Raw genomic sequence first — 104,676 nt, 5'->3', positions numbered from 1 at the left:
AACCCCCAGGGGCCAGAACAGGGGCTGCCTAAGGGGCTAGTCAAGGAGCTCCACTGCCAGGACCATGAATGCTCACTGCTCCTGCCCAGTGGGATTTTATGGGCTCCATGGACCAGGGGCTCTGTGGATGTTTACTATGCTGCCCTCTTCCCAGAGAGGGTTTAAAAAAGTCATCAATCAATTAATCCATTAATCAGTCACTTGCAGAAGGGATCATTTAAGTTATATCTATCTATATCTGTGTGTCTCACTTCTCCTATTGGGGAGAGAAATTTGTCTTTAAGCTTAAGCTTATGGATCCTTACTCAAGAGAAGCAATATCTTGACGCTAAACCTCTAAAGATCTTGGATTTTGCACTGGAATCACTGGCTAGCGTGAATTTTGCAGCTCTATTTCTTGGGGAGGGGTAAATTCCTTTTATTTTTGCGAAGAAGGATGTGTTCGAATGTTGGCTAGCCAAAATGCTGGACTGTGGTAGAAACTGCTAGTGTTCTACCCCAAATATAGTCTCTTTATTTATTTATTTTTAACAGAGCCCTGATTTAGTTTAGGGCTGAAAGTACTGTCCTCTTCAGTCCCCTTTGTAGGCAGAAGTGGCCAGCTGACACACAACCTTAGGATTTCCAGGATGTTTTTGCTTTTCTGACTGAATTTATTCCTGTTTTCACCTTCTTCTTCTGCTTGTCTGGAATGTGGTCATGGTGCTGGAATTGTACTAACCTGTAGGTGACCAGGACACATAGAGAAGAGGGTAAAGCTTTACACTGTAAGGTTGGCAACTGGAAAGACAGCAGGAGCATGGCTTCCTAATGACAATGGGGTACAACTTACCAGCTCTGAATTGCATACCTCTGGGCTTGTTATATTGGAGAAGGCAATGGCACCCCACTCCAGTACTCTTGCCTGGAAAATCCCATGGATGGAGGAGCCTGGTGGGCTGCAGTCCATGGGATCGCTAAGAGTCGGGCACGACTGAGCAGCTTCACTTTCACTTTTCACTTTCATGCATTGGAGAAGGAAATGGCAACCCACTCCAGTGTTCTTGTCTGGAGAATCCCAGGGACGGGGGAGCCTGGTGGGCTGCCGTCTATGGGGTCGCACAGAGTCGGACACGACTGAAGCGACTTAGCAGCAGCGGCAGCAGGGCTTGTTATATGGGAAAAGGAAACCAAAGAGCCTTGGATTTCGTTTTGTTTTTTTGCAGCTGAACACATTCTTAAATTGATACACATCCAGAATGAAACTCATCACTTTCTCCCTGAAATCCACTCCCCTTCCTATGTTCCCTTCTTGGTTGCCTTGACCACCGTCTACTGAGAAATCAACATGCAACCCTTGTCTTCTACCTTTTATTTGCTCCTCCCTCAATACTAACAATTTATTAGTCTCACTGATTTGAAATCCTGCACAAGCCCCTGTGTCCTTGTCTTTAGAAGTAAAATGCTGACTCAAGTGTTAATAATTGGTAAATATGAAGATATAGAGAAAAAATAGCTGTTGGATTGGGGAACTGGTAACAATTTAGACTATAATTCAGCCGCATAGCAGAATCACCGAACTCATAGTTCTCTGAAAGAGATAAAAAAGGTCTGACACACGTTCCTAAGTTGTTTTTACAGGAAGCAGACCTCCCTCCAGATGAAAACTGCTGACCACAAGAAGATAGACTCTAGACTGGTTGAAACCAGAAGGTTGATGATGCTTGAAACTTCATCTCAATCCCAACCAGCCCCAGAATTGTCCACAAGCTGATCATGCCCTGCTGCTTCAACGCTATAAAACTCCTCACTATCCCCTACTGGGTGCGTCACACAGTCTTGAGGGCATTAGCCTGCTGTGGCCCCCTTTGCCACGCAAACCACTAAAAGCTACTCTTTTCTATGTTACCCCAAATGCTGTCTCCATGTTTCTATTCAGGGAACAGAGCCTGAGTTATGGCAACAGATTCGATGTTTAAATCTTTTCCTGTTTTAAGTTGAATTGAGTGAGTACGTGCTAAGTCATTTCAGTTGTGTCCGACTCTGTGACTCTATGGACTGTAGCCCACCAGGCTCCTCTGTCCATGGGATTCTCCAGGCAACAATACTGGAGTGGGTTGCCATTCCCTCCTCCAGGGGATCTTCCCGACTCAGAGATCGAACCCGCGCCTCTAATGTCTCCTGCACTGGCAGGCAGGTTCTTTACCACTGGTGCCACCTGGGAAGCCCCATAAGTTGAACTGTGTTCCCCCTAAAAGATCTCTTAAATTCCTAGTCCCCAGAATCTCAGAATGGGCCCTTACTTGGAAATAAGGTGGTTGCTGGTGTAATTAGTTAAGATGAGATTATGCTGAAGCAGGGTGGATCCTTAGTCCAATACAGCGGGTGTAGGAAGATGACGTGAAGAGACAGGGACCCACAGGGAGAACACGGAGGCGGGAACTGGGCAGATGCAGCGGCAAGCCAAGGAGCATGAGGCCTGATGGCCCCCCAGAAGCTGCGATGAAGGAAGGGAGATTCTGTCCAGAGTCTCGGAGGGAACACAGCCCAGCTGACACCGTGATTTTAGACTTCTAGCCTTCAGCACTGTGAGAGAATGTACTTCTATTATTCAAGCCACCGGTATCTGCGGTACTTTGTTACAACAGCCTCAGGGCACTTAGACACGCCCTGGTGCATTCACTCTCTACCAAGTCACCAGACTCCCATTTTGCTGCAAGTCTTTGAACTGGTCCCCCAGTTTCCAGTGTTGCTCCTTTCCATTCCTGCCCCAGATAACAGCCTGGGTGAGCTTTCTAAAGCTCAGGTGACTCTCTTGTTTACGCACATTTCAGTGGCTTCTCAGTACTCTAAGATAAAATTCTGAATTCCCTTACCTGATACAAAAGGCCCTGTGTACCTTCCCAGCGGCCACTGGTCCATGCTGTTCAGTTCCTTCTGATGCCTGTGAAATCCCCCAGTGTTCCTACCCACTTAGACTCCTGGCTTTAAATCCCATTAGATGTCTTTTCTCCCAAAAAGCCATCCTCGACTCTCCCAACACGGATATCGCCCCCGCTGGGTGCTCCCTTAAAGCCTGGCTCTTCTCTATCAGAACACAAATCCTGTTTGTTATGATGCTTGCCTGCTTGTCTATCTGCCTCCTTAGTGTGCAAGCTCCTGGGATCAGGGGCTGCGTCTTCCCCGACAAGACAGCATTGGTGACCAGCAGTGACTGCCCCATTTCAGGTGTTCAATACATTGGACTGATGGGAACAGAGGGCTGACTGCTTTTCTTATCTTTCCCCTGAGTTTCAGGTGTTGAAAGATTTTAACCACGAAACACAATTTATTATTTAAGTTAACCTATTTGGTCTTATCCAGAGGTTCATGCATGGCTTTCTTTTCCTTCTTCTTACCTTCTTTACCTTTTCCTTTCTTTCATGTTGAAGATTGCTTTCAAACCATTTTCCTTTTGAGGAATAACTTGGGGACCTAACAATCCTGATTCTTCAATCTAGTCAATCTCCCTGCATTTAATAGACAAGGAAACTGAGGCCCCCGGGAGATGAGATGACTTGCCTGAGGTCGAAGTGAGTTAGTAATGTCAGCAGGCCAAAACTCAAGTTTTCTGACTTCTATCAGGATTCTTTCTGCTCTTTCACAATACTGAGCCAGTTGTATGTTGGTGCAACGTTTAACAACCAGCTCTCAATGGGAAACAAAAAAGAGCCTCAATTTGCATTTGTCAGTTTCTGCCATTTAAATGCTTTGACCTTGGCTAATTTCAAGCTACCTCTGTGAAGTCACTGAATATGGGAGTTGCTTCCAGCAGTCTCCAAATTCCACGCTTTCTTCAAGGTTTGTAGCGTTGGAGGCTTCGCTCCTCTGAAAGTGGCTGTTGCCAGAACTTGCTAAATTCTGGCGACGAAATGATGTAAATGGCTCTAAATAAAAGTAAAGGATCCCTAAGGAATGACCTGCAGAAAATATGACAAGATGGAAAACTCAAATGAACAGAAAATGTTGTTCATTGTGATGGGTTGGAACCAAAAGCTAGCGATAACCTCTGCAAATATGAGTTAGTGAAATAGAAATACAAGTCCTCAAACAGTCCCACCCCTACTCGGTAGCTTTTCTGACTTACCTCAGGCGGAAATAATTCCTCCTTCCTTTAGTAGTTCCCGTATATTTATAGTCAGTCGCTTTTTCTTATTTTTAGAATTGCCTACAGAATGGGTCCAAAGTCCCTAGTTTGGCAAAGAGGTCTTTTACCCAATGAATTTTCAAAGGAGGTGGGGTGGGGGCAGCAGGAGGAACTCGGGCGAGGGGGCTTGTCGATTCTGGGTTCACCTCTTGTCCCACTTACTGCACTACAGCCTCAGGCCAGGGTCTTGACTTCAGTTTCTTTATTCTTGGATACGTTCCTTGTGAGGCTGATGCAGGATGAACCAGCGTAAGAATCTCAGGTACCTAACAGGTCACCTTGCACATTCTAAGAGGCAAGAAATACCTGTTCTCTCCTTCGATAGGTTAAACATTTCCTGCCTGTACAAATCGTCTGTACGTTTTTTAAGACTTCTTTTCCTATGAATGAATGAGTTCATTTGCTCACTCTTGTAACAAATATTCAGAGAGAGAAAAATGCTTCTGTGGATCAACTCTCTGATTCCACTGTCTTTAAGATGTAGTGGTTTTGCAGAAGAAGGACACAGGTAAGTTCTTGAACTCAGGGGTCAGGGTGGCCAGGTAAGAGCCCAGGAAAGTTGCTCTTAAACGTGGACCAAAGTGCAGAAGTGTGGTAATGAGGAGCCTGCTCATGATTAAGTCGCACCAAAGACTCTGTAAGTTGCCCTAGTGCCCCCACTAAGGTCTGGGCACCTAACTCACAGCCTTACACCCCCTCCTTTATCCCTCCTTTAGCTTCATGGGTGGAGAAGGCAATGGCACTCCACTCCAGTACCCTTGCCTGGAAAATCCCATGGACGGAGGAGCCTGGTAGGCTGCAATCCATGGGGTCACAAAGAGTCGGACACGACTGAGCGACTTCACTTTCCCTTTAGCCTCATGGGGGTAGAATTATCCCCATTCTGCTGATGAGGAAACTGACGCACAAAGTCCATGCTCTGTCGTGTTCCTTGTACATCTACTATGTGCCAGGCACTGTTCTGGGCACTGGGAAGAGAGCATGGACAGACAGACGAAAAGTCCTGCCCTTGTGGGACTGACATGAACAGGGCAACAAACAAGATGAATGAGGAAGTATATATAGCGTTCGTCAAGTGGTGCTAAGTGCCCTGAAGGAAAATAAAACTGAGCAGGAGGTTTGGGGCAGGGGAGACTGCAGTTTGATGTCAAGTTGTGGGGAAAGGTCTCAGGAAGAATGTGGCCTCCGGGTAAAGAGGAGACAGACTGGGCCAAAGGGATAACTAGTTCAGAAACTTGCCCGAGGTTACTGGGAAGTGTCGCTGGCACTGGAATGACTGTGTGTCAGGCTCTAAAGCCAAGGCTTTCATTTCATCGAGCCTCTTTTTCAAGAAGCAGTGCCACTGTCCTCTAAGCACAGCGTATGTGTGGGTGTGTGTGTTTCTTTGTCTGTCTGTCCATCTGTGAAAGTGTTCCATTTCCCTGGGCTGATCCCTGTGGGCCCCCCTGAGCTTCCCTGACAGCTCCCAGGGCCCGAGGCCTCACGTTATTGGTTTTCATGGAAACTTGGCAACTTTCTCTCTACCCGCCCTTTGCCCTGCAACCACATTCCAATGGCTTTATTTGTGTGCCTTGGAGCCGGGCCAGGGCTGGGCCTGGGACAGGTTGCCATGGTGATCTCCTACCCCTTCCAGATAGAACTTCTCAAGGATGTTGCCCTTGGGCCTGAAATAGTTCAGGCCTGCTCTCAGCTGCAGCAGGAGAAGCTGAAATAGGGAGCCTCACTTCCTCACCTTTTCAACTCACACAAACTGAACCCTGGGTGAGAACAACTTCTGGGGGATCGTTCTCCAGGGCACCCTAGATTTAGGATCGGGGATGGTTTTTCCCTTGGACTGCAAGGAGATCCAAATAGTCTATCCTAAAGGAAATCAGTCCTGAATAGTCATTGGAAGGACTGATGCTGAAGCTGAAACTCCAATACTTTGGCCACCTGACGCGAAGAGCTGACTCATTGGAAAAGACCCTCATGTTGGGAAAGATTGAAGACGGGAGGAGAAGGGAATGACAGAGGATGAGGTGGTTGGATGGCATCACCGACTCAATGGACATGAGTTTGAGTAAACTTCCGGAGTTGGTAATGGACTGGGAGGCCTAGAGTGCTGCAGTCCATGGAGTCGCAGAGTTGGACATGACTGAGCAACTGAACTGAACTGAACTGAGGTGTCATATTCAGAGCCTGTCTTTGAAAGTCCTGCAGAAACAGAACAGTTTTTTAAAAACTCTGCTGAGGAAAGAGCATCCAATATAATGCACCCATTTTAAGTGCAGGGTTCCATGAGATTTGACAATGCATACACTCATGTAATGACTACCACAATTTAAGATATAAAACTTATCTCCCCCACCCAAGTTTCTTCCTGTTGCAAAGCAACAGGAGTTCAGTTCAGTTCAGTTCAGTCACTCAGTCATGTCCGACTCTTTGCGACCCCATGGACTGCAGCACACCAGGCCTCCCTGTCCATCACCAACTCCTGGAGTTTATTCAAACTCGTGTCCATAAAGTTGGTGATGCCATCCAACCATCTCATCCTCTGTCATCCCTTTCTCCTCCTGCCTTCAATCTTTCCCACCACCAGGGTCTTTTCCAGTGAGTCAGTTCTTCACATCAGGTGGCCAAAGTATTGGAATTTCAGCTTTAGCATCAGTCCTTTCGAGGAATATTCAGGACTGATTTCCGTTAGGATGGACTGGTTGGATCTCCTTGTAGTCCAAGGGACTCTCAAGAGTCTTCTCCAACACCACAGTTCAGAAGCATCAATTCTTCGGTGCTCAGCTTTCTTTATAGTCCAACTCTCACGTTCATACATGACTACTGGAAAAAACATAGCTTTGACTAAACGGACCTTTGCTGGCAAAGTAATGTCTCTACTTTTTAATATGCTGTCTAGGTTGGTCATAGCTTTTCTTCCAAGGGGCAAGCGTCTTTTAATTTCATGGCTGTGGTTACCATTTGCAGTGATTTTTGGAGCCCCCCCAAAATCAAGTCTCTCACTGTTTCCATTGTTTCCCCATCTATTTGTTATGAAGTGATGGAACCAAATGCCATGATCTTCGTTTTCTGAATGTTGAGTTTTAAGCCAACTTTTTCACTCTCCTCTTTCACTTTGATCAAGAGGCTCTTTAGTTCTTTGCTTTCTGCCGTAAGGGTGGTGTCATCTGCATATCTGAGGTTATTGATATTTTTCCCAGCAATTTTGATTCTAGAAACAGGAGTTATTGGATGCTATTTGCCGTTAGTGAATGCTATTTCCTCAGTAGAGGAAATATACAGAATAGCCCATTCTCAAGGTTCTGAACTTTAAAGGTCTAACACTTTCCTCTTTATATAGAGATGAAAAGTTGCAGAACAGAGAATAATATTTGTTTGGTGGAAGGTTTATGGGAACATTGTGACCTGACCTATGTGGACAGCTACAAGAACAAAGGATTCCAGCACCAAGAAGTTTTCAATAACCACCCTCCTTCCCCTTTTAGTATCAAAGAAGCCGCAATTCTACTTCAGGTAGGCTGGTTCTTTGGGACACTAGTCTTCTCAGCCTGCTGGCTTTCTGAATGAAGTTGTTCTTCCTTGCCCCATCTCTTAATCTCCCGATTTATTGGCCTGTTGTGTAGTGAGCAGTACCAGCTTGGACTTGGTAACATGATCACAGCTTGTCCATTCTCTTATTGTTAGGCATCTGAATTGTTTTCCATCTTTTAGTTCAGTTCAGTCGCTCAGTCATGTCTGACTCTTTGCGACCCCATGAATCGCAGCACGCCAGGCCTCCCTGTCCATCACCAACTCCCAGAGTTCACTCAGATTCATGTCCATCGAGTCAGTGATGCCATCCAGCCATCTCATCCTCAGTCGTCCCCCTGTCCTCCTGCCCCCAATCCCTCCCAGCATCAGAGTCTTTTCCAATGAATCAACTCTTCACATGAGTTTCAGCTTTAGCATCATTCCTTCCAAAGGAATCCCAGGGCTGATCTCCTTCAGAATGGACTGGTTGGATCTCCTTGCAGTCCAAGGGACTCTCAAGAGATCTTCTCCAACACCATAGTTCAAAAGCATTAATTCTTCGGTGCTCAGCCTTCTTCACAGTCCAACTCTCACATCCATACATGACCACAGGAAAAACCATAGCCTTGACTAGACGGACCTTAGTCGGCAAAGTAATGTTTCTGCTTTTGAATATGCTACCTAGGTTGGTCAAAACTTTTCTTCCAAGGAGTAAGCGTCTTTTAATTTTATGGCTGCAATCACCATCTGCAGTGATTTTGGAGCCCCCCAAAATAAAGTCTGACACTGTTTCCACTGTTTCCCCATCTATTTCCCATGAAGTGATGGGACCGGATGCCATGATCTTCGTTTTCTGAATGTTGAGCTTTAAGTCAACTTTTTCACTCTCCTCTTTCACTTTTATCAAGAGGCTTTTTAGTTCCTCTTCACTTTCTGCCATAAGGGTGGTGTCATCTGCATATCTGAGGTGATTGATATTTCTCCTGGCAATCTTGATTCCAACTTGTGTTTCTTCCGGCCCAGCGTTTCTCATGATGTACTCTGCATAGAAGTTAAATAAGCAGGGGGACAATATACAGCCTTGACGTACTCCTTTTCCTATTTGCAACCAGTCTGTTGTTCCATGTTCAGTTCTAACTGCTGCTTCCTGACTTGCATATAGGTTTCTCAAGAGGCAGGTCAGGTGGTCTGGTATTCCCATCTCTTTCAGAATTTTCCACAGTTTATGGTGATCCACACAGTCAAAGGCTTTGGCATAGTCAAGAAAGCAGAAATAGATGTTTTTCTGGAACTCTCTTGCTTTTTCCATGATCCAGAAGATGTTGACAGTTTGATCTCTGGTTCCTCTGCCTTTTCTAAAACCAGCTTGAACATCAGGGAGTTCATGGTTCACGAATTGCTGAAGCCTGGCTTGGAGAATTTTGAGCATTACTTTACTAGCATGTGAGATGAGTGCAATTGTGCGGTTAGTTTGAGCATTCTTTGGCATTGCCTTTCTTTGTGATTGGAGTGAAAACTGACCTTTTCCAGTCCTGTGGCCACTGCTGAGTTTTCATCTTTAGTTATTACAAATATAGTTGCTATGTACGTTTGTATATAGATCTTTGTGTGAATATACACTTTCATTTCCCTTGGATAATACCCAGAATGGAAAGGCTGGGTCATGTGATGAATACTGTGGGATGTTAGCAGAAACTGCCACATAACATGTTGGCCAGTAGCACTGACTGGGTGCAATTGGGTTTTGCTCACAGGGACTAGAACTATTGAAACCAGCTCCTTTAAAACAGAGTTCCCCTGCTGAATTCATGGTTAACCTCTCTATCCAAAACTGTATCTCTTTGTTGTCCTGTTCCTCAGGATTTGTTCAGTTCAGTTCAGTTCAGTTCATTTGCTCAGTCGTGTCCAACTCTTTGTGATCCCATGAATCGCAGCACACCAGGCCTCCCTGTCCATCACCAGCTCCTGGAGATCACTCAGACTCACGTCCATTGTGTCAGTGATGCCATCCAGTCATCTCATTGTCTGTCATCCCCTGATTGAGGAGAATCAAAGAGATGGTTGGATGGCATCACTAACTCAATGGACATGAGTTTGAGCAAGCTCTGGAAGTTGGTGATGGACAGGGAAGTCTGACGTGCTGCCGTCCGTGGGAATGCAAAGAGTTGGACATTACTGAATGACTGAACTGAACTGAATTCAAAGTAAAGGGGGGGATTGAAACTGAGCAGAATCCTGTGGGACCCTCCCAAGTACAAAAGCCCCTCTGTGTTTCCTGTTTCTTGATCGTAGGAAAAGATCTTAATCCCCTAGTTTCTGTTCCCTAAGTTTCACAGAACAGACTCGAGCAGTTACTAATTAGGGAGGTGAGGGAATGAAGAAACAAAGGAAAAACTGTCAAGAAACAAGATTTTAGGACTTCCCTACCGATCCAGTGGTTAGAACTTTCCGCTTCCAATGCAGGGGGCCCAGGCGCCATCCCTGGATCAGGGAACTAGATCCTGCATGCTGCATCTGAAATAACTGCTATGCTGCAACCTAGGATCCCGCATGCTGCAACAAAGATCAAAGACCTCGTGTGCTGCAACTAAGACCCATGAAGCCAAGTTAAGAAAAGAAAAGAAACTCTTCAACAGATAGAGGCCTAGTTCTTCCTCAAGGGATGTATCAATACATAATAATCTGATGTGTATTTTTGAGTTGTTCTGCAGAAACTAACATCCTCACTCAGCTGGAGGATGGTGACAACATGCTGACCACAATCATGTAGACTCTAGACTGGCTGGAGCCAGAAGGTTGATGATTAAGATTCCTGAAACACCAGCATGTAGCGTCACCACAAACCAATCCCAAGGAAGTCTAAGAGCTGCCACAGTCACTGCAAATTCTGTCTTTAAAAACCCTCCCCCGAGCACCATCTGAAGGTTCAGATCTTTTGAGCCTGAGTTGCCTGTTCTCCTTGCTTTATGTCTTGCAGTAAAAGCTCTACTTTGCTTTATTACAACCTGATGTCAGTAGACTGACTTTGGATGAGCAGACCCATGTTGCTTGGGTAACACTACCAGTACCTTGTGGGAAGGGCAGAGCAGGGATTTCAAGGTAGCAAGAAGGGAGAGCAGGAGCCTCTATCAATGAGTAACTTGTCTGCCTATTTAGGGAAATTTCCATGAATACCTACTGGTAGGTAGCTAAGAACATGTGGGGGAAGAGTCAGGTAGTGATGTGGCCGCAAGGAGGAACGTCTGAGGGCAGTAGGGTGAATGGGTGAAGGGGACTGTGGGGGCTTTAGAAAGATGTGTGTGTAGTGGGGAAGGGGCTCAATTATAGATCCCCCAAATCTCAGTACAAAGTCTGGCTTTTGGTCATTGATGGTTCTCCTTAGGGCAGCTTGCTTTTCTGTCCTGTTTTCCACTTCTGAGTATCCCCTACTATCCAGGAGAAAGGAAGGCAAAAGGAAGAACACAGATTTGTTGTGTCTGCTGTGTCTGGGCACTAGACATACTTTTCTTGTTTAATCCTCCTGAAGACTTGGCAATGTCTGTGTTCTTTATCCAGTCTTTGAGATTAAAAGAATTTTAGTGATTAGATGTAAATACTCATCAAAGGAGGGTATTAGGCAGAGTCACTGCTCATCGTAAAAAGGAGATAGCTGGGCTGGGGCGAGTGGAGGGGTCAGACGAGCAGGGGATCAGCAGCTGAGAAGGGGAAGATGTGAGAGAGAAGGAGAGATGGTCAGAGACAGACAGCCAGAGACAGATGGAGGAGCAACTGTGGCAGCTGCTGAAGGGAGAGGAATTTGAGGAAAGAGCTGAAAGGCTATGGAATATGCCACCCCAAAACATGACTGTAGGCATTTAGGACGTGCTATGCCACCATTCCACTCTAATGGCAGAAAGCGAAGAGGAACTAAAGAGCCTCTTGATGAGGGTGCAGGAAGAAAGTGAAAGAGCCGGCTTAAGACTAAATATTAAAAAAACCAAGATCATGGCATTCAGCCCCATTACTGCATGGCAAATAGAAGGGGAAAAGGTGGAAGTAGTGACAGATTTCCTCTTCTTGGGCTCTGAGATCACTGCAGATGGTGACTGCAGCCATGAAATCAGAAGACGATTGCCTCTTGGCAGGAAAGCGATGACATACCTAGACAGTGCGTTGAAAAGCAGAGACATTACTTTGCCAACAAAGCTCCATATAGTCAAGGCTATGGTCTTCCCAGTGGTCACTTAAGGTTGTGAGAGCTGGACTATAGAGAAGGTGGAGCACCAAAGAACTGATGCCTTCGAACTGTGGTGCTAGAGAAGACTCTTGAGAGTCCCTTGGACTGCAAGCAGATCCAACCAGTCAATCCTAAAGGAACTCAACCCTGAATATTCACTGGAAGGACTGATGCTGAAGCTGAAACTCCAGTATTTTGGTCATCTGATGTGAACAGAGAACTCATTGTAAAAGTTCTTGATGCTGGGAAAGACTGAGGGCAGAAGGAGAAGAGAGTGTCAGAAGCTGAGATGGCTGTACGGCATCACCGATGCTACAGACACGAACTTGGGCAAACTCCTGAAGATGGAGAGGGGCAGGGAGGCCTGGCGTGCTGCAGTCCATACGGTCGCAAAGAGCAGGAGGCAGCTGGAGAACTGAACGCCACCAACAACATCCCAAAGTATTCTGCTTTGGAATATCCATTATTTTGAACTGTAGATGCTTGAAAAACAGCAAGGGCATGGAGAGACTTCCTTTGAACTCCCCTATCTGCCTAAAGATAAATTCTCCAAAAGGAACTCAAATGTCATAAATTCCCTCCCTGGGATTTTCATCAACCAGGGAAGAGTCATTCTTATCATAGAAGAGGAGACTGGATGTCAACAGATACCCAGACAACATTGTCAGGACCATCTTATCGCCCACGTAGTCTTCTAAGGGCCCGTTCACCTTTCCTAAACATCACGTACCTTAAGAGGCCTACATTCCCTTTCTTCTTTCCCTATGAATAGAGCATTTAATCCTGAATTCTAAAACCACCTCTTTGGGGTGCTCCTTTTTCCTGGGTGTCTCCCATGTATACACGACCCATACATGTTAATAAGCTTTTGTTTGTTTTTCTTTTACCCTTTCTTTCTCTTTCATTACAGGGATCTCAGCCAAGAACTCATAAATGTAAAAAGGAAAATTATTTCTTCCCCTACAGAGTCAAGGTTTTGGGGAAGTTTTGCTATGGGATGGGTACTATAATTTTAGCAAAAATACTCATTACGCATCTTTGCCTTCAGAAGTTGCGTGTGTGTGTGTGTGTGTCTGTGTGTGTTTTAGTGTGATTATGTGTGAGCTTGATTTGAAGTCTTTAAAACACTTTTTAAAATTTTGAAAGTATGATAACACATTTACAGAAAACTTGGAAAATACAGAACAAAGTTACATATAGTTCCACTGTATATTAGTTATTTTTTAAGTAGATGATTTAAGATTTTTAGTTGGAGTTTCAATATCAAGCTCTCAAAAATTAGTATAATGAATAGACAGAAAAGTAGAAGCATAGAGTAGACCTGAAAAGCACTATGAACCAATTTGGAATAATTAATATTTATACAATTCTCACACAGTAGCAGGATACAAATTCTATTCAAGTTCCCATAGACTATAAACTGAGAGACGCTGGAACATATCCAGGGACATAAAACAAGATACAAAAATTTCACGGCTCAAAAGCATTGAAATTGTACAGAGTTTGTTCTCTTATCACTGTGGAATTATATTAGAAATCAGTTTCAAAAAATATTTGAAAATAGCCCTCTTATTTTCAAGTTCAGTGTGACATTTACCAGGAGATCTTTGACCTAGCCATTGAAAGCCTCAATAAAGTCAAGAGACTGAAGAAACAGAGGATGATTCCAGGAAAGAAAGTATTTAAATGAGAAATTAGCATCAAGGATACTTTAAAAACCCCATGAATTTGGAAATTAAACGTCCACTTTCAAATGATGGGTGTATCTAAGAAGCTGTATCAAGAAAAAATAGAAAATATTTGCAACAGAATAAAAATGAAAAGAGAATTTATCAGAATTTGTCGCATGCTGCTGAAGCTGCTCAATGCAAATAAGTACAATGTGGAATCTTGACTAAGGTATGAAAACAAATAATGGAAACTAGCCTAAAATTTTGTGAAATTTGAACAAAATCTGTACTTTAGTTAATAATACTATCTCACATGTTAAATTCCTTTTTTTTATGACATAGTATTTCTTTATATTTTCAGAATTGGATTAGAAGTTTCAAGCCTCATTCAATTTATCTTTTTTTCTAGAAATCACTAAAATAATAAGTTTTCTAGACTTCTAGCAGTAATATTGGACGCCAGAATAAATGGAACTATATCAAAAGTTTTGAGTGAATATAAATTAAAAATCTAGCATTCTATTCATACTTCGTCAAGCAAGTTATTGGAAAACATAATCTAAATGAAATGGGAGCAGTGAATATAAAATAGAAACAGTGAAACAAACTAGATAGAAGATCTTCATATAGGCCAGTTGTTTTTAAATACGGTGACTTTATGGAGCTTTGGAGAAAAAAACAATACCTGGGCATCTGTATTTTTCAAAAACTTCCAAGATAATTATACTGTGCTTCTAGATTTTTAGAATGTGATTACAGGTCTGTCTATTAAATGGTGCGTGCATACACACACCATACCTTTCATCTATTTTTCAAAGCCTTCAGATCCCCAGAGGGTTACAGCGCACTGATCAAGACAGAAAATGAGTAGAGCCTCATTCCTGCCCCAAGCCTGGAAGCATACACCTCCCATTTGGGGGTTAGGAGGCAGAAAACCTTCTAATTCATAGTTAGGAGGCAGTTCCGGCTTGTACTGACATGCCCTGGAGAAGATCTGGATGACAGGAAGGTCCCACCTCCGCACAGACTCTACCTCTGGGGCGGCAGCCCTGCTTCGGGGCTCCACACTGCGCTAAAGTGTGTACTGGAGTGGGGTGCCATTGCCTTCTCCGAAAGAAGGTGCCAGTGCTCAGCAAATCCTGCCTCCCCCGGGCTGCTTCCTGATGAGCGGGATGATTAAGGGATGAAATCTACAACAGCACCAGGGCTTCCCAGGTGGCGCTTTTTGTTAGTCGCTCAGTCGTGTCTGACTCTTTCTGACCCCATGGGCTGTAGCTTGCCAGGCTCTTCTGTCCTTGGGATTCTCCAGGCAAGAATACTTGAGTGGGTTGCCATTTCCTTCTCCAGGAGATCTTCCCTAGCCAGGGATTGAACCTGGCACTCCTGGATTGAGGGCCATTTCCTTACAGTCGGAGGCCCCAGGCAAGTCCCCAGGTGGTGTTAGTGATAAAGAATCTGCCCTTGGGTGAGGAAGATATCTTGGAGGAAGAAATGACAACCCACTCCAGTATTCTTGCCTGGGAAATCCCATGGACAGAGGAGCTTGGTCGGCTACAGTCCACGGGGCTACAAAGAGTCGGACATGACTGAGCAGGCACAGGAGCACCAGGGGAAATAACATGAACTTTGGTCTCACTGTGGCGCGAACTTCAGTTCAGTTCAGTCGCTCAGTCGTGTTCGACTCTGCTACCCCAAGAATCGCAGCACACCAGGCCTCTCACCAACTCCCGGAGTCCACTCAACTCATGTCCATACAGTTGGTGATGCCATCCAGCCATCTCATCCTCTGTCATCCCCTTTTCCTCCTGCCCCTAATCCCTCCCAGCATCATTTTTTTTCCAATGAGTCAACTCTTCGCATGAGGTGGCCAAAATACTGGAGTTTCAGCTTTAGCATCAGTCCTTCCAATGATCATGCAAGACTGATTTCCTTTAGGATGGACTGGTTGGACCTCCTTGCAGTCCAAGGGACTCTCAAGAGTCTTCTCCAACACCACAGTACAAAAGCATCAATTCTTCAGTTCTCAGCTTTCTTTACAGTCCAACTCTCACATCCATACATGACCACTGGAAAAACCATAGCCTTGACTAGACGGACCTTTGTTGGCAAAATAATATCTCTGCTTTTGAATATGCTATCTAGGTTGGTCATAATGTACATCACCAGATGGTCAACACCAAAATCAGATTGATTATATTATTTGCAGCCAAAGATGGAGAAGCTCTATATAGTCAGCAAAAACAAGACTGGGAGCTGACTGTGGCTCAGATCATGAACTCCTTATTGCCAAATTCAGACTTAAATTGAAGAAAGTAGGGAAAGCCGCTAGACCATTCAGGTATGACCTAAATCAAATCCCTTATGATTATACAGTGGAAGTGAGAAACAGATTTAAGGGTCTAGATCTGATAGACAGAGTGCCTGATGAACTATGGACGGAGGTTCGTGATATTGTACAGGAGACAGGGATCAAGACCATCCCCATGGAAAAGAAATGCAAAAGAGCAAAATGGCTGTCTGAGGAGGCCTTACAAATTGCTGTGAAAAGAAGAAAAGCGAAAGCAAAGGAGAAAAGGAAAGATATAAGCATCTGAATGCAGAGTACCAAAGAATAGGAAGGAGAGATAAGAAAGCCTTCCTCAGAGATCAATGCAAAGAAATAGAGGAAAAGAACAGAATGCGAAAGACAAGAGATCTCTTCAAGAAAATTAGAGATACCAAGGGAACATTTCATGCAAAGATGGACTCGATAAAGGACAGAGATGGTATGGATTTAACAGAAGCAGAAGATATTAAGAAGAGGTGGCAAGAATACACAGAAGAACTGTACAAAAAAGAGCTTCATGACCGAGATAATCATGATGGTGTGATCACTCACCTAGAGCCAGACATCTTGAAATGTGAAGTCAAGTGGGCCTTAGAAAGCACCACTATGAACAAAGCTAGTGGAGGTGGTGAAATTCCAGTTGAGCTATTTCAAATCCTGAAAGATGATGCTGTGAAAGTGCTGCACTCAATATGCCAGCAAATTTGGAAAACTCAGCAGTGGCCACAGGACTGGAAAAGACATTGAACTTACCTGGTCATATTTGCTGTGGGGGTGGGAGTGGAGAGGGTGATGGTGTTAGTGGATCCCCATCAGCTAAACTGTAGGTGGAATTGTGAGGCAGGGAGAGGCGACAACAGGGAAGCCAGAATCTGGCCGTGCCAAGCTCAGTGACGGGGCCTTGGACGAGTGTGGGCAGTGGTTCTCTGCCCAGGGGGAGGTGGTAGTTGGAGCTGCTGCTGGTGGCTCACGGTTACACTGGGGCGGGAGGATGCTCCGGGTGTCACAGCCGAGCAAGTTGTAGGATCAAGCAGGCAAGTAGCAATAGCAAGGTCAGTAGCCCCGGGGTGGGAATCTGGTGAAAGGGAAGAAGAGATGCAAGAACTCTTGACTCTTGATGACTCAGTCCAGACCCCTGCACTAGGAAACCTGGCCCAGCCTAGCTTGGCTTCTAGCAGTTTAAGGCTGTATCCGTGAGGCCCCAGGGCCCTCTTTTGAGTTCCTGTCTGGCAAAGCTCAGGGCCATCAAAAGAATTTACTGTTTGTTTTAACCAATACCTGACCGAAGTCTCTCACCTCCCTTTCTTAGAGCATTTACTAACAAATTTATTCCCAGAGCATTTATTTTCCCTCTATCCCTTTGAGATGTATATGTAATTCTTACAACTCAGTGGCGTCTTTCCCAAGGACCTGAGAGTCATCCTCTTCAAAGGTATCACCAGAAAGGATGGGACCTCCGTCTCCCAGTCTCTTCCCTCCATACTCCCTCCATTCTCTATTTAAAATGCCCTGATCAGGGACTTCCTGTGTGGTCCAGTGGCTAAGACTCTGTGCTCCCAATGCAGGGGGCCTAGGTTTGATCTCTGGTCTGGGAGCTAGATCCCACAAGCCACAACTGAGACCTGGCCTAGCCAAAAAATAAACAAATAAATAAAAATGCCCTAGTCACCTAGCACAAATATCACAGAGCTCAGCAGTATCCCTAATGTTGGTGTGTGTGTGTTAAGTCGCTCAGTCGTGTCTGACTCTTTGAGACCCTGTGGACTGTAGCCTGCCAGGCTCCTCTGTCCATGGGATTTTCCAGGCAAGAATACTGGAGTGGGTTGCCATTTCCTTCTCCAAGGGCTCTTCCCAACTCAGGGATTGAGCCCGGGTCTCCTGCTTTGCAGGCAGACTCTTTATCCTCTGAGCCACCAGGGAAGCCTAAATCTGGCTTCATGGAGAAGGAAATGGCAATCCACTCCGGTATTCTTGCCTGGAAAATCCCATGGACAGAGGAGCCTGGTAGGCTACAGACTATGGGGTCGCAAAGAGTCAGACACGACTGAGCGACTTCACTTTCACTTTCATCGTTTTAACTCAGATCCAGCTTTGTTTATCTTTGACAGTTGCTAAGGAGTTGGCAACGGCCTGGGGAGCTCAAAGCTACGGACAGACGAGGGGCGAGTCAGAGGTGTGCTGGTGTCCAGGCCAGCGTGACAATGACCGATGGACTGCTGCCTCGGGCGGCAGTGGTCTGGGCAGTGACTGAGGACACAATGGAGGCTGCACATGGGGGCCTTGGTCCAGAAGGGGCAACAAGATGTGCAGTCTGGAATGGATGGATGTGGGCAGAGAACATGGGAGATTCAGTCTCTTGGAAGCCCTCGGAGAGAGGCAAGAGGGGGCCAGGAACCCCAGAAAGGAGGCAGCTGGCATTCTGCTTCCGCACTGGTGTTGGTGTTGGATCAGAGTCTTTCTCTCTGTTGATGGGGCCGCATTTGGGCACACAAACAGCAGAAGCAAACCCCTGTGTGTTATTGTGGCAGTTCTTTGAGATTCTTGTTCACCCATGAATCTTTTTACTGGAGACCATTTCTAGAGGTCATGATCATTGACCTCTTCATTGAAAGGATTTTTTTTTCCCCTCTTTTTCCCAGCAGGAGGGAAAAAGTTCCTTTAGAGGGGAAAAAATAGTGAAAAGAAAATTCTAGTAAGTAACATGGAAGGCCCTTCTTGTATGTGGTAGCTAAATGAATGGGTTCTCAGAGTGAGGTCAGACTTTTGGAAAATTAAGGAAGCCCTATTGGGGGCAGGAGTCTTCCCAGGTGTCGCTCGTGGTAAAGAATCTACCTGCCAATACAGGAGATACAAGCGATGTGGGTTTGATCCCTGAGCTGGGAAGATCCCCTGTAGTAGGAAATGGCAACCTACTCCGGCATCCTTGTCTGGAATATTCCATGGGTGGAGACAGGAGCCTGGCAGGCTACAGTCCATGGGATTGCAAAAGAGTCAGACATGACTGAGGACTTGTCAGCAGTGATTCCATGGAGGGGAGGGGCAAGAGAGGTGGAAACAGGGGACAAAACTGAGAACCCAGGACCAGAAGGCTCCCTGCCTGCCTTCTGGTGACTAAGGGTTGTAATTTCAAAGCTGAATTTGAAGTGATATTCAATTTTTATATATAGGCTTCATATTTGCTATATAGTTCAGCTCAGTTCAGTTCAGCCACTCAGACGTGTCTGACTCTTTATGACCCCACGGATTTGCCATAGTATTTGCAGTTAATTATGTTTCCTCTTCTATTTTTGTGTTAAGAGGAATCACTGTTGTTCCAGATATTTTTCTCAGATTAAGTTGTGGGGAGCACATGCTATCTGAAGTGGGGGTACCCCAAAAGGAAATATACTTACCCAACACAGGGCTTCAGGTGGATGAGCTTAGTCATCTCACAACCTATCTTCAAAAGTAAACGTCAAAAAAATTTTTTTTAATTTATTTTTTAATTTATTATTTTGAAAGAAATTAAAAATAAGTTTATTTGGTTGCACTTGGTCTTAGCTGGGACATGCAAGATCTTTAGTTGCGGCATGCAGACTCTTAGTTGCAGCCTGTGGGATCTAGTTTTCTGATCAGGGATTGAACTTGGGTCCCCTGCATTGGGAGCATGGAGTCTTAACCACTGGACCATCAGGAAGTCCAAAAACTTTTTTCTTAATTTCAAAATATATTTAGGGTTACATAAAAGAAGCAAGATTCAGAAAGGTGATACTGTATAATTCCATTGACATGAAGCCCAAAAACAGGTAGAAACTAATATATGATTGTAAAAATCAGAATAGCAGTCACCTCTGAAAGGGCTTGACTGTCAAGGGCTCATGAATGTTCATGAAGAAACTTACTGGGTTGATTAAAATGTCTTTCATCTTCTTTTAAATATGGGTATTCTTGTTTTATATATTTTTCAAAACTCAACAAAATACACACTTAAGACTTACGTATTTTCTGCATACAAATTATATTACAACAATAATTTAAAAAAAATTTTTTTAAGGTACAGTGAGCCTTCAAGTTTTAGATGAACTAGCTTGGATTACTAGCTCCCTTCCTTGAAATCAAACCTGGAGAAACTATGGAAGCCAGAAGGAAACAGACTCCAGAATCAACGGAAAATAACTATGAGGCCACCAAATTAACCACGAATTCTCTCTGCACCTCTGCCCCTGCCCGAGACGGAGGCTGCCGTGAACCTGAGTGTGGGAGGTGGGTGCCTGCAGGCTGTGATAGACCGAGGAAGCCTGCAGTGGAGGGTGAGTCTGGAGGAAAATGGTTTTGCTTTTTTTTCTTTTTTGGATCTGTGTGTATATTTGGACAACTACCTGTTTGATCCAGACTTACTTGTTTCGGTTTATGTGTCTCCTTTGCTTCTCCTTGCCTTCTGGTGTCTTAGAACGAAGCTTCACCTTCCCAGGGTAGGTACCTGTTGCAGGAAAAATAGGGCACCAGATGATGGTCATGTCCCAGGTCTTGGGCAAATCCACGGGATAGGCTGCCAAGTGAGAGTTCTTGGCTTCTCGAAAGTAAGAGTTCAAGATCGAGTCACAGTAAGGTGAAAACAAATTTATTTAGAAACACATTCCATAGACAAAATGCAGGCCATCTCAGAAGGGGAGGCGGCCCCAGGGTACAGAGTCATCTTGGAAAGTGATAGCACCCCAAAATATGGCGTGGTTAGTTTTTATGAGCTGGGTTATTTCACAGGCTAACGAGCGGGAGGACTATTCCAACTATTTTTGGAGAAGGGATGGGAATTTTCAGAATTTGGGCCACCACCCAATTTTGACCTTTTATAGTCAACCTGTCTTGGCGCCTGTGGGTGTGTCACAGATTATGCTAATGTATTTCAGTGAGCATATAATGAGGCTCGAGGTCTACTGGAAGTCACGTCTTCTGCCATCTTGGACCTCGTAGGTTCCAAGCAGTTTTCATCCAGTCCTCCACGGCTGTCATTCTCTTGAAGGTTATGCCCTGCCCCCCTTCCCTCCTGTCTCATGCGGGGTGATGTTGGCCATACAAAAGCCCTACTAGGGTTAGAATGCAAGTGGAAACATGATTTACCCTTGCTTTCTCCAGTCCGCAGGGCTGGGGAATCAGTTTAGGGAGACGGCTTCCTCTCGAGGTTTCTTCTTTCTGAGGGTTTGAGAGGAAAGTGTGAGCAGTGTGAGCTGCATGGTGGGGTGGCTAGGCCACCAGGCAGCACTCTTGGTCACCTGGGGATACCTGGGGTGGGGGTGCTCCTGGACCTGGGGTCGTCCCCTTCCTTCTTAAGGGTTCTTAAAGGTTGATGTAATTCGGACTTTAACTTTCCACTTCTTGCTACTGCTGCTGCTAAGTCGCTTCAGTCGAGTCCGACTCTGTGCGACCCCATAGGCGGCAGCCCACCAGGCTCCCCCGCCCCTGGGGTTCTCCAGGCAAGAACACTGGAGTGGGTTGCCATTTCCTTCTCCAAGGCATGAAAGTGACACGTGAAAGTGACTTACCTCCAGACAAATTAGCTGATCCATAGCTAGTTCGATTCTGATTATTTAGCCACAGGTTAAAACTTGGTTCCATTTAATCAGTCTCACTTTCCTTTTTTCTAAAAAAGATATTTAAATGTTTATTCATTTATTTGTCTTAGTTTAGGCACACAGGATCTTTGGTTGCAGCAGGTGAACTCTCAAACTCCGGCCCCCTGCGCTGGAAGTGCAGGGTCTTAGCCCCTGGACCACCAGGGAAGTCCCTCCTCATCTCATTGCTGGTTAGTTTGGATGGCAGAGACACAGCTCTTTCCCTCTATTGCATGCTTTATTTTTTTGCTCTTTAATATCAGTCCCACCTTGGCAATTCCTTCCAGATTGTAACTCCTGTAACTCTCTGTTCCTCATTTTCTCACCTCTTGCAAACTAAATATCTCTACATTTGGTATTTTTGTAAATTTGCCTCTTACTAGTGCTTTCAAGATTATCACAGGCTTTATGCTTATTGGGTATGATGGGGCTGATAATGTGTGAAAAATTACTTGGGCACAAAGATATCAACACGGTTGAGTAAAGGACTGTATTGTGCAGAGGCAGGTCTGAAATGACCTTTCACTATACCCGGTGCCATCTGTCGGTGGAGGAAGGGTTGACATTCTTTTTTCTGTTCTTATTTCTGTGAATCTATAGATGTTGAAATTTAAGTGGAAAAGTTTCACTCTATATATTCATCTGTGGGTTTAAAAATAATTCATCCTAAGGGAGTAGAGGAGGGATGGATTGGGAGTTTGGGGATTATATATCTTAATCGCTCAGTCGTGTCTGACTCTTTGTGACACTATGGACTGTAGCCCACCAGGCTCCTCTGTCCATCGGGATTCTCCAGGCAAGAATACTGGAGTGGGTTGCCATGCCCTCCTCCAGGGGACCTTCCCAACCCAGGGATCGAACCTGGGTCTCCTGCACTGCAGGCAGATTTTTTACTGTCTGAGCCACCAGGGAAGCCCAGTTTGGGATTAGCAGATGCCAACAATTATATATAGAATGGATAAACAATAAGGTCCTACTGCATAACATAAATATTCAATATCCTGTGATACCATAATGGAAAAGAATATGAAAAATAATGTGGATATATGTATATATGTATAACTGAATCACTTTTCTATATATATATATAAAACTGAATTATTACTTCATGATTTTTAAGTACTGCACAATATTACAAGATATGGCTTTATTACAGCTTACCCAGGTAGCCCTTGATGTTGGAAATTGTTTCTTTACAAATCAAATGTTTCCTTATATCTCCTGAGATGTTCTTTGGGGGTAGGGCTTGTGTAGGTGACCAGCTATCTGAAAAAATCTTGCAGTTAATGAACTGGTTTTTGTCATCCTCTTGGTTAGGTGGTTTCAGATATTTGTATTTTATTGTGGAGACAGAGAAGCATAGTTTTTGAACTGTATGCTCAAACACTGAGTGCCAGCCAAACTTCTACACTCTGCTTTATTATTCTAAAGAATAATGGTCAAATTCTAGTTGGGTAAGCTTTATATCAGAACTACTTGTTTCCTTTTTTGATTGATGTATGTATTTGGCTAATTGTCTTTTTGATGAAGATTTGCTTTAGGAAGTCCATAGGAAGAGTTAGTTAAGATATCACTATTTGTCATATAAGGGGAAACACGGGCATGAAACTAATAGGACAAAATTATTTAGTATTTTAAAGTGTTTTTTTCTTCCTTAGTGTTCATCAGAGGCACTTGTCCAGTTTGTGGAGCTGACTAGAATAACCTTCAGAGAGCAGCTTTTGCTTCTCATTGGTTCGTTCTAAGGTGTTTCTATTGATTGATGAAGCTGTATCATATTTGATAGATCTGAGCACATACTTCTCTTGGAGCAGTCAGCGGGTGACTATAGACTTTCTGATTTCTATTTTTTAAAATTTTATTTATTTATTTTTGGCTGTATTGGGTCTTAGTTGAGGTGTGCGGGCTTCTCTCTAGTTGTGGTGTGTGGGCTCCAGAGCGTGGGCTTGGTAGTTGCACCGTGAGGACTTAGTTGCCCCACGGCATGTGGGATCTCAGTTCTCCGTCCAGGGATCCACTGCATTGGAAGGTGGATTCTTAGCCACTGGACCACCTGGTAAGTTCTTAGACTATTTGATTCTTATCGCACTTCCTAAGAAAAGGTGATTACCTCCCTCCTTTTTTCTCTTTTTCTTTTTTCTATTGAGGGATAACACACATTACAAAATTCATAGCCATGCTAATCCTGAATGCTTGATGGATTCTCACATATGTACCTATCCACATGAATATCACCCAGGTCAAGGTGGAGAATGCTTTCAGTAATCCAGCTAGCTTCCCTGTTACCTTGGAGGTAACCACAGTCTGACTTCTATTATCATCAGTCTTGCCTGTTCTCGCACATACGGTATGTGCTCTTGTGTGTGGCTCCTTTTGCTCAATATTTCTGTTTTAGCGATTCATGGAAGTTGTTGAGTGCATGACAGAACCAAACTTGAGGCTGCTCACCCATGTATCAGTAAAGCTGATCTACTGACACCGGGCTGTGGTGGAGGTAAGTGCAGTGTTATCCATGGGCACCAAGCAAGGAGTGCAGGCAGCGAGTGCTCAGAAGGCTCCAACTCCTCAATGACTTTCAGAGGAAGGTGTTTAAAGATAGGGTAAGGGAGGAAGATTGTAAGGTGTGTGATTAACTCGTGAACATTCTTCTGATTGGTTGGTAGTGAGGTAATTGGGAGTCAACATCATCAGCCTTCTGGTTCCAACTGATTTGGGGTCTATGTACTTCTTCCATCTGGTGGGGGTTTCAGTATCTGCAAAGCCGCTCAGAAGCTATGGCTCAGAATATTATCTACAGCCCTTGAGGAGGAACGAAAGGTCTTTGACTCCGTTTATTGGCTAAGCTATTATTATTTTGTCTTGCTTGACTGTTTCCTTCACTTCTGCATTTTCTTACTTCTCTAATTAAATTAATTCTTTGGAACTTGGGGAAGGCCTAAGAGGCTAAAGTTTTTCTACAAACAAGAGGCAGGTGGAGGGCGTGGGGAGGTCTGTCCTGGGAAGGTCCGGCAGGTTCCCACTTGGTTACAAATGTACGGATGTCTGTTTCGTTGTTGCTGTTGTGTAGCAACCCACTGTATGCCTCTGCTGCAGTTTGTGTATCCATTCAGCTAGTAACTGTGAATGTCATCTAGTGCAACAGTCACTGGCTATTACAAGGCAAGCTATCAAGAACATCTTCTACATGTCTTTTCATGCAACCATGTCTCTTGGGCCTATACACAGGATTGGCATTGCTGAATGAGAAGGTAGCTGTATATTTAGCTTTAGAAAAATCTGCTGAACAGTTTTCTAAAGAGTTTGTACCATTTTATATTCCTGCCAGCAAGATATGAGCATTTCATTGCTCCAGGTCCTTGTGTGCTAAGTTGATTTAATCATGTCTGACTCTTTGCAACCCTATGAACTGTAGGTTCCTCTGTCCATGGGATTCTCCAGGCAAGAATAGTGGAGTGGGTTGCCATGCTCTCCTCCAGGGGATCTTCCTGAGCCAGGGATTGAACCCGAGTCTCTGACATCTCCTGCATTGCAGGTGGGTTCCTTACCACTAGCGCCACCTGGGAAGCCCGCCAGGTGACTTCACCCGTCATAAATTCCTCAGATCAGGTATCTTTTCAGTTTTAGGAAAGGACTTTGTCCCTGAGAGTCAGTTTAAAGTATCTGTTTACACAAGACTGGGAATGGAAATATGAGAAACTAGAGCAGTCTTGTCTCTTAAATATAAATCTGGGTAAGAAAAGCCTGAAGGAGTGGATTTTCCTGGTCCTGGACAATTACTGGCAGTGTAGTAACTGTCTTGAAGACATCTTGGATAGGCCAATTGTTAGCTTAGTGGTATGGCTATCACCTTCTCAACGAGAAAAGAAAGAAAGAAAGTGAAATCGCTCAGTCGAGTATGACTCTTTGTGACCCCATGGATTGTAGCCTACCAGGCTCCTCCATCCATGGGATTTCCCAGGCAAGAGTACTGGAGTGGGTTGCCATTTCCTTCTCCAGGGGATCTTCCTGACCCAGGAATCGAACCTGGGTCTCCCACACTGTAGACAGACTCTTTTACCATCTGAGCCACCAGGGAAGTCGTTCTTCTCAATGAGGCCCACCCTGATTGCCGTATGTAATAATACATAACACTCTCCTAATCCTCTTTACCTTGCTCTTCTCTTTCCTCCATGGCCCTTATCATCTTCTAATCTAATTTATCTGTTTATTATTGTGCCAGTTACAAGCTGTTTTAGCTCCAACCCACCTTCCTATGCTCTCTGGGATGCTGGGACTGGGACTTTGCAAACTACATTTCAGCTTGGCCAGCTGGTTCCTGTCAACTCTGCATAGCGTTAGTCACTCAGTCACATCCAGCTCTTTGCAACCCCATGGACTATAGCCCACCAGGCTCCTCTGTCCATGGGATTCTCCAGGCAAGAATAGTGGAGTGAGTTGCCATTTCCTCCTCCAGGGGATCTTCCAAACCCAGGGATCGAACCCAAGTCTCCCACATGGCAGGAAGATTCTTAATTTCTGAGCCAACAGGGACTCTGCATAGACAATGCCTGCTGGAGGTTGCAGGGATAGAGGAGGAAGAAGGGGCTTGCTCCTTCCACTTTGCTTCCTGTTCCTGTGACCATCTCTGTAGCTACAGATCTTCACCCCGGCAATGGCAGGTCCTTCCTGCAGCGGCAGTTGAATCCACTTTGCAGTGTTTTTTACATCTGCAGAAGCAGCTTCTCTGTATCCCCCTCAGAGATACCAGCACCAGCCAAGCAGCGGCCCCTCCCTGTCCACCCCTTTCCATCCCCACTATAATAGCAGCTTCTTAAGGGCAGGGATTGTCTGTTTGGCTCACAGAGCTATTCCAAGCAAGTAATGCTGCACCTGGGCATCTTGCTTAATAATATTTGTGGGCTGAATGAGTGGGTGGGTACATGGGTGGATGGTTGCTCATTTATGATTTCATGTGAATTACTTGTTTGGCTGACTTTTCCATTTTTGTTATTCTGAGCCAAGATTAACTGTAAAATGAGGTTTAAATAAATTAGAATGGCATTTTCTCTTTTTGAGATAGATGCAGTTCCTAAAACTTGAGTGTTTTGACTTAAGTTTCACCTAGCGAAGTTTTGAGGACATCCCTGGACTGGGAGACAGAAAAGGCAGGATAAGACTACTGATGACAGGGACAGAGGCATATTCCCGTGGTCAGTGGTCAGCTCAGGAAATCAATGTGCTTAACAAAACATGTTTGGAGACAAACTCATTCTGGACCAACCAATAGCCTTGCACTCTTTTTTCTTTTTTTATTAAATTTTAAAGAAACTAGTGTTTTACAGTCAGGACAAGATCGCTGGTAGAAGATTCTGAGTTATGGAGACAGGAATAGACAACAATCCCTCCAGCAAGAAGCAACAAGACCAAATGAAGTCACAGTGGCCACTTGTCCAAATGAAATTAATGTGGTGGTTTTCCATTTGATCAGAGAACCACTGAGTGATTAGGATCCAAGCGCTCACTTCAGCAGCACCCATAGAACTAAAATCGGAACAATACCGAGAAGATTAGCGTGGCCTCTGCCCGAGGATGAGAAGAGAATTCGAGAAGTGTTCCACAATATTGAGCTCCCTCACTGTTTCCATCATGCAAGGACACAGCAGGAGATAAACCTCTAGGGATCAGGAAGCAGATTCTTATCTGCAGGCATCTTGATCTTCCCAGTCTCCATTTCTGCAGGAAATGATTATTTGTTCTTCAAGCCCAGAACAAGCAAAGCAAAACTAAGCAAAACAAAAAACCCCACAAAGGTATCTTGAGACACCAGTGAGTCAGAAGTTCACTATTTATAAAGTAACTTTTTTTTTTAAATACTAGAATTTTAGTTCATCAGTCATCATTTAGATAGCTTTAGATTTTTAATTTGGATCTCTGAAAACTCTTTAAAAGATCTTATTGTCTATTTTTAGAGTTGTAAACATTGTCACAGGCCTCAAGGACAGTTTAGAGTGAAAATATGTTATTAATACCTAATAGCAGCACAGGCCACAGAGTTGCTTCTTTAAGTTTTGGCTTCCTGTGAAGAAAATCGGATTATTGAGTAATTTTGGTTACTTTGTTAATGTGTGTATGTGAAGTTTAACTCATCATGATGTTGCACACAGGTTTGGTTCACTCATTTTATTACTAGTGTTGTTATGCCTACTATAAATGCTTTAAGAAAAGTCTATGCCGGGGTCCAGCCCCAGTGGATCCAGGGAATTCGAAGGGTGGATGGAGTCGGCGAGGAGAGATTTATTTAATTAGAAATATAAGATTAGATTAGGAAAGAATAGTGTAGTAGGAAAATTAGTGGAGAAAAGAGGCTGAATAACTTGGTTTACGTGGAGAACTAATAAAACCTCGAGACAAGAGGTTTGCACCATCTACGTTAGGCCACTGGTGCCTGTTTGAATAGTGGAGGGTGCCCTGCCTTGGGCTCCCTTTTGCGTGGGTCTTAGAAGCCAGGGCAAGTAAGTAGACATGGCGAGCCTCCACGCCCCAGATGGGAATTCAGCCAGAAATTAAAGAAGACACGGGGAGACCAAGCTGCTTCGGTGAGCGAGGCCCCAATAACTTTATTTTTTAAAAGGACTTTTATACCTTTCCCACAAATGATGTTGTGTACATTATCTTCTGGCCTTGGAGACCTGTGAAACATTTTAAGACCCCCTTTGGTAAAGGCTGTTCAACCAGAAAACTTATTTTCCCCTGAAGTGTTTTTTCTTTAAATTTCTAATCTATGTCAGCCTCATAAAGTATCAAACAGAGTTACATTTTCAGGAAGCAGAGGTGCAGTGAGTTACAACAGAGAAAGGACCAATTAGCTCAAAAGTCCGATGTGGTCAGTTTCAAGGCTACACTTGTTTTTTCTTACATTCTAACTATGTTAACCAATGTGCTCCCAGGTGTACAGTGGATAGGAGATATGGGAACTTAGCAACTAGCATTGGCTCAACAGTGAAATCTTACACCAGCGCTACTCTAATAACCTTTAACTCTTTGAAAGGCTTTCCATGCCTCTCACAGTTGGGGGTCTGTAAACAATCACATGCATAGTTGTAAAAGATGGCAAGTTAGAGAGCCATCAGAGGGGTTTGAGCTGAAACACTCCTTTCAAATGTGGAAGACTGAAGCCCTAAGTTAACGTTTTCCAGAGAGTGTCAGAAGACTGGAAAAGCACAGTACAATAAAATCAGGTTTTATTTAAACCGACTCTGGTTTTTGGGGGTAGATGTTCAGGAAAACTCAGGGGGAACCCCTGAAGCCAGATCACGCCTTTGCGTTTTGTCGGGCTTCCTTCCTCATGACCTTTGCCATGGGCGGGATTCCTCACGCTGGCTCCCGGCAAGTCTGGTCCTCTGAGTGTTTGGATGGGGTAGATGGGTTTCCCAGGGGCCGCTGGTGGTAAAGAACCCTCTTGCCAAAGCAGGAGAAGTAAAAGACTTGAGTTTGATACCTGAGTTGAGAAGATCATTCGAAGGTCTTTTGGGGCCTGTTTTCTTTTCTCTCTCTCTCTCTCTCTTTCAATAATAAGGGTAAATCAAGATTTTTTTTTTTTTTCTGGAGAAGGCAATGGCACCCACTCCAGTACTCTTGCCTGGAAAATGCCATGGAAAGAGGACCCTGGTAGGCTGCAGTCCATGGGGTCGCTAAGAGTCGGACACGACTGAAGTGACTTAGCAGCAGCAGCAGCAGCAGGATTCTTTATTATACGTGTTCTTCTGATAAGATGGTATGGGCTCCTATTAGTTTACCTGTTGGAATTTCTACAATGTTTATTAACCAACGTGTGAAATTGCTCCAGTCGTGTCCGACTTTTTGCAACCCTATGGACTGTAGCCTGCCAGGCTCCTCTGTCCATGGGATTCTCCAAGCAAGAATCCTTCTTCAGGGGATCTTCCCAGTCCAGGAATCTAAACCACGTCTCCTGCATTGGCAGGTGGCTTCTTAACAACTAGCACAACCTGCTGCTGCTGCTGCTGCTGCTAAGTCGCTTCAGTCGTGTCCGACTCTGTGACCCCACAGACTGCAGCCCACCAGGCTCCCCCGTCCCTGGGATTCTCCAGGCAAGCATACTGGAGTGGCTGCCATTTCCTCTTCCAATGCATGAAAGTGAAGAGTGAAAGTGAAGTCGCTCAGTCGTGTCCGACTCAGCGACCCCATGGACTGCAGCCTACCAGGCTCCTATGTCCATGGGATTTTCCAGGCAAGACTACTGGAGTGGGGTGCCATTGCCTTCTCCGAGCGCAACCTGGGAACCCTTTATTAGCCAGAGGGGAGAGATTTAGGCCACTTAACACTTGTGGCAGCGTGTATTTTAACTAAATTTGTCTTCTAGAAAAAAAAATGTTTAAATGCTTCTAAACTCTGGACATCACAGAGACAGTATAAAGTGTGTTGAATCAGGAGGAATCTTGAGGTGTTTAAAAATAATTTTTCAAGTGAAATGAACACCTCTTTGACATGGAGAGGGTTGATCTCCAGTGGGGATTCATATTACAAAGGAGTTTCTTAGCCACAGTGGCAGAAGCAATATTTGTGTAGTGGAAGGCTTTAATTATCCCAGGGGGGAGAAAAGCCCCACAAAACATCATTTAATTGTGAAAGGCGACTGATAGAAATTGGCCTGGGAAAATTGAAGGAACATCACTTGGAGATGCAGGAGAGGACCAGGAGACCTTGCTTCACCATTTACCATCTTTACAGGCTGGCCTCATGGTGAACTAAGTTGGACTAAGTGGACTTCCTTGAATGGGTCATCCAGGAATCTGTGTTATACAGAAACAATACTAGCTCTTTGCATATAAAAGTTTAAAATTTTCAAAAAAAAAAAAACAACAACAAAACACCCCCAAAAACCTGGTAGGTTTGGCAGACAGTGTAATTAAAAAATCCTGATCCAATGTGCTTTGTAAAAACTTCAGAGTCTCATCCAATTTTATGCTTCCCTTTGCCCAGGCTCAGAAGCCTGCAGAGTAGGAAGGTCGTGTGGTTGGCGTCTTTTGTTTTTAGCCTTCCCCTCCTTCCCCACTCTCTGGCTGCTGTTTTGGGTCCCTTTAGGGTGTCCCTGGTGGCTCAGACAGTGAATAATCTGCCAGCCATGCAGGTGATCTGGCTTCAATCCCCGGGTCGGGAAGATCCCCTGGAGGAGGGCATGGCAACCCACTCCAGGATTCTTGCCTGGAGGATCCCATGGACAGAGGAGCCTGGTGGGCTACAGTCCATGGGGTCACACAGAGTTGGACACAACTGAGTGACTAAGCACAGCACACACAGGGCTGGGGCAGGGGCAGGGAGAGAGCCTTTTTGGTGGCTTCACTAGCAATCTGGCATTGTTACTGCTGAAGTTGTGGAGGCTGAAAGACGGTTGTCCTGTAAAGTGATTTTGTGGATTTTTTTTGAGGTCCTTTCTTTGGGGACCCCACTTGCAGTTCCACGGAGTGGACAATGCCTCCGTGTTTGATCAAAGCAGTTCCGTGTTTGGTGGTCTGAAACCCAGCCTCTTTCTGCTGATGTCATCTGACTTCTGGCGAGAAACTCTCTTGGGCAGATTTCTTTGTAGATATCCCATTCCTGGCAGTTTCCTGGGGACCGCCCATGGAAAGCACGAGTCTTTAACTTGCTGTGGGTCAAGCTTCTCCATGGAGACAGGTATTTCACCAGCTTCTTTTCTATCTTTCTAAGGATGGTGTGGTGATGGACAGGGAGGCCTGGCGTGCTGCGATTCATGGGGTCGCAAAGAGTCGGACACGACTGAGCGACTGAGCTGAACTGCAGGATGGTGTGGGTTATTGTTTGCGCTGTCAGTTAACTATGTATCGTGTCTCAGCATTAAAATCACCCTTCACTGCCCTGCTCTGTGGCAGTTACTCTGGATCCTGTAACTCTTTCCCCTCTGCCAGCCGGCGTGATGCTCGGGCTTGTCTGCGGAGCATGAGCAGGGAACACGGCAGGAGGAGGGCGGTTTCCCATCAGGACTTCTGTGTCCTGCTGCTCCTGTCATGCATGATGGCCAGCAATGTGTAGTGACCAGTGGTATGTGGGACAACCAGTGGTGCTCATGCCAATGAGTTTATTTTTTTCAATTTACTTCATTGAAGTATGGTTGATTTACAGTGTGCTATTTTTTTTTTTTTTTTGGCTTGCCTCGGGCATGTGGGACCCTAGCTTCACACCACGGATCGAAGCCCCCGCACCGCCCCCTAGTGGAAGCGCAGAGTCCTAACCACTTTACCTCGAGGGAAAGGGCAGGTTCTCAGTGAGTTTCAGGGGCACCACATAAGAAGAGGTGGCAAGAATACACAGAAGACCTGTATAAAAAAGATCTTCACGACCCAGATAATCACGATGGTGTGATCACTCACCTAGAGCCAGACATCCTGGAATGTGAAGTCAAGTGGGCCTTAGAAAGCATCACTACAAACAAAGCTAGTGGAGGTGATGGAATTCCAGTTGGGCTATTTCAAATCCTGAAAGATGATGCTGTGAAAGTGCTGCACTCTATATGTCAGCAAATTTGGAAAACTCAGCAGTGGCCACAAGACTGGAAAAGGTCAGTTTTCATTCCAATCTCAAAAAAGGCAATGCCAAAGAATGCTCAAACTACCACACAATTGCACTCATCCCACATGCTAGTAAAGTATTGCTCAAAATTCTCCAAGCCAGGCTTCAGCAATTCATGAACCGTGAACTTCCTGATGTTCAAGCTGGTTTTAGAAAAGGCAGAGGAACCGGAGATCAAACTGTCAACATCCGCTAGATCACTGAAAAAGCAAGTGAGTTCCAGAAAAACATCTATTTCTGCTTTATTGACTATGCCAAAGCCTTTGACTGTGTGGATCACCATAAACTGTGGAAAATTCTGAAAGAGATGTGAATACCAGACCACCTGACCTGCCTCTTGAGAAACCTATATGCAGGTCACGAAGCAACAGTTAGAACTGGACATGGAACAACAGATTGGTTCCAAATAGGAAAAGGAGTACATAAAGGCTGTATATTGTCACTCTGGTTATTTAACTTCTATGCAGAGTACATCATGAGAAACGCAGGGCTGGAAGAAGCACAAGCTGGAATCAAGATTTCCAGGAGAAATACCAATAACCTCAGATATGCAGATGACACCACCCTTATGGCAGAAAGTGAAGAGGAGCTAAAAAGCCTCTTGATGAAAGTGAAAGAGGAGAGTGAAAAAGTTGACTTAAAGCTCAACATTCAGAAAATGAAGATCATGGCATCCGGTCCCATCACTTCATGGGAAATAGATGGGGAAACAGTGGAAACAGTGTCAGACTTTATTTTTTTGTGCTCCAAAATCACTGCAGATGGTAATTGCAGCTATGAATTAAAAGACGCTTACTCCTTGGAAGGAAAGTTATGAGCAACCTAGATAGCATATTCAAAAGCAGAGACATTACTTTGCCGACTAAGGTCCATCTAGTCAAGGCTATGGTTTTTCCAGTGGTTATGTATGGATGTGTGTGTTGGTCTGTGAAGAAAGCTGAGCGCCGAAGAATTGATGCTTTTGAACTGTGGTGTTGGAGAAGACTCTTGAGAGTCCCTTGGACTGCAAGGAGATCCAACCAGTCCATTCTGAAGGAGATCAGCCCTGGGTGTTCATTGGAAGGACTGATGCTGAAGCTGAAACTCCAGTACTTTGGCCACCTCATGTGAAGAGTTGACTCATTGGAAAAGACTCTGATGCTGGGAGGGATTGGGGGCAGGAGGAGAAGGAGACGACAGAGGATGAGATGGCTGGATGGCATCACGGACTCGATGGACGCGAGTCTGAGTGAGCTCCGGGAGTTGGTGATGGACAGGGAGGCCTGGCGTGCTGCGATTCATGGGGCCGCAAGGAGTCGGACACGACTGAGCGACTGAACTGATCCTTGCTTCATTTTTACTTTTAAGTTTCTGTTATTTTACTTTTGTCTGGATCTTCGTTGCCACTTGGGCTTTGCTCTAGTTGTTGTGTGGGCGTCTCATTGCTGCGGCTTCTTTTGTGGATCACAGGCTCTAGGGTGTGCGGCTTTAAATAGTTGCAGCTCCAGGGCTCTAGAGCACACAGGCTTCATTGCTCCACGGCACGTGGGATCTTCCTGGACCCAGGACTGAACCTATGTCTCCTGCACTGGCAGGTGGACGGGCTTCCCTCATGGCTCAGTTGGTAAAGAATCTGCTTGCAATGCAGGAGACCCTGGTTCGATTCCTGGGCTGGGAAGATCCTCTGGAGAAGAGATAAACTACGCACTTCAATATCCTTGGGCTTCCCTTGTGGTTCAGACAGTGAAGAATCTGCCTGTAACGTGGGAGACCTTGGGTTGGGAAGATCCCGTGGAGAAGGGAAAGGTTACCCACCCCAGTATTCTGGCCTGGAGAATTCCGTGGACTATATAGTCCATGGGGTCGCAAAGAGTGGACATGACTGAGTGACTCTCACATCTTCACCACTGAGCCGTGAGGGAAGGCCTCGCTTTACTTTAGAGTTTTCACATGCCTGCCTGTTAGCATGACTGATGCCATCTTGGGCCCATTCAGTTCTTGCCTTCTTCCACTGGCCCTACCTAGGGATGTACTGTGTAGTAAATCTCTTCGTTGTCAAGGACTCTGTAGTTAGTATATATTGTTCATGATCGTTAGGTCCAGGTGGCCTCCATGCCCCCATGTTCATTCCCAGTGATTAGACCTTGTCTGACGTATTCCCAGTGCTCACCAGCCTAGTTACCCATCCATAGATCTTGACTTAGGGAAGCACTCTGTGTTTCCAAGCACATACTCCCCGCACCCTAGGTTAACTATAAAATCATCCCACTTTTGCCTCCGTGCTATAGAGCACGATTGTGAATGCTTTCAGATTGTCATCTGCCCAGTCGTACTCTGTGAGCAAGTTGTATGATAAACTGACCCATTGAGTATATGGAGCTGTCTATCTCATTTTTCAGTCTTAAGGTACTCTCAGCTCAGTGGGCACTGTGCGTTCTCTTTGTCTTCCAACAGTATGTATCCTCAAAGTGTAATTATATTTATTTTTAGTTCTGTATGAATACAGTCTTACTGGATGTGTGTGTGTGTGTGTGTGTGTGTGTGTGTGTGTGTTAGCTGCACCCATGTGGGATTCCCTGGTAGCTCAAAGGGTAAAGAGTCTCCCTGCAATGTGGGAGACCTGGGTTCGAACCCTGGGTCAGGAATAACCCCCCTGGAGAAGGAAATGGCAGCCCACTCCAGTATTCTTTCCTGGAAAATCCCATGGATGGAGGAGCCTGGCAGGCTATGGTCCATAGGGTCACAAAGAGTTGGACACGACTGAATGACTTCACATGTGGCAGGATCTTAGTTCTCCAACCAGGGACTGAACCTGCATCCTTGGCAGTGAAAGTGCTGAGTCCTAACCACTGGACCACCAGGGAATTCCTTGGATGTATTCTTTTATCTGGGACTTCCCAGGTGGCACTAATGGTAAAGAACCCACCTGCCAGTGCAGGAGATGAAAGAGACATGAGCTCGAGGGCATGGCAACCCACTCCAGTAATCTTGCCTGGAGAATCCTATGGACAGAGGAGCCTGGCAGGCTACCCTCCATAAAGGTGCAAAGAGTTGGACACGACTGAAGCCTCTTAGCATGCATGTACATTCTTTTATGTTTGTGAGATTTATCCCTGTCATTGTGTGTGGCCCTAACTCATCCCTGTATAGCATTTCATCGTGCGAATGTGTAACATCTAGGGTATCCATCTTATGGGTGATGGGCAACAGAACTGTCACAGTTTTTAGCTATTGTGAATATTTCCCAACAGGTCTGCTACACTGGACTCCCTCGACAGCCAGAGAGCCCCTCCCTGGCGTTGTCTCTGCCTGCAGCATCCTCCCCACTGGGACATTCTCTGCTTGGCTGTGCCTCTCTCACATATCAAATCTCAATTCAAATGTCACCCTCTCAAAGAGACCTGCCTTGATAATGCCACCTAAAATAGCTCCATCCTCATCCTTAATCTCCGGCACCTCACCCCATTTGCATGCTGCTATGTGAAATTGTTAGCTTTTTTCAGTTGATTTTTTTATTGTGGTAAAAATACATATAACATACAATTTACCATTTTAACCACTTGTAAGTGCGCGGTGCAGTGACTGTACATTCACAATGCTGTAGAACCATCACCACGATCTATTTCTAGAACTTTTCATCATCCCAAACAGAAACTCTACACCCATTAAATAATAACCCACATCCCTCCTCCTCTCAGCTCTGGTACCCCCTGTCCCAATTTTTTTTTTTTAAACTGTTCTGTGAGCCTCGGGGAATCTTAGTTCCCCAACCAGGGATTGAACCCAGGCCCGCTACAGTGGAAGTGTGGGATCTTAACCATTGAACTTCCATGGTTAAGATGGTTAGTCTTAACCATCTATCCCACTTTTTGTTTCTATGAATTTGCCTATTTCTACGTTCCTCATTTAAGTGGAATTGTATAACATTTGTCCTTTTGGGTGTGGCTTTTAAGATTAATTTAGGTTGCAGTGTGTGTTAGAATTTCATTCTTTTCAAAGGATAAATCGCATTCTATTGAATGTATATAACACGTTTTGCTTATCCAGACTTTGGTTTGCTTCTTCATTTGGTGGTTGTGAATACTGATGCCATAAAGTGTACAAGTTTGTTTCAGTCCTTGTTTTCTATTGTTTTGGATATATATCTTGGAGTGGAATTAAAATGATTGTTTAGACTTTCATTAGACTACAGTAGGCCCCAATGCTAGAGCAGTGTCTGACTCACAGTACGAGCTTAAAATACATTTTTGAAATGAACAAATTTCCAAGGTAAACTGAACAGGGCATTATTATAGTAACCTACGTCATTGTTAAGGAGATTAAATGCCACATATCCTAGCATGGGGCCCTAGCATCTGATCACGGTTCAGCTTACATTAGCCCTACGTGACAACTTCACTCAGCCCAAGTTCCTGAAGTTGATGCTTGTTTTGGGGCTTCTATTTAGCTCTTTGTTGCCAGCAAAGATTTTTTTTTTTTTTACATTTTTCCCATTTGCTGAAGGCCCTGAGGGTAGCAGATATCAAGATGGTCAAGGCCCTGCCGCTGTTCTCAGGTTTTAATTTTAATACAATTTGTTTCATAACAGACATAACAGACAGTGTGACTTGGGAGGCCTATTCAACGTGGGTGAAAGTAGAGCAAAAAATCGCCCACTGTTTGTGTTCTGTGACCTCTGATGGTCCCAGCAGGATCCCAAGTCCTGAGCTAGAAGGTGACACCACCCTTCAGCTTTACACTTGACCATTGCATGTTGAGTGACAAGTTGCTTAAATTTTGCTAAACTGCACTCTTGTTTCACATTCCTTGGAATTGTAATATGTGAATCTTTGCGGAAATCCTGGGTTTGGCAGGGGGAGTGGAGAGATGAAGGAAAAAGAAGCAGGCAGGGGTTGTTAATAATAGACTTTAAACAAGTTTCAAACCAACAGGTTATGATCAAGTGTCTACCGTATGCTTACTGCAATGCAGTGAGACTGGAGCTGGGGGACAGAGAAATTCTGTCCTCAAGGAGTTTATGATCGAGGTAGAGCAGATAGAACTTTGGGCTGCGAAAAGACGTTAGTTAAGTGCTGAGAGCTGAGAGAGTTGCTGGTATGAACTTGGACTGTCAGGGTGGAAGGATGCACTGAAATAATCTGATCTCATTTTAGAGAGGGGAAAATGAGGCTCAGAGAGGGTGAGAGGTTTGCCTAAGGCCACACAACTAGATGATGCCAAAGCTAGGGCTTGAACGCAGGTCTCCTGACTTCTCCACCAGTGCTTTTTCTTTTTAAAAAACCATTATTTATTTATCTGGCTGTGCTGGGTGTTTGCTGCAGCACGCGGGATCTTCAGTCTTCATTGTCGCATGCGAGATCTTTAGATGCGGCATCTGAACTCTCAGTTGTGACACGTGAGATCTAGTTTTCTGACCAGGGATCAAACCAAGGTCCCCTGCACTGGGAGCAGAGAGTCTTAGCCACTGGACCACCAGGAGAACCTCTCCGTGTTTTTCCTATTGACTCACAGATGTCTCTGTTAATTCAATGGTCTAGCTTGGCTCCGTCCAATAGATAAAATTCTATAGCATGAGCCATATACAGAATTAAAAAATTCCTAATAGCCACACTGGAAAAAAACCAAAAAGAAAAAACTGAGATTAATTTTAATAACATGTTTTATCTAAGCCAATATATTTGGAATATGATCGTTTCACCTGTAGTCAATATAAAAATTATTAATGAACTATTTCATATTTTTCTCATTGTACTAAGTCTTAGAAAAGTGTTAGTTGCTCAGTTGTGTCCAACTGTTTGCAATCCCATGGACTGTCGCCCGCCAGGCTCCTCTCTCCTTGGAATTCTCCAGACAAGAATACTGGAGTGAGTTGCCATTCCATTCTCCAGGGTATCTTCCCGACCCAGGGATGGAACCTGGGCCTCTTGCATTACAGGCAGATTCTGTACCATCTGAGCCACCAGGGAAGTCTTAGAAATTGGTGTATATTTTATACTTCGGCACATTTCAGTCTGGACCAGCCACGTTTCAGGTGTCCACGGGTCACACGTGGCCAGTGGTTGCTGTGTTGGCCAGGGCCAGCTAGCTATTTGAATTGAATAATGTATGTGCCAGGTTCTCAGGGGATATCTTGAAGAACGTGAAAGGTGTTATATAGACATCATGGTTCACAGTCAGAAGAGCCTTAGAGCTGGCAGCCTTGGGTTTGACTCTTAGCTCAGTTGAGACAGGCTGGAGCCTGGGGCCCTTTGGTGCAGTGCTGCAAAGCTTGCACCCGAGCATACCTCTCCTTGAGCAACAAAGTACAAAGAAACGGTATGGGACTAAAAATAGCCGAGTTGGCACATGTGCTGCTGCTGCTGCTGCTAAGTCGCTTCAGTCGTGTCCGACTCTGTGCAACCCCATAGATGGCAGCCCACCAGACTCCCTCGTCCCTGGGATTCTCCAGGCAAGAACACTGGAGTGGGTTGCCATTTCCTTCTCCAAGGCATGAAAGTGAAAAGTGAAAGTGAAGTCGCTCAGTCATGTCCATGCAGTTGGGGCCAATTCTGGACAAAAGACACAAGGAGACCAAAAAGGCCAAGTGCCACTTTTGAAAAACCTAGAGCAAAAGCAAGGTACTGTGCATGCCTCCTGTACACAGCGGTGTACAGCGCTGGGCGCTAAGCAGTGGGCAAAATACCTAAGCCACCCCTCTGGCCCAACCCCTGGACATACCCCTACCCTCACTCTCATATAAGGAACAAGCTCGCCACTCCCCTTAAGGAGCGACCAAGCAAGGGAAACTATTGTTTGTCCCCCTTCCCCCTGCTGTAGCAGGGGCCCCAACAAAACCTTGCCTGAATTTCTTGTCTGGCCTCTGATCAATTTCTATTGATTAAGGAGGCCAAGAACCCTGGTTGATAACACAACCATCTACTAGCTGTGTAGTCTCTAACGAATCAATTAAATCCTTGATCGTCCTTTGGGTTGTATCTACTAAAGGGCAATTGTAGAGATCAGTTGGTCAGCATAAATAAAATATATATAAGTACCTAGGGCTCAGCGGTAAAAACACCTGTGGTGCAGGAGATGAAGGAGACCTTGATTTTATCCGTGTCGAGAAGATCCCCTGGAGGAGGGCATGGCAATGCTTTCCAGTACTCTCGCCTGGAGAATTCTCTGGACAGAGGAGCCTGGTGGGCTACAGTTCATAGGGTCACAAAGAGTCGGACAGGACTTGAGCGGCTGAGCACACATGCCCTCACACGTACGTGCATATGATGTGTAATTGTATACGTGTGCATGTGTAAAAATGATTTGCTAGTGCAGCAGCTGGTACTCAAAGTATTATTCTTATTTCCTGAGAATACAAAAGATTTAGAAATATTGTCATGTGGTAAGCACCAGATGGATAAGACAACTTTATTAAGCAAGTTTAATATCCTGTGAAATTGGTACCAAAGCAAGTGGGAAGCAACTAAAGACGTCACAGCAGTCAGAGCTGGGAAAGCCAGCTCATGCGGTCAAGGTCAGGAGCAGCAAGTCTCGCTGAGCCGCCAGTCGCTCTGCCCAGGGGCCCAGCCCCAGCTGCCAGCTGCCAAGGAGATCTGAGCTCTCGGGCCAGTGAGCTGCGTGTTGTATAATCTGTTCTGTTAACATATTCACTTCAATTTCAGATTCAGAGTTAAATAAGGAAAAGCTCTGCTGGAAGCTGAATTGCCTCAAAACCCAGCTCCAACCAATCCACTGAGAATGGGGAGACTTAAAATCACCAGCGTAGGTAGGCACGCTTGTTGTCACCACTTGGCAGATGAAAACACTGAATTCTGTGGGAGGTTGGGATTGACGTATATACACTACTGTGTATATAGTAGACATGAGAACCTACTGGAGAGCACAGGGAGCTCCACGCAGTGCACTGTGGTGACCTACATGGGAAGGAAGTTCAAAAAAGAGGGGATATATTTGTGTACGTATAGCTGATCCACGGTGCTATACAGCAGACAGTAACACAACATTGTGAAGCAGCTACTGCAGTACAAATTTTAAAAGAAGAAGGAAAGAAAAACCTGCATTCTAGAAAGGTTAAGTGATTGGGCCAAGATAAGTGAGCTGAGATTTGAACTCACATAGCCTGTCCCCGAAGCTGCCTTCAGGACCAGAGATTGTTACTGGAGAAATACCAAGTAAACTAAGGGCTGTTAATTGCCTTCTCATCTTCAGAAAGCAATCTGGAATCTGCTACTTTAAATGGTTCTGTTTTTAGTTCTTCACCTTGGAGAAGGCAATGGCACCCCACTCGAATACTCTTGCCTGGAAAATCCCAGGGACGGAGGAGCCTTGTGGGCTGCAGTCCATGGGGTTGCTAAGAATCGGACAGGACTGAGCGACTTCACTTTCACTTTTCACTTTCCTGCATTGGAGAAGGAAATGGCAACCCACTCCAGTGTTGTTGCCTGGAGAATCCCAGGGACAGGGGAGCCTGGTGGGCTGCCGTCTATGGGGTCGCACAGAGTCGGACACGATTGAAGCAACTTAGCAGCAGCAGCAGCAGTGGTCACCCTACACCTATAAAGATAGATTTTTGTCGTTACTTCTCAATGCATTGATTTATATGTTTCTACTGACTTCTCCTGGAGAAGGCAATGGCACCCCACTCCAGTACTCTTGCCTGGAAAAATCCCATGGACAGAGGAGCCTGGAAGGCTGCAGTCCATGGGGTCGCTAAGAATCGGACAGGACTGAGTGACTTCACTTTCACTTTCACTTTTCACTTTCATGCATTGGAGAAGGAAATGGCAACCCACTCCAGTGTTCTTGCCTGGAGAATCCCAGGGACGGGGGAGCCTGGTGGGCTGCCATCTATGGGGTTGCACAGAGTCGGACATGACTGAAGTGACTTAGCAGCAGCAACTGACTTCTCCTTGTGGGTTATACAACCTCCAGCCTCTTCCTGTTGTTATTTTGATATGCTATATGTATTTGAGCTTCATAAACATCTTTTCTTTTCCATCAGCTTTCCACAGTTATCTTTTGATCTCTAATACACAGAGTTTACATATTTATCATTATGTAAATAGAGCCAAGTAATGTGCTAGAATGGCATTTTCTTTTCTGCTAATTCAATGTCACTCAAGAAGAATATCCCCAGGGTTAATTTCAAGTGAATTCTTTCATACACATCACCAATTGTTTAAAATCATGACATATTTTATTTTCGATCATGTCTTTCACATACCATTCCCCCTCAATTTTCTCCTTGGGAGTAATATAAATTGATAATTAAAAGACGCTTACTCCTTGGAAGGAAAGTTATGACCAACCTAGATAGCATATTCAAAAGCAGAGACATTACTTTGCCAACAAAGTTCGTCTAGTCAAGGCTATGGTTTTTCCAGTGGTCGTGTATGGTGAGAGTTGGACTGTGAAGAAAGCTGAGTGCCGAAGAACTGATGCTTTTGAACTGTGGTGTTGGAGAAGACTCTTGAGAGTCCCTTGGACTGCAAGGAGATCCAACCAGTCCATCCTAAAGGAGACCAGTCCTGGGTGTTCATTGGAAGGACTGATGCTGAAGCTAAAACTCCAATACTTCGGCCACCTCATGCGAAGAATTGACTCATTGGAAAAGACCCTGATCCTGGGAGGGATTGGGGGCAGGAGGAGAAGGAGATGACAGAGGATGAGATGGCTGGATGGCATCGCCGACTCAATGGACATGAGTTTGGGTAAACTCTGGGAGTTGGTGATGGACAGGGAGGCCTGGCGTGCTGCGATTCATGGGGTCACAAAGGATTGGACATGACTGAGTGACTGAACTGAACTGAATCTGTTTTTGAGCAATTATCATATGCTGGGCACATTACAAAGTGCTTTACACATAATGATTAATTTAATCCTCACAGCTAGCTATCCAAGGAGGAAAGTACAATAGAATCCCCATCTTATGGACAAGGAAATTGAACCACAGAGAGGTTAAGTGGTGGAGTTGGGGTTTAATGCAGACTTTGATTGGCACCCATGTCCATACGCTTAACTACAATACTGTTCTCAAAGGGGACATGAGCCATCTTCTCCACATTCCTAATCTCCACCCGCTCTGTGTATTGCTCCCCTGTTCTAATTTAGATCTGTTTCTTTACATTTGGACTATGTCTTTCTTGTCCAGCTTTTAATTTATTAAATTAAAATTTATTTTATTTATTTATTTTTAATTAATTAATTAATTTTAATTGGAGGCTAATTACTTTACAGTATTGTAGTGGTTTTTGCCACACATTGACATGAATCAGCCATGGGTGTACATGTGTTCCCCATTCTGAACCCCCCTCCTATCTCCCTCCCCATAAAATTTATTTTAAATGGGCATGTTTTAAGAGCCTTTATTTTGTCTTCCACATCTGCAGAAGCGGTCCATGTGGTCCTGGAAGTGAGCCAGGACCATTTGATCAGAGAATTCTGAGTTCTGGGTACTGTATGCACAGTTTGGCAAGGGGAGATGTCACGGGCTCTGTGCAACCATGTTCCCTTGGCTCCAAAGACTCCTTGGCCCATGGAAAAGGGTGTAGCCAGCAGAGGGTCAGAGTGCTCACGAAGCGTGAAACTAAAGTGAAAGTGTTAGTCACCAGTCGTGTCTGACTGTGCGAGAAGGGAATAGCCCAGGATGAGTTTCTCATTTTTAAATCCCCTGTAGCATACTGCAGTCAGCACTATTTAAAGGGGGACATTTCCAAATGTTCTACGTCTTACATCTAATATTTCAATAGAAAACCTGCAGCATTTCTGACCTGAAACCCCAGAGGACAGAGCTGAAGTCAATAACAGCTACTGAAAAGTGAGGGGGAAACCCTGGCAAGGTGAGAGACAGAGAGAGCAGGTCTTTGTAAGCTCTGTACCAATCTCTGGCCAACCGCTAAATCATACATTCGTAGGACAAAACTTCAGCTAAGGCTAAAAGAAGCGAACCAACACTTGAACGGCTTGCCCACTGACAGTGTTTATTGTTTTGAGTCAACCAAGTTAATTACCTGACAAAACAACAACTGTAAAAATCACCACTCTGCAGGGGCTATATAACAGAGTCTTCGTAACGTAATACTCAAAGTGAGCTCCAAAGCTATTTGACACACAAAGAAAAGGAAAGCGTGATTCTTTTTTCAAGAGAAAAGATGATCCAAAGAGGCTGACACTGAGATGATCAGACAATGAATTTAAAGTAGCTGTTATAGCTAGTTCTTTACTGTAAAGGAAAGTAGGCTCATAATGAAAGACAGGAAACTCTTGATAGAGAAATAAAAACTCTAAAAAACAAAATAAATAAAGAACCAGATGATAATTCCAAAACGGTGAAATTCAGTATCTGAAATTTAAAAGCCATTGGTTAGGCTTATGTCTCAAATGATTGTGAAGTGAGGGTGCAAGGTAGCACTGATGGGTGATGGTGTGAGAGCGACGTAAACAGGATCGTGGGACCAGGAGTGCAGACACTATGGAGAGGCTAGCCTGGCAGAGATGGGGTGCACATCTGTTTTGTTTTTTGCACCACACTGCTTGGCACATGGAGCTTCCCAGACCAGGGAAGTCCTGCGGTAGCTTTAAAAACACTAAAAAGTTTTGTTTCTCTCTCTTGTTTAAAATACAATGCAAGTTTATAACAGAGATTTTGAAAATGTAGATAAGAAAATAAATATCAATGATAATCCCACCACTAGAGAATTCACTGTTAATATTTTGATGTTTATTCTTCTAGTCTTCTAGAATATATACAATTTTAATTTTCATTAAATATGTTCACATTGAATATACTGTTTGAAATCTGCCTTTTGATTTTTAACATCTATCCTGAACATCTCTTCACACGTTTAAATATTTTTCATTATTTTTGATGATTGCATACCAGTCATGAAATATTTGGACTGTAATTATATGTTAAGCATGAGCCTTATATTTTCTATATAGATCCCAAATATTTTTCTCAGGTGGTTTTTGCCTTTTAGCTTTATGGTGAGCCTCTCCATTCATTAGTTGGCCATGGTTCCAGAAAAACCAGTCACCGTCCTTCTGGGCAGCCATCTGAGAAATGGTATTTCCCATGCGGGCAAGATCCACATCTGTTTCAGTAATCCTTTGTCAGACAGAAAGGAACCAAGAAGAAAAGCAAAAATATCCATAAGCGCAATAGACTTGTTGCCGGTGGAGGTGGGGAGAGGGAAGGATTGGGAGTTTGGGACTAGCAGACGCAAACTATTACGGTGGATGGATTAACACCAAGGTCCTCCTGTATAGCACAGGGAACTATGTTAGATATCCTGTGATGAAATATATGGAAAAGAATATGAAAAATAAAATATATTTGCATAACTGAATCGCTTTGCTATAGAGCAGAAATTAACACAACATTGAAAGTCAACTATACTTCAAAAATTTTTTTTGAATAAATCCACCAACCAGAAATAAGTACAATGGAATAGCTGTTTAATAGCTATCCTAACAGATATTGCCACCTCCTGTATCACCAGTGTCTAGGAGAAAGCCTGGAGTGAAATAGCTACTCCATAAATGTGCACTGGGTGACTGACCAACTTCTGATTTGTGTCCCTGCAGGGAAGCCCAGGGCAGGGCACCATCAGTTGGCTGCTGGCTTCCATTCCTGCCATGCAGCTAGTCTGCTTTCGACCTAGTAATTCATGTACTTTGACTCAGTAGTTCCTTTTCTAGAATCTTAGAGAATTTTTCAGAGATGCAGGCAAAGATTTATACATAAGGATATTCATCTCAGGCTTATTTATTAGCAAAAAATTGGAAACTATTTCTGGCAACATGGAAATGATATATAGTTACATGACAGACAAATATTAACATGAGGTTTTGGAATTTTTCGGGTGATGTGAGAAAAATTTTACAATTTCATGTCATAGGAAAAAACTGAGAATGTAAAATTATATGTAAGATTTCTCAATTCTGTTAAGACTGGTAAGAAATATATCAAAAACATATTACCAAGTTGTATGTGAATTTTAGCTCAAAGGATTGGAAAACTTGAGTTATGGTGCCTTTTCACTTATAAGTTTTCTGGGGATCTGAGGATCTGGCATCAGCAGCTTGGTGATGTTGGGCTGGCAACTCTGCAATCCTCCTTTCTTTATGGTCACCAAATGGCTGTCCCAGCTCCAGGCATCGTGTCCGCATCTGAGGCAGGAAGGAGGAAGGGCAATAGTCTGGTGTCTGCAGTGTCTGTCTCCTTTATCAGGAACATGAAGACCCTACCAAAGGGCCCCAGCAGATTTCTCTTTAGGTCTCTTGGACCAGAACTGGGTCCCATGGCTGCTCCCAGCTACAAAGGAGCCTGGGAAAGGGAATATTTCACTTCCCAGTCTCTAGAGTGGAGGTGGCAATGGAGAAGAGGTGGAGGTGGAGGTGGCATTATCTGTTAGGATAGCTATTAAACAGCTATTCCATTGTACTTATTTCTGGTTGGTGGATTTATTCAAAAAAATTTTTTGAATATAGTTGACTTTCAATGTTGTGTTAATTTCTGCTCTATAGCAAAGCGATTCAGTTATGCAAATATATTTTATTTTTCATATTCTTTTCCATATGTTTCATCACAGGATATCTAACATAGTTCCCTGTGCTATACAGGAGGACCTTGGTGTTAATCCATCCTCCGTAATAGTTTGCGTCTGCTAGTCTCAAACTCCCAATCCTTCCCTCTCCCCACCTCCACCGGCAACCACAAGTCTATTGCACTTATGGATATTTTTGCTTTTCTTCTTGGGTCCTTTCTGTCTTGTCCAATTTTTCTACAACAACCATTTATCATTCCTATCATTGGAAGGATACAACAGATGCTACTTTAAAAATTCCCTGTGAGGTTGTGGGCTCTTGTCTCTGGAAGTGTCCGTACTGTCATCAGTCAAAATAGTGCAGAAGGAACCATTGAGTTCTGTGGGAGCTGGATCAGCCCCTCTATCTTCCCCAGCGACTGTGACTGCAGGGAGTGGGTGGGTGGGGAAATATGCCATTTATTTCGATCCTCTCAGGCTCCACGCCAGTTACTCGGCACGCATCCCCTCATTTAATTCTCACAGCAGCTTTCCTTTACAGACGAGATACAGAAACTTTAAATGACTTAATTAAGCCACACACATCAAGTAAAGCAAAACTGGATCTCAGATTATAAGCACCAAGCTTTAGTTCTGTATATTCTTGCCACATGGTAAACTCAGCCAAGCTTGTGCGGAATGAATGCAGAGTCAATGGGATCACTGGGATGTGCAATTTTTAAAAAAAAACCCTATAGTCATGACTTGATCATTATTTCTTGCAGGACACCTCAGTCAGTTCAGTTCAGTCGCTTAATTGTGTCTGACTCTTTGCGACCCCATGAATCGCAGCACGCCAGGCCTCCCTGTCCATCACCAACTCCGGGAGTTCACTCAGACTCATGTTCATTGAGTCGGTGATGCCATCCAGCCATCTCATCCTCTGTCATCCCCTTCTCCTCCTGCCCCCAATCCCTCCCAGCATCAGAGTCTTTTCCAATGAGTCAACTCTTTGCATGAGGTGGCCAAAGTACTGGAGTTTCAGCTTTAGCATCATTCCTTCCAAAGAACACCCAGGACTGATCTCCTTTAGGATGGACTGGTTGGATCTCCTTGCAGTCCAAGGGACTCTCAAGAGGCTTCTCCAACACCACAGTTCAAAAGCATCAATTCTTCGGTGCTCAGCTTTCTTCACAGTCCAGGACACCTACATTGCCATTAATTTTAATTTGTGAGATTGAAAAAGAGCAGGCTGTATAAATTGCTTGCCAGAGACCAACGGCTGTGCTCACTCACCTGTGTCTAAGGTCCTTGACAATTAGACACCTTGTGTCTCATTCCTGGATAAATGCCTCATATGACTGCAGATGAAAAGATGGCCAAGGGTTTGTTTCTTGTGGAATCTTTAACATTTTTTTTATTATGAAAAAAATTCTAAATAAGTGCAAAAGTAGAGAGCATGGTACCCAGGTACCCACTACCCATTTCAAGAATTATCAGTGTTTTACTTTTTCTTTTATTTCCCTTTATTCCTCTTCCTCTGAAGTTTTTTTTTTTTTTTTTTTTTTAAAGCTGGAGTATTTTAAAGCAAACCCAAAGGCTCCTTTCACCACCAACATGTCTATAATTGGAATGAAAAGGCTCTTGTGTGGCCCCGTGTTTCTCTTTCTTTAGAACTGCTAGAACAGGAAGCTGCGCTAGAAAAAGTCAGCCTGGGGGTGCAAGGGCTTCTGGGAGGCCCAGGAGAGGAGGGGCACATTCCTTGCAGGCTGTGCAATTTGTTTTGCTCTCAAGCCAGGGCCCTTCTTGGCTGAAACGCCTCCCGCCTCAGAATCGAAACTTTTCTCAAATGCTCAAAATAAACTATCTGGCTTCCTCTAGCAAGAGACATCTGGGGAGTGTGGCTTCTGAAACTATTTTTGGTGTGCAAATGTCACCCAAGTTGCTTGAAGTGCTTTGGAAGTTTTAAGGTATTGAAAGCATCTGATGAGCGGTGGCTGAGGCCCAGTGGGGAGAGGTTAATTATTACACAGGCCGGGCATTTTTCCCAGCAGGGTTCTTGCTTCTCATGCGCTTCCTGTTTACAGCTCTCAGTGCTTCAGGCCAAGGATCAGTGCCCGGGGTTGGTGTGTGAAAGGTGGCATCATGGGTGTGGGGGCAGGGGCTGCTGGGGTGATCAGGGGGGAACCCACTGGCTGGTGGGCCTTCCTTCAGCCTGTGTCCGGCCTGGCTCCCTGGAAGCCCAACAGGCCTGGAGATCAGTGGAGGGTTCCTGGAGATCAGTGGAAGGTTCCTGGAGATCAGTGGAGGGTTCCTGAAGATCAGTGGAGGGTTCCTGGAGAGTGCTGGGACTATGTGTTGGCTGGTGGGCTTTGCCAGATGGGCTTTCCTAGTGGCTCAGTTGCTAAAGAATCTGCCTGCAATGGCGGAGACTGGGGTTCAATCCCTGGGTTTGGAAGATCCCCTAGAGAAGGGAATGGCAATCCACTCCAATATTCTTGCCTGAAGAATTCCATGGACAGAGGAGCCAGGCGAGCTGCAGTCCATCAGGTCGCAAAGAGTCGGACACGACTAAGCGACTTAACACACACAGATAAGAGACAAAAGTTCCCAAATTTGTAAGGCCCAAAGGTATTACCAAACCAAACTTGAGTCCCCTCGCCAGGGAGCAGTAGATCCAATCTATCGACAGAAGAATATGATGAAGGAAAATGCAGCATTTATTGTAAAGGAAGACGGGTGGCTCGTGCTCTAAAACCCTGAACCCCCCAAAGGGTTTCAGCAAACCTTTTTTAAAGGCGAAGTGTGGGAGGGGCATCCCAGGGTGTGGGGTGCACTCATGCACAATTCTCTGATTGGTTGAAGGTGCTCAATCTAGTGCTCAAGGCACTAGAGGGTCTGTGAGCTACGTACTCATGATCATCAAGTAGTCAAATTTTCCCCATTTGATTGTGGTTTTAGTATCTGAAAAACTCAGGAAATAGGCATCAGATACTATTATTTAGGTACTTCAGAGAGGAGCTAATGCAGAGGATATGGGTGAGAGATCTGTCTTGGGAAGGCACCATAGGGTTTTGCTTGGTTACAAGGGTACCAGGGATCAGGCTGAACCCAACTGAGATGCTTCCCAGGATGAGCCAGTAGAGAATTGTAGCTACGGAAGAATCAGAGAGGTCCAGAAAGCGGGATGCTGAAAGTAACCCAGGCTGGCGGCAGGAGGAGACTATCGGGGACAGGTTGAGGAGAGGAGAATAAAGTCAAGGCCAGTGGTTCAGACTGCAGAATATGAAGGAGGTGAAGCTGGGGTGCCTGGGTTTGTTGAATGATGGAGTGCCACCAACCACCTACCCTGGGCTCAGGAAATAGAGAATAGATGGAGATGGAAAGGAACCCATGGGGAGGTGGTCGACTCATAACTCTGAGTTGCTTTGGCTCACAACACTTCGGACACAAAATGCGTGAGTTTTTTCAACACCAACGACCAGTTCTCCAAGTCTCCAGACGCCAGCTGGGTGCCCCACAGTTCAATTCAGCTCTGACACTGAGCGCACAGAGGTACAGTCAGACTCCACAGGCTTAGAGGCTTCGTCCCCCAAGGCTGCCTGCATGTCAGACGCCAGCCCCAGGTCGTCACCTGACTTCTGACCAACTGGCTATAAATCAGGGGTTCCCATGACTCCTTTCTCAGTGGATAATTTGCAGGAATGGCTCACAAAACTCAGGGAAACGTTTTACTTACAGTTTCTGGTTTATTGTAAAGAATACAAATGAACAACCTAGATGAAGAGGTCCCCAGGGTGGGGGTAGGGGCTTGGGGAGCTCTCATGCCCTCTCACGTCAACCACCCTCCCAGCACCTCCATTTGTCCACAAACCCAGAAGCCCCCCAAAATCTTGTCATTCAGCCATTTTAAATGGAGGTTTCAGCACTTAAGTGTGATTCATTAAATCATTGGGCATTGGTGAGTAACTCAATCTCTAGTCTCTCTCCCAGCCCCAGAGGGCAATGGAGGTGGCTAGGGGTTGAAAGTTCCAACCCTCTAGTCCTACCTCGACCTTTCTGGTGACCAGCTCCCATCCTGATGCTATCTAAGGGCCTCCAGTTGCCAACCATCTCATCAGCATACAAAAGACACTCTTTTGTCTGAAAACCTGTCTGGAGACCCCACCCTGGAGATCCCAAGGGTTTAGGCGTTATATATTCCAAACCAAGAACAAAGACCAGACAGAAAGTTGTTTTTGTTTTTTGTTTTTTTTTTTTAAATTTTATCACGATATTCTTTAGCAAGGCCCCTTCTCCCACCTTGTAGTTCAGTGGTTAAAGAGTCTGACTGCAATGCAGGAGACTTGGGTTCGATCCCTGGGTTGGGAAGATCCCTTGGAGAAGGAAGTGGCAACCCACTCTGGTATTCTTGACTGGAGAATCCCATGGACAGAGGGGCCTGGCGGGCTACAGTCTATGGGGTGGCAAGAGTCAGACACGACTGAGCGACTAAGCCCGCGCATGGGCAGGGTTGTAGTGTCATTTCTCCCACCTGAGTGGTGCTTGAGGTTTACTTGGGATAAAGTGGGAGGAGCTGAGACAGAGAACAATGAAAGGTCCTAGGGACCTCCATCCCCACTGCCCCACCCTTGACCTTCCCTGTCCACAGTCCTCCTAGGTGAGGGCTCAGTGGAAAAACTGGCTGAGCCTGGCTTCTGTAGAAGGTAGAGCAGAGAAAAGAGAGCAGAGCAATCAAGGACAATGAGGAGCCCGGTCTTCAGCAAGATTGCTCCAGGAGGCAGGGGACCCTAACCCAGGAGACTGGACAAAGAAAAACTGTCCATATGCAGCACAGCAGGGACCAACTCCTGCTCCCAAACTGGCTTGTCACCAAATCAAGGAGCTCCCAACATCTCCAGTCTAACGATGCACTGCTTTTGATGACTGCAAAACCCACTCCCCACCAACAGGGGGCGATCACACCATGTTTTAATCAGGGCCAACCGGAAGGTTCTTCTCTGGCAAGAACACGACAAATTGCTGTGGACACTTCCAATGCCTCCTGCTTCCCCGTGGAGAAAATTTTTACCGTTCTGGACACGGGGGCCAAGAAGCCACCTCCATTTATACACCTGTTCACTGATCTGCTCACTCAGCACTTTGGCGATTCTCAGGGGTTTAGTGAGAACCACAGCAAGAGTTCACCTCTGGGCTCTGGACTCTGTTAACGTGAAAGTCATGTGTGACTCGTTGCGATCCCATGGACTATACAGTCCATGGAATTCTCCAGGCCAGAATACTGGAGTGGGTAGCCTTTCCCTTCTCCAGGGGATCTTCCCAGCTCAGGGACTGAACCCAGGTCTCCTGCATTGCAGGCGATTCTTTAGCAGCTAAGCCACTCTTTGCGACCCCATGGACAGTAGCCTGCACCACGCTCCTCCGTCCATGGGATTTTCTAGGCAAGAGTACTGGAGTGGGTTTGCCGTTTCCTTCGCCAGGGAATCTTCCCTACCCAGGGATCGAACCCAGGTCTCCCGCATTGTAGACCAACAGTTTACCGTCTGAGCTACCAGGGAAGTCCATAAGCCACAAGGGAAGCCCCTGGACCCTGTGTACCCCTCTGCACGTGTAGCAGAGCAGAATGTCCTCCCAACCAGAACCCAGGGAGTCCGGTTCTTGTCCTAACTCTGCCGTGTACCACTTCGGTTCTCAACTGTCATGTCACGTCTGTAAAAATGGGGCCGATGATGATGTTCCGTTGGATCTGACAAGCACTGAGACACGAGAATGCTTCATAACCTTCTAAGTGCTGTGCCTGTGAGATTTATTGTCTCCATCACAGCATCTGCCTGCCTGCCGCCCTGTGTTGGGGTGATGATCATATGAAGGAGAAGAGGAGGTGCTCTGTGTGAAGACGAAGAACCTACGTAAGTATATGTCAGGCTGCTCTGGTTTTATGAATGAAGTGCATGGATACTGTGCATCCCGATTTCTTTGAAATTTGAAACATTTTTCATGGACAAATGAAAGAAGCCGAGTCTCTCCTCTGAGATTCCAAGTATGAGACTGGGAGAGTGAATGAAGGCAGGACCTTTTTCTTCATCCCATCGTCATAAGAAGAGAAAAGCAAAGGAGAACCAAGTTCTGGGAAATAATCAAAATCTTAGGGTCAGCTGAAAGGGCCTTAAAAAATGATCTTTCAGGTTTGTTTTATGGATGAAAAATCAAGGCCCAGAGAAAGGGGGGGAAAAAAATGGCCAAGATCACACAGAGAGATCTTGGCTTCAAGCCTGTGTTTGCCTCCAAGACCCACTCAGTTCTCCATATTGATTCCCAGCCAGGCACGGCAGGACCCCTGGCTCCTTGCCTCCCACCGCCATCACTGAACACCTGGCCTGAACTGCACCTGTTGCTGCTGGGGGTATAAGCTTCCCATCATGCCTTGATGCGCATGTAGGTGGTAAATGCAGGAGTGATTCATTTTATCTTTAAATTCGGAAATCATTTCAGCAATCAGAGGTGGGTGTTATGTTCTGGTATCGAGAGTGTAGATGAGTTTTATTTTCTCCTTCATCATTTTCAAGGTTATCCAAAATTTTACAACAAACATCTCTAACTTTATAAATGCCCTCCCCTCCCCATTTGATTTTAAACAAGGAAACGGGAGGGTGGTGAAATGCTCAGCTCTGTATTGAGGTCCGGGGAGCAAGGCCAACCAGTATGTGTCCTGCCAGGCAGAGGCCCTGAGCTGGGAGTCCTGAAGGTCTGAACTCTGCAACGTGGTGTCCCAGGCCACCCAGATGGTATCACCTCCACGCCTCACCTTTGCTCTCACGAGCCCCTGCTCCCGAAATCTCCTCCCATGACCATCACCAAATCCCACTCATTTTTTAGGACCTAACAACCCATTCCACTAGTTCCATGAAGGTGTTTTAAAGCTCACCTTCCCTACTTGGGACGAACACCTGCTTCCCTCCTCTGACCACCAGTGGAATTTTATCTGGACCTTTTAGAATTCCGATCACCTGACTTGCCCTGGAGTCATCTGCACCTAGGCCTGTCTCTTCTCCTGGGCTGAGGTGCCCTTGAGGGTGGGGCCTACTATTATGTATCTTTGGGCTCCCAGTGCCATCCACAAGCCTGGCATACGCTAGATTTCAAATGAATGTTTGCTGAACTTCATTGAAAATACAGTATTCTCAAAGAGGGGTATTGTGATATATCCATTTATGGCTGCGCTCATTAGCCTCAGCACTGTTGTCATTTAAGGTTGAATTCTACGTGGCAGGGAGCTATTATATTTAGCAGCATTCCTGACTTCTATCTACTAGACGCCAGTGGACACCCCCAGTTGTGACAACCCCAAATTTGGACTGCCGACTGTTTCCTAGGGGACAAAATTGCCTCCCATTGAGAACCATGGATATATGATTTCAAGGAGTTTTCATAAAGAATCCCTAGGAATAGGAATTCCTATTTGATAGATGAAAAAGGCAAGGCTCATGGAGAGTTTAGAGTTGAAACAGTTCAGCACATAAATCCTCCAGTCCAAGTCCAGTCCTGATTCTGCAATCCTGGAGGCCTCCCAGCACCCCATCTTTGCTTCTCCACTTGGGTGTGTCCACTCCACCCACTCCCATGCCCTGGGTTCTGCCCTTTTCCCTCCCCTCCAGTCTCATCCCTGTGGCCTGTGCCAGGCTGTGACCCACTGGTTGACCCTCCTAGTCCACACAGACTAGACCTCAGGCTGTGCTTGAATCCGACCATCACATCTGCAGCACCTTTTCCTCCTCCCCATGCTTGAACACGCTGATGGTGACCTGGCCTGTCTCAGACCCGTACTTGTTCTTGACAAAGACACCGTAGCGCCCGCTGTCCTCACTGTTGACCCTCTCGATGGTGATGGTGACCTCCATCCCCTTCACATCCATGTGGTAGCGGTCCAGGAAGGTGACAGGCTGGTCGTTCTTCAGCCAATAGATTTCAGGAGCAGGATCTCCTGAGACGACACAGGTCAGGCACAGGGTCTGTTTGAAAGGACAGGAAAGGAACAGTCAGTCTCACCCTCTGGGACTAACCCTTGGCATTGCCTTCACATTCCCAGGGAGCTCCCATACAAGCTGCTCCTTGTGACAAGTTAATTATGTGTGCTTTATTGTAACCCATAAAGTAATAACATGAAAGGGAGGCATTTTACTGCAGCCCCGCATCCTCCATTCTCAACTTTATTCTAGAGGAATGCTTGCTAGAATTTCAGATCTTTATTACTTGAGCAGTGACCTGCCCTAGAGTGGCATGGACTTCGCTTTATTGCTTTCTGTTGTACACTTCATTATCATTTTACTGGGCAAATAAGCCCAGATTGCTTTTAAGAATTGAGATAAAATAAAGATTTTAAGAATTGAGTTTGAAAATTCTCAGGTGAGCAGTCCTCCGTGCAGAGCACTGTAGTGTAATGGGCAAATGCCCAGAGTCTGGAGCTGGGCTGTCTGGGTGTGACTCCCAGCTCTGTTCCTTTAAGCCGTGTGACCTTACCAAAGTCCCTTAACCTCTCTGGGCCTCTGTTCCCTCAGCTATAAAGGGTGACTAGTAATAACACACTGTTCCATGTGGTTGCCTCCATGGTTAAAAAAATGGAACAGTGCCTGGTACAAGGTGAGCAACATGAAGACATTAGCTGTTCTTTGTTAGAGTATTAGGCTTGCATGATTTCAGTCTGGAAAGGGCTTTTCAGGGCTCATCGAGTCGAACTCCTGCGGAAACTGAAGTTCACGGAGAGAAGCCCGTGACATCCGGGGCCCCCTGGAGAGATGGGGTGAAGCTGGGAACAGCACCCCGCCCCCAGGCCACACACCATACGTGTGACTAGCGAGGGGTGGCCGCTAAGCCAGACTCTGGCGGAACCAGCCTCTCTGGCTCTGGGGTCCACAGAGCTCTGTTGATTTGTGCTCTTTGACGGATGTGGGAGGGAGCCCAGGGTGGGACTGCTGGCTGTGGGCCAGGGGGCTGACGGTACCTTATCTTCCATGATTGTGGCCACGTCTGGGAGCCCCCTCACCACTTTGGCACGATCTGGAAGGGAAACAAATGAGACACCCCTGTGATGAACGTTTACCTGGAGTTGTGGTTTATTTTTCAGCAATGCTTCTTTTCCTATTGGCATTGTTTAGGGTGGACATCTTTAAACTTGTATTATGTTATTTCTTTGCCTTTACAAACAGAAGATAGAGGACATGTTTCTGTCATTGCCTTGAGGTTAATATCATGGTCGGTGGTACCTGGAGGTGATAGTGAGGTGCCCTTCCCCTTGAGAACTGGGAGAGAAGGTGAATAAGATTGCTCTAAGCCTTAAACTGGCGAAGTGCACAGAACAGGTGTGACGATCCAGCTAAGGGAGGGAACAGGAAGGAAGCTTTGGGGACACTGATTCTGGTCAAGGGAGGGGACCTGGTGGCCCTGGTGGTTGGGCAGGAAGAGAAGGTGGCTGTAAATCTCTAAGCAGAAAGCCAACATATCCTGTATGCTGAAGTCAAGGCTGTGGGAACGGCCCCTGGATCACGATCAGGGATATGCAAAGAGCCTTGAAGCGGTTGGTGTCTGCAATGGAGGTAGGGGAGGAGGACCCTGGATCAGGGTTGAGGGGAGGGGGAGATATGGACCTTCATGTGGGCTTAATGTTCACCAGGCAAGAATCTACCACCCTAGACTCTGGACTTCACAAGTCCCGGCGACCACAAATGGTGAGTGCAGGCTCCCGCTGTTAGGGTCCTGGGGTGGGTGTCCTGTCCTGTGACTCGGAATCCCAGGATGGGTTGTGGGACAGAAATAATTAGACAGAGATGTGATGGGCTGAGTCGGGTCTTCAGCCTCTGGTCCTCTCACCAAGGTGGGCCGCCCCCTGTGAGGGCTCCTCACTGCCCTTAGACCCCAGATGTCTGACCCCCTTCCAGATTTCAGTTACGAACAGCCTGCACTTCCTGCCAAGTGGGGACATTTGGGAACAAGAAGCCATATAGGGTTAATCCCTCCTCCTACACATGACCGCAAATGGTCAGTTTCTTTTCTCAGGTTGTCTGGAGCTGCTTTGCTCTGCTGCCTGCAGTCTTTCCCTCTTGAAAAGGCCCATAGTGACTGCTGGGTCAGTGGGACCGGTAAGCCAGCCTCCTGGAACGGGGTGGTTTAGCACCGGCTGTGGGGACCTGACGAAGCTCCAGCGCATGGACTTGGTGGTGCCCCTGGGCAGCTCAGAGGCTGTGTCCTGGATTAGCTGAGACCCTAGTGCCCTGAGAGCCAGAACCAGCATCAGCTTTAAAGGCGTCCCCTCCCAGGCCTCTATGAGAAAGACCAGCGCAGCCTCGGTTCTGTCCGCCCCTGCCTTTGGAGTCCCTCTGACGTCAGCCGAGTGGATGCTGGGTGCATCCACGGTCTCAGGTATCCTCGGGCTCCTTATCCACCTGTCTTCATGCTGCCGCTGCCACCCAGGTCTCCTGGCAGCTCTGTGACAGCCCAGAGCCACACAGCCACACAGCTGGGCAACCGGGGTTCCAGCTGCCTTGCCAGGAGCTGTGAGCGGCTGGGAAGTCACCCCCAGCTCAGAACAGGGAACCGCGGAAACATGGCTGGACTTACTCTTCTCGATGATGGCCAGGGCTCTGGAAAACAGAAATGGAAAAAGGGCTTGGGGTTCCAGCATGTAAAGGACAGTCCTGCCCGCGGTTGGGGGAGGGGTGGTAGGGGAAAGGCAGATCCAGCCAGCTGCACCTCCCAGGAAGGGTCCTGTGCGCAGGCACCCCAGGGGCCTTGATCACGCTGGGAACTTACTTCAGTCTCTGGTGCTCAGCCATGGCATCCTCAAAAGCTACGAGAAGGAAAAGGGGAGCAGCTGCGTCAGAGCACCCCCCTACCATCCCTACACTCCATCCCCCTGACCTTTGCAACCCTCAGGTGCAGAGCCCAGCTGTGACTGCTCCTCCTCTCTGTCCCTGCATTCTCTTGGGGGCAGTGCCCCCAAAGATTGTGGGGTTTTCTAAACAGGTTTCCACATGGGTGGAGAGATCACCTTGCCCTGAGAGATCAGCCGAGAGCTGCCGGACTTCCTTCCCAGCCGTGATCTCCAGGATGTATTTGCCCTTGTCTGAGTCCTTGGGGTCCAGGATATGGAGCCAGATCTCATCCAGAGTGGTACCAGCCCTCACCCGATCGCCACTCTCCAGGCGTTTCTCTCTGAACGTGAGGGCAAAGCAATGGTTAACAGGGCTGTGCCCAGGACAGGCTGACTGCCTGCCCAGCTGTAGGCACCCCTGCCCCAGACTCCTCTCCTGGGGTTTTGTTTCTAGATGTGTGGGGACATTCGATAAGTATCTACCCACTCATCCACTCATCATTCACCAAGGCTTGTGCCCGTAATGAGTCTATTTGCGACATGTCCTGCAGGCTGGGACCTTGAGAAAACGGTGCTCGAGGATCAGTGGCCACCTCCCCAAACCCAACCCATGGGAGCCACTTCCTCACCTCATCCTTCTTCTCATCTTAAGAAACCTCCCAGGAGCTTTTCCCACAATAACTGGCCCCAAGCTCTTACAAACTGTATACACTCCCTTCCTTCTTCACTTAAATTTCATACCTAAAGACACCTGGCCCACGGCCCCAGTGTCGTGCTGCAGAAGTGACACTTCTGGGCTTAGTCACGGGGCTCAGAGAGTCTGGAGAAGGAGCTTCGTTGTTCTGAAATTCAAGTTGGCCTTGGTCTCACTCACATAACAAGTTTGAGTAAGTCAGTCTAGCCTCCTCCCTAGAATGGGTGCAATAATGTCTGCTCCACGAGGCTGAGGTATGCACGTAAGAAGCACTGGGAAAATTCTGCTCCCAAACTCTCTGGGGTCACTTAGCTCCAGCTGAGTCCTCAATGCCTGATCCTGCCTTCAAGCCCTGGCCCTAAGTTAGCTGTCAGCCCTCCAGGTCCCTCTGCCTGCCTGTCTCCCCTCAGCCTGGCTGCCTGAGTGTGCTAAGGCTGCGGAGACCCACAAAGGCACCACGACCCATGTGACCACCTGGTATTCCTTCCTTCCTGAGTCCTTCCCTCGCTCAGTTCCCAGGTGCTGCTCTAAGACAACAGTCCTCCCATGGCCATGGAGACACTGAGAAAATGTCCTCAGCACCAGGGTGCCCACCTTCCCGGGGGAGCCTCCCTTTAGCGCCTCTGACAGTTGTTTCCTTCCCGGGCTCTCTCTGTGGACCGGGGGTGGGGGTGGGCGGTGGTCTCTGCCAAGCCCTTAGGACTGGGCTCGGGGGCGGGTGCTGGCCCTCTCCCTCCTGGAACTCCAGGGCAAGGCCAACGTACTTGTGGAACCAAGTGGTCTTCATGTACTTCACGTTGTAGTACTTGACCTTGCTGAAGAGCCGGATCCCTTCCTCCGTCCCCTGGATTTTCAGTGGGGTCGCAGAGAGAGCTGGGGGTGGGAGGGGCAGAGGAGAAGGCTGAGTCTTCCCCAAGGCCCTTTGGGCATCACATCTGGGGGGCAGCCAGCTTGCCCCTGCTCTGGGGTGCGGTGGCGGAAAGGCAAGTGTGGTCACGGGGCAGGAATGCGACCCCCCACGACAGTCTCTGAGGTTGGAGTCTAAACCCACCCCACCCTGGCCGCCAAGGATGGCTGGAGGCCCCCCCCCGAGGCTCTGTGGCATCAGGGCAGGGCAGGGCAAAAGTGGGTGGGGCTTGCTTACCACCGATCCTGCCCAGCTCAGTGAAGATGGCATCCAGGGCTGGAGGGAGAAGAGGGAATGGTCAGCTGATATGGGGGGCTCCCCTAGGGACGCACCAGGGTGGGCTCGGCCTTGGAAAAGGCTGGTGGAGCTTATGAGCAGCTCTGAGGATGCAGGCATAGGGGCGAGGGGGGGACCCAGGGCACTCCATGATGGATGGGGTGGGGCCACGCAGATGGAGGGCAGATGGGCTGAGCTGACGATTTTCCTGCAGGCTGAGCCTGCCGGCCTGGTGAGGACCCTGGGGCCCACTGTGGGGCAGAGCAGAGGACCCAGACTCCACATCACGAAGCCTGGGCTCGCCGTGGGACAGGGCAGTGAGCGCAGGCTCCGGCATCACACAGGCCGGGCCCTCCCTGGCCCTGACCTGCTGTGCAGCTGTGGGTAGGTCACTTAACCCCCCTGGGCCTCAGTTGCCCCCAGTGACACGGGGATCACAGACTGCATCTCTTGGTTCAGCGAGAGATCCTCCTGGCCCATCTCTGACATCGCCAGCTCCTACCTTCATCTCTGAGGTCCAGGATGGTATCGTCCTCCCCTCGATCGTCGGAAACCTCGGCTCTGTAAACACCCTGGTCCTCTTTGGACAGCTGGAAGGAAGGAGGAGAGAAGGCAGTATCAGCGTGGGTTCCAGAAAGAGCGATGGATGCAAATCAGGAGGTCTGGGCTCAGGCCTGCCCCTAACTCCTCCCGGGGCTCAGTTTACCCCCCTGTGATGGGCTGTCTCTGGCTCCTTCCAGCTCCAGAGCCCTTTGATTCCAAGCTCTCAGTTTGTCTGGGCCCGGAGGTGGGGCAGGGAGGCGGGCCTGAGGGCAGAAACAGATGCCCCCTTCCCTTCTCCCCTCCCCCAGGGGGATTCTGAGTCAGCTGCTCTGAGCAGAGCAGAGAGTCCTCCTCACAGAGCCGGGCTGAGCCGGGGGCACCCTCCACCAGATCTGCCCTGCTTCTGTGGGGCCCGGGATGGAGGGGTCTCTCTGCATCTCTCAGAAGAGGTATGCTTTCTTTTGCTTAGGACAAGGGGGTCCTTATTGGCACATGCTTGTCAACCTCGAGAAGCCTGGGTCAACACTTAGCAAAGCAAGAACTTGGGCTGTGCTTTGAAAGCAAGGTCAGAGTTCAACTGCGCCCTCTCATTATGCAGCATCTCCTCCAAGGGCTGGGCGGGGGGCGGGGGACGGGATGATATCTGCCTCCCTGACCCATCAAAGGGCCCCTTGCAACCATCTCCACATTGTGTGCTTTGAGGCAGGATCCGAGGCAGACACATTTCTTTAAAAAAAAATTATTTCTTTTTAGTTGGAGGATAGTTGCTTTACAATATTGTATTGATTTTTGCCATACATCAACATGAATGAGCCATAGGTACAAATATGCCCTGTTTCTCATGAACCTCCTACCCATCCCACCCTACTCCTCAAGAAGCATCTCTTAACCCGGGGATCGAAGGACTGAAAACCCAACAGTCCTCCCCTGTGTTCCCTCCCCGCTCCTTCAGTGAAGGTGCCAAAGCCCCAGCCACATTCTGTGGAGGGTGTTTGGAGAGACTTTTGGGTCCACTCTCCAGCCTTGCATCTTGGTACTTAAACTCCCTAAGTCTCAGTTTACTCATCTGTAAAATGGTGGCATAAACTTTGCCCTGACCACGTGCTACAGTTTCCAAGAGGATCAAGGGAGATAACTTTTCGGAAACCAGAAAGTTCTCGCACCAATAGGCCAGATGGTTATGACAAGACTCAGTAGCAATTAAGCCCCTCCTTGAAGCCAAGCCCTGTGGAAGGGCCTGCACTGTGATGACAAAGGCCAACTTGTCATTATTTTGGCTGAGATTTGGGCGAGGACCCTGAAATCATTAGTTCTTTCCTTGTTAGCAAACCTGCGTTTGTGCAATACTCCTTGGCACATGGGCCACAGAAATCAGTGGCAGGGCAGAAAAACATTGAATATTTAAGAACGAGCTTTGTATTTCTATCTTAACCAGGTCACACTCCTTTGAGGGCCCTGGGGAGGAAGTGGGTAGGAGAAGTGAGCTCCAGGCCTGCTTTGCTCTGCCCAGAACGGCCTCCCATGGAGACAGTCTTCCTGCCCCAATCTCAGGCTGCAGCAGCAGGAAGGAATTTCATGACCCTCTCATGTTACAGGTGAAAACTGAAGTCAGAGAGGGACAGTGACTAGCCCAAGGCTACATGGTCGGGGGCAGGGCCAGGACTGGAATTCAACAAAAAGGAAAAATCAGTATGACTGAGCCTGTCTTTATTTACAATTTTGGTATTGCTTTCCCCCATGGTCTTTTATTTTGGCATTAATTTGATTCTCACTATTGCCTAGAAAGGGCTTCCCTGGTGGCTCAGATGGTAAAGCGTCTGCCTGCAATGCTGGAGACCTGGGTTCGATCCCTGGGTCAAGAAGATCCTGTGGAGAAGGAAATGGCAACTCACTCCAGTACTCTTGCCTGGAAAGTTCCAGGGACAGAGGAGCCTGGTAGGTTACTGTCTACGGGGTTGCAAAGAGTCAGACACGACTGTGTGACTTTACTTACTTACTTATTGCCTAAAATGCTATTTATCTCGATTACTGAGCTTTTTAGTGCCCCCTTAAAGTGCGTGCATGAGGTGAGTGCCTCACTTGCCTCGCCTTGGTCCTGACTCCCTGTCCAGTGCTCCTGGCACCGCAACTCCATGAGCTCTCAGGTCAGGGCTGCACTTACCTCTTCGATGCAGAGAAGCCCTGCTCCAGTCTGCGGGTCATACTGACCAGCTGGGAACTCTCTCTTCTGGAAGAACCACTGGAAGCGGGTTTCTTTCTTGGTATTGGTCACCTGAGGAAGGTCAGGAGTGAGGAGACTCCTTCAGGCTTCCTCTTTTAAGTGAAGCCTCAGTTCATCTGAATTTTCTTTTACAAGAATGACTCCCCCTCCCCCGCTCCCACCTTGCTCTCCCCCTAAATCTCAGCCAACCCCTTCCTCACACCGCGTGTCTTTTCTGATGGCTTCTGGACTCTGGGCTTTTGCTAATGGCATTCCCTCTGCTTCTTGATCCCTTTCCTACCTTATTTTTCTTTGTAAATAGCTGTGTTACCTCCTCCAGGAAGCCTTCCTTTCTGTGCCCCAGAGTGCCCCCTATCATGAATAGTAAATTTCATGCATGTCTCCATCACAGCACAAGGCATGCTGTTTGCACAGGCTCTTGCTTTGGACTGTGGGATGCTGGAGGCCTCAGGAGACCACTTCTTCATTCTTGTAGGCCCAGGGCTTGCAGAGTGCTTCAGTCTGCTGAATGGATGCCCTTCTGGAAGTGTGCTGTCCCCTAGTTATCTGCAAGGCTGCAGGGTGCTGAGAAACAGCAGCACCAGCTCTGGAGTCAGACACACTCGGTGAAACCCCGGCCCCAGGCTCTGCTTCTTACTCTGTGGTCTTGAGCTACTTCCCCACTTGCTTTTTCATCCTAAAGTGGGGATCCTAACGCCTCTCTCACAGATGGTTGTGAAGTAGATGAGATCAAATAATGCTATAAAATGCTGGGCACAGTGTCTGGCGGGACACAGGGACTCCCCCTTTATCTACAGAGAGCTCTCTTTCTTCCAGACTCCTGGCCTCCGGACTCTCCCCAGGGCAGCTAGGAGACCTAGCTCAAGGCTGACCCAGCGCACTCTAATTCACTCCAACTCTGCTCCCTGGGCTTTTGTTTTCTCGATTAAAGAGAAAATGCCTGAGGCTACTTCCCCTGCTTGGGATCAGACTTAGCGAAGAGTATGGAGTTTCCGGGGAGTGGGGCAAGACTGACTCTTTGCGACCCCATGGACTGCAGCATGCCAGGCTTCCCTGCCCGTCACCAACTCCCGAGTTTACTCAAACTCAATGTCCATCGAGTCGGTGATGCCATCCAACCATCTCATCCTCTGTCGTCCCCTTCTCCTCCCTCCTTCAATCTTAAGACAGCCACTGGGCTTGGGGAAAACCACTGGTCTGGGCCCACGTGGCCCGGGGACAGGGCTGGAGGCGGGGGCGAGGCTTTGCCTTGCAGGTCAGCAGCACTTGGCAGTTGTCCGTGACCTTCCACTGCAAAGGCTCCACGAAATACGGACCTGCAAGGGCACAACGACACGCCCGGTGGTCAGAGGGCCAGGATCGGCTCGCGCGCCACCTGGTGGCGAGACGGGGGAAGGCGCCTGGGCGGGGCGCCTGATGCCCAAAGGCCCCTCGGATTCCGGGATCCCGTCCTACCCAGGAGGGTCCTGGGGTGAGGCGAGGGAGGCCCCTGGGGTGCAGAATTTAAGGAGGCGCTCACTCTAGGGGTTGGGCACATTTTGGCACGAGGACAGCACTGGCTCAAACGGCAGCGGCCCTCCCTCGGGGCCCCAGCAGGACGGAGGGATCTATTAACCCACTCGTGCGGCGGTTCCCCAGCGCTAGCGGCCGAGGGTTTTGGACTTCGGACCAGCAGCTCTTACCCTGTTTTCTCTTCCAGTCTCTTCTCTTAGCATCTGCCGCCCTGAGAAGTTTGTCGAACTCTGTGAACACAGGGGGTGGGGGGGGGGGGGGGGGGGGCGGAACTGGCGTGAGCCAGGAGGAGGTCCGGGAGTGGGTTGGGGGGCGTCTGGATGGAGCGGGAGGGACCCCAGGGCTGAGAGCTGAGGTCGGGGGCCGGGGCACTGCTGACCGTCGTCCACCAGCGCCAGAGTGATCTGGTTCTTGGCTTTTCCGTCTTGGAGCTGGGCAGTGTACGACCCTTTGTCGTCCTCGGTCAAGGGCTGGATGATGACTTCCACCAGGCCCTTCTCTCGGACGAAATTGATTTTGCGGTTCTGGGGAGAACAAAACACAGAGTCTGTTCTGCTGTCTTCCAATTATAGGGAATTTGTGTTGTGGGGGTGCAAATCGGGGTGTAGTTGGACTTGGGGTGGTAAAGTTAGAAGCCTTCAGGTTTGGGGAAGGGGTCCTGGGTACCTCTCTTCATGTGTATAGACACACCCGACTCCTGAGAACACCCTGGAGCCCCGCGGGCACAGGAGAGTCTTGTGCCCCAGTCAATTTCAGTTCATAATAATCCCTCAATCTCCTACTGTGCCATACTTTTTTGGTTATTTTCTACTTTTTTTTTTGCAGTTTAATAGACAAAAGTTCCCCATAAAATTATAAAGGGTGTTATAAAAATCCTGTGTGTCTGCTACCCAGAGTTAATACTTGTTTATATTTTGTCACATTCTAACAATTTTCAAAACGTTTTGTTTTCCACATTTAGGACCTTCTTCCCTCTGGCTTCACTTGTATGTATGATTTGAGGGAACTGCTAGTTTTGTTTTGTTTTTCTATAGTCTCAGTGCTGTGTGCTGAGTCCAGACTTTGTTACGCTTCCTCTATCATGAGCGAAAGTCATGCGTGCTTCATCTTTATGCAAAACTTTCTCTATTTTCTCATTTGTTCCTCCTGATCCTGGGGCAACCAACCCCATTGTACAGATGCAGAAACTGAGGCACAGACAGGTGAAGAGACCTGTCCAGAGGCACACAACCCATATTTGATGAACATGAACCTTCTGACATCTAGCCTCGAGTTCTTTTCTCCTTTGTCAGAACCAGCTCCTCTCTTGATAACACATATGTAATGATGGCCACTTGGCCATCTGGAGATGGAATTCACAAATAAGATCATTTTATGATTAAATCTCTCATGAGATTGAAATTGGCATCTTTGTAAGTAAAAACAGTTGAGTATGGGCAACTTTTATGGTTCCTTTAGTACAACTTATTGCACACAAAATTTTTTAAAAAGCAATGTAACACCACAACTATAATAGGAAGAGGAAATAAAAGTAATGTTTTTCAATACACAGATGCTCGTATCACTCGCTGGTGCTTCATGATTTACAATGAATTTGTTTTAATTTAAGAGAAGTTAGAAAAGCAAAAAGATTAAAACTATTCTGTACGGGGGAATTCCATGGTGGTCTAGTGGCCCAGGTTCAATCCCTGGTCAGGGAACTAAGATCTTGCAAGTCAAAGTAAACAAAGACTATTCTGTACAAGAACAGGAAAATGAAAAAAAGAGCAGAGGTAATGTGGCTTAATAGAATAAAACTCTATCAGTGCATATTAACACTGTAAAAAAGTTAAAAAAAATTGTGTTTGTGTCTCAGAGTTAGAGTCTAGGCTTGGATAATTACAAGCATGAATGTAGGTTTTTCATCTTGTGAATGTTTGTCAGGATACTCAAAAATTGTGGGGGTATGGGAAATTCTTTGTGGGAGTGTCCCTTGCATTGGCAAATGTCTAGCATCCCTGCCCACCCCCCCTCCCCACCCCCCCCCTCCCCCCCCCCAGGTACTAACATCCAGGTGTCCCCACCTCAACTGTGACAGCTGAAGCAGGTGGCTATTTCTGAAATGTCTGCTAGGGGGAGGTGCTGGCTGGTAGAGGCCACTGCCTGCAAGGCCACCTCATGGGCCAGGGACCTCATTTAGGGATTCTGAGCCCCCAGTTACCGGTGAGCTGAAGATTTCCTTCTCGTTGAAGATTAGATGCAGCTCAGCCGCTGGAGACAATTTTTCCACTTCCAGCCAAAGCCGCACCTCTCCTTGCTCAAGGATTTCAACGTTCCAGCCGGAGATCAGCTTGATCACTGGGAGGGAGAGGACAGGAAGTGGTGGGCAGGGCACCCTTCTCCCCTCCTCACTCCTGACAGCCCCACCTTGAGCACTGCGTGGACATGCCATGTGCAAAGTGCTTCAGAGTCTGGTGGAGACATAACTAGGGTGAGGGTCTGGGGAGGGTTTCCCACATTCGGTCACCCTAGATTGAATTCATCTCAGGGAATTCACCCTCCTCCTATGGCTTTGAGGCTGTGCTTCTCACCCTGGCTGGACACCAGAAACGTAAGGACTTTTAAAAAACATGTAATTTCATTTATTTCTTTTCATTTAGAAATCATTTGACTTGAAAAATGTTGCAAAAACAAACAGAAAATTCCAGTATCCTGAACTTTCCCAAATCACTGTATATTTTTTTAAACCAGGAAATTAATATTGATACTATTCTACAGATATTCAAATTTTGGCACTATTTACTAATATGATTTTTTTTCTTCCGGTGTGGGATTCAATCCAGGATCCCACACTGCCTCCATAAACTTTCAAAATATCTGGCTCCAGTTCCAGAGATTCTGATTAATCTGGGGCATGGCCTGGTCATTTGGGTTTTGAAAAGCTCCTGGGGTGATTCCAGTGTACATCCAAGTTTGTGACCCCTGCCACAGGGACTACAAATGCTACTCCTTGCCAGTGGAGGAAAGCAGGGGTTTAGATGATCCACAATCCAAGAGGAAGAGGAAATCATTCACTCTGCCCTCCCTTGCACCCCACATGCTCCCTGCGGGCCACTCTTTTCCCTTTATGGACTGAGGACTCCCTGGGTGTCTGACCCTCCAGCCCCAAGATGACCCCATCCTCCCCTACCCGCTACCAGCCTAGTGTCTAGCTCTTGGCTGACTCAGCTCTGCTCAGGACATCCCAGTGGGCCTGGCATGACTGCCCAAGTCTGGAGGCTTGGATCGCTTACCTGGGTTTCTGATCTCATGGCTCAACTTCTTCAGCTTGTTCAGCTCTGGGACAGGGAGGAGCAAGAAAGAAACCAAAGAGAATGAGATCCCTGGGCTAGTGGGGGTCATGGGAACTGTTCTAGCATCCACACTGGATGAAAGTCCCGAGAGACTCAGCTCGGGGTCACTTGGTTGCCAAACAGGTTGATGATGGCTATTGTGAGCCTTGGCTCTGGGGCACCGAGGGGCCTTCAGGGGCTGCTGTAGGCCCCCCTGAGATCGCTTATTCTCCTTGTCCTTCAAGGCCTGATCAAGTGCCACTTCCCCAGAGGAGCACCTACTGTCTGCCAGTCTCTGCATGATCTCAGTGATCCTCACACCATGCTGTGGGGGGTGAGCATTACTGTCTGCCTCCTGAGCCCCCTTGTTAATCCACTGTGACATGCTGTCCTAGAATCTGAGGGTCTGGCCCCTTCAATGAGTACTTCAGGCAACATGTGTCTGGGGCAGGTCGGCACAGTGCTATCTCATAGCTAACTGCTTCCTTGTGTTAGGTTTGTCTCTCCTGCTAAGCTGAACTCTGGACCTACACGGCTGTCTGGCACACAGCAGGTGCTCAGTAAATGCGTGTTGCACGAATGAACTGGCAGAGGCAGAGCCCATATCTCATTGTCCCTTGTAAGCTTAGAGTCCAGAGTATGATGAGTCTGGACACATGGCAAGCATCCAATCCCAAACGAAAAAACAAACCCCACTGCTCTTATGGATGGTTTTATGCTTTTGTGGTTGGCTTTAGCTTGCATGGAGCCACGTAAGTGTAGCTGCATAACAACATTGTTTCACTTTGGATATCAGGGGTTATTACCACCCCCTTTTACAGGTGAGAAAACTGAGGCCCAGAGAGGGATCATGACTTGCCCAAGGTCAAACAGCCAGGAAATTGTGGAACTGGAATAGAAATCTGGACCCGCCTGGCAACTGCGTCTTAACAAAATCAAAGGGCCCCTTGTGTGTTCAGCAGGGAGAACAATGGCTGTCCCAGTTGCTATGGAGACAGCAGAGGGTGAGTCTCATGGACAATGAGTTTAGGCCCAGCCTCCCCTCTCTGGTGGCCACGGCCCCTACTGCTCCCTGTGGCCATCCTCACCCCTTAGACTAACTGCCTTTGGCAGTTTATCATTCCACTTACACTGTTGTTTTTTTAGGCTTTGGAAGGAAGTGAAATAATTCACTGGTACCTTTGCTTTTATCAATAGTAGAAAAAGGAAAGAGAGAGATGAGAATAGTATGAGCTCCATCAGGTAGCGATTTTTGCCAGTGGGGTTCACTGATGTAATTCAGTGCAGTCGGTGCTCAACTGATACTTATTATTCATGGACCTGCTGACTGAGTGGGTGGGAGAGGACCTCCTTCTCTTGAAATCTCTGCTTTACTCATTTTTATGGCTTCTTGCTGGCCCCTGGGGTATTTGTGTTTGGTACTCTGGGCCTGTCTCTGGGGTGGTGGCGGCGGAGAGGGGCCTCACCATCCTCCGTCAGCGTGTGGCTTGCTGAGATGTCTTCGTCAGCATCTGTGACCACCACCGAGTAGGTGCCCAAATCCTCGAGGCCGGGATCTTTCAGGATGATCTTGGATCTGCAGAGGCAGCAGAGCAGAGGCTCTGAGAGGGGACTCGTGACCTGGAAGCCTGGGAGCTGGGGAGTCTAGGTCGACCTTGGATGCCCTGCATCCCAGACCCAGACCCTGGCCAAGCAGGGGCGTCTGCCTCCTTACACATTCCTGGGGTCCTCTGCCCAGAGCCAGTCTGGCCTGCCACCCTCAGTGGCCCTTGCTAGCCAGGCTCTCTGGAACCGTCTCCATACTGTCCACATCCCCCAGGCCTGCCTCTCCTTGGGCTCAAGTCATTAGCTTTGTCTCCTGCTGGACGGGGCTGAAGCCAGAGCTGCTATGGATGGAGGAGCAAGACCTGGAGGCCCTTGACATCCTAACCCCTCTTTTACTGATGAGGAAGCTGAGCCCAGAGAACTTCCAAGAGCAAGTTGCTGGTACCCAGGCTAGAAACCAAATCCTGAGCGTCTCCTTGGAAGCAGCCACATAGAGGCACATTTCTTGCAGAAAAAGGATCTCCAGATGAGTATCACCGTTTCAGCCCGTCTGTTGCCCTCTCTCTCACTTCTTCCCGAGGTGGCAGTCAGCATCCTTTAGGGGAGACCACGCAGCCCCCTCAAGCTCATCATCGGGGGTCCTGCCAGGTGGGCTCACCTGCGAGCTCTTACCCATTCATCTGGTAACATCCAGGACCTGTGCCCTAGGTGTGGTGCCCTTCCCCTCACTTACTTGTTAGCCTCCTCCTTGACCTTGACCCTCTCTGGGTCCGGTGGGCCCTTGTAGTCCTTGGACCACTGAAACTCGGCAGAGTCGGGGGCCTCTGGGGCTTCAAAAGCCATGTAGATAAAGCCCTCGTCATCCACACCAACCTCGATCTCCCGGGCATCTGAGGGCAGGATTCAATGGAGGGTACCAGACATTTAGAAATAATAAACCAGGTAAGGCCTGTTCCCCGCTTAAAGCCTCCAATAGCTGCCCATTGCACTTGAATAAAATAGTAAGCTCTAGACTCTTGTGGCCTCCAAGGCGTTGCATGGTCAGGCTCTTTCTCAGCTCAGATGTCACCTCCAGAGGCCCTTCTTGACTACTCTGGCTAAAGTAATGCCTGCCCCACCCTATCACCTTGTTCTGTTTCTTTATCACTTATCACTGACTTTTTCAGCATTTACATGTTTACTGTCCTTCTGTCCCCACCCCTGTCATTAGAGTGGGAACCTTGCTGTCTCATCACTGCCTTGTCCCCAGTGCAGCGTGGGTGTCATCAGATACTTGCTGAATGAATAATTAAAAGAATGGGGAAAGAACACACTTCATAGTGAGAAGAACTGAGTGAGTCCGGCATACACGAGCTATGTGACTTGGTCATTTAACTTCTCTGAGCTACAACAAAATCTGTTCTTAAGTGGGGGCAATGAGGGCTTCCCTGGTGGTCCAGGAGTTAAGAATCTGCCTGCCAATGCAGGGGGCACGGGTTTGACCCCTGGTCCAGGGAGATCCCACACGCTGTGAGGCAACTAAGCCCATGTGCCACAGCTAAGCAGCTGGAGAGTAGTCCCTGCTCGCTGCAACTAGAGAAAGCCCTCGAGCCGCAACAAAGACCCAGTGCAGCCAAAAATAATAAATAAATAAACATTAAAAAAAAGTGGGGACAAGGACAGCTCTCTCAAGGGCTTGTTGGGAGGGTCAGACAGTGTAAGGACCCGACATAGCATCTGGCCTGTGTGGTAGGAGGGGACCCAGGAGGGACCTGTGACTGCAAGGCAGGCAAAGTCACATGGTGTATCTGAAATGCAGCTGGTTATTATTTTAAATATCCACGAAGAGTTGTAAGAGTTTAGGAACCTGGCGTATCAAGGATGGAGGACCCATCTCGTAGAAGAAGACCATGTGTTCAGATTTCAGGATCCATCTCAGGATCCCACAGAAATAAACGAGAGTGGGGGCTGGGAGAGAAATGGGCAGGAAGGGGTGTGGGGGGGAGGGGAGGCCCAGCCGGTCCATCTTCCTGCTGCGGATCCTCCCCCGCCTTCCCCCTACCTGGCTTGTCCTCCAGGAGTACCGGGTCGGTGGGCATGGATGGCTGCCCTGGGCCCGCTGAGTTCACAGCCTGTACTTGGAACATGTAGGTCTTCCCCGGCTGCAAATCGGAAATCTGGAGGAAAGGAGAGGGTAAGAGTGAGCCCTGAGGAGGGCAGAGGCTCTGGCCACGGGCTGCAGGGGATTGATCCATCACCATCCACCCCCGGGGGGTGCCAGGCTGCCCTGGGGGAAGGGACAGGCTAGGGGCTTGTTCCTTTCTTGAGCTCCAGCTTCAGACAGGCATCTCCACTGAGATTACCTCCCATGCCTGTGACACCCAGAACTCCATCTGCTTGGAGCTTAGCTTACCATCAGCTTCCTCACAAGAAAACTCTTTCTCCTCCTGGGCCCCCGGCCTCTCCTCCATCCGTCACCCCGGAAAGAAGCTTGGGGATCATCTCTGACATCTTTTTCTTGAGCCCTACACCTCTCATCACCAAAGTTCCCATTTTATTTCCCTAACGTTTCTTTCTTTTTTTTAAAAAATTTATTGACTGCTTGTTGGACGCGCTGGGGCTTTGTTACTGCACGTGGGGCTTTGTTACTGCACGTGGGCTTTCTCCAGTGGCGGCGAGCAGGGCCTGCGCTCTAGGTGCAGTGCACAGGCTTCTCACTGTGGTGGGCTCTCTTGTTGCAGAGCACAGGCTCTGGACCGTGCAGACTCAGTAGCTGCGGTACATGGGCTTGGCTGCTCCGTGGAATGTGGAATCTTTCTGGACCAGGGGTCAAACCTGTGTCCCCTGCACTGGCAGGTGGATTCTCATCCACTGTACCACCAGAGAAGTCCCTCTAACGTTTCCTGAATGTGACCTCTCTGTGTCCCAGCCATGCCTTGATTAAAGTGTTATTTCTTCTCACCAGGGTTAGTGCAAGTTTCCTAAATGGCGCCTCTGCATCTAGACCCATCTTCCTGGTCTATGTTTCCCTCTACCAATCTTTCCAAGATGCCAGTCTGATTGCACTTAATTCTTTCAGTGGCTTCAGGGTGAACTTCAGATTTTGTGGCTTCGTACCAAAGTCTTCCTCACCCAACTATCTTTAGCCTTCTGTCTTCTTCCTCCGCTCTGTGCCCCCTTCACTCCCTGGCTCCTCAGGGTCCCCCATGCATCACGCTGCTTCATGCCTCCCTGCCTTTGCCCTCGCAGAGCCCTGTGTCTGGAATGCCCTTCCCTCCTCTTGGTCTAGCAACTCCAACTCATCCTCAGCCACTCAGCATGGCAGATGGGACGAGTCCAGGAAGGGTCTCTTCCCTTCCTCCTTGGAGTGCCCAGAATCCCTTGAACCTATCTCGATTGTATGGCACACAGTATTGTAATTGCCTGTCCCCCAAGGCCTGCGACTTGAGCCTTGAGCTTTTTACATCCAGGATCTAGTTCCCGGTCTGGCACTAAGGAGGTGTCCAGAAGTGTTGAGTGAATGCCGGCCAATCATCCACATGCAGGAATGGCACCAAGTCACTGAAGCTCCCCGACCCTGGAGGGCAGAGGGACCAGCCATCTCCTGTGGCTCTCCAGGGTCAGCTGTCCAGCACTGGCTGACTCTACCGCAGGGAGCCGGCTCCCATGGGGGCAGCAGCTGCAGAATCTCAGAGCATCCCATGGGCTCTCATCCCTCTGTGATTCAGTTAAGACTTAATATTATTGTTTCAAAATGAACTATTTTAATTTTTTTCTGACTATGAAAGAAATGCATGCTTGTTGGGGAAAATATCAAAGCAATAGAAAAGAATATAAAGTGAAGGCTCCCCTGGTATTTCCACTCCTAGAGATGACCAAAGTTGCCAATATTGTAAAAATCCATTAGTGCTTGTATTAAATGCAGGTAAACCATGTTGAGGGCTTCCCTGGTGGCGCTAGTGGTAAAGAACCCTCTTGCAGTAGGAGACATAAGAGATGCAGGTTTGATCCCTGGGTTGGGAAGATCCGCTGGAGGAGGGCATGGCAACCCACTCCAGTATTCTTGCCTGGGAAATCCCACGGACAGAGGAGCCTGATGGGCTACAGTCCATGGGGTCCTAAAGATCTGAACATGACTGAAGCGACTTAGCACTCAGACCATGTTGAGATGTGATGCGCACCGTAGTCTGCTTGCTAGTATCTTCTTTCCACATCGTTTCAGGCCTCTCGAGCGTGCTTTTCTTTCCTCTTGGTGCTAACAGAGTGTTCACCTGTGGGGCTGAAACCCACACACCCTCCTGCCTGCTGGGAGAAAATATTCCCTCTCTCCTTAGCGCTGCAGAAGATAAAATTGAATACATCTCATGGAACTTTCCTTAAACCAAGGAGGCCTGTGAGACATGTTGTCTTCAGAGACAGATACTACCGCCTGGAAGTCTGTGATCCGATGGATTGTCTGTTAGTAATTCGTGTCTGTTAAGAATGCTACGGGCTTCCCTTGTAGCTCAGTTGTTAAAGAATCTGCCTACAATGCCGGGGACCTGGGTTCGATCCCTAGGTTGGGAAGATTCCCTGGAGAAGGGCAAGGCAACCCACTCCAGTATTCTTGTCTAGAGAATCCAATGGACAGAGGAGCCTGGCGGGCTACAGTCCATGGGGTCCCAGGAGTTGGACACGACTTAGTGACTAAATCACCACCAAGAATGCTTCAGTGGACACCCTTGCTTTCTGACAAGACAAATATGCGGGAGCCGTCTTTGTTATGCCAGAAGAGTGTTGTTTGTGTTTCCCCTTCTACACATGTGGAAGTGAAAACAACCACCACAGGTGCATAAAACCAGTGATTCTGCCACATTTATCATTTATCCAAAGAGTTCGGAGTTTGCTTCTCATTGAAATTAAGAAACATGTGTATGCATACGCGGTCATTAAGATGCAACGTGCGATGCATATATTACGTGCTGCGTGCTCAGGCGCTCAGCTGTGTCTGCCTCTTTTGTGACCCCATGGTCTGTAGCCCGCCAGGCTCCTCTGTCCATGGGATTTTCCCAGGCAAAAATGCTGGCGTGGGTTGCTATTTCCTCCTCCAGGGGATCTCCCCAACCCAGGGGTCAGACCTGCGTCTCCTGCATCGCAGCTGGGTTCTTTACCCATGAGCCACTAGGGAAACCCCTATTAAATGTTATCTAACATAAGGAAGCAACTGGACATGGAACCACAGACTGGTTCCAAATTGGGAAAGGAGTACGTTAAGGCTGTATATTGTCGCCCTGCTTATTTAACTTAAATGCAGAGTACATCATGAGAAATGCTGGGCTGGAAGAAGCACAAGCTGGAATCAAGATTGCCGGGAGGAATGTCAATAACCTCAGATATGCAGATGACACCACCCTTATGGCAGAAAGTGAAGAGGAACTAAGAAGTCTCTTGATGAAAGTGAAAGAGGAGAGTGAAAAAGTTGGCTTAAAGCTCAACATTCAGAAAACGAAGATCATGGCATCTGGTCCCATCACTTCATGGCAGATAGATGGGGAAACAATGGAAACAGTGTCAGGCTTTATTTTTTGGGGCTCCAAAATCACTGCAGATGGTGATTGCAGCCATGAAATTAAAAGATGCTTACTCCTTGGAAGGAAAGTTATGACAAACCTAGATAGCATATTGAAAAGCAGAGACATTACTTTGCCAACAAAGGTCCATCTAGTCAAGGCTATGGTTTTTCCAGTGGTCAGGAATGGATGTGGGAGTTAGTCTGTGAAGAAGGCTGAGCACCAAAGAATTGATGCTTTTGAACTGTGATGTTGGAGAAGACTCTTGCGAGTCCCTTAGACTGCAAGGAGATCCAGCCAGCCTATCCTAAAGGAGATCAGTCCTGGGTGTTCATTGGAAGGACTGATGCTGAAGCTGAAACTCCAATACTTTGGCCACCTCATGGGAAGAGTTGACTCATTGGAAAAGACCCTGATGCTGGGAGGGATTGGGGGCAGGAGGAGAAGGGGACGACAGAGGATGAGATGGCTGGATGGCATCACCGACTCGATGCACATGAGTTTGAGTGAACTCCGGGAGATGGTGATAGACAGGGAGGCCTGGCGTGCTGCAATTCATGGGGTCGCAACGAGTCGGACACGACTGAGCGACTGAACTGAACATTTAAATATCCTGCTCTGTATTGTGCATTGTTTTAGCCACATATGACGGATACATTTTTGTGTCAAAACTTACAAGTAGCTCTACCTTGTTGTATATACTATTGCTATTCCTTAAACTCCCACAGTCTTTACTCCCTGGCACTGAGTTCGCATCAAGGATACACTGTGATCTATTTAAACAAACCCACTGCTGATGGATGTTTAAGCTGTTTCCAACTTTTGCCTTCATAAACAACACTACAGTGAGCGTCGCTGTCCTGAGGTCTTTGTGCATTTGACTAACTGCTCCTCTACAGTTCAGTCCTAGAAGTAGAATTCCTAGCTTAAAGGATGTGCATATCAAGGACGTCCCTGGTGGTACAGTGGATAGGAATGCACCCAGCAATGGAGGGGACATGGGTTCAGTCCCTGGTCCGGGAAGATGCCACATGCCACAGAGCCACTAAGCTCCATGCGCCACAACTACTGAGGCCCGCATGCCCTAGAGCCCATGCTTTGCAAGAAGAGAAGCCACTGCAATCAGAACCCAGTGCACCACGACTAGAGAGCGGCCCCTGCTCCCTGCAACAGGAGAAAAACCCCTCTCAGCAGCAGAGAGCCAGCACAGCCAAAAGTAAATAATAAATAAGTGTTTTAAAGCGGGATATGCACACCCAAAGGCTGCTACACCTTGCTGATTACAAGTGAATTTTTAGGGAGGAGTCTACTCAGCCTCTTGATGAAAGTGAAAGTGGAGAGTGAAAAAGTTGGCTTAAAGCTCCACATTCAGAAAACGAAGATCATGGCATCCGGTCCCATCACTTCATGGGAAATAGATGGGGAAACAGTGGAAACAGTGTCAGACTTTATTTTTGGGGGCTCCAAAATCACTGCAGATGGTGACTGCAGCCATGAAATTAAAAGACGCTTACTCCTTGGAAGAAAAGTTATGACCAACCTAGATAGCATCTTGAAAAGCAGAGACATTACTTTGCCGACTAAGGTCTGTCTAGTCAAGGCTATGGTTTTTCCTGTGGTCATGTATGGATGTGAGAGTTGGACTGTGAAGAAGGCTGAGTGCTGAAGAATTGATGCTTTTGAACTGTGGTGTTGGAGAAGACTCTTGAGAGTCCCTTGGACTGCAAGGAGATCCAACCAGTCCATTCTGAAGGAGATCAGCCCTGGGATTTCTTTGGAAGGAATGATGCTAAAGCTGAAACTCCAGTACTTTGGCCACCTCATGTGAAGAGTTGACTCATTGGAAAAGACCCTGGTGCTGGGAGGGATTGGGGCCAGGAGGAGAAGGGGACAACAGAGGATGAGATGGCTGGATGGCATCATGGACTCAATGGACGTGAGTCTGAGTGAACTCCAGGAGTTGGTGATGGACAGGGAGGCCTGGCGTCCTGCGATTCATGGGGTCACAAAGAATCGGACACGACTGAGCGACTGAACTGAACTACTCAGCACAGAGCAAGTTAAGGCCAACCTGCCAGCCAGACCTACTGCGAACTCGCTGTGTGACCCTGGCTAAGCCACACCCCCTTTCTGATCCTCTGCTGCCAGTAAGCGAGGGCAGTGACCTCTGAGGGCCGGTCCAGCTTTGATGTTCTGGAGTCGCTGTATCCTGTGGCAGGGCGGGGACTCACCCTCAGGTGGGTGCCAGAGATGAGGTCTGGAGTGACTGGCTTCCACTCCTCAGAGCCTTCCTCCTGGAAACTGATGCGGTAGCCTGTGACAGGTCCAGCCCCTTGGTAGAGAGGGGGCTCCCACGTCAGCATCAGGGAGGTGGCCCGCACCTCAAACACCCGCAGGTCATACGGGGGCCCTGTGGGAAGATGGGCGAGAGAAGGAGATGGGCAGCCAGGCATTCAAATGCCAGCCACACAGTCAGGAGGCAAGCGGGTGGCAAGTCAGCAAGCTTGTCCATCTTCCGATCCCTCCCAGGCCTGGAAGTGCCTGCTCAGGGTCTGGTGGAGACCTGGCCCGCCTTGGCTTCATGGCAAAGCTTGGTCTGCCTCGGAAACAGAGTTAAGTGTGCCCAGTAGCACTTCCTCTGGGAAACATCCCTGATCCTCCTCATTCCCAGCCCCCACACAGCATTCATCCGTTTGATCTCTTTGCCATTTCAGTGTTTAATGTAGAAGCTCAGGGTGTGGGGTTCAGGTCCCAGTTCCACCCTTTCAGGCCATGCAGACTCTGGGCAAGTTACTTCACCTCTATGCTCTTGTCTCCTCATCTGTAAAATGGGGATAATAGTAGTTCTAATAGAAGAGTTCTGGTGTGAGCATTAATGACAGAATACACCTGTTAGTATCCAGTAAGTATCAGTTGTTTATAATGTTGTCTCAGGCCTCGCACAGAGTGACTATCTGCCATTCAGGTAAAAGGTTTGTGCAGAAACAGCACTGAGCTGAATGGAAAGGTGGAAGGTTGGAATCCTCCCTTCCTAAGTGGGAGGTGAAGGGCTACCTTGTGAGAACGCTAATGCGGCTCTTTGTCCAGGACTGGCACATGGGACTTTTGATGATAATACGGGGAAAGTGCTGGGCAAACTGGAATGAGCTGGTCACCTAGCCGTGTGCCTTTGGGGTTTGAGATTGGCCTGTGGTGAGAATCAGAGCTCCGATGGAGTGCTGAGCTAGAGAGTTAATTTGGACAGGGGTGCAGGGTCAGTCAATGGCCAACCAAGGTCAGAGCTCTTGACCTAACTGGGTTACGACCATCTGTGGATAAGATTATGGGCCCATTGGTGGAAGGGGATGGGGAAAGAGAGCAGGGCAGTGATGTTCATCTTCACTGGTTAGCTTTGGGGAGGGAGGCAAGGACTGGTACTGGCCTTTGGCTCCTCCCGGCCACTCACCTGGTTGGGGCATCGTCCACTCTTTACACTCAAACAGCTTGCTGGGTGCCGACAGCTCGCCAACACCCGCCCAGTTTACGGCCCGGGCACGGAACTCATAGAAGTGACCTTCATGGAGGTTGCTGACCTTGAAGAGCAGAAAGACAGACTGTGAAGGCTGAGGCTGGGGAGACAGAGGATCGAGCTCACAGCGGGAGGTCTGTGGGGACTTTTGGTGAGATTGGTCTGCCCTTGACAATCAGCTGGATCGTGCAGGCCGAAGAGCCTGAGGTCTCTCAGCCTCAGAACCTCCAGCCCCGACCTCTGGTCTCTGCCTGCGTAAGTCAGGACCTCAGGCCGGTGGCCGCCTTCCAGCCTCACCTTGCAAACCTGGGTGGGGACAGGCTGCTGGTTGACCGCGTGCCAGTCCAGCTCCTCGGAGTCGTGCTGGTCCAGGAAGTAACCCAGGATCTTGCCCCCTCCACGCCGGTTTGGGGGTTTCCATCCAATGACCATTTCATTTTTCCCGCAGTTCAGGAGGGCGAAGTCATATGGCGCAGACGGTGTAGCTACAGGGAGGCAAGGGGGTGAGGGTCACTGCTCCCAGGGCGTGGCCAGACTGGGCAGTGGGGCCCGAGGGAGGTGGTGAGCCTCCCCTGGTGGGTGCCTACCCTCTCTGAGGGTGCTGACTTAGCCGGCGGTGTCCCTTGATAACTCTGACTCTGCTACACAGAGGACACCTGGGCCTCCATGCTGGTCTCAGGCCACTGTTACTCTTTCCTCAAAGGATTGGGTGGTCAGGGGCGGCATCTGATCCCCCGGGAAGGCTTCTGCCCCGTGGTCTCTGGATTGGACCCTCCAAGAGATGGTCAATAAGCCCCCAGCTCTCTGCCCAGGCCACGGCTGCCCACCCTCCAGGCTTGCAGGCTGCACCTGCCCTGTGGACTCACCCAGAGCCTGCTTGACCCTGATGGGTTCGGTGATGGCTGAGCTCTCCCCGACTCCGGCCTCGCTGACGGACCTGATACAAAACTCATACTCCTTCCCTGTCCTTAGCCCGGGAATTGTAAACCTGGGAGAGAAATGTGCTGCCTTCAGGGACGGCCAAACAGTTTGGAGACATCCCTGAAGTTTCTAGAACAACCCTGTGCGGGATAAGTGGCCCCCAGCGTGGGAGGATTGGAGGGCCTCAGTTCTCACCTAAAGACCTTGCCCCTGCCCCCAAAGTGATGCCTGCATCCTAGAGGGTGAGGTCCTTAAGATTTTAAAGGCTGTGACTTCTAGAGCCTGTCATTAAAGTGCAAACACGCTGGGGACTTCCCTGGTGGTCCAGTGGTTAAGAATCTGCCTTGCAATGCGGGGGACATGGGTTCAATCCCTGGCTGGGGAACTAAGATCCCACATACTACAGGGCAACTAAGCCTCACTGCCACAATTACAGAGAAGCCTGTGCACCATCGCAGTAAAATTAAAAAAAAAAAAAAAGCAAATACCTTGGGAAAGGTACCATTTGAAGGCCCAGGTAGCCAACCCCTGAACCTAGCAGTCTAGTAGATCTCCGGGACTTTGGGCCTCATCCTGGGAACTCGAGTGGTCTTTTTATCTGTACAAATGCTGTAACTCTAAATCAGAGTCCCTTTAAAGACCCCCAAAGAGAATCATCAGCCAGAGGCATACAAGGATACTCTGGCTTAGAGAAAAATGTCCTCCCATCCTGTCCCTTCTCAGTAAGACCCAGACTGTGAATCCTTCTCCACTTATCAACATTTTCCTGGAGCAAATCTTGTTCTATAGGGAGCTTCTCTTGGTCAGTTGACCTCAAGGGGTTGAATGTTAGAAGGCTGGAAAGGCCCTTATGGATCAAACTAGTTTCTTCATTTTACAGGTAGGGAAGATCTTCTGCAGGAGGAATGAGGTGAGCCAAGAGCACACAGCCCATCAGGAATGGGCTGTAGCCCGGGCCTCCTGAATCCCAGCGCAGTGCCTGCCCATTCATTCTTCGTTCATTCAAGTCTTTTTTGAGCATCTCCTGTGAGCCAGCTTCTGAGGAGCTCATGGCACGGTGGTGAACCAGGCCCTGCCTTCCAGCTGAGCTCGCTTTAGGCCATCACCTCAGGCAACACTCCTGGGCAGCTGTGTTTACCCTCTTTCCAGCCCTGACATGCGTAACCGATGAGATACACATATGTGCTGAGCTCTCTGGATGTACCAGAGGGGCATGCCACTCCCACGTGTGACACGTTCTTCCGACACGCCACTCCTGTCACGTGACTCTCGCTCAGCCCCCGCCCCCGCCACCAGGGATGCCCACGTGGATGCAAGTCCTTGGGGAGACGTCATTCCAGGGATAACTTGGACTCTCATTTGTCCCAAACCCAAACTTTAGCGGTGACAAAGCTTGAATGACTGCAAGGCACCGTGAGCCAGTGGGGCACCAGGTCCTGTCTCTTTCTTTGGGTGAAATGATCTTGCAGCCCAGGGTGAGGGGAGCCCTCGGGTGCACTCAGGGCCTGGTCAGTCGTTGGATGGAATGGGGGGTATGTGTCATTAACTGAGTCCCTGATCCCACAGGGCCTCAAAATGGAGAGAAGTCATGAGTCCAGCAGCCTGAGGCTCCTGCCTGCAAGGATGAGGCCACCGAGTGAGGAGGGAGGCTCAGAGGGGAGTGGGGGGGCGCACAGGCAGGCTGAGCTGAGGGTCAGAGAGGGCGAGTCTCTGTGCAAAGGTCCCTGGGGAGCGAGGGTGGGTGAGGAGCCTAGACCCTGGCCTCCCGGCCTGTATGCTTTGCCTCTCTGTCTCTAAGCTTCCGGAAGGACAAGACCTAGCCAGTCCCTGCTATCTCCAAATAGCGTGCCCATAGAGAGTGTTTACCAGAAAAGAGAAAAGAGGAAAGAGGCCGTCTGGGGCAGGTCCTGGTTCCTCCACTCACTAGCTAAGGAAGTTTTGGCAAGCTACTTATCTGTGCTGTGCCTCAGTTTCTTCTGTGCGATGACAATAAAAATAACAGTCCTGGGACTTCCCTGGTAGTCCAGCGGTAAAGAATCTGCCTAGCACTGCAGTGGACTCGGGTTTGATCCTTGGTGGGGGAACTAAGATCCCATGTGCTATGAGGCAGCTAAGCCTGTGAACCACAGCTAGAAAAGCCTGTGTACCACAATGAAGACCCAGAACAGCCAAACAAACAAGCAAAAAGGTAGCCCTAAGTTCATAGAATTGCAGGTAGAACTAACTGATCTAACATATGGAAAGAGCTTAGGACAGTGCCCTGTGCCCAACTGTGTCTTGAAAGGCAGGCTTCATCATTATTACCGTTATTATTATTTCTGAGGCAGGAAGGGTGGGCGCAGACTCACCTGCTGCCCTGGATGGGTTTGTTGTTAACTGTTCGCCACTCAGAGGATCCTGCCTCCCGGGAGTAGATGTAATAACCCAGGAGCTCTGGGCTGTCTTTCACTGGATCCCAGGTCAGGGAGACAGAGGTCTGTGTGTCTCGGAAAGCTTGAACTTGCGTTGGAGGTGGGAGAGTGGCTAAAACACAAAAATATGGGCCGAGTGAAGATGCTGTGACATGGCTGGGAAGGGGGAGAGGTGTGGGAGAGACAGAGAGGCATGGGGGGGTGGGGGTGGCTGGGGGTAGCCACAAGCCCTTCAGACATGCCCTGGGGCTTTGGGCAGCTCTTTCCTAGTCCCAGAGGTGTGGTCCAGGCTCTTGTATTCTGAAAGTCCTCTCTTCACCTCCAAACATTTCCACTTCCTCATTAAGATTCTTTTATCAATCCTTACTGTCACATTCTCTCTTAGAAGTTACCAGATCTGACAATTTTCCTCAGCCCTTATCTCCAGTCTTTAGGAAACATGGTTTGTTTCCCCTTGAAATGTTATTTTTCATGGCTTTCTCAGATAATGTTCTTTGAGGTGGGTCTGCCATGATTTGTTAAATGAGATCTGGATGGATGGATGGGAGAATGGATGGAGGGATAGATAGATGAATGGATGGAAAGATGGACAGATGGATGGATGGATGAATGGATGGATGGACAGAGGGATGGATGGATGGACAGAGGGATGGATGGATGGACAGAGGGATGGATGGATGGATGGACAGAGGGATGGATGGATGGACAGAGGGATGGATGGATAAATGGATAGATGTCAGATCAGGACCTTCCTAGTACTCTTTGTATTTCTCAAACTCCTTACACACCTGTTTATGTTTTCCCCTCTTCCCTTTGTTCCTAAATCTGAGACTCCTCCAAGCTTCAGTTCCTTGACTTGCTCCGTTTCTCTTGAACTCTTTTCAAGAAAGGCATGGAGGGTCCACCTATGCTCATGGCTTCAATCCTCACCTCTCTGCAGGTGAATCCCCAGGCTTTACCACCAGCCCTGTTTTCTCTCTTGAATTCTAGAGCCTCATCTTCCATTTCCCCTGGACATTCTCCTTGTGTTTTAGCGGTCCTTCAAAGTCCACAGGCAAAGGTTGAACTCAGCATCCATCCAACACAAACCCAGTATCTACTGAGTGCCTACTCTGAGCCAGGCTCTGTACTTGGCCCAGGGGTGGTACTGAGGTGTAGACTTGGGGCCCTGGGCTCAGGAGGCCCCATCAGAAACTTCAGCCTCTCAGGTTGAAGGCAGTGTGGCAGTAGATGGAGGCTGGGTGGCGGGGAGAGGCTTGAAGGAGGCCATGCAGGGACCATCCGTTGTGGGGAGAGGCTTGAAGGAGGTCACGCAGGGACCATCCAAGAGACCTGATTCTAGCAGTGGGCAAGAGCTGGAGCTGAGGGCATCCATGTACGGAGTCGTCCTCACACACTAGAATCTTGATTTCAAGGAGGATTTCAAGACCTGAGGATGTGTTTGTGATATAACATTAATTTTAAAAAGTAGAATGTAAAGCTCTACATACGGCTTGATTGGACTTTCAAGAAGAGGCACTGATAGGCATGTGGTCAAAAGACCAGAAGCCCAGGTACCTGGAGGCTCACAGTGGTTACCCTGTCAGTGGGGTTTTGTGGGGTGGGGCATTCTTGCCCCTCCTTCCCTCCTTCCTTCCCTCCCTCACTTCCTTTCTCTCTTTCTCTCTTGCTTCTTTTGTATTTTCCTACTTTGGGCAATACTTTCGCTTTCATAACACAAGTCAATTCCTTGTCTTTTTTTCCTCTCCTCCCCTCCTCTCTCTTCTTTTCCTCTCCTTTCCTTCTCTGAAGTGTACCAGAACCTTGCCCTAAGGCTACCTTGTGGTCCAGAGACTGCCCACATCCAATCACAAACCACTCACTGGCTGAGACCCTGAATCAAGCTTAACTGTTAACCAGATTAGAATGAAAGAAAAAATTCCATCTGCCCACCAACCTACTTATACTTATGATGAATATGTACATGCATTCACGTGGGCTAAGGCTCCTCTGTCCATGGGGATTCTCTGGGCAAGAATACTGGAGTGGGTTGCCATGCACCTCCTCCAGGGGATCTTCCCAACCCAGGGATAGAACCTGCGTTTCTTACATCTTTTGCATTGGCAGGCAGGTTCTTTACCATTAGCACCACCTGGGAAGCCTGAATATATGCATATATATATATCTTTTTTCTACATTATTGAGCACTATAAATCTAGGACTTGGCAATCTTCCCCACACAGGCCTTGCACCACACCAGGCTCTTCTCAGATGGGCAATGCTGCAGTTGGTTCCTTAAAAGACTCGTTGGTGATGGCAGCTCCAGGGACCTGTCTGGTCTTATCAAAGAGAAAAGACCCCACAATCCAGAGGCCTCAGAGGAGAAAGGGCACCCTGGCAAGTCAGGACTAGCGTGGAGCTGCCGCTGGGAGGCTCAGGAAAGAGCCAGAGGCGGGGGCGGTAACCAGACCTTCAGAACAGTAGGTTTGGGAGGGGAGGACATCAAGGTTTGCAGCTCAGAAATGACCTGCTCAGGTCCATGCTGTGCTGCTATTGAGAGTGGTCCCACCTGATGAGGTAGAGCTGGGGGGTGGGACCAAGGAGAGGGCGGGAGGCCTGCCTAGGGGCCCAATCCTGGCTGCACGAGGGGGATCAGGCTCTGGTTGGAGACCTTTAGCCCTGAGGGGCCATTGGTCACAGACACCTCCTGTCTGGACCCAGCTGGATTCTGCAACTCACGAATTGTTGATCTGAAAAAAAAAAATGCCTGTACTTCCAAGAGCCTCTTGCCCAGAGAAATGTAGTTCTTAATGTTCTGAAACTTCACAGGCCTGTGATCACGTTGCTTCTCAGCTTTGTGATAGGTAGAGTGGTCAGGAGCAGAGAAATGTGCGTGGCTCTGTCCCTGCAGCCACCGGGGGCCCGGGGCTTGGGTGCTGACAGCCTGGCCTGGCCTGCGCCCCTCTCCTGCATCCCAGGTACCTGGCTTCCCCCTCAAGGCAATGGGCTCGCTGGGCTCCGAGGGATCGCTCATGCCGTACTGGTTTATCGCTCGCACTCTGAAGACGTACGACTTCCCTTTCTCCAGATCCAAAAGGGCGAATCTTGGGGATTTCACAGGAGTTTCTGAGTTGATGGCCTCCCAGGTGCCACTACCTATGACCGACTGTGACAAAGGCGAGAAACTTGTCGTTGGTTAAGTGGGAGAGCACTTCCCACATGTGCTTTCAGTAACCTCTCTCCCCACCCCAGGATGCCCCTCAATATCTGAGCTTTGGATTCACCTGCCTCCGTGATGTCTCTACCTGGATGCCTGTCAAGCATCTCACATTCAGCGGAACTGACCCTGAACTTGCCTCCACACCAGTGCTGCCCACATCTAGTCAAAGGCACCCATCCTTCCAGCTGCTCAGGTCAGAGTCCAGGAAGCCTTCCTGGATTCTATCTCTCATTTCTCACTCTCAAATATACTCCACCAGTGAATTCAGTTGGGGGAATTCCCTTGCGGTCCAGTGGTTAGGCTTGGGGCTTTCACTGCCAGGACCCAGGTTCGATCCCTGATTGGGGCACTAAGACCCTACAAGCTGCACAGTGCGGCCAAAAAACAAAACAAAACAACCAACCAGAAGTACCCCCAAATCCCAAATCCAGCTGGCTCTGCCTTGAAAATTTACCCAGAATCCAACCATGGTTTACCTCTCTCAGGCTCCCTTCCAGAACCTTGATCCAGAGCCACCATTGTCTCTCACCATCTGAGTTATCTCAATAACCTCTGATCTGGTCTGCCTGTTTCTTCTACCTTTAACTCCCTTCAATCTTTTCTCCAAATGACAGGCAGAGGAATCCTTTTACAGCACAAGTCAAATCCCATCAGTGTCTGCTCAGAACCCTCCCAAGCCCCGGAGTAAAAGCTGCTTTGTGGTCTGACTCCTGCCATCTGTCTGGTCAGGTTCCACGTCCCACTTTGTCCGCCCACCAGGCTCCATGGCCCCCTGCTGCTCCCCGATGGCGCCAGGCTCCACTCCTGCCTCTGGGTCTTTGCACTTGCTGGTCTTTTTCCCTGGAATGTTCTTCCCCCAGAAATCTCTGGCTGGATCAGTTGTGTCTGACTCTTGCAATCCCATAGACTGTAGCCTGCCAGGCTCCTCTGTCCATGGGATTTTCCAGGCAACAATACCGGAGTGGATTGCAATTTCCTTCTCCAGGGGATCTTCCTGACTCAGGCATCAAACCCGGGTCTCCTGCATTGCAGGCAGACTCGTTACCGACTGAGCTTTGAGGGAAGCCCCATTTCCTTTGGGCTTTTACTCAAAACTCACCTTCTCGGGGAGACCTCTCCAGTTCCTCCATCTAAATATCAGTAGCCCCTTCCCCTCAACACTTCAAATCCCATCCAGAGCTGTAGATAATCTGAAAAGGTCATTTAATCCACTCCCCTGCCTCTGTGTAGGGCTATGTTCAGGACTTCCAGACAGGAAGTTCTCTTCTCATTAGGGTTCCCCAGGGGATGCTGCTGGGGTCTCTCAGCACCTCCCTGGACCTCCACTCCTCCTCACATCCTGGTCCCATAGTGTTTCTATTTCTCCGGCTGGCCTGGGGCTGGGGCCCTAGGGGTCTCCATACCTTCTCCAGGAAGTACGTCAGCGGGGCTTTGCCTCGGGGTCTTGGCTCCTCCCAGCCCAGAACCACGTAGGCCTCACGGATCTCGCTGGCGTGCACATTAGTCGGGGGTGAGGGGATGGTCACAAAGTCTGGAATCAGAGTCGCCCAGGGGCTGAGATGTGTGGGCCCTCAGAGACCCCACATCTCAGCCCCCCACTTCATAGAAGAGAGGGCCAGGGACCAGAAGAGGGGCAGGAACTTGCTTCAGTCACCCAGGAAGGCTGGGCAGGGCAGGGCCGGAACCAGAGCTCGGGTCTCCCCATGTCCTGCTGGAGACTTTCCCCAATGTCTGCATCCCCCAGGAGGGGCGCAGTCACCCACCCAAGAGCCTGGCCCCCAAGCTGGATCCCCGTCCACGCTCACCACCCGACCCATGCCCACAGTCAGCTTCTGCCTCGGGCCAGTTTGTGTCCCAGCTTCCAGATCACAAGGGGGGTGGTGCTGGAGTCTTGAGGCCAAGTGTCAGGGGGTTCACACATACCGTCAAAGTCATCTGTGCTGACCGTGATGGTTTTTCCCATATCAAAGGGGATCTCTAGGGTGGAGAAAGGAACCCATTAGTGGAGAACTAAGGGCTGCAGGGTGTGTGGCTGGGTCAGCCCTGCTCTGGGCGCTAATTCCTTCCCCGCTCCTGGCCCTGACCTCTCGGCCCCTCTCTGTGTGTCCTTGGGCAGGTGGCATTCGCAGACCCCAGAGGTGCTCTGCCCGCTGGGGGCAAAGGGGCACAGAAAGGAGGAGCGATGGGGTTGGATTCCGAGGGCACAGCACACCCACATCGGGGTGACTCCTTGGGGCTGAGAGTGCTGCGTCCCCGACTCGCTGCCTTCCCGCCTCCACCCTCCAGGCTGGGAGCTTCTAAGTCAGGGCAGTTTCCCTACTGCAGGTTAAGGGCATCTGAAGAAGGTGCTGTGGTTTCACCCAGATTAGCATCTGGTGCTAAGATTTGTGTTTCTTTCAGCAGACAAGCTCTATCTCCCCCTCAGGCGAGAGGCTGCTAAGGACAGCACCATGTCTCCTCCGTCAGACTAGGGGTTCCTGAGACTGGGTCAAAGCTATGGTTTTTCCAGTAGTCATATTTGGATGTGAGAGTTGGACTATAAAGAAAGCTGAGCGCTGAAGAATTGATGCTTTTGAACTATCGTGTTGGAGAAGACTCTTGAGAGTCCCTTGGACTGCAAGGAGATCCAACCAGTCCATCCTAAAGGAAATCAGTCCTGAGTGTTCATTGGAAGGACTGATGCTGAAGCTGAAATGCCAATACCTTGGCCACCTGATATGAAGAGCTGACTCACTAGAAGAGACCCTGATGCTGGGAAAGATTGAAGGCAGGAGAAGGGGACGACAGAGGATGAGATGGTTGGATGGTATCACCGATTCAATGGACATGAGTTTGGGTAAACTCCGGGAGTTGGTGATGGACAGGGAGGCCTGGCATGCTGCAGTCCATGGGGTCACAAAGGGTCGGGCATGACTGAGCGACTGCACTGAGGCTGTGTCTCCTCCATGAGACTAAGGGCTCCTGAGGGCTGGGCTGCGTCTCGTCTCCTGGACCAGGGCTGAGAATGGGGCCCATTCTCCTGTCTCCTGGTGTGCCCTGACAGATGCTCTAGCATGTCCCTCAGGGCCTCTGTGCCCACCTGTCTTCCTCTGAGCTTCGTCGCGGTCGCCCATGACAACCGGCTCAGAAGCCTTGGAGGGGACGCTGCTTCCCGCTTTGTTGATGGCTCTCACCCGGAACCGGTAGCTCTGGCCTTCGATGAGGCCTTGGATTGGGCACCGACAGGTCCCGCCGGGAGCCTGGTGGCATGGCACCCATTCCTCGGACTCTCCCTGGCACCTGTGGGAGAGAAGCCCTGGCTTCAGTCCCTGCCCGTGACTCACACCCTCCCAGTCTGACCCTCTACCAGGACATTCCGCCACCCTGGGCTGTCCGCTCAGCTCATCTCGGCCAGGGAAACACCTGCTCTCCATTTAAAAGCCTGGCTCCAGCCTCGGGTCTGCAGGAGGCCTTCTCACCAACCAGGATGCTAATCAAAAGAGCTAGTGCCTTTCATGGAACTTTCTTGTGGGCTGGAACTATGCTGTGCCCATCACATCCATCATCTTGTTTAATCCTGAAGGTCCTTGAAGTCAGGTGTGATTGCTTTCATTCTACCAATGGGTTCTGAGTTTAGAGTGAGATGACTTGCCCAAGGTCACATGGCTCATGAGTGGGTGACTTAGCATTTCCCCCAAGGACTGTCCAGTCTTCTGCTGGTGTGTGTTCTAGAGTGACCCTCAGAGTCTGGGATCTCTACACCCTCTGGGTACCGCCTTTCCTCACACTGGCTGGATGGGGCAGCGTACCTCAGTTTCCCCATCTGTAGAATGGGGCACTAGAGCATCCCCTACCCCCTCAGATAGGGATTGTCGAAAGGATTCTAGTGGTTGGATTAGGCCTTACCTCCAGCTAGGGTCTCGGAGGTGGCGGGTGGAGGAGGCGGCGCATCCGGGCCCTCCCCTTCCTGGGAAGCCCCCTCCCTTCAGGCTCAGGGCTCCTGGGTCTCTGTCACTCAGGGAGGCGAGTAGCCACCGAAGCCTTGTGTGCTCAGGCTTCAAGCACTGATGTTTGCCCCTCCCAGGGTCAGCTCGTGCCGTAAAGGGTCCAGGGGCAGCGGCTGCCTCCAGAGGTGGACACCCTCCTGTTGCCCCTAAGTAACACACCTATCTCCTGCCCTGTCCCGAGGAGAGACATGGGGTCCGTTTCCTGTGGCCCCGCCCTTGTTCTCACAGGACCATCTCCCCCGGTGGGCTCTGCCACTGAAGAGATCCACTCACAGCTCGATGGAGTAGCCGGTGATGGGGTTGCCCCTGGTGTCACTGGGCGGGGTCCAGGTCAGGATGAGGCAGTCTCTGTTCACATTCAGGCATCGAATGTTCAAGGGGGAGCCTGGGACCCCTGGCTTCTCGGCTGCAGCATCTGAAACCCGGGACAGCGGGGGACGCGGGAAGAGAGTAGGGGTGGCTGTTCCAGTAAATGTCCACTCGGCAACCAACCCCCTCCCATTCCCATCCATCATTCCTCTTCTCACGAGCCCCCCAGGGGTGCAGTGGATCTTGAAGACCAAGACCTGAATGACAGCCTGTTCTTTTAAACAGCAGCATCTAGGGGTGGGTGGGTGGGAGTCCAGTTGACTAGGGGCCCATTCTACACCATCGGCCTGAGCAATTGGCACAATTCATCTTTGAGTCCCAGAGCAACTCTCCATTTTGCAGGTGGGAATACTGACTCTCCTAGAGGAAAAGCCAATCGCCCAAGGTCACCCAGCCGGTGAAGCGGCAAAGCAGGACTAGAAGGATGCCAGCCCACCCTCAGCCCTCCTCTCCAGCTCCCTCCGAGCCTGAGACTCTCAGGCTGGGTCCCTTTGGAGGGTCATGGGCAATCTTAGAAAGACTCTGCCTCAACACCCTCATTCACTATATAGCAGGGACACTGAGGCCCCGAGGAGCTGGGGGCTCGCCCACATGTCCCACAGCAAGTCGGTCAAGGCAGAGTCCTGGTCCCTGGGCTCTGGCTGGGCACCCTCCCCCAGCCACCCCTTACCTCTCACAAACACGTAGGCGCTCTGCTCCCGGAGCCCAAAGGGCGAAGGCACCTGGATAGTGTAGAGGCCCTCATCCTCCTTGTAGGCGCAGGCCACCTTCAGGACTGCCTGGCGGTCAGAGTAGAGGATCTGCCGGCGACTGGAGGACCTCAGCAGCCTCCCTGCGGGGAGAGGGGTTCCAGGGTGAGCTCCTGGGCGATCTGGAGCTCACCCGGGAACCTGTAGGTGCTTTGGGGTTCACAGGCAGAGATGCGGTTGGCTGGGCTAGAGACCGAGGCTCTGCTGGGGAGTTGGGGAAGGGGGTGGTGACTTTCAGGACTCTGCCAAGGTGGTCTATGAACTCTCCTCTGTAGCAGGCTTAGTGGGGGTGGGGGTAGGGGGTGGGGAGCGCCCGAGGAAGGGGCCGGGGGCTGCTGGCTCGGTGAGGAGTTGGAAGTTCTCTGAGGAAGTGGAAACAAGAGCAGTGGGGGCCTGGTGTGAGAGGCAGAGGCTCTTTGGGAGGCTGGGGGCTCAAGGAAGGAGATAGGGCTTGGTGGGTGGGGGTTATGAGCTCAAGGAAGGGAGGGGGCTTGTTTGTGGGATGGGGACTCAGGAAAGGGGGAGAGGACTTAATGAGAGGGTTGGGGTGTTGGTGAGGAGGGTCAGGGTCAGGGAGGAGGGTGGGAGGTCGGCAGGTGGGACTTTTGGGAGAGGGCCGGGGACTCAGGGCAGGGGCCAGGGGCGCCAGGCCTCGCCCGAGGTCCTGCTGTGCACCATGCTGCTCCTCGACCCCACAAAGGCCCCTCCTCCCTGTCAGCACCTCTGTTCCCGAGGATCCACGGGTTTGGGGGACATCTTGGCCTGTTATCACAGCTGTTTCTTGGGGCTCGTGGCTTCTCTACTCCTCTACCCCTAGCCCCCCAAGGGGCACCTCCCTAGGCTCAAGCTGCTGGGGGTGCTGCACTCCCGGCCCTTCGGCTGCCGGCTTGGTCAGGAATAGGGCGGGAGGTCCAGCCGTCTGTCTCCTCCCTGGCTGGTCCGTCTCTTCCTGCCTGAGCTGACCGGGCCTTCCCCAGCCCTGGCCTGTGATCCCCCAGAGGTTTTCCAGCTCATGAGCAGCAGTTCTCGCCTGCACCCACAAACTGACTCTGAAAAGCCCGAGGCAAGTGCCCTGACCCTCCTTAGGCTGACCCGCCTCCTGCGCTTGGCCTCTGTTCCTGTTGCTTCATACGGCCTCGCCCGGGGGTGCTGATGGCGGTCGTGTGTGCGTAAAGGGCTCTCAACCAGAGGCTCTCGAGCGGCAGAGGCTGCAGCTGTTTTGGCTTCCCGCCCTCTCTCGGATGGAGGGCCCCCTGACTTCATGGCGTGTCTGTGCCTACCCCTGCCCTGGCACCCAGTGCAGGGCTTGGCACCGCGAATGCTCAGCGGCCCTTTGCAGGGTGATTTGATCTGAGCCCACCTGGCTTGTTCAGCTTCCCTCTGCCTCGACCCCGCGCATCACTCGGCTTGTACGTGTTGGGGGAGGGGCATAGCTGAGTTCCTCTCTCCACCAGGGGTCTATCTCCGCCTCTGCAGGCTGGGGGCCGGGACCGGGGTTCCTCACCGTCTCGGAACCACTGGATGTTCTGCTCGGCGTCCAGCACATCTTCCGAAAAGAGGCAGTTCAGGGAGAAGGTTTCCTTCTCACGGGCGAAGACCGGCTTCAGCACTGATGTGAACTCCACGCTGGGGCCAAACATCAGTCCTGGTGGGAACAGAAACTTAGGACAGCAGTTTTCTGAGGCCGTGTCGGCTTAGCCTGGGGCTTAGATGGGAGAGAGGAGGACCCTTCTGGGGTGTCCCCACTCCTCTGGGTCAGGATTCACAGTTTTCCAGGTGGTCTTAACGAGGAGAAGAGCCTGATGCTGGGGGCTGCGGCGTGGGGAAGAGATTTCTTTAGGTGGGACCAGGTGAACTGAAATGGCAAATATCTGTTTGTCTGGCTTTGCCTTTTTCTCATTCAGCTTTGGCCACTGGACAGCCCAGCGGATAGCGGCAGCTCTGGGGTGCTTAGGGGCCCCCAGAAGCCAGTCCACAAGTATTAACAGTTTATAGGCAATCCCCACGTGGACATCCCTTTGTGGGGAATGGATGGTTATATTCTAAAGGGACCCCACACACCTCCTCCCTGAAAGCCCATCCCTCCCCAGCCTCCTTACTTTTATACATCTCCGAATCGAAGCCAGCGTCCTTCCCCAGGTAAGCTGAAACCCAGAGCAAATGGGAGTTGGAGAAGGCTCAGCACCCTCACTCCTACTGGGCTTTGGGGGGCGTGGCCTTTGGGTGTGGGTTCAACTCCTGGTCTAGCAGGGCCTCCCTCTAAGGCTTGGAGAACATTCCCTGGCCTATCTGTGCCTTGGTACCTTCCTGAGTCCTACCTGGTGGGGGTGGGGGTGGGTTCTGAATACCTGAGTTCCCATGAACAAAGCCCTTAGCAGGACCCTGGCATACAGTTGGTGCTCAATAAATGGTGTTTTTCTTCCCAAGGGCTTCCCTGGTAGCTCAGCTGTAAAGAATCCACCTGCAATGCAGGGGACCCCAGGTTTGATTCCTGGGTCAGGAAGATCCCCTGGAGAAGGGATAGGCTACCCACTCCAGTGTTCTTGGGCTTTGCTGGGCTTAGATGTTAAAGAATCCACCTGCAGTGCGAGAGACCTGGGTTCGATCCTTGGGTTGGGGAGATCCCGTGGAGGAGGGCATGACAACCCACTCCAGTATTCTTGCCTGGAGAATCGCCATGGATAAAACCCACCCACTGCTAGGACCAGAGTCCTAGGGTGGAGCATGGTCAGACTGGGATTTCTGGTAGGTTCAGGGCAGCACCAGGAGAGCCTCCTGGAGGCTTCAGGGTGAAGTCCAAGTTGGTGTGGACACGGATCACCAGGGGACAGTGAGAACAGTTTTTGTTCACATAGTACGCACCACGTGCTCTTATTAACTCATTTAATCCTCACAGCAGTCTTGTCTGTTGGTGACATCATTATCCTCTAATACAGATGGGGAAACTGAGGCATGATCACCCAGCGAGCACCCCAACAGCCTGAAACCACCGCATGACCCTGGTCCCTGGGAAGGCTCTGATGGAGGGAGGGATAGGGATTCAGAGGAGGTGATGGAAAGGAGAGGCGGACAGAGGGAGGCAGGGTCTGAGGGCCTGATGCCTGACCTTGCACTCGACTTTGGACGGCTCAGATTCCACCCAGAGAGCCTGGCCCGGCAGCGGGGACAACTGCCTCCCAAGAGCTATTTGGGGAACAGGGAAGAGGGGTGGAGAGGCTGTGAAGGACAGTTTAACAAGGAATGATGAGAGCTGGGGGGCGGTGGGGCTGAGCTCCAGCCTGCCTGCCACCCAGTATGTGTGTGAGTGTGTGTGTGTGAGTGTGTGAGTGTGTGTGTGTGAGTGTGTGTTTGAATTTGCATACATGGAATTTCTCTCTCTGGGTCCTTAGGGCAAGGCCTTGGGCTAATCAGTCCATACTAAAGGAAATCAGTCCTGAATATTCATTGGAAGGACTGATGTTGAAGCTGAAACTCCAGTACTTTGGCCACCTGATGCGAAGAGCTGACTCGTTTGAAAAGACCCTGATGCTGGGAAAGACTGAAGGCGGAAGGAGAAGGGAACGACAGAGGATGAGATGGTTGGATGGCATCACCGACTCAACGGACATGGGTTTGAATAAACTCCAGGAGTTGGTGATGGACAGGGAGGCCTGGAGTGCTGCATTCCATGGGGTCACAAAGAGTTGGACACGACTGAGCGACTGAACTGAACTGAACTTAGGCTCAAAGGTGTGGCCTCCTTGGCTAGACTCTGCCTGGGCCATGGGCTGATAGGGTGGAGAGGAGGATTATCTTTCTCCAAGAGCTTGCGGCAGCCAAGATCTACCTGAGTGAGTGAGTGAAGTGAGTGAAGTTGCTCAGTCGTGTCCAACTCTTTGCGACCCCATGGACTAGCCCACCAGGCTCCTCCGTCCATGGGATTCTCCAGGCAGGAACACTGGAGTGGGTTGCCATTTCCTCTACCTAAACCATCTCATTTAACCCACGGGAGCATCTGAGGTGGCAGGAGGGCTCCCCGTTTGCAGGTGGGGAGGTCAGAGAAGCGAGATGGCGCCCAGGCTCACACGGCCCATCAGCATCAGAGGAAGCTTGTGGTCTGGGGTCTGGTGGACTCGAGGGTCTCTCCTGCTTTGGGCTCTGATAAATGTCCAGGAGGAGCCTGAGCTAACACACCAGAAGCTAAAAAGGGCAGTGAGGGTCAGCAGGGGAGGTGGTAGGACTCGGCCTTTGCCCCCTGAGGACTGCTGGGGGCCAGGCTGCCTTCCCAGAGGTCCTGAGCTGGGTCTGGACCCAAGCCCAACCCGGTGGGACAAGCCTGCTCTTGAACAGGCACTGAACTGGGATATAGGTTGTATAGCCTGAGGGTGGAGAATCTCACTTGCTCTGAAGGCCTTGGGGAAGCAGGAGTCCGGGTGGCTGCTCTGATTACTCAGTCCCAGGACAAATACCCCTGCCCGGCCCCGAGTCTGGCGCAGACCCGCGTCCTTATCTGCCCACTCGGGGTTTGCTGTGGGCTGCGTGGCCTGTTGGGCACGGGAGGACTCACTGCGGACAAGGACTTTCGCAAAGGAGGAAGCCTGGCCGTAGGCGTTCTTGACCTTCACCGTGTAGGTGGCTGCATCCTCAACGGTGCATCTGAAAAGGAGGGAGGGAGATGTTTCCCTGAGGCTGCTGGGCTCCACGGAAAACTCAAGTCCCGAGAGCAGGGTGGGTGGGGAAGGGGGTAGTTACGGGAGGACTTTGGGCTCTGGGTCAGGGCCTGCCCCTGAGAAGCTGGGTGCCTTTGGGCTGTCCCTCTCCACACCTCCAGGCCCTCCTTTGAAAAATGGGGAAAACATAACACGGCGGCTTAAGGTGAAAGCGCTTTGAAAATACGATTGTTAGGATATCATTTGAGCTAAGTGACTGGTCCAGAGTCACAGAACAACTGGAATTCAGCCCCACTTCAAGGGGACAAGCCCGCTCTTGGGCATGGCCTCCCTGCTCTGTCAACACATCCCGGGCAGAACCCTGGAGCAGGAGAAGGCTGGGCACACTGCCAGCCTGTGGCAGACCTGGGCCAGTTGCCCAGGTGTTCTCAAGCCCAGGCCTGGGGCTCACCACCAGCCAGGCCAACCCTGTTCCTCGTGGAGCCTGGGGCTGGCTCCATCCCAGGGCCACCATGGCGGTAGGGCGTATCTGGCCCCATCGGCAAGCAGAGCGGCCCCTTGGTGCCCTCTCTCCTCCTCTGCTTGCTCGGAGCAGGGATCCCTCTGGTTTCAAAGGTCAGTTCCACCTGCTCCCCGAGGCTGCCCCAGCCCTGCGTGCTGTCCCTGATGGTGCGGTCCACAGGGCACCTCCCTGTGGAGCCTTGTAGGGTCAGGCATTTGTGTCTACGTGGCCCCACTTGGCTTCTGGAGCCTCCTGTTTATATTCGTGTCTCCCAGAGCCCCAGTGGGTTGAGGTGGAGGGTTTGGTGTATTGGAAAGAACCCAGGTGGAAAGAACTGACTCAGTCCCAGGCCCTGCCCTGTGCAAGTTGTGCAAGAGCCTTAATCTTTCAGAGCCTCAGTTTTCTCATCTGTCACGTGGATGCAACAATGCTTCCTTGAGGGAATGAGGGTGGGCCTTGACAACTGTATTCGGAAAGCAGGGAGCGCAGGGCTTGGCGCCTGGAGGAATTCGGCGCCTGGCAGTTCCTACGAACAGGGCGTACTTTGGGGAATACTGCGCTCATTTTCTCCAAGCACGCTGTCTCTTCCTTCAACACTGTGCTTAAGACTCACTACCTCCTGAAAGGCCTACCTAACTCTCTCTCTTCTGCTTCCCCTTGCACGCATGCATGTGTATATGTGTGTGTATTCTCGCCCCAGCAAGGAACTCTCCCCACATGCCTAACTGCTAGCCAAGTCCAAATTTCTCACTGTGTATTCTAAGACATTGGAATCACAAGGGGGTGTCTGTTAAATACCAATTCCTGGGCCCCACTTCAGACCTATTTAATCTGACTTTATACGAGTTAAAGAAGGGTCCATCCCACATTCACTATTTTGAGGCTGACGTGGTTCATAGCTTTGAAGAGGGTTTTGGACCTGCTCTGGCCTTGGTAGTGCTGGGGCTTGGGACCGTGGGCCTCTGGGGCTCATGGTCTCACCTCCTGATCTCCAGTGTCAGCAGTCCATAGTTGTTGGTGATTCGATACTTGCCGGCAGGAAAGAGGCGGGGATCAATTCTCATGTCATTTTTGTACCTGTGGAGACACAGTGGAGTGTGGGAGGCAACGTGGTTCTGAGCGGGAAGGATCCTGAGCCTCTTAGACCTGGATCCCAACCTCAGTTTTGTGCTGCTTATTCATCTGCGTGACTCAGGGCAGCTCCAAACCTCAGTTTTTCTTATCTGTGAAATGGGAATAATCGCACTGATCTTGCAGTGTTGTTGTGATGATTAAATGGGATAAGATATGTAAAGTTTGAAGGCTGTGGATGCTCAAGTGTTTATTCTCTTCTGGAGGGCAGAGAAGAGGGAGCCATAATTAAGGGTATCTGCCCCTTCCCTTCAGAGAAGGCAATGGCACGCCACTCCGGTACTCTTGCCTGGAAAATCCCATGGATGGAGGAGCCTGGTAGGCTGCAGTCCATGGGGTCACTAAGAGTCGGGCATGACTGAGAGACTTCACTTTCATGCATTGGAGAAGGAAATGGCAACCCACTCCAGTATTCTTGCCTGGAGAATTCCGGGGACAGAGGAGCCTAGTGGGCTGCCATCTATGGGGTCGCACAGGGTCGGACATGACTGAAGCGACTTAGCAGAAGCAGCAGCCCCTTCCCTTACCAGGGGTACCCCAAAGGACCAGTCTCCAGCTTTTCCTTCCTCTCTGAAGGGGTACCAAGGAAAGTTCTCCATCTCTTCCTTTTTGTCAACCCCCAGGACAACAGTTCTTAATCTCAGTTCTTGTTAAAATCACCAGTTCAGTTCAGTCACTCAGTCATGTCCGACTCTTTGTGACCCCATGGACTGCAGCATGCCAGGCCTCCCTGTCCATCACCAACTCCTGGAGTTTACCCAAACTCATGTCCATTGAGTCGGTGATGCCATCCAACCATCTCATTTAAAAATCTCCATGCTCAGAGTCTGAATGTAAGCCTTTGAGAATTTGCATCAGAGTCTACTCATTGCAGGGACTTCCCTGGTGGCCTAGTGGTTAAGAATCCGCCTTCCAGTGCAGGGGACGTGGGTTTGATCCCTGGCTGGGAGCTAAGATCCCTCATGCCACAGGACAGTGAAGCCCTTACACTGCAACTGGAGAAAAGCTGCAACTAAGACCCAGTGCAGCCAAGTATAAATTAAATAAATATTAAAACATAAACTTCTCCCTGTTCTCCACCAGCCATTCTCCTCTTATTCTAAAGTAGATCTAACATGTTTCCTAGTCTCTGCTTCTGCTAGGTGTGACCACGTGACTAAGTCTTGTCAACAGAAATAAGTCCAAGCGTCATGCAGCTGCTTCTGACAACACTCTCTGCCCGTTTTCACATCATCTTTCTTTCCAATCTTGAGGCAAGAATACGGCCATAAATACGGCTGCCATCTTGAACCAGGAAGACCCGAGGTCTCCAGCAGTGCATGGCAACAGGCCTGAGTCCCTAAGCTGAGGGGTGGAGTTGCCATGCAGCCCCGCCCTGTCTACATCAGACATTTACATGAAAGGGGGAAAAATATCTATCTTCTTTAAGTCATTAAAAAAACTCCATGCCCAGGCTTTAGCCCGGATCCATGAAATCAGAATTTCTGGGTGTAGAATCTGGGCATCAGTTATTTTGAAACTTGCTAGGTGATTCCCAACCACGGCCCCACCCCACTGTACCCTGGATACTTCCTTTCATTTTCTGTGAAGTTTTTCCCTCTGCTGCAAGCCCTGGACAGCCAGGTGTCTTTGCCTCTGCCCACAGCCCACTGGGGTATGTTCTGGAGATCTGATGAGTGAATGTCTCTGAAAGTTAGGAGGCCTGGGTTCCTGACACTGTTTGCTGTGTGACCTTGGGTAAATCACTCCCCCTCTCTGGGCCTCTGTGTCCATGAGGCCTTTGTGTGAAGAGTCAGCCCCAGAGGTGTGCGTGTGAGCATGCTCAGTCGCTTCAGTCATGTCCGACGACACTTGGCGACCCTATGGGCTGTGGCCCGCTGGGCTCTGTCCATGAGATTCTCCAAGCAAGAATACAGGAGTAGGTTGCCATACCCTCCTCCGGGGGAATCTTCCCAACCCAGGGATTGAACCCTGGGTCTCCTGCATTGCAGGAGGATTCTTTACCATCTGAGCAACCAGGGAAGCCTGGGCCTCCTGCATTGCAGGAGGATTCTTTACCATCTGAGCAACCAGGGAAGCCCAATAATACTGGAGTGGGTAGCCTATCCCTTCTCCAGGGCATTTTCCCGACCCAGGAATCCAACTGGCGTCTCCTGCATTGCAGGCAGATTCTTTACCAGCTGAGCTACCAGGGAGGCCCAGCCCCAGTGGCAGTTGAGGTCAAAGAGGAGGCCTTGGCCAAAAGAGGGCGCCCCAGCCTCAGTATATCACCTTCCTTGGACCTGCCCACCCCCCATGCCCTGTTTGTCTCCATGGCAACCAAACACTGCTGTACCCACATCCCACCTTACGGCAGCCGTAAGGCCGTGCCGTCTTCTGAAAGGAGCCCAGCTAAATCTTCTGTGGGGAGGGTGGTGCCTAATCTGGATGCCCAGTCTTTCCACCTCTCCCAGGCCTGGGGGGCCAAGGTCAGCGCCCCCCCCCCCATCCCCCAGCTGTTAGGAACATTCCAAACACCTCAGCCTGGGCCAGCCTCTGCCTTTCCCAGAAAAAGCAGCAGCTGCAGCTCTGGGCATGACCTGGACAACCCGGGACCTCAGCTCTCTCTTTGCCCCGCTCTGTGCGTCAGTCTCCTGCTGGTCCCTCAGGCCCTTGAAGGCTTGGCTGCGTGGATGAGGCTGAATGGCTGCCAATCATAAAACAGCATTAAATGAGACAGCTGAGGTAGGTGCCCAACCCAGAGCCTGGCTCAGCGAGGCCTACATAAAAGAGTGAGATTTTTTACTATTTATCCAAGTGTACTTTCCCTTATATATTCTGGTGGGTATTTTTCCTCCCGCCACCCCCAACCTCTTTTATAAATTAAAAAATTTTTTGACTGCGTGGCTTGGGGGATCTTAGTTCCCTGACCAGAGATCACACCTGCACTCCCAGCAGTAAGAGAACTGAGTCCCAACTACTGGACAGCCAGGGAATTTGCCATATTTTGGTGTCAGCTTTACTTTTGCAGGCGGCTTGACCTGGGAGAGTGATTCTGATGTTCATGAACTGTGGCCAGGACCCACTTCCGTAGAGTAAACACAGCCAGCCTGGACCTTATCTGACATGCCCTCTTGTTGCCCCTGCATTCAGGAAGTGCTCAATAATTGCTGAATGAATGGACTCTTCTGAGAAGCCTGGGGAGCCAGGATCATCCTGTTGACTTGGGCTGGGTCTCTACCAGGGTCTGCGTGAAGCTTTGGAGGCCAATCCAGGATGAGCTGGCCCTGCCAGAGGTGCCTGATGATAGGAAACCAGATCCCCAAAGCCTGGAGCCCCGGGGACCCCCTGAGTCCCTCCGGTTGGAGGTGGGCCTGGCCTTGGCCTCCACCACTTGCAAGGAATGCTCAGCTCCTTGTTGTGGCAACCTTGCTGGCAGGGGTGGAAACAAGCCTCCCTCCCAAGAGGCTCCCATGGAATGCCTTAGATGTGGGCCTCGGTGCCAGGGTAGGGCAGGGCTTGGCTGCCAGGCTGACTGCCACTTAGCCCAGGTCTTCCTACCGCCTGCCTTGGTCCCCACAGAATTTGAATGAACGCCATCTGGCAGTGACCAGCAATGACACTTCCCTCAGGACATTTTTCTTTATTGTTCTTGGCCTAAGTTCTTTCCCTTTCTCTCACTTCAGAGGCATTATAGGTGCTTTAAAGAAAAACAAAACCCCAAAACACCTGTAATGATCACTTTCCTACTCTCTTGGCCAGTAGAGAGCTGGGCTGGGAGGCAAGAGACCTGAATTTGAATTCGGGTTCACACTAGCTGTGTGACCTTAGACAAGTCACACTACCTCTCTGAGCCTCTATAGCCTCACCTGTGAAATGGGGATATAGTCCTAACCTCATGAATGGCCCAGAGGCTCAAATGAGAGGAAAAGTGCTGGGTCAGTGTAAGGGAGGTTGAAGTGTAAGATGTTGCTTTTTCCTTTGTGACCTCAGTTATTTATGTGCTTATCTTCTCTCTCCTACCAAAGTCCTGGTCTGTTCACCCTTGAGATCGGGCTTATATGTCGCCTCATCTGAGAAGCCTTCCTGGATTCTCCAGGTGGAGGCAGCTACTGTCCTTCTTCACCTCCACTCTTATCTCAAATATCACCCTTGGACATATTTTACATTGTGTTGACATTTCTCTTCTGGATTGAGAGTTCCTTGAGGTGAGATTATGTCTGGGTCATTTCTGTGCCTTACTGCCTGAGCCAGGGCCTGGGACAGATTATGTTCCTGGTAAATATTTGTTGAAATTTTTTCCTTGTCTCCCAGCATACTGACAATGGGCCTTAGACCCTGGGGAGCTCAGGACAGACTGAACTCAGCTGTGTGAATGACACATTTCTCTCTGGGGTGAAGTGAGACCCCAGATGCTGCCATGTCCACCTCCTGAGGTCCCTTCAGAAGACTCCTGCTTCTGCTCCCCTCTGCCAGCAAGGCCTCGACTCCATGGTTCTGTTAAGAGTACATTCCCAGGAATGGCACCTCCTGCTTTCCCAGCAGCTTTCAAGTTCTGAGGGCTTCCACATTGTCATGGCATTAAATCCTTACCACAGGCAAGCTGGACAGGAGGGCTTCAACCCATTTCACAGACCAGGAAACTGAGGCAGGATCAGAGAGGCTGAACCACAGCTGAGACCACACACAGAATTAGCAGAGAGCAAGCTGGTCCTGGGCTCCTTCTCACTGAGAGCCCCCACCCTCCCTGCCTCCTCTCCTGCCCTGACCCTGGGCATGCCTCTGCCATCTTTCTGCAACCCTGGAGACGCCCAGCTCGGGTCAGCTGCCTTCTCATGTCACCAGAATCATATTTTCACAAGTGCTGGCTCCCCGGGTGGCCCAGAGCTCTAGCCCCAGGATGGCTGGGAGGCAGCTAAGAATAAGCCCTCCTGAGCTTCCCCAGCAGCTGCTGCCCTGTTTGGCGGGGAGGGCAGAGCTCAGGGCTGTGGATCTGTGGCTTTTCTAAGGCAGCGGGATCTTCTGGGGAAGGGACCGGGCCCCCTGGAGGGGAACTGTGGGTGTAAGGAAGTCGCATTCAAGGGATCCCTGAGGCCTGGAGCCTGAAGGCAGGGCAAGGACCCCTTCTCCCCTACCCTGGGGGCTTACCAGGTGACCTGGGGTGGAGGCGAACCCTGAACGGTACAGGTCAGCAGGACCGTGGTGTGCTCCCAGACCGCGTGCGAGCGCAGAGGGATCCAGAACCAGGGCCCACGGCCGGAACACAGCTCCCGCAGCTCCTTGGCCTCCCGGACCTTCTCCTCTGTCTGGAGGCAGGAAGGACCTGTGAGTCCCAGGAGCTGGGGCACCACCTCCCCGGTCTTTGCTGTTACCTCTCCCCTGACACCAGGCTGGACTCTCCTCGCCAGTGGCTGAGAGGCAGCATGGCATAGGGGGCAGGGTGTGGGGCTTTGGGACCTGACCTGGAATCAAGGCCAAACTCTGCCACTTACCGGCTATGAGACCAACCATAGGCCAGGTCTCTGTTCCCTCATCTGTAAAATGGGGATGATAATCATATTGCCCCACCCTCCTGTGGGATTGTAGGGAGGATTACTTAAGTCACTGTGTGAAAAACATGGGCAGTGATAACAACCATGTAAGTATTTACAGCTGTTCCTGTCCTGCCCAGGGATGGGGTACGGAGGTGGCTTCAGATCCCTGACATTTCCCGAGTGTCTTCTGTGTTCTAGGCACTGGGAAAGTGGTTTTATAAGTGTGTTCTTATTTACTTCCCATGTCAACGCTCAGTATTGGACCACATACGTCCATTTTACAGATGAGAAAACTGAGGCTCGGTTAGAGTCATTGCTTTGCCCAAGGTTGTGCAGCTGGAAGGTGGGGGCCCTGGGAGGTCCAGCTTTTCTGGAGAAGGGGGTGGGGTCGGGGCGGGCAGCATGAGAAGGGCTGCAGGTCCCAGGGCCCCGCCCACCCCTCTCACCCGCCGTCTCAGCGCCTTCCGGTCTCGTCTCTGGCGCAGCAGCCACTGGGTCCGTAGGAAGGCGATCTCTGTCCTCTCCCAGTCGTTGCCGAAGCCCACCCGCTTCTGCCCCCGCTCCTCCAGCTCCACAGCGCTGGTCTGGCGCCTCAGCTGGGCCTCCCTGCGGTGACAGAGGCCGTCAGAGGCTGAGAGCCTGTGGGGTCCGCCCTGGCCCTGCCTCTCCTACGCCCGGCTTTGCCGGCCACGCTTGAAGCTTCTTGAGGACAAGGGCAACTTTAATCTTTTCTTGCCTCCAAAATCCCCTGAATGGGTCTGGGTTTTAGAAGGTGGAGCAGGGCATGGCAACCCATTCCAATATTCTTGCTTGGAGAATTCCAAGGACAGAGGAGCCTGGTGGGTTACAGTCCATGGGGTCACAAAGAATTGGACACAACTGAAAGACTAACACTTAATATTATCGATACTGTTCACAAGGGTCTTTCACAAGCCATGGTTCCTCTTTTTTTTCACTACAACCAAGCGGACAGGCTTAGTCTCCCCATTTGACCGGGTAGAGATTTGCTTTATAGGCTGAGTGACTTGCTCTGGGCCAGCCAGGAGCAGAACATAGGCCTAAGGATGCTCCCAAGCTTGGAGGCTATCCCATCTCAGGGCTTGGGTTTGACATGTGGGCTGGTTTACTTGCTTCTCCTAGCTCTATCCCTAGACTCCTTCCCCGCCATGGAAGCTGGGTGATGAAGCACGGACCCCCATCCTCTCCCCTAGGGATGGTCCCTCACTACTGCCTGTGGACCCATCAGAGGGTGGTGCAGTGGGCTTTGCCATCAGTCAGCCCTGGGCTTAAACCTCCGACTAGTCACCCGCTCTAGGTGTGTAATTTCAGGCACGTTTTTTAAAGCTGAGTGTGGGAGCCCAGTAGGGAGGCAGGGGACTGGACAAGATGACCTCTTCCCAGCCCAGGGCTCGCTGGAAAGGTCACTCGACTTACCATGTTGTCTCTGAGGAGGCTGTCAGAGCCAAGGCTGCCGCGAGGGCGTAGTCTGCAGCGCTGAACTGGTACTCTTCCTCGCTGCCCCGGGGAAAAGAGAGTTTGTGGCTCCTGCAGATTTGGCTGGGGGTCTGCCTGGGGGCTCCATCCACCCACCTCAGGGTGCTAGCAGGCACAACTGTGCTGCCCTCCTCAAACCGTGGTCTCAGAACAGGCCATGCCTCCTCTCTTAGGCTGGGGGCTCCGCAAAGCAGAGCTGTGCTTCCCGTCTCAGACTGGGTTTTCCAAAAAGAAGGGTCGTTCCTCCCCTTCCAACAGGACTCTCCCAAGGTCAGGGCTGGGCCCCCCGCCTTGGACTGGAGGCCTCCAGAGAGCAGGACTGTGCCTCCCCGCTTGGACTGGAGTATGCAGAGGTCAGGCTGTGCCTCCCTGCTCAGACTGGGGGTCCTGGGGGAAGGGCAGTGGCTGGGCGGGGCGGGGGGGCGGTCCCTGATGCCCCACCTGCTGCGGAAGGTCCGTCTCCGCATCGAGGAATCCATCTGCAGGCTGTGCTGCCGCTCCTCCTTCTGCTCCTCCTCCCGACGATGCTCCCGCCGGTGCACTTGCACGGCCTGGGGGGGCCGGGGCTCCCCCACACCCCCCGGGCTGTGAGGCAGAGTCATGGCTGCGAGAGCAAAAACCTGCAGAGCCGAGGTGCACGGTTACTCCACCTGGTATCCACCTGCCCCTTCCCCGTGGCGTCCGCCAGCATCTCTCCGGAGGTCTGCTGGTGGCAGGGGAGGGGGGTGTCTCTCTATGGTGGGCAGGCAGGCGATCTCAAGACCCAGCAGGGAGCCTGGCTCGCCCACCACCCCATGGGCTGCCCCGCATTGAGGAGCAGGCCCTGGCTTCCAGCTGTGCTCTGTCCTTGCCCCTCCACGAGGTCTGAGCAAGGCCTTCCCTTCTCTGGCCTCAGCTTCCCACACATGAGGGACTGAGCACTGTGATGTTCAGGGCAAGGAGAATTGGGGAGGAAAGTGGTGCCCCAAGCTAGCTGGCTCTGAGTTCTTGCAGTACATTTTTTTCCGGATCTGGGGTACAATGTTATCCCCGGGCCTCTGAGGACCTTCTGATGCTGAAGCCCTAGGGTGCTTCTTGGTGGAACCCCTGGAATTGGCTTCCATGCTCCTCCAGGTGGGAATTTGGGATAGGCCTCTTACCTGGAAAGGTCCTTACTGGGTTTGGCCCTGATGTAGACCCTGGGCACGAAGGAGGAGACAGAAGGGGAGGCCCGCACCTTAGCCCTCTTCCGCCTGCTTCTGTGAGGTTAGGCTCTGCCCTGTCCCCGCCTCTCCTGCGGGGCCTGCTGGCCAAGCTAGAGTGAGTGTGTGTGTGTGTATTGTGTTCTGACCTGAACACGCCTGTGGAGGGCCATGTCTCTAAGTCCGTGATGTGGGAGGTGGGCATGCTGGCCTCATCAGAGATCCTTGACCCGGAAAGGCCTATTCTGGGGTGTCAGAGGGCTCAGGCTGCCAAGGGTCAGTCTTAATGGGAATTTGTTTCTTCTGGTTCCTTAAAGTTTGCTCCCTTTGGGCATCCAGAAAAGAACCCCCAGGAGAGCCTGGGTCACTCTGCAGTGACCTAGCTGGGACCAAGGACTGCCCGTGAGGCTTCCTGTAATGACCTTGCTGAACACAACAGGACGTCATCTCTCGGCCTTCCTATCCAGCACCCCCACACCCCCGAGGAAGAGGCTGCCTGCACCCAGACAGTGACTGGCCTGCTCTTTCTGTGCCTTCTTCCCCTCAGCCCAGAAGAGAGCCTCTGGGTGCCAGCGAGGGAGGCCCTGGCTTGCCTGGGACGTGGCCCTGGCCCCAGCAGCAGAGGGTTAACGTTCCCTGGCCTCAGCTGCTGGCTGTTTTCCCCGGATGCTCTGTTCCTGACGGGCGCAGCGGGTTGGGCCTGGCGCTTATCCTTGACCTCCTGGGCTGCCCGCAACCAGACCCCTGGCTTTAGGGATGAGCCATCGGTTCTTTTTAAAGCGCTGACTGAGGCTTGGGATTAGGTCGTGAGCAGATTGCAGCCTTCCAGCCCTCTCTCTCCAGAAGGCAGTGTGTGCCTGCTGGGAGGGGTCAGCGATGCGTGGTGGGTCAGGAGGGGACCTCGGCCCCCATTGCCCTCCCGTGAGGGTGCAAAGCCACCAGGGGTCCTGCCCTGTGGCCTTCCCCACCCACTCCATTTTCTCCACCTTCCTCCCAAGCCTCAGTCTGGCCACTGCCCTGTCTGCAATGCCCCCCCACCATCCCCCAGCTCTCTGACAGCATCTCCCAGTGAGAAGGGTCAAGGAGGTCTCTCCAATTCCTCAGAATGGGAAGAGAAGCGTATGAGCCCGAGAGACTCTGAGCCCTGACGGCAGGAAGCTGGGTCCTGCGGGCAGGAGTGGAGACACAGCCTACCCGGGGGTCTGGGCAGGCGGGGACGCGCTCTTAATGCTCCCCACCGGTTTCTGAGGCAGGAGTGCTGGCCTGGGTTTGGTGCCAGTGAGTCCAGGCTGGATGAGCGCCCTCCCAGCCCTGCGATGTGGGCCCCGCGGCCTTGCTCTCATCCCCTGCCCGCTGGGCGGGCCAAGCAGGGCTCCGCCAGGACAGCTCTAGGTTGGCCGGACCTGCCAGCCCACCCTTGTCCCTGCTGATCCTCGATGCCTGCAGGAAAGCCTCCACTTCCCAGGGCATCCCCAAGGGATCTGGGTAGGGTAGGGGGTGTGTTGTGGCTTTCATATCACAGAAGGCTCAGTTCGGAAGACCCAGGGCCACACAGAACAGTGAGGCGGGGCAGGGATTTCTTTTCTAGAATCTCCTCTTATTTCCATGGCTGAGCACAAGTCTGCCTCTTCTTTCCCGATCTCACAGGATCCCCCCCCCCACCCCCCACACCCCTACCGCACTTCCGAATGAAAAGCTGAGGGTCTCACTATCTGGAGGTCTCTCTCCTCTCCCCTGATCTCTGGAGGTGACTCACAGAAGCAGCTGTGCTCACTCAGGTGGCTCTGGGGGGACGATTCCAGAGGATGAGAGGGTCCTTGGCTTCTTCTTGCCCCAGACTCAGCGGGGACCGGGAGAAGAATGTGATCCTGGAGCTTGCACGGGCCTTAAATATAGCAGTGTGATGACAATGGCTGAGAACTATGGTGGGGAGGTGAAGGGGAGGGGCCGTTCCCCGGGTCCAGCATTGCCGGGCCGCAGTGACGGGTGGAGCTGTCCCCACACCCCCCACCCACCTCCCGCAGACAGCTCCTCCCCTGGGTTCCATCCCTTCCCCAACCCTCGCCCCCTGCTGCAGTGGAAAGAAGCTCATAGCTCAGGCCTGGGTGTA

At 49.5% G+C, this 104,676-nt stretch overlaps 1 protein-coding gene and 1 non-coding gene across 3 annotated transcripts; one reads left to right on the top strand and one right to left on the bottom strand.

Moving 5' to 3' along the window:
* The first annotated feature begins 26,959 nt into the window (after positions 1–26,959).
* Positions 26,960–27,069, top strand: LOC128044014 (U6 spliceosomal RNA). The gene has a single exon (XR_008199006.1). It is a non-coding gene; the product is annotated as a U6 spliceosomal RNA (small nuclear RNA).
* A 24,991-nt stretch (positions 27,070–52,060) lies between these two features.
* MYOM3 (myomesin 3) lies at positions 52,061–104,461 on the bottom strand. Of its 2 annotated transcripts, none has more exons than XM_052662148.1 (37): positions 104,323–104,461; positions 101,827–102,005; positions 101,326–101,406; positions 100,338–100,497; positions 99,506–99,663; positions 94,229–94,324; positions 92,643–92,731; positions 90,196–90,240; positions 89,601–89,741; positions 88,018–88,179; positions 87,252–87,393; positions 86,072–86,271; positions 84,916–84,969; positions 84,396–84,523; positions 82,755–82,938; positions 79,731–79,905; positions 77,328–77,449; positions 76,759–76,946; positions 76,399–76,525; positions 75,185–75,363; positions 69,467–69,581; positions 68,159–68,315; positions 67,347–67,456; positions 65,842–65,886; positions 64,770–64,906; positions 62,949–63,093; positions 62,740–62,799; positions 62,306–62,373; positions 60,998–61,108; positions 58,796–58,883; positions 58,255–58,293; positions 57,875–57,983; positions 56,594–56,757; positions 56,356–56,392; positions 56,164–56,186; positions 54,551–54,606; positions 52,061–53,561 (listed from the first exon to the last, which is right to left on the bottom strand). In XM_052662148.1, exons 2-37 carry the CDS (start codon positions 101,985–101,987, stop codon positions 53,301–53,303), a joined length of 4,317 nt encoding a protein of 1,438 aa, XP_052518108.1. In that variant the 5' UTR covers positions 101,988–102,005; positions 104,323–104,461; the 3' UTR covers positions 52,061–53,300. The 2 variants fall into 2 exon arrangements, with proteins under 2 accessions (XP_052518108.1, XP_052518114.1); XM_052662154.1 differs by having other exon boundaries at positions 104,276–104,426.
* Between the last annotated feature and the right edge of the window lie 215 nt (positions 104,462–104,676).

The sequence above is a fragment of the Budorcas taxicolor genome, chromosome 2 (genome assembly GCF_023091745.1).
Source record: "Budorcas taxicolor isolate Tak-1 chromosome 2, Takin1.1, whole genome shotgun sequence".
NCBI classification, from domain to species: domain Eukaryota; kingdom Metazoa; phylum Chordata; class Mammalia; order Artiodactyla; family Bovidae; genus Budorcas; species Budorcas taxicolor.
This window is presented reverse-complemented; position numbering and strand designations above follow the sequence as displayed.

What these genes read in the sequence shown, in the direction of transcription:
- MYOM3 (XM_052662148.1), bottom strand. Translation starts at nt 101,987, where the DNA reads ATGACTCTGCCTCACAGCCCGGGGGGTGTGGGGGAGCCCCGGCCCCCC. An exon ending in GTGGACGATGCCCCAACCAG is followed by an intron (nt 75,364 to 76,398) that starts GTGAGTGGCCGG and finishes ATCTTCCCACAG; the next exon opens with GGCCCCCGTATGACCTGCGG. An exon ending in GGCTTCTCTGCATCGAAGAG is followed by an intron (nt 58,884 to 60,997) that starts GTAAGTGCAGCC and finishes CCTTCCTTCCAG; the next exon opens with CTGTCCAAAGAGGACCAGGG.